This window comes from Camelus bactrianus, chromosome 15 (assembly GCF_048773025.1).
Source record: "Camelus bactrianus isolate YW-2024 breed Bactrian camel chromosome 15, ASM4877302v1, whole genome shotgun sequence".
NCBI lineage: Eukaryota > Metazoa > Chordata > Mammalia > Artiodactyla > Camelidae > Camelus > Camelus bactrianus.
Genome location: NC_133553.1, coordinates 70184276 through 70328454, shown reverse-complemented (window position 1 = coordinate 70328454; position 144179 = coordinate 70184276). Strand labels below are relative to the sequence as shown.

The 144179-nt window shown below is 42.0% G+C and overlaps 2 long non-coding RNA genes across 8 annotated transcripts; both read right to left on the bottom strand.

The window, feature by feature from the left end:
- Nucleotides 1–38640: 38640 nt before the first annotated feature.
- LOC141573419 (uncharacterized) lies at nucleotides 38641–45689 on the bottom strand. The gene is made up of 3 exons (XR_012499109.1): nucleotides 45579–45689; nucleotides 44140–44304; nucleotides 38641–42244 (listed from the first exon to the last, which is right to left on the bottom strand). It is a non-coding gene; the product is annotated as an uncharacterized LOC141573419 (long non-coding RNA).
- Nucleotides 45690–48052: 2363 nt separating this feature from the next.
- On the bottom strand, nucleotides 48053–138399 carry LOC141573362 (uncharacterized). Of its 7 annotated transcripts, none has more exons than XR_012499060.1 (11): nucleotides 135236–138399; nucleotides 132547–132768; nucleotides 106896–107044; nucleotides 102259–102830; nucleotides 100701–100869; nucleotides 80268–80453; nucleotides 77566–77790; nucleotides 71224–72366; nucleotides 70798–70921; nucleotides 50945–53896; nucleotides 48053–48434 (listed from the first exon to the last, which is right to left on the bottom strand). It is a non-coding gene; the product is annotated as an uncharacterized LOC141573362 (long non-coding RNA). The 7 variants fall into 7 exon arrangements; XR_012499058.1 differs by lacking the exon at nucleotides 48053–48434 and adding an exon at nucleotides 54727–54936 and having other exon boundaries at nucleotides 49656–53896; XR_012499063.1 differs by lacking the exon at nucleotides 48053–48434 and having other exon boundaries at nucleotides 49656–51068; nucleotides 53686–53896.
- Between the last annotated feature and the right edge of the window lie 5780 nt (nucleotides 138400–144179).

Here is a 144179-nt window from a genome sequence, read left to right as displayed (position 1 = left end):
ACTCTCATGCTGGATGTCTAAGTTGCAGAGGGAAACTGGATTCCATCCAGCTCTCCAGCCAAGGAGGATACCAGAAGTGGCCTCCGCCACCAACTGTGAGCTCTTTGCCTCCACTGACAGCAGCATCTATAGCAAAAAGCTGGGCTGCCACCTGCGTTTCCGTGTAAACATCCGAGTACCCACAGCAATGGCCTCGTGAGGGTTGGTGTGCCCAAGGAAGCGGTGTGTGAGATGGAGGGAGCAGTGCCGGGGTCAGACACCGGGCAGGCAGGCAGGCAGTGACGACATCTGTGCAGCGCAGGGCCCATGGAACTGAGCCAAAGGGAGGCGGGTTTTGGAGCAGGGAACCTGGGCAGTGCCGTGTTATTCGTAAGAAGATCCTGGGCTCTGGATCCACGAAGTCATTGGCTTGATTCCAGACACTAACCTTCATCTTGGGCAAATGTTTGAAGCTTTCTGTGACTCTGTTTCTTGGTGTCCCAAATGGGGACAATAGTAGCAATTACCTCTGAGAGTCAGGAGTGCCTTTATAGTTGTCATTTCATTACGCTCACAGCAGCCCACGAGCATGGTTCTAGGTCCCCCAGTTTACACGTGGCAGACCGGTAACCTTTTAATCAGTAATCACGCAGCTAAGAATGGTCAGAACGAGCATTTGAATTTGATCCCTTTGTCCAGATTATTTCTATTCTCACCCAGTATTACTGGAAAAGTAGTAAACTCAGAAGAAACACTGCTGGGAAGTGGGTGCTTGAAACATGTTTGTCATTGGGGAGTGTTGAGTTCACGTTCCTCACAGCCCATCCGAGGCTCCCTGCATCTCCGGCTGCCCTTGCTGGGGTCTGCAGGGCTCTGGGAAGCTTCTCCTTGATCTCTACCCCAAGGCTCTCTGCTCTCTACAGGTTGATACTCAACCATGACTGCTCAGTAGAGCTAATGTCTAAAAACAAAAAAATGGTGGGCAGGGTATGGCTCAGTGGCTGAGCACTTGCTTAGCATGCAAGAGGTCCTGGGTTCAATTCCAAGTACCTCCATTAAAATAAATAAATCTAACTACCCCCCCAAAAAAGGAAAGTATTTAAAAAACAATAAACAGTACAAAGGCCCCACACCAGGCTGGGGCGCACTATGTTTTAAAGGCTCCCAGATGCTTCCCATGTGCAGGAAGGTGAGAGCTACCCCTCTACATCTCTTCTCGTGAGCTTGTCCACTCACACCCATTAGCCTCTTGAAGCAGGAAAACTACTTGGCTCAGTCTAGAACTTTCTCCCGATTTCTAGACTTTTATTTGCCTATTGGACATCTCTCCTGGAGCCCACAGGCACCCAGCCAGAACTGAATCAGTTGTCTCCTCTCACGACTTGCTCCTCTTCCTGCCCTTCTTTTAGGAAATGGCACTATAATTTAGGACACTGCCAAAGCCAGAAAGCTGGCCGGCATCTTTGACCTCTTCCTGCCCTTCCATCACATCTGTGGCCAATCCGTCCACCTGCTGAAATGTTTTCTTCTCTCTCCTCCTAGCGGGGCCTCAGCAGGCCTTCACATGAACCTGCCAATAGGTCTCCCTGCCTCTATCTTTTTTCTTTCTAGATCACTTTGCATATCTCCTTTACCTTGGAGGCACACAGAGTCCTGTGTGATGTGCACCTGTGATCTCTCCACCTGGTTGCCTCACCTGCCTCCCACACCCTGTTCTCACTTCTAGACTATTTGCAGTTCCTGGAAGTGACCTGGCTCTCTTTGGCCTCCCTCCTTTGCATGTGCAGCTCCCCAGGGAGAAATGGCCTTAACATTATAACTTCACCTGATCACTTCTAGGGCATCTCAGAACTCACCACAGTGGTTCCCTCCTCTGGGAGAGCGTTGGCTACAGTTCCGGCTCTCTGCCCCGAGCACCCACTGCTGACTGTTATCCAAGCCGTCTTAACATGCCTCCTCAGCCATCATTTCATGATGAGTCCTGTGCACCTAGGAGCTCCCGGAAGCAGGGACTGTGTCTTTTTTCTCTTTATTCTCAGAGCATGGTAGAGACTCAGGTATAATGGTGGAGGGAACAGTGGTTATTCTGGAATTTCTCTAGAGTTATGGCCTAGGAGTAACAGTCTGGTTGGAAGAAGGGCTTAGGGGATTTACCCTGAAGCCACATTTTTCAATAAACATTTCATGTTGTTTTTGTCTATTTGAATTGACGAGTCTTAAAACAGAATGACGATTTCTAAAAATTACTTTACCGAAGATTGAGGAAAATGGCAGTTTTCATATTTAAGAATATTATTTTAATTTTGTGTGACTGGGGTGGTGGAAAATAGAAATGGAGGGGTTACTAAAGCATTCTAATCCCCTTCCCCACCCTCAGGTCCATTGGACAGAAGAGACAGAGGTATGTGAGGAAAAGGACCTCCTCTTTGGCGGGTGGACCGTGCACTGCTTTTAAATTGTGACAGTTACTTTTACTTTTTTTAATTTTCTTTTTTAATGGAGGTACTGGGGCTTGAACCCAGGAACTTGTACATGCTTAGCACGTGCTCTACCACTGAGCTATACCCATCCCCCCGATATTTGTGTTTTTAGCGGGCATAATGTGCTGGTAGCAGATACTTTAGCATCAGACACAGTCACCTGTGTCTGACCATCACGTTAATACCTTTCCCATGAGCTAGAGAGCTAGTCTGTTTCCAAAAGTTCAATAAATAATCTACATTTTCTTTTTTCTTAAAAAAAGGCATTAACTCATGTTTCTCTTTAGTATCGCCTATAAATAAAATGTGATTTTATTAACCGTTTACGAAAGTGTTAAGGGTAATAAATATTAAGTACAGATTTCTGAAGCATCAGTCATCACTGAAGATCCACATTCTGCTGTTCTCTCTCTCTGTTAGTCACCTTACTTCTGGAGCTCTGGAAGCGGCACCAGGCATAACTTGAGTACAAATGGGACACGGTTGAACAGGAAGAACAAGTCCGGTCAGAATAGGAGGAGCGGTGTCCCCACGTGGAGACAGATGAGATTACCCAGGAAAAGCGGGCGCTGTTTAGATTCACTTTAGTCTGTTTACTTCTGGGCTTGTCAGCCTTGGCTGCATGTTGGAATCACCAGGGGACCTTAAAAAATATTGGTGCCTGGATTCCATCACTGCTAACTCTGATGGTACTTAGTGGCCTGGGGTACATTGTGGCATAGGGAAGTTTTTAAAGTTCCTCTTGTTATTATAATGTGCAGCCAAGGTGAAGGAGCACTCCCTGGAATGGTGGACACAGAAAAGAACTGAGGTCCTTCATTCATATTAACAGTAAAAAGGGGGAAAAGAAAAGGTCTGGTATAAGTGTATGAGAAAAGAGGCATTGACTTGTATCCTTTCATAACACCAATAAATAAATGCAAAATATAAATTAGCTGCTATGACATAGATGTAGGAGGAAAGACACATTGGTTTTTATAGTTGACTCCCATTTTTTCACATGTGCCTTCATTATTGCCGCCTCCTTTTCATCGTAGACTTGGTGCCCCTTTGTCTTTAACTAAGTCGCGGTCACTGCTCCCCCTTCCGTTTGGGATGTGCACAAAGCAGCATGGCTCTCATCCTAAAGTCAGAGAAAGGGTAGAACAAGCAGGGAAACATTTGTTGAGGTGCCATCAGTGTTTGAGCAGTGTTTGAGCTAGGCATTTTACATAAATTAAAATGTAAATATATTGCTGCCTCTCCTGCTGCAAAATTAAAAAAATAAAACTATATATCTTTGTATCAACATTCCAGAGCTATGAAAAGATGATTTTTTGAGTCATCTGTATTATTGCTTCTTTCCATCAGCTGAGATAATTTAGAGCTAATGGTACTTGCAGTCAGCAGCAGCAGCAGGACAGTAGGTTGTGAGCATGAATAACTCTTGGAAAGAAAATGCTTTTACTAGGAGCATCTGAAAATGTCTCCAACTATAGATTTAATAAATTGAATCACAGATCTACAGAATGTTGGCACTGAAAAGTTCTGGAGGGAGCAGGTCAAACTCTTCTTTTTATAAATGGAAAGAAATGAGGTTCAGCTACCAATAGAAAGTGACATTTGTCTTTTACAATGTAATAAGCTTCTAATAATCCCCATTATGAATATTTCCCATTGTTTACAACTGAAGATGTGAGTCAAAGCATATGTTGGTAAAAGACTGTACATTCAGAGTTGAAAGCTGAAACTTAGACAAAATTAGATGTTCATAATGCTTTTGAGTCCTGAAAAACAAAAACGTATCATATTGGCAGTATACAAAAAAATACTGAATAAAAGTTTTTTGGTCATTTAAACTGCCAATTTTAAATTTAAAATTGCCAGCTAATAAGTTTAAATTTTCATTAGAACATGCTTGTTGAAAAATTGAAGATGAAAACTCATTTCACTTTATTGTTCTTCCTTATTTAAAAAATTGCCTAATTTTTTTGTTTAGTTTTTTAATTGAAGCATTTTACTTTACTTGTGAAAGTATGATCCATTGTTTAGAGAGGCCAGCTTTGTGGTAGTGAGAGCTTGGAAATGAAGTTGCCTAAATTCATATTTGAACACAGCAGCTTGCTTCCTGAGTGATCTTGGACAACTTAACTTCTCTGTACCATAGTTTCCTATAAAATCAGAATAAGAGAGTTGCTTCCTCATGACTATGGTAAGGACGGGTTGAATTTATGTGCAGAATCTACTTGGAAGACTTCCTGGCACAGGGGAAAGGCCATGTACTTAGTGACAGCTATTATTATACTTTATCTGCTTTCATTATCCAGGTAAAACTTGAGTCTTACTGATTTCATCTCTAAAAATGAAATATAAATATAAACTCTAAAATGGAAACTCTAAAACTTCATAGTTGTTGCCAATAAACACATAAAGCTCAACAAAGGAACACACAGTGGAGACCAGTTAACTGCCGACACCTGTGAAACATTCTGTCCTGCACGGACTCTGCTGTCACTAGCGTCACTTCTGAAATCTAAGGCCAGCTCAGGAGTAGAGCTTTACAGCTTGGCCTCGTCAGGTACCCAGATCCCCAAGCTCAGACAATGGCAGGGAAACAGTTTACTGTTCACATATGCATTTTCAAAAAATAGTATTAAAATGAACACTGTACGTATTTTGTTGTTTGTTTGACATCGTTAACAGAAAAGAAAAGAAAAAAAAACAGGAAAAAAACCCATGCAATTACAAATAATGAGGCTATGTCTGAAAATTATTTTTTTTTAAATTATGTTTAGGATTTATTGACCCGTTAGGAGAAAAGTCATTTCATAGGTGTAATCCCTTGATTGACTTAACTTGTTTTTTTAATTAGGAAGAAGAGCGTGTTCCATTTACCACCTGGGGAAAGTGTATACATATAACCCTTTGTGCAAGTGCTCTTTTTCTGGGTAAGAACCTGCCACAGACTTTTTAAAATCTAATGTGAAATCCTGAGAAAACTGAAAATCAAGCTGGGAACTATGAAGTCTCATAGAGAAAACTTTTTCCAGAGAACATCTGAGCCAATGCAGGGCGCCATTCTTGAGGTTCCACAGTCTCTTCTGCTCACAGTGCTTCCCCCAATTCTTTTCACCTCATTTGTTCAAATCAGATCAGTGGTTTAGGATTCTCCAGGGTCTGATTAAGAGACCAGATGGAGGCATTAAGATTTCTAAAATTTTCCAAGAGTAACAACCAAGGTAAAATGTCTAAGAATAACCTAAGAAAAGGATAGTAGGAACTATCATAAAATAAAAGTAATAACTACTGAAAGATATAAAAGAAGCTTTAATCACATGATTCTAGATTAAAATATCATATCTCCAAAATATCAGAAGTTATAAAATTGATTTGGGGTTTATTGTGAATAAAATCATATTAGTAATATAATAATTAATAAGATAATGAGACTTTTAGTAGTTCAAGAATAGCCAGATTAGAAAATAGGACAGGAAGTCCAGATATGGGTTCTGATATCAATAATAATTTAATATAAGAGATGGAAGGCATTACAAATCAGGGAGATAAATAAAGGTTATTCAGTGAATGGAACACTCGTTAGCTACTTGGGGGGAAAAGAAAAGATTGAAATCATACAGTGAACCATATATTGTGATAAATTCCAGAAACATTTAAAAAGTAACACAATTAGAAAAAAACTAGAAATAAATATGGATGTTTACACAAACTCTAGATGAGCAGTAAGTTTCTGAGGAAAGTATACAAAGATTTCCATGCATCAGAAGCATCCTAATTTTAAACAAAACACCAGAGGATGTTATTTGTTTACAAATCCAACAAGGGGCTAATTCCTTCAATACATAGAGAGTTCAGATCACTTCAAAGGTAACATCAAAAAATCTCAGGAGCTTAGAAGGCAGAGAAAAGGAACACACATTCACAAAGAAAAAATAGATGTCACACTCCAATGGTAATTCACTCAGTGCACATCAAAATGAAGTAGTTTTCCCCCTCTCAAGTGACACAGCTCTGTTTATGAGGATGAAATGCCAGTGATCACCAATCCCATGCCTAGGTTACTGGATATTTTTTGTGAAGTATGGTTGATTTACAATGCTGTGTTAATTTCTGGTGTACTCCTCAAGCCTTCTTAGAAAGCAGTCTGGCAGTTGATATCAAGAGTCAAAAATATTCCTATGATTTAATCCACTAATTCAGCTTTGAAAAACTTTTAATCAGGAAGTATTTCAAAATGGCAGGGAAAAGTCAGTATGGATGCAAGTCACAGACATACTTTTATATGTATATATATATATATAAAATCTCAGCCAAAATATTCTTCCAACCCTTCACAAAGTAGAACAATACGCAGCCATGAAAAAGTGTGTCCATGAAAATATTTTATGACATGTCAAAATGTTATGCTTACGATAGGCTTGAGAATAAAATTAATATATAAAATGATTTGTAATATACAAACAATGAACCCTTCTGAAGGAATTATGTCTATAGGTAGAAGCATTTTTCTTATTTTATTTTTTATTCATTTTCAGAGTTGGAGTCTTTTCATTGTAGGTGACAAAATCAATTTCCAATGTGTTTAAACAACACCCAAAAAATGGGGATGCATGGGATTTATTGGTTCCTGTAAATGAAAACCTCAGATCTGAGGTCTGGCTTCAGTCAAGGAGAGATACTGTAGCCCAGATGATGTCAAGGGCTGGTCTTGTCCTGTCTTCATTCTGTGTCCAATGATGTCTCAGCATGCTGCTTCTAGGCACTCAGCATCCCAGATCATCCATCCAAACCAAGAGAGGTCTCTTTTGGCAGCTTCCTCTCTTGATAGAGGAAGCTTATCATTCACATGGGCACAAGCACGTATCTCCTCACATAATAGTGGCTCTTACTGGGTTATTTGCCAATTCTCCAATCATGTGCGAGGCCAATACAATGAGGGGTATTATTTGTCTTAAACCAACTGAGATCTACCTCTGGTGCTTCAGAAAGAGTGGGTTAATCGAGCTTAAATCACAGGACTAAAAACAAAAGGGAGGTTATTTATCCTAAAGCAAAATCTGGGTCCCCTTCTAAGACTGGGGACAGATCCAGGACAACAGTTCTGTCCACTACTGAGTACTTTCAAATTTTCTTTAATGAGCAAATGTTAAAGTTATGATCAGAAAAGATGGTAAATACAAAGAAACTTGAGGAAGGAGAATGGAAAGCTTTCCTGTTTCATAAGAAATATTGAACCCATTAAGTGCTTGGAAGAAAAATGGAAATGTGTCAAGTTTGTAAAAGTTCTGAAATGAATTACAATTAATTTCACAGACCATGTTGGAGACAGTGCTATACAGTTAGTGTGTCTTTGGGCTCTTTGAGTATTTCAGTTCTTTCACTTAATAGTTGCTTCATTTGGGGAAATTGCATCATCTCCACGTGGCTCTATTTCCTCATCTGTAAAAGAGATATAATATTACCTTCCCAACAGGGTGATTGTGAGGATTTAGAAAAACAGACGTGTGCTGAAGCAATAGTAAGCATTTAAAGAGTCTTAACTATTAAGATTACTTAATAAATAATTAAAAAAATATTATGCAGACTTTTTAAAAATGCATAGCATTTAAATGGCCTATATGTGCTGTACAAGTGGGAAAGGCTTTATATACCTTCTATAATACATTTTTCTCAGCCTTAACTAATTTTCACATTTAATCACACACACACCAAAAAGTTATTCCTTTCACAATCATGAAGACTTTCTGTGAAGAAAAGGATGATGAAAGAGAGTAGAGGAGAAAATAAAATGCTTTCTCTACAAACTGATGGCTTAAAAACTAAGAAAAACACCTTTTTAAGACTTTGGTCACCATATTCATAGCTAATACTTAGGTAGAGTTTTTCACATGCCTGTGGTTAATGTTCTAATTGTTTTCACAATTAGTAAATCATTGACTCATCACAATAGTCCTATAAATTGCTATTATTATCCCCCCATTATATGGGTGAGGAGATTGAAGCCCCTAGAAGATAAGAAATTTGCACAAGGCCCCACAGCTAGCATTGGAGCTGGGATCCAGATGCAGGAGTGTGGCTCCAGGAGGGGCTTGTAAACACTCCATCTGCTCTCCCTTGCAGGTGCAAGCCAGCTTCCCGCTGTTACTGTAAATAACATGATGTGGTTCACTTAGTCTTGAAATTCACATTCTTTGTAGCTTTCTCTCTGGGGCAGCCATCAGGAGCAGCCAGGGACCCTGAGTACATGCTTCTGTACTATGACCAAGAAGGTAGATGGAAGGAAAACAGTTTAAAAATGGGACCTTTAATGTGCATTCTTCAGTGGGCAGAAAAATACCTGCCTAGTGAGGAACTGAAGCCCTACCAGCTACGTGCAAATTATGCTTCAGACACTCCCGTTGTCCTTGGGTCCACACAGTCAGAACTACAATGGATCAGGGACATGAATCTTGTGCAAATGCAGGGAGTAGGAATACCTGCCATTTTAAGATCTCAAGGAGTATGAAAAGCATGTGAAGCTTTCATCAGCAGAGACCTGCTGTCACTTCCACTATTTCCCTCAGGGCATGTCCACAGCTTCACTTGTCCTATTAAGAATGAAGATGACAGCTAGCACCTGCTGACCCCTGAATCAGTGATAGGTTCTCCCTTGAAAGGAAGCATATCCCCTTCATGGGTTACAACTAGTTCATAACCTAAGTAATTCTATAGATGTAGAAGGGATACTTTCATTGGTTCTGCTATCACAGAATTGTCTCCAAAAGAACATGCCACCAGTTACTCCATTTTCAGCCATTTAATGATATACTTAACAGGCTTCCTTCTTTAGTGCAGTTTTAGGTTTACAGAAAAATTCACAGAAAGTGGAGTTCCCATATATTCCCTATGCCCTGCACACAGCTGCTCCTGCTGTCAGCATGTTACATTAGTGGATGCACTCATTCTTTTTGACATCCTTCATTCCTCCTCCCCTAAAATTTAACATGCCTGATATTCACGTCTCTTGTGGCATTTACATGCGATTTACATCACTTTTCACGTTTATGTGAGGTTTACAGCACGTGCATGTTTTCTGTTTAAGCGTGGATTGGGGGCAAGTTTTCTGTGTAAAAACACGATCATTAGTGAGCCTTATGCTGCTAGGTTTTTGGGTTGTCAGGTCTTGTTGACCATTGCTTCAGTTATTGGGATCATTGTCCACGGACTTTCAGTGTTCATTGTATTTTCAGCAGAACTTCCCTAGAACCTGAATGGAAGAGACCCAATCCAGAAGTACCTGACTGTGCAGGTGGGCCACGCCCATCACTGCTTCCCTCATCAGTTTTATCATCGTCGTGACCCTGAACGCCATATATGAGAAAGTGGCAATCAAGATGACTGAGTCTGTTAAGCTCCTTCTGCAGCTGAGGTCATTTCTACACCAGTTTTAGAACCAGGTCAAAACAGAGACTTTATCTTTTAGGCACTTCAATTCCAGTACATTACAGTCTTTAGAAAACTTCAAGTGTAAACGTATTTTCTCTAGCCTATATGAGAAGTGAATTAGCTGCAGCTTTACATTAGTAAAAGGGATAAAGAAAGCTTTAGAATGTCCAAGCTCTGTGTAAATATGTCAGTGCTTAATAATAATTTCAATTACATTAGATCATGTACCCTATTGTTGAAAGTAAATAGTCTCTCTATTGCAAATAAGTGGAAGAGGGTCGTGGTTCCAGTGGCAAATTTGCTTGTGCGTTACGGAGAGGACAAGTAATCACACTGTTATGTGTCCTCCCCCCATGCTGTTCTTGTTAGTGTAGCTCCATTCTCATCAACTGTGGCTTCTATAACAAATGTTTCTTCTCTCTGGCTTGTATCCCAGCCAGCAGCTTAGCGGCCCAAGTTAACTGCTTCCCACACAATGCATGTGGCTGGGTCATTCTCCCAGTTGTCTGCTCAGTGGTCATCTTCTGAAAACACTAAGACCAATTCAAATTTTGAACTAGGAGGATGTTTTATGTTCCCCAAATGCTTCTAGCAAGTTGCCCCGTGTTTTGTTTGTTTTCTTCAATAGTCCTACCTTCCTGCTGTTCAGGGAGACAAGAGAATTTCATTTAGCAGGATGTTTAGAAGTAGCTTTCTTTCAACTTTCACCTGACAGAGGACAGTTCTTGCCCATTGGATACTGTTGTGCTTATAAATTTTAAGGAACGGGTGACTTTTTTTTTTTTTTTGCCTTGTGTGATATTGCATTCATAGTGGGAGAAACTCTTACAACAGTGTGTACAGTTGGAATTAATATAGTAGCTATGTTAAGGAATTCAAAACAGCTTATATGGAAAAAAGTGTGAATTGTGTATATATATATATATATATAAATCTATATACATATTTAGCGTGTTAACTCATGTGTCCGTGGCTTTGATTAGGGTCTCAAGGCTGTTCACAGTTTTACAGACTTAACTTTTCTTTATTCTAGCTGCAGAGATCCCAAGGACCAGACTGACTATGAGAACAACCTAGCCATGAAGGTGTTCTTCTTCCAGTTTGTCAACTACTACTCCTCGTGTTTCTACATCACATTCTTTAAGGGCAGATTTGTGACTTATCCTGGAGATCTGGTGTATTGGCTGTGAAAATACAGAAATGAAGATGTGTGAATACAGCTTTGTGTTCTGACAGTCTAACCTGTTTCATGTTTTCTCTTAGTTGCCCAATGAAGAGTGTCTTTACTCTCTGTTCCTTAGATTTTTTTAGGCATAAAATAATGACTTTATTTCATGTTAGAGCTATCTAAAATTTAAATGAGATTTTCTGTCTAATATTCCAGTGTCACCCAGGTGGCTGTCTCCTTGAACTGATGATGCAGCTGACAATAATCATGGGAGGACAGTCCATCTGGAATAACATACAAGAGGTGTTACTTCCGTGAGTACTAAGTCATGTGATCTTGGGGTGAGAACGGCCCACCCATCCAAGTAATTTTCCTGCATGCCCATCTCTAAAACAGGGGAGACTCTCTGCTTATTAAAGCTCTCCAGATAAGATGATCCAGCCAACAGTGTAAACATACCTCCTGTTTAATAATTATGTTTAAATTCCTCCCTTTTTATGTTTAAATTAAATCCTCAAGTGCTATAGTTTCTGCTTATTAGCCCATCACTGGGGACTGACTGATCAGAGCCCGTTGAGAGATGGCCCTTTTTGGGGCCGTGAACTAAGTTTTCCCACAACTTCCCGCAACTTTCTCCTCCTTTTATACATGCATTTAAAAATCCATAACAGGAATTTGTTGAGTGCCTAGTATGTGTTAGTCACTGTATTAAATGTTGTACATATATGTGTGTGTGCGTGTGTTTGTGAGTAGAATTTAATCACCCAAACAATCCTTATTCTTATCTTCCTTTTCAAATGAAGATCCTGTGGCTTAAAGAAGGTAAATGATTTGCCCAAGTTCTCATTGCCAATAAGAGACCACTGTGGGACTCAGATGTAAGACCCTATCTCACGGAATCCATGTTCTTCTAAGAACAGAGACTCTCTTGGGGTCCTAAGGCAAAGGGTTACATAATGTTTTAAGAGACACTTGTCTAAAATAATAACTACAGAGGTTTTGACTTACTGTTCTCTTCCTAAAAATGAGAAAAGCAGATGTTAGCAAAGGTCACACTGTCCTTTGGATTTTCACATAAGCCCAATCCCATATCAAAGTGGACAGTCCAGTGTTATCTGCAATTTCTGAACATTTCAAGGAGCTTAGTGTATTCGCTTTCTGTTGTAACAAGTATCCCCAAATGACATGGTAGTAGGAAGAAAAAAGAAATAGTCTCCACTAAACAACACAAATTTAACCTTGTAGGGTTCTTGAACGCAGGAGCCTGCTGAAGTCAAAATATTGGCACGGCTGTTTCTGAAGGCCTCAGGGGAAACTGTATCTTTGACTTTTCTGGCTTCCAGAGGCCACCTACGTCTCTTGGCCTGTGACCTCTTTTCCTTCTTTCAAGGTCAGCATGGTTGTTTGCCTCTGACTCTGATCCTGTGGTCAAATCTCCTCTCCTCTCTCCCCTCTTCTGTTTCCCTCTTCCTCATTTAACTACCCTGGTGATTACAATGGGCCCACCTATATAATCCAGCTCATCTCTCTTAGAGTAGGCTGGTTAGCAATGTTAACCACATCTGCAACCATAGGCCCCCTTTGCCAGGGAATCTTACCTCTTCCTATGTTCTGGGGATAAGGACATAGACATATTGGGGGGGGAACATTTTTCTGCCCACCACAATAAGCTTTTTAAGATAATTTCTGGCTTTGAGTTTCTGTCCTCATGAAACTGTTGATCTCTCTTCTGTCTTGCCTTCCACAAAAGCATTCTGCTCCTGGCCAACCGAACTGCATTGCTCACCCCTCTCTGTGGTGTCCCCCAAAACCAATTACACAAGCAGATCTTACTGTTGTTTGGAGCATGGAGGAGAAACTCAAACAACTTGAATTTTGAAATAAAATCCTCCATCATTTTACAATCTTCCATGTCACTATAAAAAATTTATTTTTTAACTTCATTTTTTAATTTTTAAACTATTTTAAACATTGTAACTTTTTTAAACTTTACTTTTTTCTTATCATCCTTCATTGTAAGCTCCAGAAACCTGCTATTCTGCCCACCGCATCCAAGTTCCCTTTCACTGTTTCTCCTCCCTTCCCTAACTTTCCTTCACTCTCCCTTATTACCAATTTTCTGTCCATTCTCTTTACAGGGCAGTTAAATTATTTTTTCTTTCCTTCTTTCTGTTTTTGCAGAGTGAACACATTTGTGTGTCAGTGTGTCCTTCCACATTTCTTCACAAGGTCTTCATCTTTCAGCTTCAGGATGGATTACTGTGGTCTGTCTCTAAACAAAGGCATTTCCCTTGTCCCCCAGCTCACCATGCCCCTCAAAAAAAAGATTCTGATCTTTGCTGTGAAATGAATCTTTTTTTCCCTACTGTGCAGTAGACAACTCTTACCCTGAGCTCACAGTCAGACTTCTCCAGAGGAGTAAAAGTAGCTCATGTGCAAATAATACTACTTTTCTCTGTGAAAAGAAATAGATCAGATAGAGGAAATACTTAACTCAGATTACTCAAAAGCATTTCCTGAAGGAAATAGGTTAATTATTTAACACTAAATTTTGTTGAATCTGGTTATCAGTGAGCTATTTTTACCAATCAAGAAGGATATATTTCCTAAATTGGTACTGAGCAATTCATGTGAAATGAAACTTGCTCACATGAACTAGTTTAAAGTAAAGGATGCATTATAGTATCTGTGGTCTGTTTATACCTTCGCTTAAGTAAGCACATTGTTGTAGGTTCCAGTGAGCTGAACTTTGCCTACATGTATTTCTACTCTGGGCTAAAATATTTAGGGAAAATATTTTGAATTATGTTTCCCTTTTTTGAATACCAGAAATTCTGAATGGTAGCCAAGTTCGAGGGTGGCTTGTGTTTTCCTCACTGCCTCTTCTCTTTGTATAAGGTGCCAGTTTCCTTCTTAATTTTTCATATAAAATCCTAACATACTAAGGATCTATCAATTACTCTTGCTGCCCCAAAACTATACCCATCCTCAAAAATACATAGGAAGGGAAAAGAAAACTTATCAAAGTTAGTGACTATTTTCATGCTATTTAAATATGTCTAAAGGAACATAATGAAATGAATTTTACCATATCTCACCTGCCTCCACCCCCCAATCCCATGTGGGTTTGTTGAGTAGGATTCTGGGAGCAAATGAAGAAGGACAGTGATGCCGTGATCCAGGCTCTCTCTGGGGTCTCCCCAGCACTTGGATCGGCACTTGGTATAAAGTAGGTCTCAGTCCGAGCCAGCTGAGTGAGTGAGTGACTCACAGGCATCGAATGAGTAACATCAGTGAATTAACAGCATTCTTTGTAGGACTCAGAGAATAAGCTGAGTGCCCTATGGCCTTCCCAGCCTCACGTACTATTTTGATGTTGGGGTCATTTCTGGGAATGTTATTCTGTACTTGACAAAAGTCTAGTACAATTCCAGGGTTAAGTAACTTTCCCTAGGGAAATTTTATGATAAAATATTAAGAAAAATTGTTAAATGCCCAACATGACATAGCACTGTCCTTTGGTGTTTAGATAATGTATGGCTGTAATTTTCTTACTTTATATGCTTTCTACATTTTCCACCGTGTGTACGCACTACTATATAGTAAGAAAATGCAAATATTTAAAAGAGAAAATCTCTCTTCTCCAGATATGATTTGGTTAGAGGATGAGTCAGATAGATATATTAAGAGAATCTTAAATACATGTGTCCATAATTCACTCTTTAAATCCAGGAACAGGAAACTCAGGAATGAAATAGATTAAGAGAATCAAAGATACTTGTATTCAAGATTAGCAAGTAGGAGTGTCCTCAAAAGAAATGGTGATTATCTATAATTCAGGGATTAAATGTGATAATGAACGTACAAAGACAACATGAAGTAGAAAATGCCACGTGGGAAGCACTGAGTAAAGGGCAATTTACCATGATTATGCCAATATGTGTGGTCAATTCCCAAGCAAATTATTGTGTAACCCCTGCTAGAGGGAGAAAGCTTCCAGCCTTGGCTGGAGAGTGGGGAGGATCCAGTGTCTGTATTTTTTAAAATGTCTACAGGTGTTTCTCATGTGCAAATTGGTATCCCTGCATGAGAACCATAAACCAACAGAAAACCCAAAAGACCGAGGACAATGATGGGTTGCCGACAGCCCAAGCTTTTCTGCCACAGAAGAGTGGTTCCAGTCAGGAAGACTGAGCAAGAGGCTCAGAGTCTTAGCTAAGGACAAGCAAGTCGGGACTTCTAATACGACCTAATGCCATCGACGGGGGAGGGCAGTTCAGCACAAGAAGGGAGCACCAGGTGAGTTAACATGGAAGTTACATCCTGGATCCAAGCCGTGATGGATTTGGGTCCCGGAGGGTTAAAGCCCTGCTTCCGTTGGGCATGGACCGCATTCCACAAGAGGCTGAGACAGGAATTATGAGGCAGAGAAAAATTCCCCCAGGGGACTCCCGAGTCTGGGTGCCTGGAAGGGTGATGGACGAGCGCGGTCCCAGCTCCACCCGCACCGCAGGGCTCCGAGTGGCTGTGGAGCTGTGCGCTCCCGGCCGGACCTCAGACCTGACTGCAGTGCTCCGGGCTGCGGCCTGGGGAGCGGCGTCAGGAGCAGGCTGTCCCCGTCATTCTCGTAGGTGCTGCAGTGACCCCCACCCCGGTGGCCACGGCGTTCCCAAGCCAAGGGTCTAAGTGACTTCAACCTTATTTACAGGTGACCACAGCTGGTTAGCCTGTGCTGCTCAAAAAGAAGATCCCATATGGGGTTATGATGTGTTAGGGGGTTTGCTAATACCTGGCCTGCTTTGAATCGTTTCATCTTGACAGCAGCCTGGGCAGTCGAAGTTTCACCTCCCAATTTTATTTCAACATTTTTTGTTGAAAGTATAGTTGGTGTACAATATTGTGTTAATTCTTGTTATACAGCATAGTGATTCACATATACATACATATATATATATATATATATATATTCCTTGTCATATACTTTTCCACTATAGGCTATTAAAATTTATTGAATGTAGTTCCCTGTGCTATACAGTAGGATCTTGTTGTTTGAAACAAAAATTACTAAACAAAGTAACAAAGGAAGCAGACTAAACCTAGCCATGTATACGGCACAGTTGAGTTTATCTCAGGATTTAAATGTGGTTTTGATCTCCAGGATCTCTTTATCAACTTATCATATGTATAGTGCCTGTGGAACACTTCTCAGAAAAATGTTTAAAAATCATAAGATTTAGAGAATAAAGAAGGAAGATAATTATACTGAAAAGCAGATATCAAAATATAGAAATGGGCATTTGTGATACAGTAATATCTGAATTATTGGAAGGACGTGTTGAATAAAAGGATCCAGTGGTGGGTCTACTGACCGCAACATTCTGCCACAGCAGTGAGTGTAAATCAACTTCTGAGATCTGCAACAATTGCATTTTGAATGTAAATAAAGTTAAATAACAAATAAGCCATGAAGTGTGGATTCAGATTCAGGGGTATCTCGAGTCCATATCCCCACCCCCTCACAGAGCTCCCTGCTCTTCCCCTAATGTCATTGAAAGAATTGGGGAAAGTTTGTGAAGCGAAGGGCATGTTCCATTGCAAAGAATTCTCGTAGCAACCCTGGGAGCATGGCCAGGGAAAGGTTAACGCTGAGATCAGAGGCAGTGGGAAACCTAGCAGGGGAATCTCTTTACAAGTCACATCATATACTCTGTGTGTGTCCACGTGTGTGTGCATACAGACGTGTGGGCATGTATGATGTATACACCTGCATTTCGTGTGAAGCCGCCTCACTGTCCAAATTTGAAATCCATCCAAACGTGCAGTGCAGTCAGCCGAACCTCAGCCAGACGCTAAGTTGTCTGTTGTTGCTCTGTCTCTTCTGCTGAGCTCCACGAGTAAACCACGCGCCAGCTGTTGCTTTCAGGGACAACAGCTCTGTAGGCTACAGATCCATGCCTTGTTTCACTGCCAACTCCGAATTCCTTTCAGGACAAATTGCCATTTGAAAAAGGGGGAAGCATTCAGTTGTCCCACAAGCCTCTGAGTGAGGAAAAAACATAACCTTAGGGACAGCTCTGTGGGACAGCATCCAGGAGGGGGCAGAGCACTGGGCTGCGAGTCGAGGCTGTGTTTCTTTCAAGCTCTGCACTGAATTTGAGGCGGCATGTCACTTCTTTGGCCCATGACTTGTTCAGCTTTAATTAGGGTCTTGGACCTGTTTGATCCAACATTAGAGTATCACTTTTCTGCTTGGTGACCCTCCATGGCTCCGCAATTCCTTCAGAGGGAAAAATGCCCACATCCTCAAGGCAGCCTCTAAGGCTCCACCCCCAAAACCACCACTTATTTCCTATTCTCTCTGGCCCACACCAGTCTCCATGCTGTCTGTCCAGCGTGAGGGACCTCCCGGCCTGTGATCACTGTTCCCTCTGCCCACCCCTTTGCCTCCGTCTTTGCCTTATTCAAAGGTCACTTCCACATCCACACTCCTCCATACCACACATTCCTCGCCCTCCTTTATTTTCCTCTGCAGCACTTATCACCAGCTCACAGACCCTGTAATTCTTTCTTTTACTTATTTTCTCTGACAATTTACAGACTGGAAAGGCCATGGTGAATAATAGCAGAGAAATGGGGGGAAAAAACAAATGAGGGTAGGTATCTTCTAAAAGCTAAAATGCCTACCTGAAAAGGAGGTAGGAGATAAAGTAGTAGTAGTCGTTACAATTTTGGTAAACCCAAGGTATGTAGTCAGGACTAGTTTTCACAATACTTGAGGGTAGGGATGCAGCAATATAAAGAAATTTATCCTGAAAACAAGAAATTAATTTCTTAGGAAGATGATGTGTTCAGCTTGAAATGTCAGAAATACTTTTATGACCTTGGTCTGATAATATCCTGCCTTATAATTTGATCTGTTTGGCAGCTGGGTCATGAATCTAATGGTGCCACAGTTTCGGGAACAAAACAGACCACCCCACGATGGGAATGGGACAACCATCTGTATCCCATGGGCAAACTGGTGCTATTTTATGAATACCTTGATATGAGTAAGTCATCAGTGGAGATTTCTGTACTGTCGGTTATACTAGAATATGCTTTGGGTCTCAAAAGCATCGGTTACTGAGCCAAACAAAGACCTAGCATACCGAAACGGAACCCGCTTTTTTCAATTAGATGCAATTATGCAGTCAGGCTTTCAACTAGGGTGCCTGTGTGTATCTCTCTCAATATTTATGTTGTACAAAGCTGAAGATTTACTGCCAAGGAATGAAATGGAATATTCATTCAGGTACGTCTCCACCATTGATTCTCAGATCCTACTGGTCATGTCGTCTAAGGATGAACTCAGAACCGTTACTAGATGTGACTCAGCTCGGGCTGCAGCCCGTGTGGCAAAGCTGTTGGCTGATATCCTTCTAAACAGAGTCATGTGAGCCCGCCAGCCTGTGCAGAAAGCCCGCAAGAGCATCCTGCCTCATGGAAACAAGGGTCACAGGGTCACCCCTTCCAAACATCACACCTGCCTTTGACATTTTTCCTATTTCTTCTGGCCGATGGTTTCTGCCTGGTTCCTTGAGTGACCTCATGGCACATCAATGGCTTGAATTCAGGATGAATTTGCTGATCTGGATATTGGTAGAACACAGATCCCCTCCTTCTCCAATGTCTTTGTCCATTTCTGTAAATTTGCTTGGCCTTTGTTTCTCTTTGTTTGAACTTGGTTTTGAGCTCTCGGTTGCCTTTAAATTGTTGCATCTCAAAATAGATTTCCATAGGAAACACCATCTTTTTTATTATGTATGGCGCCCTTTTATCTACTAGAAGGCTGATGATGTGCACGTTTTGTATCTGAGACCTTTCAGCTCACCACTGCCTTGAATTACTTTTTTTTTTTTTTAAGCTTAGGAGACAGGAAAGGAGTTTGGTCAATAGGCTTTGCATTTATGCATGCGGGTTCATGTCTGCAAGACACCACTTTGTGCTTCCTGTTTATAAGTCTACAGAAAGAGGGAGTTTTCTTTTTCCTAAATTACATTCTATATATATAATAATTGTTTTAAAACATATAATATACATGGAAAAGCATCTGATTCCCTCGGTGAATGAAAGGTCATTTTGTGGCATCTTCAGTCAGCTATGCTTTGTGGTCTGGTGTCTGATTTGAGTTTCATTTTTGCTTTTATTGTGCTTAGTGACCAGGTTCGATTAAGGGTGCAGCTGGTGTAGAAATTATGTTCGTTTTTTCTGCTTATTTTCAGAAGGACTTTAAGCCAATGACCTGTTATTCCAAAATGAGTCATAATTGTAAATATTTCTTATTGGGGCTATTATCAGCATTAATAATAACAACAACATTCTGAGGGCAGCATATCATTTGGTATTTTAACACACACGAAAAAAGCCTTGGAAAATAGTTATTGTTCTAGTTAAGTCAAATAAAGGTCATTGAAAGGAAAAGTTGTACGCTTTTGGGAGAAATTGATAGGACTTTTAGAACTTTATAGTCTCATTAAAATACTAATTAAATAATTCAGCCTAACTCTACCCTACATAACAGGATGGAGTAACAGCTATTCTAGAGAGATTGTTCAGATTTATTCGTTTTCCTATTCTCTAAATAATCCCTAACGAATTAGAAAATTCAATCCATTTCTGAGAGTAGGCAGTCTGTTATTCTGTATTCAATGCTGGAGTGAAACTTATTTTGTGTTCTTTTCATTCATGGGAGATAGAATTTCCAAGTGCTTTTTGAATTATTTTTGTTCCTCTCAAATAAAGTGCCTTTGATGGTGATCTCCTGACCTCAGTTTCCTCCTCCCAGTTTTCCCCATGATCATTAATGACACCCCACCTGCCTTTTTAGTTATGCCTCTTAGCTGCTGAAGGGGAACAGCTTCTGACAGATGACCCTGGAGCCCTCCACCCTTGCTTCTTTAGGCCTCACACCCAGCCACCATCCCTAGTCTACTTCGCCAGAAGTATCTTTCTCTGCTTTTCTGCCTGGAAGGAATCTTGCCAAGCCTTGGCAGGAAACCCTCCACTTTTTAGAGATTTTCTGCTCTCCTCTCTAAACATGAATTGCAGTTGATTCTTGCCTTGATGGTGCGTGATCGTGTCTGTGTCCATTGCGCTCCCCGGCTGGACTGATCCTGTCGGAGGCAGTAGTCAGGCTTTTCATCTTCCCGTGCATGTCTGGAGCACCACAGCCTGGACCCTGTTTGTCATACGTGTTTAAGTGACTTGAGCATGGAGTTTCAACACACTCACATACAACTGTTAGATGAGTTGGCGGTAACATTACCCCCAAGGCCCCCACAACGTTCTATAGGGCATATGTTTTTTTCTGAGTGAAATTTCTCTTTTGTTTGTTTTAGTGATTTTCCCACTGTCCTTTTAGATTATTAGAGTAACCCTGAGTTATTAACCACAATAGCTCACCCCCAGAAGCAAAAGATCCTGCTGTTTGAGAACTCAGACATGGGACATAAGAGAAATAATCTATCAGTCTTAAAATCTGGAAGCCATAAGATACCGTTTTGTACTTAGAGCACCCACAGCACAAACACCAGTCTCTCAAGAACTTGGCACTGCCTTCCCAGAGGGCGGGTGCCGTAAGTGAAATGCAGTGAGTGATGAAGTGAGAGCTCTTCGTCTCTGGTACTGCCTTTTCCATCCTTGCTGTGTTAACTTGATCTTCCCTTCATTTATTATGTTCTCTATTTAATTTACTGCATTTAATATCAGTTGTTCTTCAACATCTCCTTGCACCGGCCCCCTCCATTCCCTCTCTCTCCAGTGCTCTCCCACCCACGCCTCTCCTGCGCTCTCCAGGACCACCTTTCTCCCCCACGCCCTCACCTCTGTTCTGTCTGCTCACCACCTGCACTGACATTTCCTTAACTCCGCAGAATGAACTTTCCAAAATGGCAGCTGAATAACTGGGGGGGATTGTAGACCTCTCATCTCTTTACTGATTCATTCGTTTATCTATCCAACAAACACTGAGCACCTGCTATGCCAAACACTGTATCAACTGCTGGGGAGACCAAGACAGGCAAGACATGGTGTCTGCACTCCGCAGGGCAGGCGAGACTTGGCGAGTAGTTGATGGATTGCTAAGCAGGTGAACACACATTGGACTTCATAGAGCTGGAAATATTTGAACTGAATTTTGAAAGGTGAAAGGAAGTTAGCTCTCTAATGTGTGGTAGAGGGAGTGGACACTTCATGCAGAGAGGTAGAGACATATAAGAGTACACGGCATGAAGCGGCTTGGCCAGACTGAAGAACAACAAGTAGGGTTAGAACAAAGTATCCACAGGTGGGAATATCAGGTGCACAAGGCCTCTGTCACGATGGGTCTTGTGTGCTTAGACTTGAATGTATCCTTAAAGAAACAGCCCTATATTGGAATATAAGTAAGCAAGAGAATTGCATAATGATTATGTTAAAGAAGATCTGGTTATACTGGCAGCAGAATGGAAAATAATATTTTTGGGGGGAGGCCCATATTTTGGTGGGAAAGGATATTTCGGGGGCCACTCCAGGTAATCCAGACAAGTGGCACATGCCTGCAGAGAGGCCCTGGGCAGAGGGAGAGAGACGTGGGCGGCAGAAGTGGTGACTGCTGCAGAGGGGACTGCAGGGCCGCGGCGGCGGGCCACAGAGCTGCTGAGGTGAATTTCCAGTGACCCATCTGGAGAGCGGATCTGCAGGGGGAGTGTAAGGGGAGGAGATGGTTTCAAGGAGATTGTTCTGTGTGTGGCATTTTGATTGCAAAGTGTCTATGGGACATCTGAGGAGTGATGCCCGTTGTTAAGCTGGATTCAACAGTCAGGAGCTCAGAGGAGCTGCGGGTGAGGCCGTGGGGGCGATTCATTCCTGCCAAGTGAAGGATTGAGGACGAGGCCCTGGGGAAAAGGGCCATGTACATGGCACATGGGAGAAGAGAAATCCAGCAAGAGAAAGAATAATATCAGAGCAGTTGGGAGAAACTAGTTGAGGCAACACAGAGAAGGCTGTAACCTGGCTTCAGAGGGATTTGAACACTGACTAAAAGGAGCATAGTGAGAAAGGGGGTGTGTGGGGGGCAAAAAATCAAGAGCTAAAACCCAGCTTTAATTGCCAAGACTGGGGAAAAGGCAGAGGAGGACTATACTTAGGTAGACTTTAAAAAACAGATCTGTGTGTATCTGTGTGTGTGCATATGTGCACACACAATTTTCTGTCTGGGCTTTTTAAATTTATTTAAGTAAAACAAAAATTAAGGGGGGAAAATATTCCACTGAGAGGAAAATATTTGTCCACGGCAAAAGCTAACTGGTAATCAAATAAATAGGAGCTGAATGTGCCGACTAGTTTGAAACACGCAGCCACCGGCAGTGCAACTCCTGTCTCAGTGCTGCGATGAGGGCCGTGGGGGATGCAGGGCTCTGAGCCCTGGAGAAGTCTTCAGCGCAGGTACTTCTCCAAGAAACTGGACTTTAAAGGGAAGAAGAAAGTGTAGAAAGTATCAGAGAGCAACACAGGACCGTGAGAGATGGTTGGGCGAGGTTTAGTTTTGTTTTACAGTGGGCGTTTCTGGCCTTGCTGAGTTGCTGGGCCTTTGCTCTTTTTGGTCTTTGTTCCAAAAGCTTTTTAGAAACTTCTTCTCGCTTGAAAATCTGAACAGATTAAATCATGTTGGGTTATTTCTGGTGTTTTATTTTTTAATTAAAAAATTATCTGGAATTTATTTTAATGTCATAAATGAGGACACTGTACCAGGGCTTCCAATGATTTAGCTAATTACTGCAGTACTTGAATCCACTGATTTGAAGTGTCAGTTTTATAATATTACTAAAATCTCATAAATATCCACGTCTATTCTTGAAATGTAATCTATTTCATTCATACTCTCAGTGCACTATTTCTATACTGTTTCCATGAACATAGATTAATACCTCCTAGAGTTGGTCCTGTTTTATCCTTTTCCAGAATGTCTCTAATACTACAAATTCAAACATCCCTCCTCATTATTTTATTTGTATATATGGGTATATTTCTGGAATACATTTAGGATCACCTTTCAGATTTTTTTCTTAAATCCATTTGGGATTATTAACTAAATTTGCATTCAGATACTAAATTTATTTTGGAGGAAAAATGTTCTATGTCCCCCAAATTTGAGTCTGCCCACTGAAGAGGGTGGTGCATTCTACTGTTCATTCAATCATCTTTTTTTTTTTCTTTTTTTAAATCATTTATCACAATCTTCTTAATATTTTCATTAATTTATTTCTGAATAGTCTGTGCCTTCTTTGTCATTATAAAATGATATCTTTTCTGGGTTTTGATCTGGGTTGATTGCTAATAAACTCTTAATTTCTGGTTTCTCTTGAATAAGAAGGAGATCTGACACCATGAGGCCCTATTTCCAATATGGTGACGGTGAGCATTGCGTTTCCTTTGGATGCCCACTTGCCAATTTGCCAGTGGCTGCACCCACTCCACACATTTCTGCTACTTACCTGCCCCCTTAGGCAGATGAACTCATGTAGGGTTAGGTGGGTTATGGGACGCAGATACTGACATCACAGCTGCCATGCTACTGACCCTGTGGCGTCACTAACTCTGGTTCTTGCTCTCTGACCTCCCTGAATATGACAGCTCCTTTTGGGCTGTGGACCTGCTGCATCTTTCCAGCACTATCGGCTTTTCTGCAACACAACCCTGCCTCTCAGGTCAGAAGCAAATGTCAGCTTCTCCTACCCATCCACAACATCCACGGTCTTGCCGTTCCTGGCCAGAGTGGTCCCTACCCCTTGACTGAGCACTAACACTAAAGGGACTATAAATTTGCCTCTCATCCACTCTCTTAGTTACATACATGTGCTAGTTTGCTTTAAAGGTCTGCCAGTTAGGAGGGGAGGGTCTAAAAGTCTTTTAGATCTCTGACCTTATCATTTCTAACCGGTCCTCCACCATATGGAACAGCTTACCACAGATCTCTGCTGCCCCATCTGTAGCATTGCCCTGTAAATTACACACAGAGAGAAAAGAACTTCTAAGCCACCACCATAACTTTGACTTCCTGTGACCACACAGACCATAGAAATATCAAGATAAAAATTCCTGAAGAAGAATATTTTGCTTAGGAAGACACTTTAATTGCATACCTTTCTGTGACTTGTAATAACTTCATAGACCCTCTGAATGTGCTGCACTCACCTTCCCAGACTCAAGGGAGCTTGCTCACTTGCCTATATTCAGTGTATTTCTTCCAACGTTCTCTATGCATACCTTTCCCAAAGGTACATTTCTTATTTCTATTTAAATTGTTAGATACATCCACAATATTCTTTTTTTAATCCTCAAATACAAATCATCTTCCAAGATTGTATTATTTCAACACTGAGAGTGAATATGCTTCAAGATTCCCAAGTTTATTATGAGCAAATAACTATGGTTGGTTGAAGATTTTTAAGTATGTTATTCCTACTAAGGGTATATATGTGAAAGAAACAGGTTGTAATGAGTCTTCTTCCCAGAGATTTTATATTTGCCTTTTGTTTGGATTCTTTCACTGTTGAACATTATTATTACCATGAATGTCTTTTCTCTTTGGGATTTAGTTCACCATTTCCCCCTCTCTCTTTACAGGAGTAAAAGAAGTTATGTTGTCCTTCCATCCTTCCACCACTCCATGTTGTGTGTCCATTCATTCAACAGGTATTCAGTTTGGGTTCACCACAGTATATGTGACCTCTTTCCAGTGGCCCCTCTGTTGGCTCTGGAGAACAATATATTGGAAATCAGAGTGGGTACGTGGAACCTTGACTACCCAGTATAGACGTATGGTGCCAGTAAAAGCCCAGAACATCTCAGCATGGCAGCCAACCATGCAAGGAACAGCAATTCTGGCTGTGGTGGACCAATGTGAATAAAAAGGCTTCATTGGGTGAAGACTTAGAAAAGTCAAAAAATGCATTGGCATTGCTTCCTACGGAATCCAGTGTTGGGTACTGTTTAATATGAGAGGGAGATGCTAACACTATCATCGTTATAAACAACATAGTTGTTGTAACTGTAATTGTTATTATTTTTAATATATTTTCTTTATAATTATTATTTGTGACTTACAAGACCCTTACAGAGGCAGTTGTTAAGAAGCGTGGCAGTTATACTCTTGCTGAAGTGTTAATTCAGTAGAAGCATGGTAATAGCATTAATAAGTACTCACTCTTTTGATCCTCACATGACTCTAAAAGTCACCCAGCAGTGCTTGTATAATGGAGATAGAAATCTATCTGTTTAAGTGTTTGTAGAACCTAAAATAAGAGCAGTCATTCCACCGCATTTGACCATATATTCCAGACTATCAGTTTAAAGTAGGAACTACCTGATGAGGCCATATAAACACTTTGTGCCTCCCCAATCGTTCATTACCTTCCTGTCCTCTGGGGCAGAGTTTCTTCCATAAGGTGGCCCCATCTCTCCTCCCCACCCCACTCTTGGCCTTTGCTACCCACTGTTGGTCATTAGCTAAGCATCCTCATGTTCTGCATGTGTCTGAGCTGTGAGGGAACAGAACTCAGCTGTTTACAAACTCTATTGACTATAACTAGTCTGAACAGCCTCTCTCCTTCCCTGCCCACAACCCCACAGGGCAACAGGGGGCTCACAACCACAGCGATTCCCATGCCAGCCCATCAGGGAACCTTCTTCCCTAGAAATATTCTTACAACCAGGGCTGTTTCCTCCCTTACTTCACTGCCAGTTTCACTCCCAGGTTACAGTCCCCAACAAAAGGCTATCCCAGTTTGAATTTCTTAATCAAGTCGCATTGACCCTGAGTACCTGGCATTTTCACATGAGCACTCATAGAAATAGAACAGGGCCTGGCAGTGGCTGTGGGCCAGGTTCCTGGGTGAGGGGACTTGGTTCTGTAGCCTGGCCCGAGCTGAGCTCCCAGCACGGCGTCTTCCCATCTGCATTATTTCGGGCCAGGCTTCAACAGTTCAGAGTTTCATTTTATCATCTGCAAACAGAATAATTCCCTGCTGCATATTTTAAGACTGTTATGTACCACAAAGGGTGCTTAGGGAATTCAGTGAGTCAATGCATGGAAGTCACATAACCTGGTCCTCAGGAAATGTTAGTTATCTTCATTATGCACCATCGATAAAATTGGCTCACAGACTCGGCCAGGTATCAAAGCTACAGGCACAGGAATTTGACAATGTTTTACTGTCTGGATCATAGTCACAATTTTACACAGTAAAACAAGCTACCTGGGACCACCCAGCTGTCAGCCCACCCGACTCCCCACCCCAGGATCCCTCAATTTATCTGATTTGCTTGCTACCCCTACTTTTTGGAGAAAGTTGGCAAATCACAGTCAATGGCTGCTAGGTTATGTCCATTCCCATTCACTCAAATTGCCCCATTTTCAGTAGCCACTGTGCTGCAAAACATAGACTAATGTTCAGAAATATGACAGCAAGGCCTTTCCCGTTCCACAGTCAGAGAACTACGAATCTGTCATGTTTAATATGCCATGTGACACTAAGCAAGGCAGGAAAACAGGCTCCTGTGCTTTAAGAAAGTTTTTAACAATGACGTTTGAAACTAAAAGTGTTTTTGTTTGACCTTCAGCTAACCAGAATATTCAATTGACTCCTATTACCCATTACTCAGATGTCCTGGTTTGATTGTATTAGGCACTTTTTCCTCATCTCCCCAGCATGACTTGGCTCCATCAGCACAGATGGAGTGTCTCCAAGGCTGCTCCATGTGCATGGGCGTGTGAGTGCACACATGTGCACCCACTGAATGGTGCCACTGATTCATATCCAGGAGTTGTTCTGTCTTATAACTCAAGCATTGCTTTATTATATCCTAGAAAACTGCTTTTAGATCATTGATTGAACTATAGACCATCCTCTTGCCCACATTAGGAATTGACATCTTCCAAGACACAGGTCCTATGTGTTTGTATATATGTATAAGTAAGAATTAAATATGTATGTCATCCCCTCACATATTTAATTTGTGCCTTCCCAATTGAATGTGCACAGTAAAGGCTAACTTCCCATAACAGGAGAACTTTTAGGAAGTAAGAAGAAGGAATTAGCCACCAGGGAGAAGACAGGATATCAAGCAGGAGTTTGGTATAAAGTCATTTATTCTAAAGCTGCTCTGGCTCAATAAATAAGTGGAATTGACATTGTTGTATCATGGCAGAGCATCTGATATTGAAGACCAATTTTAATTTACTTTGATATAAGTGGAAAATTGTGTCAGAACAGCATGGGAAATGAAGAACACTGCATCTATCTGTACTCCTGAAGTGTGTTTCAGAGCTGCTCAATTTTGAGGAAAATTATCTTTTCTGGAGACAATCGAATTATTTTCATTGTTGGAATTTTTGTAGCTTCCAGAAGCACATCAGCAGGTGATTCTGTAAAAGTCTAGAGTTGACTTAAATAGCAGGAAATTTTAGCCTATTGAAATCAGGAGAAGTGAAATGTTTTTGCCTACCACCACCACCAGGCAAGCACTTGTACACCCAGAGAGATTTCACATCAGAGGGAATGACAAAGCTGGTTCTGTTACCGAGGCCAAACTTGTTCTGCTCACTGCACAACAGTGATAAATAAATAAATCAGGAGACAAGGTTTTGGGGCAAGGAATAGTAACTTTATTCAGAAAACTGGCAGACCAAGAAGATGGGGGACTAATATCCTGGAGAATCATCTTTCCCAAGTCAGAATTAAGGCTCCTTTTGAACTAAAAAGGGGAAGGGGTGTGGTTGGTTGTGCAAACTTCTTGCTGCTGGCATTCTTTGTTCTTGCAGCCATCCATGTGGCTCAGGCTATTGTGTCCCTGTAAGCCTGCAACAAAACAAAGGTTATTCTCTATTTTGCAACTTGCCATCTCTGCGTAAGTGCAGAAGTGCTAACATCCTTAAAGGTCAGAGCCCCGAGAATAGGCTTTCCTGTAGGTTTTAGGCTAAAGGAAACGTTGTTTTACAAAAGGTGCAGAGCCAGCAAGATTAAGCCTGGAAAACAGGTCACAGGGCTTCAAACTGAAGGAACAGATCCAATATGGCGTCAGATTTGTTCTCAATTACAGTTTTAGTTAGGGGAAATTTTGCAGAGGAAAATCCCCTCAGTTGTTTTTCTTTCTTTGCCTGAGATCTTGTTTGTTGGCTTGTGGTCTCATGGTGTCAAAACCGTATGTTCAGATGAGTACTATTAAAATCATATGGTGCAGAAAACATATCTATTCTGCTTCAAAAGATGACTGAAACATTTAGCTTTGTTTATTCCCATAGAATTTGGATTGAATCTATTCTCGACTTCCTTCTTCTTCAAACCAGTTTTTTACTGGAGGGTTTAAAGCCCAAATTAAAGAATTTTGGAGAAGACTCATGTAATTTATAAGACGTTTACTTCCGAATTTAAGACTGACCCATACTTGTACTTTTAATCAAGGAACACAATAAACTTTTTTAGTCGATCATTTATGACGTTTTATACTTTGTCCATGTAATCTTTTGGAAGTTGAGAGGCTTAGACAATTGATATAACAGAACAGGTATCATTGCTCAACACTGTGAATGAAAGAATCCCAGTATAGTTTCCTGAAAGTATATTTTATTAAAAATAATAAAGAATTCTTGCTCTCTAATAAAGCAACAGACAGAAGCACATACTGAGTGTTTAAAATAAATAATATAATGGGAAAAATTATCTAAGCAACTCAAGATAGTATAGAGAAAAAGTATGAACTTGAAGGAAAATACATATTGTGCAATTAATATCTTATTTTTAAGAAGCAAATGATAAAAAATACCCAATTTTTAAATGATTTATTGAAAAAGGAGTTATATAAAGACAACTTATTTTCATAAGGGTCACATAAAATGGGGCTATCTAAATCTATATTATTAAAGAATAAAATATATGCAATATATCACCAAGGTTAATTGATTTTCATAATATTATAATTTTTCAAAATATAACTTACATATACATATCCAAGCAGCTCTTGAGATAAACACTGTACCCTAGTATACAGTTATAACTATTCCACATAAAAAATGAAAAGGCAAGGATAATGCCCTTGCTTACGAACTGCCAATGGAATTCTGGATATTCCTTTAGGTTAAAGACCAAAAGCAAAGTAACTAGTCTACTTTGAAGCGGTCACTAAAGATTTTAAGATATTCAATATCTATATCCAGTTACAGGAAAGACTTAAGTTTTCTGAAGTTTAAAAAAAAAAGAAATCAACTGCTGAAAACGAAATTCTGTAATGTCTCATGGCCATAACTATAAAGGCTCTAAATTAATGCTCCCTTAATTGATTTTTTTACAAGCACAGGTCATGATCATCACTTTCAAATTCCATTTATGCTAGATGAACGAACGTCTCCCCACATGCTCAATTCTGAGAGTTAAGTGTGTGTGAAAGCCGTCAGTCACCTACCTTATTGGGAAAACACAGTTTCATTTAAGTGGGAAACAACACTACATACATACATATGGGGAGGAACAAGTTCCAACTGGGAATTACAGTGAAAACTGCAGGAACTTAAAATCGGCAGAGGAAACATACTGAGAATCCAGAGTAAGTGTTTTAACTGCAACCCACTTCCCTTAAGCTAGATGAACGAACGTCTTTCCACATGATCAATTCTGAGATTTAAGTGTGTGTGAAAAAATTCAATCAAGTAGCTTGTTGGGAACACAGCTTCTTTTCAGTGGGAAAATACACTACATACATATATATGAGGAAGTTCTAGCTGGAAATCTGTTTTACAGTAAAAACTGCATGAACTTCCAACAGGCACTAGGAAACATACTGAAACCAGTGTAAGTGATTCTACTGAAACTCACTTCATTTCAGCTAGATGAACGAATGTCTCTCCACATGCTATGGTCTGAGATATAAGTGTGTGTGAAAGCCGATATTCACTTAGCTCGTTAGGAACACAAATTTCTTTTCAGTTGGATTCTACACTACATAAACATATATTTATCGTTACTACCTCGAACTTGGGTTTACAGTGAAAATTGCATGAATTAAAAAACGGAATTTGGAAACAGAATGAGAAAACAGAGTAAGTGATCCTACAGCATCCAATTCCGTTTGTGCTACATGAAAGAACATATCTACAAATGCTCAGTTCTCAGGTATAATTGTGTGTGTCGCCGTCCATCATCTAGCTTGTTGGGAACATAAATTTTCTTTAATTTGGAAGCTACACGACAGAGATATATGTGGGGAGGTGCAAGCTCCAACTCGGTTTTACACTGAAAACTGCATGAACTTCAAAACGGCACTAGGAAAAATACTGAGAAACCACAGTAAGGGATTTTAAAGCAACCCATTTCCTTTGAGCTAGATGAACGAACGTCTCGCCACATGATCAGTTCTAAGAGATAAGTATGTGTGAAAGACGACATTCACATAGTTGGATGGAAAAAAAAAGTTTCTTTTCAGTTGGAAAAAACAGAAAATATATATATGTGAGGAGGTACAAGATCCAACAGGGTTTTAAGGTGAAAACTGCATTAACTTCAAACGAGCACTAGGAAACATACTGAGAAAGCAGAGTAAGTGTTTCTATGGCAACCCCTTCCATTTCAGCTAAATTATCGAACGTCACTCCACAAGCTCAGTTTCGAAAGGTAAATTTGTGTGAAAGCCGTCCTTCACCTAGACTATAGGGAACATACAGCTCCATTTCAGTTGGAAATTACACTCCATACCTATATATGGGGTGTTTCAACCTCCAACACGGTATTACAGTGAAAAATTTAAAGTTCAAACCGGAAATAGGAAACAGACTGAGTAACCAGAGTAAGTGTTTCTCAATCAAACCGTTCCCTCTGTGCTAGATGAACGAACGTTTCTACACATGCTCACTTGTAAGAGTTAAGTGTGTGTGAAAGCCGAACTTCACCTAGCTTGGTGGGAACACACAGTTTCTTTTCAGTTGCAAATTCCAATCCATACATATATATGGGGAGGTACTAGCTAGATCTCAGTTTTACAGTGAAAACTGCAGGAAATTCAAACCGGCACTAGGAAACAGCCTGAGAAACCAGAGTATTTCCTTCTCCTGCAAACAGTTCGCATTGTGCTACATGAAAGAAAGTCTCTCAACATACTCAGTTCTGCAAAATAATTGTGGGTGAAAGCCGTCCTTCAACTATCTTGTTGGGAACATAAAGTTTATTTCAGTAAGAAACTACATTATATACATAAATATGTTGTATTAGCTCCAACACGGGTTTACAGTGAAAACTGCAGGAACATCAAACCGGCAGTAGGAAACAGACTGAGAAAACAGAGTAAGTGTTTATCCTGAAAACAGTTCCCTTTCTACTACATGAGCGAACGTCTCTCCACATGCTCAGTTCTGAAAGATAACTGTGTGTGAAAGCCGTCCTTCCCCTAGCTTGTTGGAAACACAAAGATTCTTTACAGTTGCTATCTATTCTCCATACATATATATGGGGAGGTACTAGCTCCAACTCGGTTTTACATTGAAAACCGCATGAACTTCAAACAGGCACTAGGAGACAGACTGAGAAACCAGAATATTTCTTTCTTCTAGAAACCACTCCCTTTAAGCTAAATGAACGAACGTCTGTCTATATGTTTAATACTGAGTGTTAAGTGTGTGGGAAGTCTTCTATCTTCTAGCTTTTTTGGAACACATTTTCTTTTCAGTGGGTAAATGCACTGCATAAATATATATGTGGAATTACTATCTCCAACTCGGCTTTACAGAGTAAACTTCATGAATTTCTAAAGGGCATTAGGGAAAGATTCTGAGAAACCAGTGTAATTTTTTCTGCTACAATCCATTCCATTATTGCTAGATGAAACATCGTCTCACCATATGCTCTATTCTGAGACATAAATGATTTTGCAAGCCATCAAAAACCTTACTTGTTTGGAACACATTTTGTTTTCATTGGGTATCTACACTACATGCATACATGTGGGGAGGTATAGCTCCAACTCGGTTTTACAGGGAAACTGCATTAATTTCCAAGCGGCACTAGGAAACATAATGTGAGTCCAGGGTAAGTGTTTCTATTTCAACCCTTTACCTTTGTGTAGATGAACGAATGTCTCTCCACTTGCTCAATTCTGAGAGTTAAGTGTGGGAAACCTTCAATCACCTAGCTTGTTGGGATCACACAGTTTTGTTAGAGCCGGGAAATTCACTGCTTACATATATAATGGGAGGTACAATCTCCAATTCGGTGTTACAGTGAAAACTTCATGAACTTCAATCTGGCACGAGGAAAACATACTGAAAATCCAGTAGAAATCTTTCTAGTAGAAACCATTCCATTTAAGCTAGATGAACGAACGTCTCTCCACATTCTCATTTATGAGATTTAATTGTGAAGTCATCAATCTCCTTGCTTGTTGGAAACACACAGTTTCTTTTATGTTGGGACTACACTACTTATATATGTATATGGATATAGTAGCTCAAACTCGGTTTTACCGTGAAAACTGCATGAACTTCAAACTGGCAGTAGAAAACATACTGAGAAACCCGAGTACGTGTTTCTACACACCCATTCCCTTTATGCTAGATTATCGAACGTCTCTTCACATTTTCAATTCTGACACTTAAATGAGTATGAATGCCGTCAATCACGTAGCTTGTTGGGAACACACAGTTTCTTTTGTGTGGAAAACTAAGCTAAATAAATATATTTTGGGAGGTACAAGCTCCAACTCGGTTTTTCAGTGAGAACTGCATGAATCTCCAACCGGCACTAGGAAACATACTGAGAAACCAGAGCAAGTGTTTCTACTGCAACCCATTCCCTTCATGCTAGATGAATGAAAGTCTCTCCACTTGCACAATTCTGAGAGTTAATTTGTGTGAAAGTCTTCAATCAGCTAGCTTGTTGGGAACACACAGTTTCTTATGAGTGGGTAAATTCACTACACTTGTGTAAATGCGAAGGTACTAGTTCCAAATGGGAATTACAATGAAAACTGCATGAAATTCAAACCAGCACTAGGAAGCTTACTGAGAATCCAGTGTAGGTGTTTCTACTGCAAACCATTCCCTTTATTATAGACAAACGAATGTCTCTCCACATTCTCAATATTCAGAACTGAATGAGTGTTGAAGCCATCCTTCACCTACCTTGTGGGAAACCCAGAGTTTCAGTCCAATGGAAACTACGCTTCTTTCATATATATGGGGACTTTCTAGCACGGACTCGGTTTTACACTGCAAACCGCTTTTATTTGAAACCGGCTTTGAGAAACATGCTGACAAGTCAGAAAATGTGTTTCTGTATATCATTTAACCTTCAATGCTGGATGAAAAAACGCCTCTCCACAGGCTTACTTCTGACATCTTAATTTGTTTTGGAGACATCCTTCAACTATCTTGTTGGAAAACCAGAGTTTCTGGTATAGGGGAACTACGCTACTTACATATCTAAGGGGAGGCACTCGCTCCAACGTGGTTTTCCACACTAAATCGCTTTTACATTGAAAACGGCATTAGGAAACTTGCTGAAATTTTAGAGAATGTGTGTCTATAATACCTCTGCATTTTATGCTGCATGAAGGAACTCCTCTCAACATGCTCAATTTTCATAACTGTATGAGTGTGAAAGCCGTATTTCACCCAGCTTTTTGGAAACCCAGAGTTCCACTCCAAGGTAAACTACGCTCCTTCCATATATATCGGGACGTACTAGTACGAACTCGATTTTACACTGCAAACCGCCTTTACTTGAAACCGGCTATGAGAAACATGCATAGAAATCAGAGTATTTCTTTCTGTATGTCCCTTAACCTTCAATGCTGGATGAAGGAACGCCACTCCACAAGCTCACTTCGGATATCTGAATGTGTCTTGGAGCCATTCTTCAACTAACTTGTTGGAAACGCAGAGTTTGTGGTATAGAGGAATTAAGCTGCTTACATATCTAAGGGGAGGCACTTGCTCCAACTTGGTTTTCCACAGCAAACCGGTTTTACATTGAAAACGGCGGTAGGAAACCTGCTGAGATATCAGAGAGTGTGTGTGAAGAATACCTCTGCATTTTATGCTGCATGAAAGAACGTCTCTCCACATGCTTAATTTTCAGAGCTGTATGATTTTGGAAGCCGTACTTCACCTAGGTTGTTGGAAATCCTGAGTTACAGTTAAGGTAAACTAAGCTGCTTTCATATATATAGGGATGAACAAGCACGAACTCGGTTTTACACAGCAAACGGCTTTTAGTTGAAACCGGCCTTGAGAAGCATGCTGAGAAATCAGAGTAAATGTTTATGTATGTCACGTAACCTTTAATGCTGGATGAAAGAATGCCTCTTCAAAAGCTCACTTCTGACATCTGTATTTGTGTTGGAGCCGTCCTTCAACTAACTAGTTGGAAACCCAAAGTTTCTTGTATAGGGGAACTACGCTTCTTACATATGGAAGGGGAGGCACTCGCTCTAAAGCGGTTTTCCACAGCAAACCGCTTTTACATTGAAAACAGTGTTAGCAAACATGGTGAGACATCAGAGATTGTGTGTGTAGACTACCTCTGCCTTTTATGCTGCATGAAGGAACGCCTCTCAACATGCTCAGTTTTCAGAAATGTATGAGTATGGAAGCCGTACTTCACCTAGCTTGTTGGAAACCCAGAGTTTCAGTCCAAGGTAAACTACGCTGCTTTCATATATATGGGGACGTACTGGCACCAACAAGGTTTTTCACAGTAAACCACTTTTATTTCAAACCGACTTTGAGAAACATGCTGAGAAATCAGAGTAATTATTTCTGTCACTTAACCTTCCATGCTGGATGAAAGAACGCCTCCCCACAAGCTCACTTCTGACATCTGAGTTTGTGTTGGAGCCGTCCTTCAGCTAACTTGTTGTAAACCCAGAGTTTCTGGTATAGGGGAACTACGCTACTTACATATCTAAGGGGAGGCACTCGCTCCTAAGTGGTTTTCCTCAGCAAACTGGATTTACATTGAAAAAGGCGTTAGGAAACATGTTTAGAAATCAGAGAATTTGTGTCTCGAATACCTCTGCCTTTTATGCTGCATGAAGGAACGCCTCTCAACATAATCAATTATCAGATCTGTATGAGTGTGAAAGCCGTTCTTCACCTAGCTTTTTGGAAACTCAGTGTTTCAGTCCAAGGTAAACTATGCTGCTTTCCAATATATGGGGATGTACTAGCACGAACTCGATTTTTTTCACTGCAAACCGCCTTTACTTGAAACCGGCTTTGAGAAACATGCTGAGAAATCAGAGTACTTGTTTCTGTATGTAACTAAACCTTCAAGGCTGGATGAAAGAAGCCTCTCCACAAGCTCACTTTTGACATCTGAATTTCTCTTGGAACTATCCTTCACCTAACTTGTTGGAACCCCTGAGTTTCTTGTATAGAGGAACTATGCTACTTACATATGTAAGGGGGGGCTCTCGCTCCAACTTCGTTTTCCAGATCAAACCACTTTTACATTGAAACCGGCATAAGAAACACGGTCAGAAATCAGAGAATGTGTGTCTAGAAGTCCCTCTGCCTTTTATGCTGAAGGAACGCCTCTCCACATGCTCAATTTTCAGGAATGTAGGAGTGTGGAAGCCACCTTTCACCTAGCTTGTTGGAAACCCAGACTTTCAGTCCAATGTAAACTTCGCTGCTTTCATATATATGGGGATGTACTAGCACGAACTCAGTTTTTCACTGCAAACCGCTTTTACTTGAAACCGGGTTTAAGAAACATACTGAGAAATCAGAGAACGTGTTTGTACATCTCACTCTGCCTTTTATGTTTACTGTGAAATGCTGCTTTCAAAGAAAATTACTTTGCTTTGGTAAACTGTTTTGAATCATGTTCCTCTGCTTTGATATGTATATTGGGTAGTTCCCGTATTCCAGAAACTCCAGTTTTCCAACATCTTAGGAGAAGGACGTCTCCAACACAAATTCAAATGTCAGAAGTGATCTTGTGGAAAGGCGTTCTTTCATCCAGCATTGAAGGTTAAGTGACATACAGAAATACTTATTCTGAATTCTCAGCATGTTTCCTAATGCCAGTTTCTAAGGAAGAGTGGTTTGCTGTGGAAAACCACTTTGGAGCGAGAGCCTCTGTTTAGATATGTAAGCAGTGTAGTTCCCCTAGACCAGAAACCCTTGTTCTCGAAGAAGTAATGTGAAGAATGGCTTCAACTCACATTTAGATGTCAGAAGTGAGCATGTTGGGAGGCGTTCCTTCTTCCACCATTGAAGGTTAAGTGACATACTGAAACACTCACTCTGATTTCTTAGCATGTTTCTGAAATCCGTTTCAAGTAAAAACGTTTTGCAGTGGAAATGCGAGTTGGTGCTAGGACGTCCCCAAATATAAGAAAGCAGCGTAGTTCCCCTAGTCCTGAAACTATGGTTCCCAACAAATAGGTGAAAGACGGCTTCCATGCATATACAGATTTGAAAATAGAGTATTTGGAGTGGCGTTCTTTCATCCATCATAAAAGGCAGAGTGACATGTAGAAACACATTCTCTGATTTCTCAGCGTGTTTGCTAACGCTGGTTTCAAAGTAAAAGTGGTTTGCTTAGGAAAACCGCGTTGGAGCGACTGCCTCCGGTTAGGTATGTAAGTAGCGTAGTTCCCCTAGACCAGGAACACTGGGTTTCCAACAAGTTAGGTGAAGGACAGCTCCAACGCACATTCAAATGTCAGAAGTTATCATGTGGAGAGGAGTTCTTTCAGCCAGCATTGAAGGTTAAGTGACATACAGAAACACTTACTCTGATTTCTCAGTATGTTTTTCAGAGCCGGTTGCAAGTAAACGCGGTTTGCAGTGTAAAACCTTTTTGGTACTAGTGCATCCCAATAGATATGTATGTAGCGTAGTTTCCCTATCCCAGAAACTGTGGGTTCCCAATTAGCTAGTTGAAGGATGGCTTCCAAACTCATACATATCTAAAAATTGAGCATGTGGTGTGGAGTTCTTTCATACAGCATAAAAGATGGAGTGACATATAGAAACACTAACTCTGATTTCTCAGCATGATTCTGAAAGCCGGTTTCAAGTGAAAGCTCTTTGGAATGGAAAAGCCTCCTGGAGATTGTGCCTCCCCTTATATATGTAAGTACCGTAATTGCCCGAGGCCAGAAACTCTGGGTTCTCAAAAACCTTGGTGAAGGTTGGCTTCCACTCACATATGTTTCCAAAATGGAACAAGTGTAGAAGCATTCCTTTATCTCACCTAAACAGCAAGGCTTCATCTCAAGCACTTACCATGATTTCTCTGCATGTTTACTTGAGTAGATTTAAAGCTAAAAGCATTTTTCGCTCAGAAACCTAGTTAGAGCTTATACCTGCTGTTACATATATAGGTCGGACAGTGCCCCAACACCACAGTTCTGTGTTTCCAGCAGTGTTGGTGAAGGATGGCTTCCACACACTTTCGGTTTTCTCTCCTCCTCACTCTTCTTCTTAGACATCAATGCAGATTGTGTATTGTGGAAGCCAAGGATTTTTTTTTCATTTAGGATCAGCCTCGGAGAAAACTGAGACCTGCTTCTGCTTCTTTTCCCTGCTAGATTTCCTCTTGGTGCATTACCAATCCTCAAGACTGAGTTCCTTTAACCAAGTAATTATTTCAAAAAAATGAGCAGGTTTCCATAGGGCCATTACTTCTTTTATATTCTTGCTTTTTAATACCTCTCTTCCATCTCTTTATCTCCAGGTGTCTTATTTCTATGTCCTTTGGTTTGGGCTGATGGCTAATCAGCATTAGTGTAGAAATTGTTGCTTGATATTACTGATCTATATTCTTTCCATGGATATTTGATTTATCATTGGATTTTAGGGAAGATAGTTTCTTTAAAAAAATTCTGGTAAGTAACTTGTGGGGGATTTTGATTCTCTTGGCCTAGAATTATAATGCTTAATTTCTGAATAAGTGATACTTTCATAGAGCTCAAAATTCCAAAGGTTTGAGTGCCACCACTGTCCCGAAGCCTTTTATACTTTTTTTGGGGGGCACTCAGAACTGAGTGTGTGTGTGTGTGTGTCCTTCTGGACTTAGTTTAGCCTGAAATGAGAAAAGACAAGTACCCCCCATTTTACACAGACGACTTTCACAATTTGATACCTTTTAAAAATATATGAACTGTAATGTTGTAGAATTTTAAAAGAGGCAGTGACCTTCAGGGCTGTCAGCAATGGAGGCAGAACAGTTGTAGGGACAGCAGGTGCTCGTGCTCAGTGGCTGAAGTCACACAACATCCACGGCCACCTCTGGTTAATCTTATAGAGTGGGTGCTGTCTGCAGCCATTCAGGGCTGTGCCCCCCTCCCCACCAAACATATATATTAGGAAAAGTAGTGAGACTCAGTATAAGAAACAATAAAGAATTAGTAAGGGAAATTGAGTTTATTGTTTTTAAAAAGAAAAATTAGCATCCAGGTAGTTTAATTTTAGCTCCTAATAGACTGATGTGTTGACATTCACAAGGATGCATAAACACCTGCAAGATCTTGGGTCAGCACCGGAGACTCTGAAGCAGCAATCACCACACACAAAGTTCACTGCTGCCCTTGACAGCCTTATAGAATTACTTGATTAAGAAAAGGCCATAGGTGTTAAATATCATCATTTTGAGAAAGCAGTTCTTTTGAAATCTTATATACTAATGTAACTGAATTGGATAAAGAAATGCTAAATGTGTAATAAAGTATCCAAAGAGGTAATGATTACTGAAAACACCACAAATTGAAGAGGACCACAGCATAATGTGCATATATATTTTAATGATCTGGAAGAATCAGCTCAGCAGTGTATTCGAGACATCTAGAGATGATGTCAAAAGGGGGTGTGTTTGGATAGCTTTTTGTGAATGTTAGAGTGAAGTCAGGGTCAGGTACACAAATTAGGTTTAAAAGCAAAAGGTGAACCAGATTTCTTTTCAAAAATCTATTGTGTCTGTTTAGAAATCATCAAATCCATGGGTCAAGGTAAGAAAAGAAAAAAAAACTAGTGACCACGTGACTGTTTCAGGAGCTGGTAGTAAAATGACAGTTGACAATTGTGTAAATTAGATATGATCTTGGTGCCCAACTGACCCAAAGATTTTTAGTCCATGTGCCAAAAATATATCAAGGAATAAATAGTGATCTATATTTTGTCAGATCTGTTATCCCCCCTTCAAGCCTGCATTGTGATTGGGAAACTAAGAACTTCTACTGCAGGGAGGGGGATTTTCAGAAATGGAATGTCCCCCAACCGAGAAAATAAAGAAAATGTAGCCGTACACTGTAGAGACACAGGGAGATCTGTTGAGCCAGATGACACTTGCTTTACTGTCAACTAGTAGGAGGTGCAGGTTTTGATGAATTGGGTACCATATTGCTGCCTTTCTCAAGGTATTGCCCAAGGCTCTTGAGAAGCGATGAATTGGGGGCAAGGAATTAGCCTCCGATTGCTCTTTGCCATGGATGTTGTCTGTATTCTCCAATTTTAAGCTTTAGCTTAGACAAGTTGTAGCGTCTTGCCAAGTGAGCTACAGACAGGAAGTGAGTCTTGAAGCACACGGCTCTTTCCTCCTCACTGCAGCAGAGAACCACTGCATTGGAGTATCCTGAGATGTCATCGATGGTCATTTTTCATGTTAGGAATCAGTAAGGATGCTATGTCCACATGGATGAGGAGGGTAAGATTTCAGTCTCTTAAGTGGTAATGATGGTTTGACCTTTTCACTTAAAGAGTCTCACATCAACAAATGCGTGTCTGTTCTGGACCAAGAAGAAACAAGTGTTTGAAAAAGAATAGCTTGAAAGGTCAGTGGGACATGTCAGGCATCTTCTTCATGTCTTCAATTTCGGGTATCAAAAATGCTTTTCCTATCCTGAGTGATACTGACAATTTGCCGTGCTCTGTGCCTCATGAATACCAAAGGCTTTCCTAAATAAAAATCTAGAAATGGTAACATTCTTGATATGTGTTAAACCAGGGGAGATGAAGGAATTAAAATTAGTTCCAAATACTGATTTTTTTAAGGACATCAATTTTATAGAAACTTTTGAAGAATTAAAGTGACAGAAAATTACAAAGCACTTTTCCTTCTGGTAAGAAAGGGTTCTGTATTCCTTTATTGATGAATGTAACATAGAATCAGTACTAATATTGTTTGTATTGTACTTAGTGTTTACAGAGTGATTCACAGATATTCTCCTATTTCATCTGTGCAATGACCTCTGGAAGGTAAGATTTCCTAGTTATGCTTTTTAATGTCTATTTTTAGCTCTGTCTAAAAGCAGATTGATTGAGCTCCATTTGCTCAATTTAGAAGGCTGGACTGATTAATTGTGTCAGAACATTCCAGGAGGCAGAGGAAAGTAAGAGACATGGGTTCTACACGATGGAAGCTGCTCCTGAAATGATTTGACCAGCAGTCTTAACCATTTTTCCCAAGGCTGGAAACACAACACAACCCAAGACATGGAAAACAGGGAGCCCATGTGACTCCAGACTTGGCATGTATAGTCACGGCTGTACTCCTGTGCCTTGGAGAGGAGGATGCTTTGGGTCTCTGTTCTACAAACTCTGTTTTGCTTCATCTCCACAGTGTCTTGTTTTATTGGCATATGCTGAAACTTGATTTACATTTCATAGCATTAAAACAAAAATCAAGATCTCTTTATCATTTATTAACTATTTGGTAAATAGTTTTTGGTGAATATTGAACTTTATTATTAGGTCTTACCATGGCAATGCACAACACCTAGTTCCCCAGATAACAGCGGTGTCTTAAACATGCTAAAATTGTATTTCCCTCTTACATAAAGAAGTCAAGCAATCGGTAGCCCAGGGCTGGTTTGCATAATGGCCCCTGGGTCAGAGAACAAGATGCCTGTTATCTTCAGCCCATCAACCTGATGGCTCAAAGTGGCTGCCTGAGGGTCAACCATCATGTCCACATTCCAGGAGCAGAGAGGAGGAAAGAAATGTGCTTCAGTTCCCTTTTGGGATGGTTCTGTAAAGTCCCAGGTAGCTTTCCTGCTTTTATTTTGCTTTAGACAGAGGGCTGAGAGACAGCTTGCTATGAGGTAAGCTCAACTCAGGACCAGCCATCTCCCTTGAGGGGAGGTGAGGGAGTGGGCGGGAAGGAACCGATCATCCTGCACATGGTGTAAGACACCACGATGAGCCGCCGGGGGCCTCTGCAGTCCGTCCATTGCTTCGGGTTGCACTGAGCAGTTGGTAACGGTTGAGATTTTCACGTAGAGGTGCGTGTATGCTGGAACAATTGCTCGGTTCATTTAAACTAGTGGCTACCAGAGCACGTTGGAGAACACATTTGTTCTCACCTTCTAGCCAGTGACCCTCCCACCAGGTTTCTGTCCTGCTGTTCATTTCCACGTTATTTTCCAAGGCTTCCGGAGGAAATTTAAGCATCCTGATGCTCAAATGCTTTTCTGTGTGATTCCCCCCTTGTTCTTTGCAGGAACAATAATTTGCCTAGAAAAGAGTGGACGAAATTCCAACCCTCCATTTCTTTAAAGCTCTGAGATTTGGTGTTAGGAAATAGAAGAAAATTCCCGAAACACCCTTAAGAAACATTATTCTTTCAAATGTGATTTGGAACAGCAAAGGACAATATATTTTATAGAACAATTTTTAAGACAACTGAATTGGCAGTAAGTTCACATAATGAAACTTCCAACAAGTCTTTATATTTCTCCTGGAAATTCCTTGGTTCTTGCTGTAAATTATTAATAATATCAGCTTTCTATACTTTCTCTTCCTGTAGTTGTAGAGTTAACATGAAAATAGCTTCTTGTGTCACTGAGAAAGCCTCCTGGTCAGGCTTCTAGTTAAACAGCATGTGTGCATTTCGGTGGCAGGTGTGCTAAATAGAAGTTTTCAGGCCCTTGAGGGATGCCCATCACACCAGCACTGCGGAAGCCTATTTCTCACCCACGACCAGGTGAGACCCTCCTTCCTTCAGCTGCCTCGCCCAGGCCTCAGCATTCTGGTTCTTTCTCATGACCCATTTTCATAAAGTTCAGCTGTGCACCAGCCGAGCAAGTCTTGGTTTCTCAAAGACCAGGGTCTTAGTTCTAGGCTTTCTGTTAAAGGACAGTGTATAAAATCAGGAAACTTTATATGTCTTTTGAGGCCTCAGGATCTCTGCAATTAAAACAAGAAATTGAGTTACAATACTATTCTTTTCCACTTCTGAATTTCTAAAACTCCACACAATAGCTTTTTTATTAATTAGCTAAAAATTTTTCCAGAATATATTTTTTGAAGATTCACAAATATCTGTTACTTTATATTTAAAGATGCTATATTTAAGAAATGGAATAATTATTTACTTTTAAAAAGTAATTTAAGTCAAGAAATATTTGATACTGAATGTTTACTATGAGTTCAAGTATGTAAGCTTAATTTTTGTGGTACTGTCAATAAGCCACACAACGTGAGAGTTGTGGGTTAAGTTTTATCTGGGGCAAAATGAGGACCAGAACCCAGGTGACAGCATCTCAGAGAGCTCGGAGGAACTGCTCTGAAGATGAGGGGGAGCTCAGCATTATATGAGATTTCATTGAATGGGGACGTGCAGTCAAGTATACGTTAAGTCCGAGGCTGCGGCTAGTCGAGGAACAGGTGTCTCTGTTAATGATTTTAGTGCTTTTCTAGATAGGAGGAGATGCAAGAATTTGGGCTCATAAAATTTCCTGAAAATGTCTAACTATCTGAAAGATTTTCTGCCCATTTTCCCAGAGCACAGAGCACCCCATTCTTGATCTCCACACAGAACTACTTTCAGAGGGTGTTGAAGGTCAGCAGCTGCAGTGGCTCATGACTTAATCAAATCAGAGGCAGATGACAAGTGCCAATTTTTAGTTGACAATATGTATATATTGTAGGAAAAAATTTACTTTTCAAACCTACCCCTGTTTTACTTTTAGTTAGAGATCACCTGATAACTGTTAGAAGACTTAAGTCAGACGAGGGGTTGAAGGAGTCGTCTCTTCAGCCAGCCAGTGCTCTATGTCAGCCTCTTTGATCACATTCAATTTTCTTTCTGTTCAAAGAGCGTGCATCTGATTTTATGAAGTTTGGAGCCTGTGCTGATCACATGGGGTCTGGAAGTGGCCCTGTTCCTGTGGTCTTTGTTTACTCTGTGAATTATGGTGTGAATCTTTATGTGCCCAAGCTTCATCATAATTTCAAACTTAAAGGATTTAAATATGGGAGATGGATGCCAAGTTCTGGGAATAGATTTTCAGGATAACAGCCAGGATTGGTAAAAAGTAGTGAGAATGGATACAGCCTTTAAAAAGAAATGTTATTTTACAATTTCTGGAAGATAAATTAAAGTGCTTGTTGGGATTCTGTCAGGAATGTTTAATTGGGAGACCTATCTCCCATTTTCATGAAATAAAATAATTTTATTATTTGTTTAGTGCCTACTGCCTAACAAATAAGTATCCCCTATTCATATAGTTTTATCGTTTAATCTCTACAAATATTCCCTGGAGAACACACGTGTCACAGGTGAGGGAACCAAGATCATCCAGGGTATGTGGCTGGAAGGCAGATGGGCTGGAGGGCTTACCCTCCTTCAGGCTGAGACAGAGAAACCAAGGTTTATTGACAAGCGTGTTGTTGAAGTTGTTTATTTAATACTTTGCTTCCTTGATGAAGTGGATCTCTTGAAATTGTTTATGTCTGGACTATCTTCCCCTCTCTCCTCTGCCTCAGGACTTCTCCTCGTAAGTAGTATGAATTCAGCCTGAACTGATTCAGGAAAATCAGAAAATAAAAAATTAGCCCACACAAATGTCTGATAAGTCTTTGTATTTCAGTAATTCCTAAAACTCTTAGAAACGCAAGGAAGGTGTGTTACCTCGGGGACTGAGTGGATTTGAAGTGTGAGAAATGTAAGTGTGATCTGGTAAAGGCACAGGCTCTATAGACAGTGATCCCTGTTTGGATCCTGGTTCCCCTAGGTACTGGAAACATGACCACCCAGAGCCTCAGTTTCTTCATGTGTTAAATGGGCTGATGGAGCTCACCTCCAAGTGGCCAGGTCAAAATGAGATTGTACGAGTGACTCTCAGGCAGAATGCTTGGCAAAGTGCTAGTTGCTCTTGCTTCTTTATAATGTCTTCTTAGGTAATTCCGTTGTCCATTGGCTTGCGAATACCTCCTCATTTGATTTAAAAAAAAAATAGCATGCCCTAAAAATTTTAAAAAGAAGGAATGAAGATTTACTGATTAAAGCTGGGTGTATTTTTATAGGACATTTATTAAAAAAAAAAGTAGGCGTTCTCTAAAGAGAATTTATTCTGTGTGCCTAGAATATGATTCAGTTAAAAATGAATTTCCTTTAAATACTTTTCAGAAATTTTCTGTGATATTTTTCTTGAATAGTAGTTGAAGAATTCTGAGGAGGTTTTACATTTAGAAAAGTTTATTCTTGTAACAATTGACACGTTAAATAAATGATTCAAACCCTGGACAGCATAAAGCCCTGGCTTTTTTTTTTTTTAATATATATAATTTTGGTGGTTAGTGCTATGACATATTATTATTTATTAACGGTTTTGATTTTGCTTCTGGGTTGTCCTAGGTTTCGGCGCATGTGCCTGGGAAGGTCTCTCGGGCAAAGATGCTTATTTAAGAAGGTTGTCATTGTAAATGCTCTCAAGAGGATTAAACAAATTCCACAGCAAATAAATGAACATGTTTGGAAGGTTTTCCACCCTCTTATAATTTCCAGAAAACAGACATTATTCACTTGCTAAACCAAACACACAGGTACAGTAATGAGCCTGGCTCACATGACTGGACAGCACGGAGGGAGCCTCATCTATTGGCGTGGGTTATGCTGCAGGAAGCGCAACTGAAATTTTAATTAGAATTTATTTCCAGCGAGTGCTGCTTCCGTGTTTTTCTCCCCAAAGTAAGGAAGCGCCCTCTTTGCCTTGCCATCAGTCTGCAGAGCCCCACGGCTCACACACTCCCCTGCTCATCAGAAGGCTGGTGGAGCCAGTTTGCTTAGACACACTTAGCTACACTCGCAGCGGGGATCATCAGTCTCTTCTGTGTGTTCACCTCCACGTGCAGGGGAGAAAATCGACTTTTGCTGCCGACAAACGCTAATTGACTACCAGTTGTTTCAGAGGGACTGTGATGTTGAAAACTGGTGTCCCTTTCATTTTTATATGTTGGATGCTGACAAATTGCATGGCCACACCCGCACTGTAAGTACACCCACCAGGGAGGGTGTCGGAATTTGAATCTGTGTGTTTTAGTATTCAGATCCTGGCACTGGTCAGCTTTCAGTGTTCTTGCTGGGTTTGGGAGACTATTTCTCAAGCGATTTCTTTGACTACCAATAAATTTGCAAAGCCGTCTCCTTCAGTGGAGTTCCGATGAGTTGAGTTGGGAGGGGCATGTGAAATTGAGGAGAGCAGAGAGGTGCAATGAAAACTAGCCACCATCTGGTTACCTCTCATTTTTTATGGGCCAAAGATGCTTGTCTTCTTTACTTTCCTCCTCCATCCATCCCTTCAGGTCAGGGAGTCGTCTTCAAGAATTTCTTCCTAAAATGTAAAGTAATGATGAAGGCAGTGTGTTTCTGTGGTTGATTTCATTTGATTTGCGTTCATTGTTAAAGATTTTCTGGTGAGGTTCTTATGAGCTCTTAAAAGCTGGAAGAGCAGCACAACTAAGGAGAGAATGTCAGAGAAACGAGTCAGCGGCCACTGTGAGGTCTGCGGGACGAAGGCAGGAGGTGGGGCAGAGGCAGCACCGTGGCCTCCCCTGCAGCCCTGAGGGCAACGTGCGCATGTAAAGCCAGCGTCTCTTGTCACCTTGTTTTCTAACAGGACTCCCACTAAAGGAATGCGAGGAGATTTGGGGAGGCCTTACCTTTTACCCTCTGGTCAAACATCTTTAATGCTGACTGTATTTATTCAAGATGACACAGAGATCAGCTGCAGAGCTTGAGGGAGCGGTGCTTGCTTCTTGTCTTGCCCGCCCCAGGCTCACTCATGAGACACCTGATTCTCGCAGGCACTGCAGTGCCCGTGGGGGGAGCTCTGCTCCTGGGGGTCTCTGCTCCTGTGGGGGGAGCTCTGCTCCTCGGGGAGCTGGACACGGGAGTGCGCACATTGGAGGCGGTCACACCAGTGCTGATACCTCTCTATGTGTTGTGCATTTTGTGTAAGTAGTAGAGGTGGGATCCAGAGTCTTCCTGTGTCTACGGAGCTCTCCAGCAAAGCCAACTTGGAGGAAAGAAAGAAAATGCCTACTGTTCCATGACTGTGTCCTAAGGGTTTAAAGCTCATGCGGAGCACATGTGAGATCTCATTCAGTAAATACTCTGGGGTCTTTTCTCTGACTTGTCATGAATTTGGCATTCTCATAATGTTATTTCTCTTAAAACATGTCTAAGCAACCATTTTTGTGTGATGGTTATTGTGCGTAAGTGTCCTGAAGAAGCTGTTGTGGATGGAAGTGTGGGCATCAGTGGTACCAGAATGTTTGGTGGCCCTGGGGGCTGCCCGAGCTCCAAACCATTTGTTACCAGCAGTCTTTCAGATTGCATCTTATTCCAGAGCTCACTGGGGCTCCCAACTCTCACTACGTATCTTGAGAGAATATTTGTTCAGAGGGTAGGGGACAGGATGCTTCCAAGTCTGGGTTCTGGGGTTCCCTGTCTAAAGGTGGCACTGGCACAAATCCTTTATTCATGGAGTAATGAAGCCCCCCAGTCTCGTGGCTAATTGGGACTCCCTGTCCTTCTTCATGTTAGGAGCCGGAGGGCTTGGGTTAGGCCCCCAAACCTGTTTTTGGTGAGCTTTCAGCCCTATCACACCATGTGTATTGTCCCGTTTCAGTCACATGACTTTGATTTTTGCTGGTAGGTGTGACTCCTGGACAGTGCCTGGGACTTCCAGGTTTCCCCTACAGTAGGGACACTGAAGAAAGTTCACCCCATATGGTGTGTTTGGGGGCCTCGAGGACAAGTAGGGACCCACAGACAGATGTCGGGATGGGTGGTGATCAGGCCCGAGTCTTGGAAGAACAGAGATTCCATTACTGTTTTAACAGTGAAATTGAGGGATTAATTCTGGAAAGTCTGATGCAACTGAGATTAAAATTATTATATGGTTTTTATTGTTAGCAGTAGTGGTTTTTAAACCTTAGACCCAGTCCCCCCTATTTATAATAAATATTTTGTAACCTTTCTTTTCTGGTGCCTGGAAGTGAACGTCATAGAAAATGTAACCTAACTATAAATATGATAAACAAATAGGTAGATGGAAAGATGTGGTGCCTAAATTCTTATATTATGGGGTATTTTATATTCTATGCTAATTAGTGACCTCTCAGGACAAAAGGCACATACAAAGGGAGTCACTTCTAATAAACTATTTTTCCAAGCCTTACCTAAATGGGAAACAAGTGGCTTCAGAATGTTAGAGCACCTCCCATGTCCCCGGGGAAATCTCCTTGTCAGAGTTACAATTGCTGATGGTGTCCTGTGCCAAGTGCAAGCAAATGCGGTTCGGAAGCTGCCCGGAGGCTGACTCCGGGGATTCCTTCTCCGACGCAGCAGTGAGGGAGCCTTGCCTTTCCTGACCACAACCACAGAGGCGATTTTGAATCTCTGAAAACTGCCATACCAGTGTATATCACAACCCTCACAAGATACATTGAATAAAGTAGAAAACTTTAAGTGTCTCCTTTAGGATAGAAATAGGGTATAAAAGAAATAAATTAAAAATTCTAGTGCCCGAATAAGTGCTACATTACACTGGCTGCATCATAATGTAAGAAAACTTCATTACCGCTTTACCACGACATCTTGCAGTTATATTTTATTTATTTTTTTCCCTAAAGAAAAAACAATCATTTGATGAGTTCTTGTGTCAGAGGTGACGAGCAGAGAGCAAGTGTAAAACCAGGAATCGTGGTGCTGGTTAGTCTAAGACCATCTCCGTCACTGTGCATATCATCTTTACTCATTTTACTGCACTTTTTGGAATCACCTTCTCACTTGGAAAAACCCCTGTGCCAGTTGGATTTGTTAGTAAAACAATTCTTTTTCTTACCTAGAACATCAGTGATGTTTTCAAGATGATAAAAAAAATTTGCCCATGGCATTTAAACAGTTGCTTATTCTCGTAACTCAGGCTCACGGTCTCGTATTTGTCACAATTGGAGAACTGTGTTTTCTTTGTGCAAATTCTCATTGCTTTGGTGACGCAGGGACACTTGTCCTTACTGGATGGAGTATGATAGTAGTTTTTTGCATTCTCTCCCTAAATCTGGAGTCCTGTGTTATGTTTCCTGTTAACTTAAAAAATAGGAATATTGTTATTTACCTAAATATCTAACCTCATACCAGTGGTGCATATCAAATTGGTCCAAATAGGAATTCCAATATTAAATGAGACAGTAATTTCACAACCCACTTTTCCAAAAATTTGCATTGATGGTCCAATTATACCAGGGACATTAGCTGTTTTAATTGAATCAATCATTGCTTTCTTCAATAAAATTTTCCATTCCATCTACTCTTTTGGTTTATTGTTCTTCAGTGTTTCATTTGCTTTCTTTCCCAAAAATATATGATTTTGGCTTTTGTCATTGAAAATCCTTGCTGGTTTTGCTACCTCATGCTGGAGAGGAAGGCTTGTGACTGTTTTATAGTCACTGGTTTCATGGTTGTATGAGTGCTTAATGCCACGTTGCAGGGGTGTGGAGACCTCATGAATTGTGTACGTAAAAGGCTTATTCTACACTGAGTGCAGGGTTAGTGTTCGCAGCCCATGTCATCAGTATCATAATTAATCCATTACAATCATCCTCTATTAATCAGTGTTATCCTTCTAACGTCTCCAGGAGATGAAATGTAGCAGTCTAAATGCAAATCTTTGCCAAACTTTGTCAATTCAAAACCTTTAAAGCTTTGCTGTCAATAGGACTGTGTGCCTTCTGTCCCTAATTCTGCTCCTCCTGACCCAGGACGCGGTCTCCACAGCTGATGATCCGTGAGACACTGGATTCTTGAACCCATGGCTCTGTGTGTTCTGAGACATCTGAGGACTTCAGCACTATTTTAGGGGCTTTGGGTCCCACCTCTTCATAGCATTGCTGAGATGAGATCTGTGGATTCACCCTCATTCTTGAGTGTATTGTGCATTTTTTCTAGAACCAACACACGCCACCGTGGCAGCACTGCTTTGACCACGTGCTGGGACAGCGTGTGCTTGTCAGTTCTTGGGTTTAAATTTTCTGTTCTAATTTCTATAATGGGGTATATTGACAGATACACTCCATGTAAACAGAAGCTCTGTGGGGTTTTCAGCAACTTCTAAGAACATAAATATTCCTGAAGCAGCTAATCTTCCTCCCAACAAGTGAGGAGCAAGCCGGCAAGTCCTGGGTGCCTGAGGCCGCCAAGCTGTGCAGCCCAGGCTGCTCACCGAGGAGCAAGGAGAAAATCTTAAAAACCTACTTCCATGCTGTCTTTCACAGAATCCCAGAAATGAACGTTTTAATATATAAATAGGGGTGATTTTTTAAAATAAATTTTTTATTTTTTTCCTTTTTCAGTTTTATTAGGTAGAATTTTTACAGATCAACTTCACATACACATATTGCATGCAAATATATGTATAGAGCATACTGCATTTTTTAGTTTACATATATGTACTAATTATTGTTTCTAAGAACAGATTAGAGCTTTAGATTTTTAAAATTAATTACCAGAGGATTAAGGACATCTACAAAAGAATAAACAGAATATGGTATTCCAATCACAAAGGACAGTCAGATGTGCTTGCATATATTCAAAAAATCAAAACAATATTTAGTTCATTTGTGGTCTTATTATTATTGCTATTAATTTTAGATTCCTCATAAATGAAGTCATATGGAATTTTTCTTTCTCTTTCCACCCCACTTCACTTAGAATGACAGTCTTCAGGTCCATCCATATTGCTGCAAATGGTATCTGTTATGGCTGAGTAGTATTCCATTGTATATATGTATCACTTTGTCTTTATCCAGTCATGTGCTGATGGACATTTGTGTTGTTAACATGTTCCTTGTTCTATGTCCCTTCTGGCAACAATTACGGATTTTAAATATTTTCCACCTTAAAATCCTTCCTGAAGGATATGTGGTAACTGGAATCAAAACCAGTTACAGCACAAGGTTGTTTGTGATGGGCCCTGGGGGCTTGGTAGAAAGGTTGGCAGAAAGGTTTTCAGATTCTGATCAAATGAGTCCTCCTCTTGTAGCCCTGCTGACCACCTCTCTCACGGCCTGCCCTACAAGTCTGACTAGTCCCTTTTGTGAATCCTACTGTATTGTGCACCAATTTTGTCCAATTGGTGTCATCCAGTAGGGACCTTAAGTGAGGCACCCAAGCTCCTGTGTTGGTTTCTTCCATCAGCCCTTAACTTCCTTGGGAGCCAGGACTGTCTCATTGCCCCAAGGATCCCTAATGCCTAGTGAGATGCCTGATAAAGCTGGTAATTAATGAGCACATGGGTCAAATGGAAAAACCTGATCAAAAAAAGGCCCTCATTTTTCAGACATGCCTACTTGAGCACATAGGGTAAAATGACATGTCTTCTTGGATTTGCTGTCAAATACTTCAACAAAGGACAAATAAAAGAACAAAGGTCTGAATAAAGGAAGTATGGAAAAGTTTGTGAATTCCTTAATTTGAGTGATGGGCTGATTGTACTATACTTACTGTTGTATACTTAAATTAGTTTATAATTTTCTTATCATTAGCTGAATAGCAAGTATTAATATGTATTAATTGAAAACCTTAGAACTCAACAAACTTACCCCACACAAAATCCTTAATATCCTAGTAGTTTGTCTTTCAGAAATCTTTTCCCACAAAGACAAGAAAAAAGGCAAAGCAGATCAGTGCAGTATTTCCACGTTGTCAAAAGACCAAAGGCAGATACTAAAGAAGAGATTGTAAAAAAGATAAAGAGGCTGAAATCAATGTCCGGAAAACCTAGCTAACAATCCTAAATAGCCCAACTTAACTAACCTCAGCACTGCTGCATCAAGAATGGGGCAAATAGCACAGGTGGATTTTTTTTTAATAAATAAATAATAATCCAGTTCCTACCACAGGCAATTATGAGATGACTGAGTATAATTTCTAACACCAACTAGTGTACAAATCATAATTTCTTCTTGATTCAAACTGCTTCTTCTATAAAATTTGAATCTTTTTATTTTTAAGACAGATTTGTGGCCTATGACCTAGTGATAAAATTTTCAACTCGCTTGTATTCAAAAAGTTCACCACAGTGAGAGTTTATTACATCAAGTATTCCTTTTTGGGAAACCCATGTGCCTTGTCACTCTCTTTCATAAGATTTCCTGTGGAAAATTCAATCCTTCATTCAGGAAAAGGCTGAGCAATATATCTCATGGAAAACCTTCATAAACTGCAACACAAGAAAATGAAAATGACAGTGAGCAGCCCGTGAAGCCGGCAGATACACAGTGCACGGCTGTGTTCCCGCCTAGACTTTCTGTAACCAGCAGGGATAATGTGCATTTCAAGAAATAGACATAAACACTTTTCAGGACCTGAGCACACAATTTCCCTTTCAGGGTTTAGTGGGCTTCCATTTAATTCTATGAGAAATGTTTAAAACAACAGAACAACAGCTGAGATAGGGTTTAAAGTAACTTTTATGTCTTAGTGAAAATAAAGCCAACTGATAGTTATCATTTTTACTTTATTTGATCTCACTCTCTTACTTTACCTCCCCAACCTCCTCCACAAAATGATGGTGAACATCCCCTCCTGGGTCAGAAGGCTAAGTAGAAATTACCAATCAAATGGAGGTGTGCTTTGTTGTATTATTTTTCAAAACAAACAAGTTTCATTCATGTGATTTAATAATTAACATCAGAAACAAAGTCTACTCAATAAATGGTAGCCAAAATATGTCATCATAGCTGCTCATCAGGTTTGGCCCCAAGTTACACACTTTTACATGGACATGTGCCATGTGCTGTCATGGGAAACGGTGAGTGGGGACAGGGCCTCTGCTCTCACAGGGCACACAGCCTGGTGGGGGAGGTGGTGTTCAATCATTGCCCCCTTTTTTAATGTACTTACAAATTATGGGAAATGCTATTTAAAAGGAACAAAATGAGTCAATGAAAGTGAAAAATACAAGGAGAGTATTTAGGCTGAGGGAAGACAGGAAACCTCTTTGAAGAGCTGACACTCCACTGAGACCCAAAGGACAACTCCGGTGCTGCAGGTGAAGGGCAGGGACACATTGATAAAGGGCTGATATCCAGAATATAACAAAATCTTTTTAAACTCAACAAGAAGGATGAACAACCTGATTAAAAAATGAGCAAAATGCCTGAACACACACCTCATCAAAGAAGAAATCTAGATGCCGAAGAAGTCTACGGAAAGATGCTCCACAGCATCTGTCATCAAGGGGCAGCAGACTGAAACAGCGAGGTACCACTGCACACCTGTCAGAACTGCCAAAACGCAGAACACTGACAGCACCGAATGCTGGTGAGGATGTGGAGCGTCAGGAATTCTCATGCATTGCTGGTGGGAATGTAAAATGGCCCAGATACTTTGGAAGACGGTCTGGGAATTTTTTACAAAACTAAACATACTCCTAACATATGATCCGGCTACTGTGCTCCTTGGTGTTTACTCGACGAAATGGAAACTTATGTCCACACACAAAACTGCATACATATGTTAATAGCAGCTTTATTCATAATCACCAGAACTCAGAAGCAACTAAGCTGTTCTTCAGTAGGTGAATGGATAAACTGTGGTCCAGCCAGAAAATGGACTATTATTTGGTGCTAAAATGAAATGAGTTATCAAGGCATGGAAAGCCACGGAGGAACCTTAAATGCATATTAGTAAGTGAAAGAAGCCAATCTGGGAAAGTTCCGCAACTGTCTGATTCCAACTGTATGGTGTTCTGGGAAAGGGAAATCCACAGAGACTAAAAGATCAGTGGCTGTCAGAGGCTAGAGGGGAAGGAGCAATGAATGAGGTGCAGCACGGAGCATTTTAAGGTCACTAAGACAGACTACTCTGTATGATGCTGTGACGGTGGATACATGTCATTGCACATCTGTCCAAACCCACAGAGTGCACACAACCAAGTGTAAATCCTAGTGTCAAGTCTGGGCTCTGGGTGATGATGACGTGTCAGTGCAGGTTCACCCATTGTCACAAATGCACGCTCTGGTGCAGGCGTCAATAGTGAGGAGGCTGTGGGGACAAACTGCAGTTCATACACCGAATCCAGCCCCAGCCACCGCTGTTAATAATGCTCTGTGGGTGTTTGGAATGTCCGGCTGCTCTGGCGTCTGAACAGCAGAGCTGAGCAGCTGCACCAGAGATCAGGAGGTTTGCAGACCCTGAAATACTTACTCCCAAGCCCTTGACAGAAAAAGTCTGCTGAGCCCTGTTCTAAACGAATCAGAATTCACCCTGATGAGACAGGACAGCAGGGCCCAAACCAGGCATGGTTAATGGGACTGAAGCAATGTTTTAGTTCCAACACCTTTGCTGAAGTCCTGCAGATCCAGCGACAGACTGTAGCCAGGAAGCGTCTGCAGGAGTCGGTAGCAGGCCTTCCCGCCAGGCTCCGGGATGCCGGGGGCCGCGCGCTGCACGGGGGCCACCCGCTTGAAGAAGGCAGACTTGCGGTGGAAGCCGATCAAATCATAGAGCTCGGAGAGGATGCTGCACTGCTGAATTCTCTCCTAGGAATGCTGAAGCACAGGGAGAAAAGCAACAAGCATCTGAACGAAACATGTAATTGAAAAAAGACCCGTAAAAAATTTTCCCTTAAAACAGAGACCCAACGACACAGGAAGGAAGAGGAAGGCTGACTTCATGCACTGATGGGACCGGATGCAGAAATGCAGGGAAGCAGCGCTGTGCAGACGCTCCAGACCCCCTCTGGGCCCCACCTTTCCGAGTTCCGACTCTCCTTTTACTAGAAATTTCCGTATTCCCTGAAACAGAGGAATCTGCTACCTAAACATGGGACACAGAGATGGGAAAGAGGAAAAGGAAGGGAAAGTAAAGGAACAACATTTCATCTAGACCCTAGGGTTTGGGCGGGACTTTCACCAAACACACAACCTCTGAAAGCACAGAGCACACAGTGAGAGCCTGACAGAGTGTCTGCGACTTCTGCTCCTTAAACACCTGCTACCTACCAGCACACGCTGTGCCCGTTACTGAATCATTACAATCATTTCAGAAACTATTACTACCCCGGCTCACAGGCAAGGAAATCTGAAACTCGGGGAGGAATTATTATCATCCTGGACAAATTCCCACGGCCCAGAAGTGTCAGAGCTTCCGGCAGACCCTGGACTAAAATGCTCCTCATCACCACGGGCCCTGAGCCTCAGGCTGAGGCCACGTCAGGTCTGCACGGGCCCAGAGCATGAGTCTGTGGGACAGGGAGTGGTCCCATTTGAAGTGCCAGGCCAAGGCCCTCAGGAACCTATGTAATGAAACCAAATCCCCAAACTCATTTCCAACACACTGCCCTGTCAGGGAGGACTGCTTGGCACATCTGGCTTATCACCTGTGCACAGGCTGTGCAAGGGGCCCAGACAGTGACGTGACATCCCAATGGAAGTGGCTCGGAGACCGCTTCATCACAGGACAGACTCTCCCGGCTTCCAACGTTAACTCTCCATTCCATTTCCAACTGGAAAGTAAGTTTAGACTTGTTTTCCTCTCCAGAGGAAACTCAAGACTGAGGAAGAGTCTCCTGGCTATTTGGAAGGATAGGCTGGGGAGGGAACAGAGACAGGGATCAGAAAGACCCGTGTTCCAGTCCAAACTCTGCACATCACTTGCTTTGACAGTTTCCTTATTAATACAGGTGATAAAATCTAATTATGATTGTTGGGAAAACTAAATGAAATAACGTATGCCACTAGCATAGGTGTAAAATCCTCAATGAGTGTTCCAGAAATGGACGTGACCATGGTTAGATACTGTCTGCCAAATCTTGTGTACTAAGTTCACATCAGCCAGCCAGAGATGTACCAGAGAATGCCTCAAAAGCCAGCAGCCTTCTCCAACTTGGAAACTCACAGTGTCCGAAGAACAGGCAGTGGTGGATGCTTTGGGACACTCTGGAGGTAGCACTCCAGTGATGACTTTAAAAAGCTGGGGAGAATTTAGGGGGCCATACAGTTCAAATACAGAAAACTCATTCCATGTCTACAAATATTCATCTCGAGCCATGATGATTCAGAGTGGAAATACATATTCAAACGTACATCATTTTCCCACATAAGTGCATGAAAACAATTTGGAAAGAATGTAACTTTCTTCTCTAGATCACACAGTGGGTATTACAAGGTTTGTACTGAAAGCCCTATGTGTAAATCATCTGCAAACGTAACTGGGTCCATTATCAGTCATCATCATTCGAAGGGAAGGATGGAAAAGAACAAAGCCAAGCTAATACGCTCCGGTATTTTGTTGGGTTATGATGTCACAGAGGAGACGGACAGGTCATCAAGGAACCACTCTGCCGTGATCACGAAGCCGGGGAGCGGGATGGGCGGCAAGATGTATGGCACAGCCATAGCTGTGCCCGCGCTTCTAGGCAGGTACCCAGTCACTTCGACAAGGTGTCAAAAGTGTATGCCCACGTCCTCATCACCTGTCATGCACTAAAGATAAATGGAAACCTATAAACGGCCAATAACCTCGGTGGGTACACCGTCCAAAGAGCAAAGTCACAGTTTGACAACTGGCCATCCCGGTTCCCTGGGATTCAATCTTGGAGAACCTTAAAAACCACTCCTCTGTCCTCAAGAAGTGCTGCCTACTTGTCCGATCTTTGGCTCAGGGATACAGCACGTTCACGTGGACTTTAATGTCTGCACAGATTTGACTGTCTTTCTCCAGGTTCACTTGTCCATTCTGAAGAGCCCTGAGTTAAGTCCAAATTCCATAAGATCAATTCCCTCCAGTGACAACTCAACGATTCTGCAATTACAAACCAACTGAACAGGACTGTCCTCAGCTAAAAATGTCACCCACCCTTCACTGTTATCTTAATCTCCTCTCCGGCTAATTGCAACAGACTAACACCACCCTCCACCAAGTTCCCCAACTATGTCAAATAGAAAGTAAGGTCCATAAAAGAGGAGACAACTCCATAGTCACCTCTGAATTCCTAGCATATATTAATGTCAATAAATAGAACTATGATTATGGCTTCTTTCCTTTAAAACCTTTCTGGTTATTTAAATGAGACCATGGAAGGGAGGTGTTTGGGTCCAGTATCTTGATCCAGAAGACTCTGGAGACCTTTTTCGGAATGGCTGCCCGATTCATTCAAAACACAACTTCTCTTTCCGGGAGGAGCTGTGATTTTCGGCCAGGAGTTTTTTGTCACTCTCATGCCAGATCAGATTTAAACTAAATACTTACATTGGATATGTTATTTTTCCCCGCTTCCAAAAACATTGACTTTCCTTACTTCCTTGCCTTGAGGAATGCTTTTTTACTTTTCTTTCTAATTCACCCTTTTATAAAGCAGGATTCAGGATGTGCTTGGACATACATAAGAACAGCCATCCAACTCCCAGTGTGAGAGGCCTGGGGCTCACCTCCTGCCCTACTGTCAAGGCAACTGAAACTCAGTTCAGGAGCCAACTGGCCCCCCAGGGCTTCTAAGTCTCGCGTATCTCCCAGAATCCTTGCTTTCTGGTTTGACTTGGCTTCTGAGGGTTTCCCCTCACTTTCTTGACAATTAGCTGTGCAGCTTGAAAGATGAGGAAGGAAGGTCTTATTTCTTAATCAGCATTTTAAGGAACTTATGTAATGAAGGTTTTCAAGAGTTTCTAGAACCCTCCATTGCCGAGACAGAAAACACACTAGATATTTTCTAAATCTAGCTATCATGTGCATTTTTTCTTTGCTTTGGTTTTCTTAACTGCTAACAGACATTTTTAATTAAAAAATAAAATAAGGCCCCAAATAGGATAGAACATTGAAGAGGAAACAAAATTAAAGGGCAAAGACAGAAAAATGATAAGTACTCTACAATGTTAATAGAAAACATACACTATGGACCAGATCAGCAATTCTCAGTAACAGCTAATTGAAATATGACCATGAGGTAAAATGTCTCTCCTGTCAGGAGACGGCCAACAGAAAACAGAATTAAATCAACAAACTAAAATTCTAAGTCTGGCGAGGTAGAGAATTCTACAAGCTAAATGTGTTTTCTTCTGGAAAAGAGGGAGACACACAAGATCTTTTCTGTGGAGCCTGAGCCCAGGTGAAGACGGTGAAGTGAGCTCTGTAAGTACCCAATTAGCAAAGTGAGTGATGAATAAAGAGACACGAGCTTTGATGACAGAAATGATACTACTATTCACTTGTCCTGTAAGTATGTCTTCACGTTCAATGATCAATACCTCGGCGTCCTCAGGGATGGAGATTATAGGAAAATGCACAGCCCGGGCCTATACCTCCTCTATGATTGTGGCACTGCACTTAGATGTTTCAAGGGCACCTCCAACTTCACCTGCAAATAGCTGATTTCACGGTTCTCCTCCCATAGCCGTCCTGCCCAGGGCCCCTGGTCGGGGGGCAAGGTCTCTCTGCCTCTCCCAGCTCAGTACCATCACTCATAGATGTGACTGGACCCTTCCTTCAGGGCCCAATTTCCTCAGTCAACGAGGCCCACCACCCACACTTCACCTACCAGGTTCTCACTGGCACTCCCTCAGCACTGACACTGTGCTGGGGACCACGCTGCACATTGTGCACAGGTTATCTCACTGGATCTCCACAGAAGTCCTGGGAAGTCGGTATATCACTGCTTCAATTAATAAGATAAATTGTTTCACTTCCTTGAGTGTGTCATCCAAAGTGACACGGCTACTGAGCCACAAACCTGGGACTGAAAATCACTTGAAAATTGAACACTGCTACACCTCACAGCCACCCTACTCTGACTTATCACATCACCTCCTGCCGAGCCTTCTAAATGTTTCTAAGCGTTCTACAAGACAAAAGTGATCTACGAGAGCACCCCTCTCCCCTACTTAAAATCTGACAATGACGTTCCACTTCCCTTAGGAGAAAGCCCCACCGGCCTGAGCACAGCCCAATGGCCCGGCATCCGCGTTCCCTGCGCGGCCGCGCCTCCTCACCTACCACGCAGCATTACATGTGCAGTGTCCAGGACAGGGATGCTGACTCTGTACAACCCGGGGCTCGTCTCACTCAAACAATGATCACCCTCTTCAGTGCTGACTCTCAGAAAATTGTTTTCTCTGGATGAATCAATATCTTTTTCCTTACAACTTCCCATCATTGATAATGAGCTCCCCCCAAAAGAGAGAAGACCTAATCCTCAGACTCCTTATCTGTAAAGTGTGAATAACAAGGAAATATGAGAAGTTTTAAGCGAAATAATATTCATGTGAAGCTAAAGGACAATTCCCAACATACAGTAAGCACTCAATATGTGCTTACTTAATATTAATAAGAATATAATGCATTCCAGCAACCTTAAATCAATGCTTTATGGCATTGTCCAAAAGACTACCGACAAAATATTGGACGAACCCCTTTGAGCAGATCCGCCCAAGCGTACTGGGATAGGTAAGCCTTGACTCCAGTTACAGCTGCAGCCAACCAGCACTACGGGGCGGGGGCAGTTTGCTCAAACTCGTACATGTTGTTTGAGCATTTAGTTGTAGTTATTGAATAAAGACAGGTATTATATAGTCAAAGCTCATGAAACATAAATCTTCAAAGATTGATGCAAATTAGTTTCAAGTACAACACTCTCACTAGAAATTATTTGAAAATTATAGTCTTAGCTCCTCCACACATCGAAAGGGCATTTTCTTAATGTATCTAACTATATACCCTGAGAGGATTGTTTAAAAGAAATTAAGATGAAGCCATCCTGAATAAGCTCTCAGTATCATCTGCACAAAGCCCCACCCAAGGGTCTCACTTCTCACTTCCACATAGGTGTTCAGGTAGCTTAACCTGGGTCTTGGTTTCTTATGACACGGGGGTGGGAAGAATTGTGGATAGATTTATGTAGCAAATATAAATCTAGGGTATTTGCTGTGTAGGAATCCTAGAAATAAATAAATTGATATATAGTCCCACCCTTAGGAAGCTCAGCCTTTCCAATTACAACAGCATTAAAAATAAAATGAGAGATACATTTAACAAAATTTTACAAGATTTGCACATTGAACATTTTGAAGTATCACCAAAAAAAATTAAAAGATCTACATATATGGAAGGCATCCCATGTTCATGGAATGGTAGACAATATTGTTAAAAATGTTAAGACTCCCCAAAGTGATCTACAAATTTAATGGAATCCCTATCAAAATTCCAGCTGACTTCTTTGCAAAAATTGAAAAACTGATGCCAAAATTCATATGGAAGTGCAAGGGACCCAGGTCAGCCTAAACAATCTTGAAAAAGAAGAGCAAAGTTGAAGGCTCACTCAAAGGTTACTACAAATCTATAGTACTCAAGTCATTATGGTACTGGCATACGTTTGGTTGCATAAATCTATGAGACCCAATAAAAAATCCAGGGGGAAAGTTACATTTACAGTCATTTTTCCAGAAATGTGCCAACAACACTCCATTGAAAGAATAGTCTATTCAACAAATGGTGCAGAGACACCTGGGTATCTGAAGGCAAAAGAATGAATCTGGAATCTGGACCTCCGTATTTTATTTAACAAATAAAATATTAATTCAAAATGGATCACAGACGGAAATGTAAAAACTAAATGTATAAACTTTCTAAAAGAAGACATAGTTTAAATCTTTGTGGTTCTAGGATAGGCTATGGATTCCTAGACACAATACCAAGAGCACAAGTGAAAAAAAAGAAAGATAAAATGGACTTCATCAAAATTAAAACCATTTGTTACAAAGGACATCATCAAGAATGTGAAATGAAAGGGGAAGGGGGTAGCTTAAGTGATAGAGTGCGTCCTTAGCAAGAAAAAAAAAATGAATAAATCTAATTACCTCCCCTAGAAAGAAATTGTTTTAATGTTTAAAAAAACTAAAGTGAAACGACAATCTGCAGAATAGGAGAAAAATTTTGCAAAACATATATATAATAAGAGACTAGTATCCAGGATATAAAACAAATGCATACAACTGACCAATACAAAGAAAATCGAACCAATTTTTAAATATGCCAAGTATTTAAATAGATACACAGTTGGCCAATAAGCATATGAAAAGATGCTCAGCATCACTAGCGAAATCAACATCAAAATGAGATCTGATTTTACACTCACTAGGATGGTTATAATCAAGACATGGACAATAACAAGTGTCGGTCAGGAGGCAGAGAAATGGGAACACTCAATACGCAGCCGTTGGAAAGGGGCAATGGTACAGCTTCTTTGGAAAAGCCTGGTGTTTCCTCAAAAGGTTAGAATTATATGGCACAGCAATTCCACTCCTACATATAGAGTCATCCCTCAGTATCCTCGGGATTTCGTTTCAGGAAACCCCCACACTGGATACCATAATCCAAGGATGTTCGAGTCCCTTTACAATCAGCCATCTGGATCCATGAAGTGGAAACTACAGATATGGCGGGCCAAATGTACAGCCAACAGAATGAAAATATATTCTCACAAAACTTGCACATCAATATTCATGGCAGTATCATTCAGAGTAGCCAAAGGTTACAAACAATATCCATCCATCAATGAACGGATAAACAAAATTACCAAGAATAGTCCCACAAACTTTTGGTCATTGAATCTTTGACAAAGGGGGTGAGAACATACAATGGAGTAAAGACAGCCTCTTCAGAAAATGGTGTAGGGAAAACTGGACAGCTGCATGTACATCAATGAAGTTAGACTACTCCCTCACAGCATACACAAAAATAAATTCAAAATGGCTTAAAGACTTAAACATGTAGACAAGACACTCTAAACCTCTTAGAAGAAAACATAGGCAAAACATCTGACATACATCTCAACAATGTTTTCCTAGAGCAGTCTACTCAAGCAATAGAAATACAAGCAAAATAATACAAGTGGGATCTAATTAAACTTACAAGCTTTTGCACAGAAAAGGAAACAAAATCAAAACAAAAAGACAATCTATGGAATGGGAGAAAACAGTTGCAATAAATGAAACTGACAAGGGCTTAATTCCCAGAATATGTAAACAGCTTTTACACTTAATAAGAAAGAAAAACAAACAATTCAATTCAAAAATGGGCAGAAGTCCTAAAGAAACATTTCTCCAATGAAGACATACAAATGTCCAATAGGCACATGAAAAAAATGCTCAATATCATTATCAGAGAAATGCAAATCAAAACTGCAATCAAGTCTCACCTCTCACCAGTCCGAATAGCCATCATTCAGAAGTTCACAGATAAATGCTGGAGAGGCTGCGGAGAATTGGGAACCCTCCTACACTGTGGTGGGAATGCAGTTTGGTGGAGCCATTGTGGAAAACTGTACAGAGGTTCCTCAAAAGACAAAAAATTGACCTCCCATATGACCCAGCAATCCCACTCCTGGACATATATCCAGAAGGAACCCTAACTCAAAAAGAGACTTTCACCCAAATGTTCACAGCAGCACTATTTACAATAGCAAGACATGGAAACAACCTAAATGTCCACTGAAAGATGACTGGATAAAGAGACTGTAGTATATTTCTCCAATAGACTACTATTCAGCCATAAAATAATAACAAAATAATGCCATTTGCAGCAACATGAATGGACCTGGAGAATGTCATTCTAAGAAAAGTAAGCCAGAAAGAGAAAGAAAAATACCATATGAGATCGCTCACATGTGGAATCTTAAAAAAAAAAAATCAAAAAACAAAGACACAAAAAGATAAACTTATCTACAGAACAGAAACAGACACAGAGACATAGAGACCAAAATATGGTTACCAGAGGGGAGAGGGTGTGCGAAGGAATATATTGGGAGTTCAAGATTTGCAGATACTGAGTATGTATAGAATAAACCGCAAGTTTATACTGTATAGCACAGGAGAATATATTTAATATCTTATAGTAACTTATGTTTAAAAAGAATATGAAAATGAATACAGGTATGTTCCTATTTAACTGAATTGTTGTGCTGTACACAAGAAACTGACACAACATTATAAACTGACTAGACTTCAATGAAAATATTTTTAAATAGACCAAAAACGAAAAAAAAGAAAAAGGATATTATGAAACCAAAAGAATAAAGTACTGACTCAGGCTACAATATGGATGTACCTTGAAACTTTATGCTAAAATAAGCCAGACACAAAAGGACAAATAGTGCCCTTTAAGGTGAACTGTATCTAAGCGTTTACTGTACTACTTCTGTAAATTTTCCGGAGGTTTGAAGTTTATCAATATCAAAATAAAATGTATTATTCATTAAAATCATAAAACGCTTCCTCACAGGAGGGCTTTAATTATTAAATGCAGAAATGCATGTAAATCTCCTGGAAAAACACTTTGCACGTCCACACACAGACACTGCTGTCACTGCCGCTCAGAGGGTGGTGCCAGCGCTGATGAGGGCTGCCTCCACTCGCTGCCCTGCAGACAGGAGTGAGGGCCTGGGCTCTGACAGGCAGGGTGAGCGTGACCCTGGGTCAGACACAGCCATGCCCCAGACTCTGGGTTGCCCAACTTTCTTATACAAACTGCAACATGTAATTTAAACACGCTACAGGGATGTATCTTACAACACAGGGAATACAGCCAATGTTTACAGTAACTATAAATGGAGCATCTATTGTACACCTGAAACATATCATTTTAAATCAGCTATATCTTTGTAAAAAAATAAAAAATAATTTAAAAATGTTATCACTTTAAAATTCAATTCGGTTTTTAAGTAACTACTAAACAACTTAGAATGTATAAAAGCATTTAAGTGTGCTGTTTGTTTACATATTTATTTACTTTCAGCCTCCTGCTAAAAGAGAAATTAAACAATTTTTTTAAACACACCTTAACAACCATAACAACAAAAAGGCAAAATTGAGAGTGAAGGGAAATTGGAGATTCAATACTTAAATGAAACCAGGGGGAGATAAAGTCGTAAAAATGGATTCCCTGCAGTCAGGGCAAGTGTGAAAGGCCGACTAGAAATTCAGCTGTAAGATTCTTGGCAGCTAAAGCAAAAAGAAAAGATCATCGGGGGGTGGTAGAGCGTGTGCGTAGCGTGCACATGGTCCCGGGTTCAAGCCCCAGGGCCTCCACTAACAGATAAATACACCTAATTACCTACCCCCCCAAAAGAGTCCCAAAGAAAAGAAAAAGAGAAATTTCTTTCCAAAAAAACCTGATATTAAATTTGGATTAAATACTTAAAAAAAAAAAACGAAATATAGAAAAGATGAGTGACACTGTGAAGGAAAATCCCAGCTGGGCTAACGAGCTAAGTCACAAATCTAAGTGTGATAAGTGTCGGTTTACTGATCTAAGTATTGCTGGGCTAACTCGTAAATCTGAAGTTTAGTGTCAGTTGAATGGGCTAATAAGCTAACTCGTAAATCCAAGGTCAACAATTGTCAGTAAAGTGATCTGTTCCAAATTCATAAGCTTCAGTGTACTGATTCCTTGCTTTTTGTTGTTTGAGCCTTATTGGCTAATAGCCCCTTACTTGTAATTAACCCTATAGAACCTCATGTGCAGGTCTTGGAGGTGCTCAGAGCTTCGGAACAGGAGCCCCTCTGATCCCGCCAGCGTAATAAATCTCAGTGCTTGTTTCTTGGCTGGCCTGTTCTTTCCGTAACAACACAAGCGATAATGCCCTTGAGATAAATCTGTGATGGCTGCTGGCAGGTCCCCATGTCTCACGTGGCAAAATCTGAAACATCCTTCTCACCACTCAGAGTCATCATAAGCCCACTCCACACTTCCCGCTGTTAAATGCAGGAGCACAGGCAGGGCCCGGCCTTTGCTCTCTCTGTGTCATTACAGTGAGACAGGATGGAAGGGGCAGAGCACAGCCATTCAAGGAAGGCCACAGCAATTAACATCAAAATGGTGAAGGATTCAACCCCCAGTAGGCCTTGAGGCTCAGGATGAAGAGATTTAACTTCTAGCAGAGCTTGAGCTTCATTATACACCCATTGTAATAGTAACATGGTGAATAACATGCCCCAAGGTACCATGGCAGTCCCAAGGCTAGCCACAAAAGGTCACAGGGTGGGAAATGGCCAACTCCCTGTTAATCCCAGCCCCTTGCCCTTAGGCTGGTCCTTCTACATATTAGCAAATGAAACCACCAAGCCCAAGAAAACGAGCAACACAGCGCCACCTCGCGGTCACCCCTCTCTCTCCCTCTTCGGGGAAAGCCCACACTCTGTGGAGTGTGTACCTACTTTTAATCTGAGCACCCAAACCCCACACCTCGTGGCCTTTCTCTTGCCTTTCAATGTGTCTCTGTGAATAAATCTACCTTTTCTCAACACTGGCTTGCTCTTGAATACTTTACTGCACGAAGCCAAGGAACAAAATCTGGTGGGACACATCCCAGGGGCTCAACCAAATCCTGGGACACAGCCCTTCTCATGCCTCACGTTTTTTTCCTTGTATCAACAGGACTGGGTTGTGAAGGGAGCTCTGAGGCCCCAGCTAAGGGACAGAAGCCGCCCCCAGGGCTCGAATTGGCGGGCAAACTCTTCCCCAGCAGGGGCCTTGGGGTCTGCCCGGTTCTCTGTGTTTCTCTGTTGTGCTGACTCACCAGCCACAGAGCGTTCTCCCTAGGCCTGTCCCCACAAAACCCTTCTCTCCAAAATACAAGCACATCATGTCACAGTCCTCTTGTTCAACCAGGAAATGCTTAACCCACTTTTTCCCTCCACAGTAAAGTACCTAACTGTCCTCCCTCCCATCCCAACACTTCTTTCTTTGTGAGAACTATGCACTCTCCACACACCATCCTGAACGCAGGTGCCTTGCTGGCTGGGACCGAGATGTTTCAGTCTCACACAGCTTGCATTCTTTCACTTTCCCCTTGTTACCATAAAAAAGCCTTTCCTGAGTCACCCACAAATCTGATTCTGAACTTCATAAAGTGCTGAGGTTGTAGTCACTGTGTGCATACCTCCCAGGTTTTGACTAAGTTTCCTTCACGAGATCTTCATTAAGGAGCTGCATCAAGAAGTTGAAAGAGGATATTCTTACATCTGAGCGGAGGAGCGTGCAAGAAATTTAAATGGCTTTCAAGAGAGAGTTAACCAGTGACAGAGAGGTCGCAGGTCCTAGTCAAGAGTGTCATGAGGCAAAATGTTCTTCAAAGACTCAGAGTGGCTTCTGAACGTGGAGTCGGCAGGGAGAAGGTGACACACAGTGAGTGGGGTGAGTGACACAGGGTACGCTCCCCCAGCTGGGGAAGAATTGGATTTTGTTCTAGTTTTCCAAACAATTTCTTAATACCTTTTTCTCCTATTGTCACATACTATTTCCTATGAATTAAGAATATCAATGTCAGTCATTTGGGCTGCTTGGGAGAGGCAACATGATGCCATTCACAGGGCTGGGACATGACAGCCACACCAGTCTAGGTTGAAAGACCAGTGGGGGTATTTCCATGGTGATCACGGGCATGCAGCAAACTCCCCAGCTTCAATGACCTCATCTCAAAGGTGGGGCAATAAAACTACCAAGAAAAGTGCGTGATGATTATGGAAGACATCTGTTTACTAGGTAAGTGCCCGTGACAGCTGCAGCTTAATGGGGAATGAGTATGATTAACAAGGCCCTGTCTACCTGGCCACACGCTCCCTGCCTTCCTGCCTTGGTGCAGCAGCAGAGTTTGTTTAGCTGAGATGAACGCCCCCAGAGCAGCCCCGACGGGAAAGCTCGCAGCTCTGCATTGTGAGGCGTGTTCCTTTCCTTCTCAGGGCTGATCACAGTTTGCTGTCATCTGTTTTTATGTTTATCCCTTTTGTAACTTCCTCTCCTCCGGAGTTTTTGCTCAAGCAGCGCAGGGCCAGGTGTGTCTTGCGGCCTGCCCGATATTCTGGGCTGGGAAACAGCCGACCACACATCTGGCTCTGGTGCTGAACGGAGAGGGCAGAAGGCCCTGGGGCCCATGCTGAACCGAGGCCCATGCACCCAAAATTATGGTATGACTTTGGGCAAATTACAGTCTTCTTTACCCTGAGATTCCTCATCTGTCCATGAAAATAACTGCCCATGGCACACAGAGTTACCAAGATTAAAGGAAATCACCAAATTCACAACATATTCAAGGGGCTACCAGTGCATCCTCAACAGACAAATGCTGCCTTTATGGCTCTGACACACGCCAAGCGGGGCGGCCACACACAGTGAACACTGCTAAGTGCTTCATGTGTGCTACAATACTCTTTAGAACTTACAACAATACCAGGAAGAAACGAATATTAGCATGCCCATTTCACAGATTCACCAACAGGTTAAGAGAGGTTACATTTTAGTCCAAGGCCGTATGGTTAGGAAATGGCGATTTAAACCGGAATCTGGGCCCAGGCTTTGGCTCCATCTCTCTCCCATCCACCTGACCACTTGCCTATGAATTCCACCTGTCCTATACACAAGTTTGCAGCTGGCCAGCTCTTAAATGCAATGTGTGCCACCATTTGTCAATGTTGGTTAATTACCATAAACTGTTCTCAGAAACCACTACAGAAAAGAAAGGTGGACTTAAGGAATTCTGCATTGCGTTCTCCTGTAATGTGCAGAAACCTTTCACTACACCACCAAATCAAAATTTATGCTTCCTCCATGTTTATGTTTGCACACGGCTTATTAAAGTAGAAGTTACCTGCAGTAATTCCATCTCGGTTGCTTTCCAAGGTTGCAGATTACCCATAATCAGTCCGTGAATGAAAATACTACAATGTGAATGAAAATACTGCAACCATGTCAGTAAACAAAGAATGCTGAAACCAAGTCATCAGCGGCTGCTGCCACCCCCCAGCGAGTGCATGCCTGCAGCCCAGCCTCTCAGCCACTCACAGTGGTGCCCTCTGAGCGGACTCAGAGTAAGAAAGGACAGGATACTGGCCCTAGATACCTAGGTACCTGCCAAAGGGATGAATTCAATGACACAAATGTTTGCTTCCTCCCATACATAGAAAAGCACTAAATACTTGATCTTGAGATATCTGGTTTTCTTTAGATAACAAGCAATATTTTATTGTTCCAACTACCTGGTCTTTCTTGTAAAACTTCTATATATCCTAGTTCCTCCCCTACCTCTTGGGAGCAGTCCCTCAGAGTGATCTGAGAGGTTGCCATCCCGGCTCGAGTCCTCCAGCCAAATAAAACATAACTCTTAACATTTAGGCTGAACGTTTATTTCAATGAAGTCCCAGAATAGAAGAACTCATCAATTCTGTAATGAACACACTGGATCAGGAAACAAAATCGTGTTTTAGTCTGGAAAAACTACGGTTTCCTCTTTCTTCCTGTCATTATACAATCCCACCAGAACTCATTAATTTGCTGTCTGCTCATCTGGCAACCAAACTCAGAGAAGAGTCAACTCAGCAGAGTGCTCTACTCGGGATAACAACCCGCAGCAGCACTGCAGGCTACCTGTCCTCCCGCACGCTCTGCTGAATCTTGGTGTCCTCCATGACGAACAGGACAACAGAGCTGTTACCAACAGCTGCGAAGTCACACACGTTAAATAAATCATTTTATTTTATAGGATATTTTACGTATATACCCATCTCTGAAAACAGCTTTGCTAGATGCCCAAATCTTCAGCATCAATCTGCAAAGGCAAATCCGGTCCGCAAGGGAAAACAAGACTTAAGAGGAAGCTAAGGCGTCCAAAGTACTCTCCACAACCTAAGGCCTCCAAAGTCCCCTGCAGGACCTTCAACCAAACTGCCTGCAGGCCTGCAGCTGCAGGCGGCAACATGTCTTCTTTTAAAGCAACCCTTTCCTGCCCTCGGGCACTACAATGTCCCTCTACGCCCTCCCATCTCAGGGTAAGAGCAGCCGCTGCAGAACCTCACAGGGCAGCACTGACAGGACTGGACACAGAGGATCAGAGCTAAACTAAGCCTTCTGATGACACTAGCTTGTCACTCTGTCACTTTACAGATGAAGATATATATAGAGAGAGGTGGGGTGATCTTGCTCAAAGTCACAGAGCTAATAAGTGGCAAAGTCTATAACTCTGCTCCTCCCTCCGGCGTGACGCCCCAGCTGGGACGCCCACAGGGTTCTCTCCTGCCTGCCGGAACAGTCCTTTACTGTCACTCAAACAACACCACAGGGTCTGACCCTAGCCTACCTTTTCAGCATCTTTTCCCTGCAGTCTTGCAGGAGCAAGGTGGTTCGGGCCATTGTATGACTTCTGGCTCCCAGAAGCCTCCGTGCTCAGGCTGGTCTTGCCTGTGCATCCAGCACTCTGCTCAGAGGCTCTTCCTCCCCTGCAGGAACACGTTCCCACTCTCCGCATGACACCCCCTCAGGGAAGCCCTCTTCTCACCCTCAGCTCAGCAGGTGTCCCAGGCCACATCCCGAGCTGCCCCATTCGGACTGCGGGTGCCCAGGTTTTCTAGTCAGACCAGCAGCCTCAGAGCCAGGGTTTATGCCCGGGTCACCCTGCAAACATACTGCCCGCCATACAGCCCCTAGCCAGCAGGTCACCAGGAAGTCACAGTAGGTGCCCCACCCAATCCCGAAGTCTCTTCATTTGCCAGCACCGCTGATGACTGGTCTCCAAACTTTGGTCAGTTTTGCACAAAACAGCAGCTTCCACTGTGAAGCAGGGGGTTTTCTCTTTTGCTCCCCATCCTTACTGGAAACGTCTAGGGAAATGAAGAGGCCTTTTCTCAACACTTTTCTGATGACACACTCCCACCCACAATACTCACATGCTCAAGAGCTTTGGCTCAACCTGATTTTGTTTCCCTTACGCTAAGGGGCTCAAAACACTGTGGGATTCTTTCTCTTTTGAGGGTATTTTTACTCAGTTTATCGGCTTCAATCTGTTTTTGTCTCTTTCTTCAATATCCCTAGAAGTTGCCACTTCTTATTCCCTTCAGCAGCCTCCCTCCCAACATCTATCTAGTCTAGGAAATCAGCTGTGATGAGGGGCCCGGGAGCAGTCACAGAAGATGCATCTAAGGCACAGAGAGGTGACATAATTTGCCCGAGAAGATCAGCTTCAAGCCCCAACACTGTGTGTCACGTCCCTCTGTTTAACTCTTATGCTAAACAAGCGAAAGTTTTGTAGATTATGGGTATAAACAGATGTGGTATGAAAATACATACAAGGACACACATCAACTCTAAGATATTCATTAACTCCACTATTTTGTTTCTATTTATTTTATTTCTATTTAAAAAATTAAGAACCTCTGCAGTCAATATAGCAAAATGTTACTGGGCTTTAAATACAGAATATAGAGGTTTTAATTGTGTCATTACTCATCCTTATTTGTATGTTCACAAGACAAACTGATTTGAAAGTCTCTCTCCCCTCCCCCTACTCACTACTGGCTCTCACCTGAGCTCCCAAACCACACATCTAACAGCCTTTCACTTTACCCACAGCTGAATTCATCAGTTATCCCCCAGAACTCCCTCTACAGATTTCCCTCCTCAGAGCACAGCAGGACCATCATTTACCTCATTAATCCACCCAGAAACCTGTTCCTTACTCCATCCTACCTTCACAGACAGCATTCATCCTTTCCTTTTTACCATCTAAACATGCCTTCAATCTGTTCGCTTTTACCCACTGACCGTCCCACCGCTCAAGTGGAAGCCACCAACACTGCCCACCTGGACTCACGAGTCTCCCAAGTGGCCCCAAAGCCACTCTCCCCTACTTGAGACAAATGGGATTGTGTCACTCCCACGCTTTTAGGACTGTTTCAAACCCACTTTTCTTAGAAGAAACTCCAAGTTCTTCACCTGATGAATGTCTTTGCCATCAAATTGTCAGCTCAGGGAGGGGAGGACACGCCCTCTCCCCTAGGACCTGCCCTCTGGCAGAGCATCAGCTTGGGACGACCTGCTGAGCTACACCAGCCTGTATTCTAACCCTGGTCTTGAGTTCTTAGGAAACTGCTTCAACTATCCATACAAATCCAAGGTAGATTAGAAAGATTTTAGATGTTGAGCTAGACTATTGATTTGGGGATTTTGCACTAGCAACCTGCAAGTACATGTTCTAATGCTTCTGTCTTCTTAAAACCACACCCAGATTTAAGTAGTATTTGTGGAATGTCTTCAGAGTAAAAGGGACTGTACTTTTACAGACTATATGTTTTATACCATGAACAACCCGGACAGGGTCAGAAATGGAACCGCCTCACAAGTGACAGAAGACAGCTGACAGGCATATAGCAACAGGTCACAAAGATGGTAAGAGCAAAGTTGTTTCTCCAACCCCCCAAAAAATTTTTGAAAGAACCGAAAACTCTGAATTTTGAAAGTAAAATACTATCATATAAAGAAATAAAATAATCCTCTTCATCAGTGTTTCAAGATCTGACTCCAGAATTTTTAGCATGCCATATTGAATCCTAGCACAGAAAAATCAGATGGACTAGTGGTGAGTAAGTTCCAGGAAAACTGCAGTAATTCCTCCACTTGTAAAAGGACATAAACTCACCTGTCGAAGATGAATGTAAACCGCATTCTGGAGAAATTCGGAAGCTCCCAGGCTCCGCTTCTGGATGGCAAGGACACGGACAGCTTTGAAGCATGCTTCTAACTCAGTCACCAGCATTCTTACACTGCAGGGGGAAACGGAGGCCCTCAGTCAAGAGCAGAGGTGTTCCTGTCGTGTCTCGCAGGCCGTGCCTCGGGGACTCAGTGCCCTGCAGCAGCCCGGCCCCAGGCAAGGAACCGCAGCGTGGCCCACCCAAGCAGGAGGTGCACTGGGCTTGAGAAAGCCCATCCCCGATGGGGGCAAGAGTGGCTGGTGGGTTTGAGTGAACATATAAATGCCCATAGAAATATGCCTGCATTCATTCAAGTGATACAAGCAACAGTAGCAGGCTATTTAACAAAATTTCAACTGTCAGTGGAAATTTACCATTCTTTTCTGCTTGTCCCCTGCACTCTGAGACAGGCTTAGGCTCTCTCACAACGACAGCTCTGATGCAATAGTTGTGAAGTCGTTTTAATTTGCTGCAAGTGTCCTCGCTCCCCGTGTGGCTGTGACTGTCGTCTCTTAACACAGTCAGATGTCTTCCTGGATCTCTCCCTGCGTTCCTTGCTCCAGCTTCTCAGATAATAAGATAAAGGGCAAGTGAAGACACATGACCAGAAAAGGCACCGTGGACTTGAACGAAGTCCTCAGTGATCCCCTAGGTGAGTGCTGCCCACCCCTTAGCTTCGATTCTCAAGGTTCTGCCCAGGGTGACATCCAGACAGGAGAGTGTCCTGGGCTAATTAAAAGCTGTGTGACTTGGGCCCTGGGACAGGTGCTGGAGCTGGTTCCAGAGCCGTGCCCCACCCCACCTCTGCTCCCCTCTCTCCCAAGCACCCACTGCCAAGCCCCCAGGTTCCCTGATATTCTGTCCTTCTCTTCTAATCTAATCCAAGCCCTTTTCCTCTTCCTTTATTCCCTAATTATCACCAGCTGAAGTGGTTTTTCAGTCACAGTATCTGAAAAAATTTCCGGCAGCTGAAAAAGAGGTCTCCAGATTTCAAAGCCCATATGCTGGTTCCTGAAGAGAGCCCCTGGTTATGGGGTCCCTCACCAACACCCACAGGGCATCAGACATGTTGCAGAGTCGACCACCCCCAACAAGAGTTTGCTGTGACCCCAATGCCCGCACAGCATCTCTGCTCTCATAAATGTATTTGGCCCACTTATCCGTTACTCAGAAGCAAAAGAAAAAAAATTGCTCATGTTTCTTACTAAAATTATTTATGAGGTGGAAAAAGAAATTGTAATACAAAGGAATAAATTTGACTGCATGTTAGATCTGTTCCTTTGGCTTTAAACCTTTGCTGTTTTCTAGGCTCAGACTTGGTAGCTCTGTACCTTTTGTAAAAGAAAGTTGCCTTTAGCCTGAAATAACCAGGAGAGCCTATTCTCCGGGACCTGATCTTTCACGATGTTAACTCTTCTGCACTTATATAGAGATGGCAAGTTGCAAAATAGAGAATCAACTTTGTTTTTTTTTTTGGAGGTTTTAGAGGGGCACCATGATTTGACCCACGTGGACAGCTGCAAGAACAAAGAATTCCAAGGAGAAACAATTCGTACCGCAAGAAGTTTGCAACAACCAACCACATCCCCGCCCCTTTTTAGTATAAAAGCGGACTGATTTCTGACTTGGGGGAGACGGTTCTCCAGCATGTCATTCTGCCATCTTCTGGGTCTGCCAGCTTTTCAAATAAAGTCACTATTCCTTGCTCCAACACCTCAATCTCCCGATTTATTGGCCTGTCATGCAGCAAGCAGTACGAGTTTTGACTTGGTAACAAGATGACTGCATTGGAGGTAGTATGTCTCCACTCTTTCCTCGTTTCCAATATGTAACATGCACATCATTTATGATCTAGTGCAAATAATTCATCAAAGACTACCACAAAAAGAAACTACACTCACCTAGCTATCAACACTGAAGTCACAACCTATCAATTTTATATGCTGTTTAACAACACAACTAAAAAACCTAACATAGGGAATTGATTCCACAGAAATAAAATTATTTCTACTCCTTCAAAACCTTTTTTCTTTTCTATTTTATTTTGTTTTGCATATTGAAAAGAAAATAAAAGACAAATCATTTTATTTCACGTATTTTGTTATAGCTACATAATTTAAATACTACAAAGAGATTTAAATTGCAATAAACATTGTTCATATATTGTACAAAGATATATACACAATCAATGTGGATAAGGAAAGGAATGGACATTTACTAAAAATCCACTGCACATCCAGTCTTTTAAAAGCATATCCTGGAATATAAGCTCTATGATCCAGGGGTCCCCCACCTGCATTCTCACTGCTGAGTCCCTTAGTAATCTTCTACCAAGGCACCAGCATAGAACCACGCGATCAGTATTTTAGGTATAAATGAGGGAATTAGCTCATTCAATTCTAAAACAAAAACCCTAAAGTTAATACTGAACTTATTTACAGATAAAGAAAATTAGACACAAACAAGTACAGTTTCTTCCCCATGTTCACAAAGCTAATAACTGGTAAAGGCAAGATTTGAACTCATCTGTCTGATTTTAAAAACTAAGGTGGAAATCCCTTATGACTGGGGAGGGTCCAGCAGCACAGCCTATCACCCTATCTTTGTTCAGATCTAGCTTTAGACAGCCTGAGACAGCACCCCATTCCTATGGAACTTCAGGGCAAATGATAACAATAAGGATTTTATATCCAGTAGTTTCTTAGGTATCATTTATATAAACTGTCAGCAGGACAGCAGAAAAACTCTGGGAAATATGAGTGGGTCCAGGGCTTTTTGCTGATTTGAAACTCAGTCTATCAGGACAGAGTGACCTTCCCATGAGAGGCCACACAGACCTAAACTAAAGGCAGCTGAGCAATGAAAACTAGCAAGACCCTGGAACTCAAGCAAGAAGGATCCCTGCCATCTCCCGCCTTGTTGCCTCTTCATCCACGTGGACACGAAGACAGAAGACCTAGGTTCTTGTCCAAGTTACACTATCATGAATTCTCACCCATAAAAAGTTACGACTCTATGCTGTCCTAAGTCCTTTCCAACTCAAATATGTTGACACCAATATCTCAGCAGAATGTCTATGTCTCCACATCCTCTCTTCTATAAGGAGAATAGTTCTATGGCCACAAAGCAGAAATCCAATTAAAAACACCATGCACTAAGCAAGGTGAAAATCTGCGTAAGAGACTTTGCTCTCACGCTCAGTGAATGAAAACTCAGAAAAATTGGCCCTTCTCCCTCAGCAAGTGGGAGGTAGGCTGATTGAGTGTGTGGGTGGGTGTGCGTGTGTGTGTGTAAATCAAATACAATGACGTCTGGGATCTGTACAGATATTTTTTAAGTTACTGTCATTTCATGAGGATGAGACACCCTTTAAAGTAATTTGAATCTAGTGTTCTGAGAGAGTCTCAGGATCTTTTGGTGGAGGAGGGGAAAGGAAAGGAGGAAAGAAGTAAATGAAGCAAAGGAGTAATAATACTGCAAGGGAAAGGCAAGACATTAATTTTGTTCCTACTTGCATCACAAACAAATTACGGACTGGCTTTGCCCCGATGTCCTGTCGAGCACTGAGTTGCAGATGAAGAGGTGACAGCCCATTTCTCACTGAGCTTGTGACTGTACGTGGCATCTTATAGAAACAAATCATTTATCCTGATCAAACACTCTAGCAGCAGGCCGTAATTCTCCTACTTTGAGAGACAAGAAAATAGGAGTTCAAAGAGGGCAGATAACTTGACAAAAGTCAGAGGACCAGTAAACAAGAGAGGATGAATTCAAACTCAGATCTGAATGCAGAGTCTGATCTTCCCACTCCCAGGACTGGAAAATCCTTAACACACAGACTCCCCAGCTCCCCTGCAGTGTTCCTGGCACCAAGCATTTCCCATGGTGATGGACTCCAGTTCTCACAGACACAGTGCTCTGTGCAGCCAATGACCTTGATCAGACCTTGAGCATCTACCTGCCACGCCCAACAGGCTTCACCATACAGGTAGGAAAGCTGGCTTTCAAGTGCATACAAAGCCACCCCTGGTCTAACGTGGGCTCTTCTGGGGCTTCTCCAGCGTAAATGCAGCCATAAAAGTGCTCAGAGTTTGTACATGAGCCACACTACCTCTCTCCATCTGTCTCCACACCTATACTTCTTAGCTATGACCATTTTGATAATATTGGAAACAAATTTTTAAAAACACAAAAGAAAGGATCCTCGAACAATTACTTAATACTTACAATTTTAAATGATTTCTTACAAAGTGAGTATTTACAAACCGAATCTGCCTTCTTAGGTGTCAGTTTAAACAGTTAAAGAATATAATAGCAAAAAATTCTCACTTACAAAATTAACAAAAACATCAACAATAATCTGGAATAAACTCACAATTAATGCCCATGTTGTACATGGAGAAAACTACAGGACTGTACTGAGGGATAAATAAGAGGTGTGAATGTAGAGACATCAACATATTGCATGGAGGAAAACAGTTTTGTATATATGGAAGTTCTCCTAAAATTAATTCAAAACTTAATAAAAATCCCATGAATACTCTTATCTGATTTTTTTAACTTGAACAATATATTTTAGAATTCTTCAGGAATAATAAAGTCATAATAATAGCCAAGAAAGTTTGGGATGGAAGAAAAGAACAAAAAAAAATCGCACTGTCAGATAATAATTAATTTTTACAATATGTAAGATATAGCGCTGGAGTAAGGAAGTAAGATTGACAGAAATAAAGCATGAGCTCAAAAAGAGACTCTAGTGTACATAAGTATTTTATACATGTGGGATTTCAAATCAAAGAGCAAAGTATGAATTCAATAATTGTCCTGGGACAATCAGAGAATCACCTGGAAAGAACAAATTCTATTCCTGTCATAATGACCACAAAAATAATTACAGATAGTGATGTAAATATTAAAATACTAATAACAGCAAATACAACTCTTTGCTCACATTAATTCAACTTCTCCTCACTATAACAAGTACTATTATCATCTCCATTTAGACATTAAATAAACCTACATAAGAGATTTATACCATTATAAGAAAGTATTTCTAAGAATAATAACAAAGATAAAACACAAAAGGAAGACATTTACTATCTTAAGAATATTTTGAGCCACAACAAATATAAACCTACTGAACAAAATGAAATGAAAGAACTGACAAGGAAAAACTCTGTGATAGATGTTGATGAAGACAAGGGATTAATGTTCATAACATACAAAGAGCTGTCACAAAGCAAAAAGAAGTTTCCTCACTTAAATTTGTGCAAAGGACAAAATGGATCATTCACTTTTCAAAAGTCAGATGGCTAATCAGTGAAAAATGCTCAATACCTCACTGGTCATCAAATGCAAACTAAAACAATGAAAAAGCACTTTTGCTCATCTTATTGGTAAATATTTTTAAAAGATATTGTAGCTAGTGTCCATCTGTGGGAGAAAAAACTGTGAGCGACCTTTTTGGAGGATGACATGTCAATGGATATGTAAACTCTGAAAAACGTGTGTACACACTGATTCAACCCCACTTCTAGGAATCGTTTCGTTTAGAAAAAAAATCAGTTCAAATAGATGTACTGTTTACACTGGTGGGAAGAAAAGCTGAAGTGAAATCATATCCAGCGATAGAGAATTGGTTACGTAAGTAATTCTACATTTCTCATTCCACACAGGAGAAGGAATTTCTAGTCACTTGAAAGTAGCCTGTGATGAAAGTAAATGTCACATCCAGGGACTAAATTTCCAGAAGACTTAACTAAAGGCATGATCATACAAGATCACAGGAATGTCTGTTAAAGAAAGATGCCAGTCAAACATCCTTTCTGACAGTGGAAAATGGAGAAAAGTTAAGTGTCCTCCATCAAGACAATGAAGCGCCTAAATCACGGTGAGCTGTGGGCACTGAGGGGGCCGGCGTTTCCCCGTGGCCCAGGGCCTTGTCAACAGCATTCTCCCACCAAAGGTGTCCTTGCACAAGAGACCACACCTGCACATCAGGAGACCCCTCCACTCTATCTGAAAGGACCGGGTGGGTCTGGAGTTTGAGGACGTCTATGATATACCCCTGAGTGAATAAAGCGAGCTGCAGAAAACATATAGTATGGCTTCATTTTTCAAAAAAGCATATATACACACATATACATAGATTTCTCATATGTATGTACGTATGTATGTATGGGTATATATATATGTCATAGGCATAAAGGTCATGAAATATATACACCACATTGGCAACAGCTTTTACACTCAGGAAATAAGGGGAAGGGAGGTAGGGCTCTTTCGGTACCACCACAGTTCTCTTTTCAGTATTTCAGTTAAGTACACTTGGAATTTAAAAGTTTATTTAAGCCCAAAGTAAAATGGACGATGCCTCCACAAGACAGAATGCTATACTGGTCATTAAAAATCATGCCAAGGGAGATAGAATATTGTAGAAAAACATGTAATAAGCCGAATGGAAAATGGAGGTCTCCACACAGTAAACAGACACAGAGTGCTCACTGGTTTTTATGACAGAGCTGATACACACTGATGAAAAGAACAGAAAGTAGATGTTAAAGTGTTAATTATTATTTCTGACTAGTGGGACCTGGATAGACTTTTTTGTCCCTTTTTTCAGACTTATTGCATTAAATATACATTATTTTTCATCTGAAAAAAGCATTTTTAGATGTGTAGTACCACACATTGGAGAATAATACACGAGTACTTACAGAAACAAATAACTAGGAGACACCGCAGCAGCGCCACACAATGTAGAACGGGCGATCCTGATTAACACCGCGCAGTTACATAAGGACCCACAAAGTGAGAGCACCTGCTGTAACAGGGCGCGGCCCCCTTCTATTTGTTACCTGTGTCTTCAGGGCTGAGGCAGTTCTGAGCATGGCCAGTGACAGTGTTGGTGTCTGGATGGATGCCACTGGATGTGAGGGAACCTGCAAGCCGAGAGGAATAACAGAAATCATCCTCTGCCTTTTCTGTCTTGTTTCTTTGTTACTTTAAAAGAGAGGCATAAATAAGATAAACTGTGTATCTTCCCTACTGAAATTTCAGTAATGAAACCGTTTTCAAAGTGTTCACAACTTTTATTCTGCCTATAACCGTCTTTTCATCAAAGCTTCATATTTATTAAATGTTAATTAACTCAGTTAATTAACTCCCTGTTGAAACTTTCTACTATAGAACATGAAATGCACTATGTGAAAGAACCACTCCTGCAGTGACTAGCTTGGCTGTCTTGACGGCAGTGCAGTCAGCCCCCAATATCCCGTGGCTCTGAGCTCCTGATGCTGCTAAGAGAGCACGCTGCAGCCTCAGATGGAGAGAAAGTGTGAAAGCATTTCCTGAAATCTACAGCACTGACAAAACATAACTGACAAATCCCAGGCTCCTTTGAAGATGTCACTTTCGGTTTCTGGCCAACCCCCGTCAATGAGGAGAACCACCTCATTCCCGAGCAATGGCACTCACTTGGTAAGAAGTTCTGGAGAAATTTCCAGGTATAGAATGTAACCAACTATATGTAGAACTCTGACAAAAGAAACAATGCAATACCCTGATTTTGGAAGACACTCAAAATATTCTCCTAAGCCTTTGTAGCTGGAAAGGTTGGGCTTCTCCTGAGCCACTTATTTATTTCACAGCCAGTGAGCATCTCCCACAAACCCTGTTAAACTGTGTCTGCTGGGAGCCACAGGCACACTCTTGCTGTAGATCTTATAAGTCACAGGGCAGAGGTGTGTGTCTCACGGCTGCAACCCTCACACAGGCTCGCCTCCTAGCCTCACAGTTTGAACTTAGCCCCATTTTCTAACCTGTTTATTTGGTATCTGTTCTTCTGTAAGCTGCCTGAAATGCTTTTTGGAACAAGTCAGAAGAATGAGTGGGTAGAGAAATGGACAGATGGGCAGGTGAGAGATGGGCAGACCGAAAGAGAGACTCCAAGAAAAGGGGAACAAATAAAATTTCCTGTGCAAAACCCTCTTCTAGTCAGGGAAGAAAAAAACCACGGAGAAGAGTGAAGAGGCAGGTAACTTAGGACTGTTTCCTAGATTCCATGAAAAGTCACACCAAGAGATGAGAGGGTAGAACTATAAATAATAAAAGAAAAAAAGCACACATGCTTGAAAAATATATCTACAATATGAACTTTCTAAAGAATAGATTCAAATCAGCAGGGCCCAATACCACAATCCTTGGGTATTTACAGAAATGAGAATCCCATCTCCAAACCACAAGGCATCCCTTTGGAGCACTGAGAGTCTACACGGGGCAGTCATAAAGCCATCACCGCAAAATTTATGCTATCCTGCACTTACGAGGAACGAGCAGTTGTGCACGCGTGACAGTTACACACCACAGCACCTCTATGGGGGAGGGAAGCCTAGCGAGCCCCATCTCTGCAGTACAGAAAACCAGTCCTGGAGAGCCTAAGCCAACCTACCAGTTCTCCATCTCACAGGACTGGTCACTCCAGAGCAGGACTCGAACTCGGACACACGTCTGTAAGCACGATATTATCATGCTTTGTGTGATTTTTGTGTGTATAATACATTTGTTTCTGGCATGAAAGGATATTTAATAAATGATTCATTGTCTTGTCTATCTCATTAGCTCACAATCAATCTTTATACTGTTGAATTGTACTCTTTTCCACTGGAAAATGGAACGGAAAAAGCGGGGGTCAGAATGAGGTGGAGCTCCATTCTTTATCTGGTATCTCATCTCATCCAAGTCCCCAACCAGGGAGAAGGAGCCAATGTTCTCTTCATCTTTTAAAGAGAGGGCTCCACTGATGATGACTTACTCAACCCAAAAACCAAGGCTGGGGGAAGGGCACATGTAGCAACCAGAGCAGTATCAGATGTAGGAAAGTGAAGAGAGCTCACGGGAGGGCTCAGGGGGTCAGCCTGATTTAATTTCAATCGATAAAAAATACCACACTGTAAAAATACTAGCATGAAATGGATTTGTTCTTTCTTGACATCTAGCAAGTTTCCACAGCCCACATGTAACATTATCGTGAACCAGTGAAAGGAAGAGTCTACAGATAGGGAACATCAATGCCACAGGCAGGCTGAAACCCAGGCTGGAGTTTAGGAAGAGAAAGGGCATAGTTAAGAATTGGGGAAAGGCTGGAGGAAAAAATCACAAGGACTCTCAAGCATCATCCTAGAATCATATAATCATTCATTCAAGAGAGAGTTACTGAGGTCCTATTTTGTGCAAGATTGTACACAAGGCAAAGCAAGAGCGCAGCGACCATGTTGGCAGCAAGGGGCGGGGCTAAAATACACTTCTGATCCCGGTACCTTGCACACTTGTTCTCAGTATAAAGGCAAAGAAAAAAAGTAAAATAATATTCTGTAAACTCAAAGCATTGCTGAAAAAAAATTAAAGAAGACCTAAATACCTGGACAGACACGCCACGTACATTCCTGGATCAGAAGACAGTGCTCTTGGAATGGCAGTGCTCCCCAGAGTGATCCGTATATTCTACGTGGTCTCGATCACAATCCCAGCGGGCTCCTCTGCAAAAACTGATTAGCTGCTGTTATAATTCATATGGGAATTCGAGGGTCTCAGTAACCAAAACGATCTTGAAAAAGAAGAACAACATGAGAGGACTTGTAATTCTCCATTTGAAACTTTACAACTGTATCTCTAGGTGAGATTAGAGGCCATTTTTAAGTTATTACTGTGTTTATCCTTATTTTCTAAATTTTCTAGAATGAATATAATTGTTATAATAAGGAAAATAAAAAGTAAGGTATCTTTTAAAACATGCACACCGATTCATTCATTGGAAAAAAAGTATTTTAACTATAAAGGGGTGAACAAATATCTAGTGAAAAAGGACTACTTAAAAACAAGAGTGCATTTACATTTTTCATAAATTGAAAACTGAAAAGCACAAACACATCAAGTTTCTAGGGAGACAAATACAACATATTAACACTTATTTTCAAAAATTCTAATTGAACAATGAAAACTCAAGAAAGGGAAAATCGCGATTGACAGCCAAATGCAAACACATGGAGAGCAAAGGCCTAGAAATCACAGTTCCTTTAACTCTGCTACTACCTCAGTAGGGGAGGAAATTCCTCACTGAGGAGACAGTGGAATCCCATGCATAAGACAGGATACACAGTACAAACTGCGCTAGAATCGGGGGTGATTTTCTTAGAAGAATTCTAAAGTTAGAACATTGCTGAAAAACTATAAAAACACTGACAGACAGATTAAAACACACAGTCATATATATTATATAGAAACATATGAAGTCTGCTCCCATGTTACATAGAAATACAAACATATTTGTTCATTTATGGACACTGATTACTTTTTCCCGGTAGAATATTTCAACTAAAACAAATAATCAATAATACACACCTCTTGTCAAATCTAGTTGATAAGTTACTCTGCTATGTAATCATAATATGCCTAAGATAGATCTAAAATAAGTGAAAAAGATCTTTGTATGGTTTCTTGAACTCTTCTCAACATTCCAAACTTAATTTTAAAATAGATCTGAGCAGTATTTCTATATTATCTTTTCCCTCGTGAAATGACCAATACAGTCTGTTGTCAAAATTCTGTCCTTACAATGATTCACGAACACCGTATCCTCACAAAACTGCTGGACAGCAAGTCACTATCCAGACACTGTGACCAAACAAACGAAACACAAGGAAGACAGTGACCCTATTCTGGAGGGCTTACCGTCTGCGTCAACACCGGGGTTTTAATTTGATTGGTTTGATTGGGTAGCAAAATAAAATCAATCAATTATTTTCTTCTCTGAGCATTCTGTAAGTCATGACTCTTTTCAGTGTCATGAGCAGGAAAGACTTAAGCATGACTTGATTAGGTCAAATAGCAACAATCATCACCGGAGAGTGAGTAATAAAGAAGTTAAATGATAGCAATTCTTCTGCCTACATGAGACCTAAAATAAACCTACACTGATATCCGAAAGGAAAATGAGGAGATGAGGTTCCCAATGAGAAAACAAACAAACAAGAAACCAAAAAATGAAAGACTTTTTCATTAACGATTCCAGGCAGTAGTGGAGCATGGTGGTGAAGAGCACAGATGCTTGGGGACAATCATGAGGCTCTGAATTCCCACAGCACTGGGAAGCTTTGACACTCATAACTCAGTGAAATTTTCTGCATCTCAGCCTCCTATCCATAGACTGGGTATAACAACAGCACCCGTCTCCTAGGACGGTCCTAGAAATTAAGATATTTTATATGTAAATTTTAAATAAAATACCTCAGATTTTAAATATTGCCCCAAAAGCACAAGGAAAAAAGAAAACAGAGATAAATTTGAGTTCATCAAATTTAAAACTTTGCTTCAAATGACACCATCCAGAAAGTGAAAAAAACAACACTCAGGAGAAAATATTTTCAAATAATTTATCTGATTAGGAATTTGTATCTCCAAATAAAAAATAGCTCCTACAATTCAACAAAAAAGACAACTAAATTAAAAAATGAATAAAGAATCCGAAACGGTATTTTTAAAGGAAAATATACAAATGGCCAATAAGCACAATGAAACGAAGTTCAAAATCATTAGCTGTAAGGGAAATCATGTCAAAACTACTAGGAGAAACCGCTTCACACTCACTACATTAGGTTATAATTAAAAAAAGAATAACAAGAACTAATGAGGACACACAGGAATCAGAGATAGCAGCCCTTGCTGGTGAGATGTAACGCTGCGTGGCTACTTTGGAAAACAGCCTGGCAGGACCTCAGAGAGTTGAACAGTTGGTTTCTGAATGACCCAGCAATTCTACTCTGTGGGCACACACGTAAGAGAACTGAAAACAAATGTCCACATAAAAACTCCTACAGGAATGTTCACGGTGCCATTATTCATCACAGCCAAAAAGAAGAAACAACCAAAATGCCTATCACCTGATGAATGGGTAAACAGAGGGGCCCAGCCATACAGTGGAATATTATTCAGCAATAGCAAAGCATGGAGTACTGACCCAGGCAACAACATGGACAAACATTGAAAACGTTACTCAGTTTGAAAGAAGTCAGTCACAATAGACGGTTCCATTTACATGAATTGACTCGATTTACTTGAAATGTCCAGCACAGGCAAATCCACAGAGAGAGAAGAGTGGCTCCCTGGGGCTGGGGGAGGATGGGGAAGATGGGAATGAGTGCTTATGCATATGGGGTTTCCTGTTAGGAGGATGAAAATATTCTAAGATTGACTGGGATGCACAATTTTTGGCATAGAGTAAAAACCGGTGTAAATATTAATGGGTGAATTGTATTAAAACTGTTAAGAACAAAAGCACCTCGGGCCATTACCTTCCCATAGTAGATGCAAATTGCTAACTTTTATTACAGGAAGAAGAAACTGCCCTCAGCATGAAAGCAGGAGATCAGCAAATGTGAGTTAACCGAAATTGGATAAGAGCAGTTCACTTGAAACAGTTGCTGAGTGTATACGAAATATTCAGAATGAAGAAAATCAGTTTGACATCAAGATGAAGAATTCTGCTTCAAATGCAGATCAAGGATTCGGCAAGCCCACCTGCTAGAAATAACCAGAGAAGAAACCTGGTTCTTAAAACAAGCACCACATCCAACAAGGAAATGGTGGTGAGGAAAGCAGTCAGCCAAAAAACTGGAACAGTTTGCTACAAATAATTTCTCCACTGAAATTTCAAAAATAAAATGAAAGTGATGCAATGCTGCGCTGACCTCACGTGAATGGGCTTCCTCCGGTGCTCGACAGTTCTGTAACCCCGAATGAGAGACTCAGGAGAATCAGCATGGCTCCTGGGAGTCCCCAGGTGACTGCCCACCAGCACGCTGACCACCATCACATCTGCCAGGGTTGAATTGCAGAGAAGAGACCAACTTCTGAAAGGCACAGGAAATGTTGGCAAGGGAAAAAATGGCTGCAGTCAGTCCTGGGATAGAGGCCCTGACATCAGAGCCCAGAAGGCTGCAGGTGAACTGGAGTGGCCCTGGGGAAGAAAGGGACCACAAGGGAGCAGATCTCAATTCTCTTCTCTCTCTCCCTTGGGTAGGAGAGATAAAGCCTGCATCATTCTCACCTGGAACTGTGGGTTATGGCTGGCAGAAGTCCTACCGACACGGAATGATTATTCAAGACTCTGTGGGAAAAGTCCAGAAAAAGAGAAGGAGTAGGGAGCCAACTCCACGAGCCTCTCAAATGCTCCTATATTTACTGTGTATAACGAAAGGAAAAAGTCATTAACAGTTGTGTGATAGTAAGTAGGAACTTGAGGAAAGACGGGTGGAGACAGAGATTGTAGAATCTACAATGAGTAGAAAGGCTTAGTGTATCTTTAGGGAAGTCATGGGGTGAGGAGAATAAGATACATTCTTTAGATATGTGAATTACAAAGCAGACCACGAGACCAGCCAGGTCCTTGTTTTGGGGATAATAGACTATCTAAAAGCACACAAGCCCAGCTTTTATAGCTGAGGGCCTGGGTCCTTGCTTTGAAATGAGCAGAGTGCTATCTAAAGCATCAACTATGCAAGCAAAGCATTGTCTCTGCTTTTTAAGACAAGGAGACAGGAGTGAGGATGCACAGGCTCCTGCTTGCAAAGCAGTTACTAAGCACACATTTTTCTTCTGAACATTGACAGGCGGCTGGGATCTGTTAAAATTTGTTAACCTAATCTTGGGCTCCCACATGTAACCATTATGGAACCATTATGGAGGACACCCTAGGATAACAAATCCTAGCCCTGGGTCTTTTCCTGCCAGCTTCAGACACTCTAGCAGGATCTAGACACATCCCTGACTAACGATCCCACAGAACCACCCAGACTCTTAACTCCTGGCGCTTGAAACTTAATTTTAGCTCTACACAACTTACCGTAGAAAGGTTTCAGAAATAGAAGATATTACATTCTTTTATATCTCATCATATGAAGTAATTTTTCTGATTGCTCTAAGCTGCTTCTAATTGGCAAAGCACCTAATTCTGCAGGTGAATTCACTACTTTCCATTGGGCATAACTTGCCAGTTTGGGCTCGCTGAATTCTATTGGTCAAATACTGATGCACTTAATTGATTTCATTGTTCACCATTTTCAGCCGGGAGGAGAGGGAGTGTCACTCTGTTCCTCAGCCCACCCTCAACTCTTTTCTCATCAGCAACTCAGGCCTCCTGAAAATAAAACAAAGAATTTGTTTCCCTTCTACGCTTTCCACAAACCCAACAGGAAACATCAGCCTGGAGAAAGAATTCAACAAAAATGTTCAAACAAAAATCTATAAAACCTGAAGCAACTCCATCTCCGAATCATGATACACAATGACATGAAAGTAAGTGTGTCAAGCACAAAGCATGCGTGAGCCTGACCACCTCATTTCTATTCTTCAAAGGAAGGAAGGTTTTCATATTTTTTATTATCACCCTTTCTCATTGCTTCTGATTAAGCCAAAAATTAGTTTATGAAATAATTAAGCACTGCAATAACAGATTTTTGTTGTATCAATTATAGAAGGCATTCAGAGGGGATTGGAAAACCCACCTTTGTAAAAAATGTAAAATTTCTTCCCCTGTTAAAAACACGTATACAAAATGCAACAGAGAATTCAAATTCTTGCGGAGAGGAGCAAAGCCACAGAATCTAAGCAAAGTCATTACTATGAGTCAATTCAAAATTCACTAGACAAGCATGCTCAAAGCATTCAAAGAATTTTAAAGGCACACTGCAAACCATTCACTTAATGATCTGCAGGCTAGAGGAAGAATTTCCCTCTTTAACAGACAACATAAATCAAAAGGGTGCCCCTCCAAACAAAGACGAAAGATCAATCAGGTTTTTAACAGTTCTGATAAATCAGCATGTTCTAAAGAACAAAATTCAGAAATTTTAAACATTCATTCAAACCACAATGAAACAAGCACTTAAAAAAAAAGAAAAAAACCCCAAAGAAACTAAGCACATTGATCATGCACTTGGATCAATGAGATCGTCTTTTACCCTTCGAAGAAAGAACAGGCTATAGCCTTTTACTTGAAAATTAACACTACTTTAAAGATAACTCCTAAAACGGATTTCATCATTCATGTTGCCTTGAAAACTCTGAGGCACTTGTATCTGATCAGAAAAGCAATTCTGAGTAATAGTATGTTACAATTCAGCGCCAGTTTGCTTTAGAAGAAAAAAGAAAAGCTACTGTTCCTCAAATCCTGCACAGAGTGTGAAGTGCCTCCCGGCCTCTTTCTCCTCCCGTTTTCTAAGCTCATGCTCCCCAACACTTCTGAAACAAGTATGACAACCTCTTATTTCCAATATGCCAAATGACAAAAGAATATCAATTTATTTGTGTAAATATATGCCTACATCTTGAACTGGAGGAGGAAGGTATCAGAGGGCTACATGGAACTTATTTCTACCTTCCTGAAGTCACACACAAACACGTTCACACAGACACAAACACATACACACTGAATTACTGAGCACTTCACAAGCTTAGGAATTCCAACTTCTAGAAGATAACTTTGCAGTTAGTTTAAAATACAAAACTGTCAAGTTTTGAAAGACATGATCATCTGCTAAATCATCCAAATATCAACGAGACCCAATTTGCCTTCTCTGTAGAATGTAATTTCCCATGATGTCAAAGCAGACCCTAAGAAGTACTGGATCCAAGACTCGTGTTTATCACTAGCTATTATCGTTTTTAAACAAGTAAACAGATTCAGAAAGGTATGTCCCAACATTTTTTATTCTTATTGAAATAGCATATGTATTCAATTGTCTATACAGAAAATAGGTCCCAAGATGGTGTTTAAGAGCTATTTTGTGTATTGCAATATTTATTTTTAAGTGAAGACAAGGAGGGTGGGTATTACTCAGTTGTAGAGCACTTGCTTACCATGCACAATGTGCTGGCTTCAATCCCCAGTATTCCCCCCCCAAAAAAGTGCTTATTTAAAAATAAGAAAAAAGTTATAAAAAAATGCAGACTAAAAACCACTGCAATGTAGAAGCCAGAACTATAAAAAAAACATGTGTTTCTATCAAATACTGACTATATGTCAAACACAGGGACAACCACAAATCACCCCTGACAACCATCACGTGTGGTTCTCAGCAACCCTTCTAAGTAGACACGGATGAGAAGCCCAGCACTTCGGATGAGGAGACGGAGCTCGGAGGAGCCGGGGACGCTGACCGTCCTGCTCCCCGTGACAACACGTCAGCCCAGGACACTTGCTGACAGAGCTGCAGTGAGGGGACATGCAGCTGCGTGGAAACTTCGGGAGCTGGGAGTCGCAGAAAACACGAAAAATTGTTCAGTGAAAAACCAGCTCAAATATATTACACTGTGTCACATTCTTTAAACAGGGAACATGACTGAGACCTTTTTGATGCCTCCGTGTCCTTTATGCCATCATCAGTTATTTGCCCTCACAGCATGACCAGTGATGATCTGGACCCCTTATGAAGTGCACTCAGATGGCAGAGCTTTTAAAGCTGTTTTATGAAGTTTGTAAGACTCTGTGTATGCCTCACACAGGCGGTCATCCATCACTTCTCACCGGTGTGGACGTACCACCTGAAATCACTCCTTTCTGCTTTTTAAAATCCCTTCATCTAATCCAGACTTTTCAACAGCAAAGAATCAGCTCAACCACAGACAGTGAACAGCTTTTCACCAAATGGACTCGAACAGCCCATCGGACTACCTGGAAGCCCTTTTCTTTTATTAAACCCACTTCCGGGTACTTCATCATTTTCTGATTGGTGGACTTGGCCGCTGACTGGCCTACTCAGAGAGCTCCCAGCCTCACATCCGGGGGTGGGAGAGGACCCTGCTCTTGGGAGAAATCAGTGAGGAAGGCGGACATACTCAAGTCAGGACTGCATGTGTAGAAGTGCCAGAACGTGCTCAGAAATTATACCGTCAGCACCCCTGGGCTCCCATGGACTGGTTTCACATTAACCAAACTCACGAGACACTGATGCAAGAAAACCAGAAACTTAACTTATTAATGTAACAGAATATGTGAAACTATGAACCAGACTGAAATATCAGAGTTCAACCATGAGTACAGTTTCTCCTCCACGGCCTAATCCCGGGCAGGCAGTAACATGGCAACCATGGACAGAAGCAGAGCAGGAAGGGTTTCTAGATTAACTCAATGGACTAAATTTCTGTTATACCAACAGATCTACTGCCTGGAAAACAATTAACGCTAATCACGGTGCACTCTTCGTGGACAGTGGCTGAGACTAGACTGTGAGCACCTGTGTAACTCTCCTTTCCCTGTCCTTATTGGGCAAACTGATGCACAGAGGTACAGAGATCCAGGGATGCAGATACCTATAAACACCCAAAGCCCATCCCTGGGAGCCTCAAAACCAGACAGCCAGGGTTTAAATACCAGCTCTGCCACTTACTAGCTCTGTGACCTTGGCCAACTTTCCCTCTGTGTGCCTCAGTTTCCACACTGTAAAACTGGGATAAAAATCAAACATTCCTTACTCCATTGTTGAGAAGATTGAAGGATTCATTTCTGTAAAACTCTCAGAAAAGAATGTAGCACATTATTGGTGCTCAACAAATGTCAAATTAATATTAAAGTGATTTACAAGTCCCCTTTCTAATCATCTTCTGTGTTTCCTGGCTAGACTAAGTCCCAAAGAAAATCCTTCTTTCTCCTTTTATAAACTCTTGGGGAGCACCCTTCTGTTCCATACCACCACCTGTTTAAACTGAGGGAGGGGATGCCTCCTCCCCACTCCTCTTGGCCACGGAGAGTGCTTCTCTACACCACAGACCCATGGCCCACAGCTAGCCTTTATCACACTAACAGAGTGAGGTGTGAGTCCGGAGAGACAAGCAGGGTATGAGAAACCGTTCCTTTCCTTCCAGTGCTGCCACACTTGGGAAGCACCCGGGATGCTCAGCTCCATGGCAGGACAGCCCTGTGCATGATGGGGCAGGTCCTCTCAAGGGAAGGCTCGCTGTGGCCCAGTGTTAACTGGGACAGGGTGAGTCTCTAATTCTGGGACACAGTATAATGACACGCATTTTCCCACAGCCCTGAAGTTCATGGAGAACGTGGCTTCATCAGTAAAAATGAAGACATATATCGCCTGCTTACTCTTTTCTTTCATCTCTCAGTTGGCTGCTGGAGACAACATGTGTATAAGTATTTGATCCCATTAAGCCCCAACATATTTGAAGTAACAAAAAATTCTGTGGCTTAACGTTGGTTCAGGGCGACTGTGTAAAAGTTCTGACTTTGCTGATGCTAAATTATGGGTATAGGAACTATCGAACCTCCTCAAATATCTTTCATCATAAAACCAGCTTTCCTTATTTTCCTGTTTCTTAGTAATTGCCAAAGACTATCAAAAGATTTCTTCTCACAAAAAAGTAGCTAAAGTTTATGAGCCCTCTTGACATACCCACTGTGGTAAACACTTTACATAATTTCTAATTTTCACAATTCTACAAAGCAGATATGAGCATCCCCATCTCACAGACGAGGTAAATCTCAGAACGAACTGACTTAGGCTCACGTGGCTCAGCGGCAGCGTGTGCACGCAAACCCAAGTCAAAAAACTACACCCCTTCCTATATGTACCAAATCTCCTACCACTAATTAACACACAGCAGCGGGGTCAATACTCAGGGAACCCAGTACAATGTTCAGCTTTAAGGTGCTCCAGAGGCCGCTTCTAGCTGTTTTAAAAATTCCCGGCTCACTGGTTTCTAGCACTGGAAGAAAAGTCCGATTTTGCCATTGTTTGCACAGCAAGTCTGAGATGTTCACAGCGAGATGACAGAATAAAACTAAGATATAAGCAGAACAATTTTTACAGGTAGACAGACATAATGTAGACTGTGCTATTCTGAAGCATTAAGCAAAGAAATCAAAATAAATAACGTTATTTAAGCTTTCTTTAACAAATAGGAAAATTAAGAAGGTAAGAAGGTGCAACAGCTCCACCTATGGCTAAAAAGACCTTCCAGGTTGCCGGGAAACATGCAACACAAAATTGCATGTAGGATCAGAAACGAGAATCAGATAACTAAAAGCTTCTGTAGCACATACTTCACTTTGTTTCAGGGTAAGGGACGGGTATTCAATATTTAATCTGATATTGCTAATACTCCTGAATATAAACAAAAGACATAGGCTTATGTAAACTCATTTTAGAGGAGGAAAGAAACCAGTCCAGCCTCTTCAGTTTATAGGAGGGGAGACTGAGACCTGGGATATGTCCTCCTGGCAATCGGCAGCAAAGCTCTCCTAGGCCTCATGTCTTGCACTGTAGCAAATACCAACAGACCTTTACTAGGCCTATATTCATAAAAGTAACGTCTGTATTTTTCCAACAGTAGGTAATCTAAGTATCTTGCAAAATACTTCTCAAAGAGCCAGGAAATCGTAAAAGTTTGTTGAAATACAAAAACATTTATTTACATATTAAAACAGCATGAGATTTATTCTATTAAAAAAGTTACATGTCAAATCAATGTTTTGATATTTTAAACCTGTTAAAATGCAAGAAAAAAAATCAAAATTTTCTTTAATCACAAAAGAGAGAAGATTATTCCCTGAAAATGATAAATGTGGATTTTTTTAAACTTAATGGATCTGGTCAGAATCCACGAATTTAAATATCTGAGTGGATGTTACACGGTAACATGAATTCTGAGTTGTAACAATACACATTCTGTGTAAATAATCTTCAAGGTCGTCTGCTTAAGGCAATTTAAATAATCCCTGTCTCAATAGAATGATACAGATTTCATTAAAGCTTCATAGTGCACTAAAAAAAATAAATGAATCCTGGTTACTTTAAGCCATATTCATATATATCATATATATACATATTGAATATGCATCAGAAATAAGCCACCCCCTTTAGTATTCAGAGTTGATCCTTCTAAAATACCTGTCATTGTGACAGCACATTTTTATTAAGCACCTTTTGGGTGCTTTGTATACAAGGCGTCTAAATCTCACAGACAAGGAAAACGATATTACTCAAATTTCACAAATGAGGAAATGTACTTAAGCCATAAAAACAACTTACCTATTCATCATCAGGAAAGAAAAGAGTAATGATTTTACTTACAATATTCACTGACAATCTTTTCTTCCATACTAAGACTACATAAAACCAATTCAGTCTTTCTAAGTATTTCTGTCAATAAGGGCCACTAGAGAAAAGCAAGTAACATCACTAGCAATGGTTGGACTTTCAAAGCCCACTTCTCTTTTGCACTATAATTATTTTTAATGTTTTGTTTGTAGTGCTCACAGAGCACTAAAATTAAAAAAAAATTAACTTTTTAAGTCATTACATGAGAATAAAAGTTTTGTAAAAATGTACAATTTTAATTTATGCCACTCTGTCTCACATTCTCACTGGTGTCTCTCCTTTGAAGTCCTCATCAGGCTGAGATCACTAAAATTGGCCATTTATGGAGTCACAGGAGTTCGGGAATCCACTCAACGGGAGGCTGATTAGAGGAGCAATTAAAAATGCATTCTGTGCAGCCAGGGTTCCAGCACTGAGCAAGCCACTGCCAGCTGTGTGTAATTTGGGACAAGGTGCTCCATATCTCAATCCCTCAGCTGCAAAAAAGGAGACACTGATACCTACCCTCAAACACCTGCTATGAAGTAAAACATGAGGAAAGCATTTTAGCCTTAGGCAGGTGTCCATTCAGAGCGAGTTTGGTCATTATGATGATGAGGATGGGTGTTAATAAATTAAGCTAGACCAGAAAGTAGAAATCACCATAAAGGAGAAACATTTAAATCAATGAGCATTTTCTTTTGGATGGATTGCAGAATATTCTATTGATTTTTTTAATAAACCAAGATTTGTCCATTAATAATAGATATACAGGTTCATGGACAAGTCTCCAGAAAAAGAATTAGAGGACTCTAACCTCTGAATACTAAGAAAGTAAAGTTTAAAAAGAATTCTGGGGGAGATTATACCTCATTTGGGAGAGTATGTTCTTAGCATGTATGCGGCCCTCAGTTCAGTCCCCAGTAACTCCATTTAAAAAATTTTTTTTTAAGAAATGGAGAATTAAAGCAAACAGATGGAGGAATGCAGAATGTTTTTAGAGACTCAACTCAGACTTCTGATAGGGAATAAAACATCCATTTCTCAGAGGAAATCTTGAGAACTATGTAAACTGGATCTGAGATGTCTAGTCTTTTAACATTATTGAAGAATTCATATTACCAAGTCTTAAAACTACCTGATAACCCACAGTGGTGATAGTGATTATAACAGCTGCCAACACGGATCGAGCTCCGGCTAGGAATGCTCTGTTCTGACATCACTGCCCCTGAGGCCTCACCAGGCTGAGAGCACTAACTTCGGACATTCATGAGCATCCCGTGTAAGTCCTCAATTTGTGCTTCTCACTCCCCCCTCACCAGGCCCTCTGAGGGAAGCACTGTTATCATCTTCCCCACCCGCAGTTAAGGCCACTGAGGCACAGAGACTAAACCCGATCCAGGTCACACTGGCATTAAAGGACGTGTGTATTTCTGCTGTTTTACTTTTTACAAAGGAATCTGAGATATCAATTCAAGGGATACTGTTAAATAATCAAGTCTGTCTGGTCTCCACCTCAAAGAGCACATAATATAGATTCCTGATGTAGGATGAGGCTGCCGCCACAAACTGACTCAGCTTGAAATTAATATCCAAGATGAAGCAGCGAATACACGTAAATATTCACGATTGTCAACTCTACTCACGGGTCTGGGCCCTTCACTGCCTGAATGGCGGTGAAATCCCTACCCCTGTCAGGGAGGGAAGAGCGGCTCTTCCAGGTCGCACCCAGGCTTCACGGGCTGTTTCCCCTCACAGACTGTCCTCAACGATTAAAAAGCTCTCAAGATTTTTACACCATGCAAAACTGAAAGACATTTCTGCAGATGGAGCACTTTCTCAGGCTTAAACAATTTTTGCCTACACTCAGCAAGGGGGAGAAAAGAAACATGAATCTGCAAAGTCTCTGAGCCTCACCACTCACAGGAGTAGAACTGCCTCAGCACAAGATGACTGTTCACATTGCAGGGTGAGAACAAAATAAAGCCGCCCCAACCACAGGCACTCCCAGATACAGCGCTCAGCAGTCTTCTGCACACTCACGTTTGTGCAGCCCTCACCACCATCTATTTCCAGAACACTCCATCATCCCAGAAGAAACCCCCTGTCACTATCAGTCATTCCCTAATCCCCCTCCACCCAGCCCCTTGCAACCATCACCTGCTCTCTGCCTCTGCATTTGCCTATTCTGCGCATTTCAGATCACTGAAGTCAACAATATGTGGCCGTTTATGTCTGGTTCCTTTCACTTAACGTGCTATTATCAAGGCTTTTCCATGTTGAAGTGGTATCAGCATCTCTCTCTTTTTTTTTTTTTTTTAAAACTTTAGTTTATTAAAAGGTGGTAAGTACTATCAAAAAGAGTAGAGTGGAGCATAAGGAGTGGGGATTCAAAGGGAAAAGGGTGGGTTGAGCAGTCAGGGTGGACTTCCCAGAACAGGTGGCCTTTTTCATCTTCCCCTTTATTTTTTTTCCTTTTTATTCACCCTTACGTATGAATAATGGAGATACTACATTCAGTTCATCCATTCAGCAGCTATGTACGGATGACATCCAGAAGAATGAGTGTAAGAGGTGACTAGCAGGGATGGCATTTAAGCAAAGGGCAAGAAGTGCTTTAAAATAAAAAGCCAACAAACAGAGGCACAAGGAAATTCAGTACGTTTCTGAGCAAAGTGCATGCTTTCTTCGGCAGGACTACCGTGCAGGGCTGGGGAGGATATTGGCAGGAATCACGGGGAGGGAGTCACCTAAGAAGACTCCCCACCGAAATCAGCTCAGCCAATTCTCCTCCCTCATGTTTCTAGGCTTCTCTTATTTCATGTAATAGCACTTTAACTACACATCTGATCATGTGCATCAGACCAACTTACCTTGAAGCCACAGAAAATCATTCACTGACCAGAGCAGATCCAGGACAAAACTGTGATGGACCAGGGAGTACTGCAGCATCCCAGCCTGCAGGCACAAACCCCACATGTGCCTTGGTGATATCCAGAAAGTAAAATGCATGGAAATATCTCACTGCTGGTGCACAACATCTGCCCCCAAATTTTCCCAAAATCATGCTGGTAAAGCACTACTCAACCCTCTCACTACAAAAAAAAAAAAAAAATGCTAAGGCGGCAAATTTAGGCTCTGCCATTGAAAACCAGCAACCATCAATGCCAGTATCTGAGCTGGAATGCTCCTGACTTCAAAAACCACTGCGGACTTATTTTTCAAACGGGAAAGCATATATGTATTCCACGTAGATGATATTACAGTAGGATTTTTATTTTCGAAACTTCCAGTTCAAAATTAGCACAAGAAAGATTATGTTTCAGCTTTTAAAAAACTCAATTATCTTCCACTTTCTTAATTTTGTACCTATTATTATTTTATAAATGGAGCAATGCTTCATAATATAAACCAAGTGTTTGGTTTCTGCAAACAAAACCTTTATGACCTCACTATTTCAGAGCAAACTTTAATGATGTTTTGAGAGGTGGGGCCTGGGGCGCTCACTAACAGCCCTTTAAATACTGACAAGGATGTGCTATTAAGTAATGCAAAGGCACTAAGTCCACATTAACTAGGAAACCAAAGAAACTACACCAAAGCCTTACTTTATGATTTTTAAATATTCCTACTGTTTGAATATTAAAGTTCTTAAAAGGTATGATTATTTTGAGAAAGACAACAGCTGTATTAAATTTCCTCTCACCAAAAAGCAATCTTTATCAAGAGTAAAAACCCCTATGGAAATTCAAAAGACAGGACGTTTCTAGCTAAGTGAACATGCAGATCTGAACACAAACATAAATCCTATCAGATCTCACTCGAACCAGCTCAACAAAGTCCTGGGCTACCCTGGAACTTAGCTCTTCTCTTCCAAATGTTGGCTGAGCTAACATCATCACACAAGGCAGGGAAGAAGAGAAGAGGAAAGTCCACCTGGCGGCCTCCATCTGTTTTCTTCAAGCCAAAAGGCGCCGCAAGGGCGGCCCAGCTAACAAGCCCTCCCCATAAGGAAATCCGGCATCCACACTGCCCCTGATGTCCCCAAGCAGCCCCGATGCCCCTCTCAAACTTGTGGCCTCCCAGCCTGTGAATGGTCTTCTAATGTCACTCCCCAGTTGGTGGCACCCTCCCCCTCTTCCCCGCTACACACAAACACACACACACACACACACACGCGCGCGCGCGGAGCCAAGGCAGCCTTCCCAAAGCATAAATTTGATTACATCACCCCACTTCAAACCCTTCAGAGGCTCCCTGGTAGAGTTCTAGCCCCACCCCCGACCCTGCTCACCCAGCCTCACCTCAGTACCCAGGTCCCCAGTGACCTCAGTGGACCCCTGACCTGCTCCTATTTCCCACTTGCCTCCAGGCTCATTTTGACTGTTTCTCAAGGAAGTCTTCCCTCCCTCCAAACTCCGCAATTTGTTCCTCTGTTCCTAGAACATTCTAGGCTAAGTCAACTTCTGACACTGCTAAGCTCCCAAGGAGCATTTTGCTTACTAATGTGGGTCCAACCTCTCTCCCCTAGACACTCCGAAGTGTGTGTGTTATGAATAAATGAATGATGGGGTGGGTCTCAAAGGGACAGCCAGACCTGCTCTCGCCCGTCCCGACCTTTCTTGCTGTAGAATATCAGAAGCAAAACCAGAAGTACCTTTCCTGAGGGTCACTTCCTGCTGACACCCTTCACTGCCTCCTGTGTCAGTTCTAGTAAAACCCAAGCTCTTTGAAAGCCCTCCACCCCAGGCCCTCTCCAGTGTCCTCCCCAGCAGGGGCACCCACAACCCTGGACCACACATGGCACTCTCCCCGATTCCCCAACGCACAAGCCTCCAGGCCTCTACCCGGGCTGCTCTGCCACATGAGCCACAGTCTTCATGCTTTCTACTGGCTGACCCTTACTCTGTCTTCACAACTGAATGTAGAGCCCATTTCTTCCAGGAAGTCCTCTCTGATAATATCCTTTAGGTCTTGGCATGTCTCCCTCTGTAGCAGCACTGCATGGTGACCAACTGGGTGTTTGCTTGCTCCTTTGGGACCACGACCTATTGGGGGCCACGTGGGAAGGAGTGAGAGATTACAAGAGGGGTGGGAGAAGCAAAAAGCAAAAATCACAGCTGAAGTCCCAAATTCAAGGATTCTTTCTCAGAAAAAGAATAAAATATTTCACACGAGTGCAATTTGGCTACTATTTTTGTGGCTTGCGGAAAGCAAGGGCTTGGTGTTCTAGTTCAAAACCCGGGTTACATGCAAAGAAATGTATATATTCATATCCAAAGGAAACCAGAGCTGCTCAACAACAGTTTGCAGTCAGAATTGAAAGGAATTTTTATAAAGGCAATGTCTCTCTCTCTCTCTTCTTTCTTTTCTGGCATCATATAATTTTAGAAGTATTTGCGTGACTAAGAGATGGCTACAGCCAGTGATTCTGCACTGGAGAGTTTGAGCTGAGGAAGCCCAGATTACATTCACTGTGTAAATGCAATCACACCAACAAACTGACAAGTTCCCTTGTGGAGGAGCTGATGTTCCAAAGCAGGCAAACTTATGCAGTAAGAAAACTCTAAATAAAAAGTAAGAAATTCAATGTTCTGTACTCAATTTCATTAGCTATATGGGCCATTACCTGATAGTATATCTTGTCTAATGAAACCCAAAAATAAATTGTGAATGTTGATTTTCTTCATCTGACTTTTTTATGCTAAATTTGGATATCAAACCCACAATCCATACGGACAGCTCAGGCCTATGCTGCAGCAGAGCTACATCCCGTAGAAGAAAGTCTATCAAGGGAGAACTGGAGAGTTTCCCTTCAGAAGCTGCTAAGTCTGGTTTTGCACCTATACATCATTTGCAACCACTTCATCGTCAAAGGAGTAAGACCTTACCTCTGTGGGGCGTAAAGCACTGCGGTGCTTCAGAACAATCAAAGAACACTGAGCTGTGTGAATCAGTCCTGAGGCACTTAAATCGTACTTTTTCGGAAAGGCCCCAAAACTGACCCACTTCACCATTTCACGTACACCAGGGAGGTACCTGAATTAGTAGAGAAAACACGCCCTTGAAGTCTGACAAGACCCTGCTTGAATCCTGTTACAGTATTTACTACCCTCTAAACGGACCAATAACTTAACCCCTCTGAGAAGGCTTGCCAATCCGCAAAAGGGGGCTGCCACCGCCCACCTGGGAAGCATGGATGTGAACGCAACACGCAAGTAGGGCGGCCGACTGGTACCTGACACGGGGCCTGGCTAGTTTCCCTCCGCTGCCCTTGTCCCCCTTTAAACTTGTGCTGCTTCCCCGGTACCAAACGCCCGGAATAGACTGCCCGAATATTCTGTGTATCCCAGGATACATGCCTTACCGTTAGGAGGCCAGAAAAACAACTGCCTTCTCCCCAGTCACTATCAATATTCTTAAGATTCTGGATTTTTTTAACCTCTATTTTGCAGGGAGACTATTCCAGAATTTTTCAAGCACCATTCTCCAGGTTGGCTCCCCTCCCAGCGCCCATCCCTTCTCACCTCAGATCCTCTGTCTGCCTTCTATTCATTGGAAAGCGAGTCAGGAAAAGTGGGAACTCCCTAGGCCTCCTTCCCTCCCTGATATGTTAGTGTGACTACCTTCAACACACACCCCACTCCAACTCCAGCTTCTGAGGAGTCTACCCTCCCGGACCCTGCAGACTCTGCAACTTCCCAAGACACACACGTGGCCAGAACCCTCCCTTCAAATTTCTTCCTGGCTGGCCCTGCCCACGGCCCGGCCCCTTAAGGATAAATGACATTGCCCTGAAAATCCTAAACGCCACTGACTGACACACCAAAGCTGCATGGTCTGGGCTTTCCTCCAACCCAGGCACAGACCTGCCCCCCCTCAGCCTCAGTCTGCAGCTCTCAAGATGATCTAATTCACATGCACGGCTGTGAACACCAGCTAAGAATGACGACTCCCAACGTGTATCTCTAGTCCGGCTCCTTCACCTCAGCCCTAGGCTCATAGACCCGAGTGCCTCTATGAAGTCCTAACTTGGATGAAAAATGGCATCTTAAAAATGCCTCATGTCCACCATTTACTCTGGAATTCAATTTCTGGCAGGTACCTCCCATGTTCCCCATTTTAGTAACAGACCCAGCACTCACCTATGTGTTTGAGGACACATTCAATTTCCCCTGTTCCCTCCCTCCAGCCCTGGCCTGGAATATTAGTCCTGTCATTTCCGTTGCTAAGCCCACCTCAAGTCTGGTTCTGCAGGGACCACGGCCGGATCCCCACAGGCTCACAGCAAGCTGCACTGAGTCACAGTCCTCCGAAGGGTGCTCCCTGGATGGGGAAGCATCTCCTGCCGCCGGTCACCACAGAAGGCAATGGATTCTCACAAAGGAGGCTCTGGAGAAGGGACTCAAGGTTCTCCCGTGATCTGAGCTTTGAAGGTCCCGAGGTCTGGTGGAGCTCCTATTAGCAGACACACTTGCCACTGAGCAGATGAGGATGGAGGAGCACAAGCAAGGCTGTCCTCACTCCGACCCCTGGGCGCTCGTGAGCCACGGGAAAGGCCTGTGTCCAGGGCACAGCCCAACAATCACAGATCCCAGCCTGCATTTGCTAACCCGGACAGCCTATACTCCTTCTACTTGCGAGACTTACTTCTGTTCTGTTCCCCCCCGAGAATGTGATGGACTCTTTCAGAATATCTGGCCTGTCTCAAGCGAGACAAACTCAGTGAAGGATGAAGTGTTCACATTTGGACTAGAGCATGAAAGGAGAAACAAGACCTCATGATCAGCATGATCGTGGTGGCAAAACACTTCCCCTGGGTGAGATGAACAAGGGTGGGGGTGAGAATCCAAGGTCTTAGATTGGACAAAGCATCTTCCTTCATGGCTGACTTGGGGTTGGAGACTCACTACCGCAAACTAACCACACGGCTGTCAGTGGGGGACGTCAGCAGCAACAAACACGGAGTCAGCTCTTTAATGCCAACATGGGTTAAAAGTAAAGGCCGGTGCAGGGAGGCCTGCACGGCTGCTGAGGCAAACCACAGACCCGGCTCTGAATGCCCACTGGCTGGAGCAGAGAGGAAGCTACGGTCCCTTTAACAGTCCCTGTGTCCACAAGATCCATGTAAGCCAGCTACTTAGGAGAAGTACATGTTGTCCTGATACTCAGAAAAACCAGCCTCGTAAAGGGAACAAAAGAGTGGCATGGATTTTAGACCCACTTCTGCCCCTTTATGAAGGAAAAATAAAGTAAATGGCACGGGGAAGTTGAATGCAAAAAAAAGAAAATTATATAACCAAACGGTGACTGATTCCTCCAACATTGTCCCCTGCAGCTGCTCACCCCCAAGCCTGCCACTTCCTCACCAGTGACCGCCGGTCAGGAAGCGCCGTCACGCACGTCACACAGAGACAGCCAGGAACCGCGTGCTGAGCACGTTTGTGTAAAAGCAGGAATCGAGCAAGATGCTGCAGACTTTGACTTGACAAGTTTAAATACTCCATGAAAAGAATCCCTCAACAGCCGCCTAAATCAATTCGCATCTCACTTCTTCAAAACAATTAAACTAATTGAATAAGGGTGCATTTGTCACCAAATATAAGGAGGACCAAGCAGGTTCCTCAAAGCAAAGATTTTAACAGATATCAAACACCAGTGGATGATGTGCTAACAAAGCAAATATTCCAAAAAATTAGAAAATAACAAGATGACTAGGATAATGCATGGATCAAGGCACCTGAAAAGTTTCTGCTTTTTAAAGCGATGGAGACAGCACGGAGAGCGATCTAGCTATTTCCAATGCAGGATATGCACAGCCACCTTTTCAGACGCAACTGCGCGGTACAAGAGAAAAAGGAATAAAGAAAAAGGAAAGGAGGAACAAGCGAAAATTAGAAACACACAAGAACAAAAATGACTTTGACAGCATGTACAAGAATTTACGTGAGTGTGTGAGGCCAGGGACGCGGGGACGGTGAGACCCACCCTCACCTCCTTCTCCAGGGAAGGCAGGGGCCTGAGGGGAGCGACGCTGCTTGGGGACCCCAACGTGGTCAGCGCCCCTAACCAAAACTCCACATACATGCGTCTAGGCAGCTTTTAAGCCACAAAATGTGGTCGCATTACAGGCTGGACAGTTTTATGCACTTCCAACGAGAGTAGCAGGAAAGAATTAGTCTCTGCTCCTGCACCAAAGCATTGTTTTAAAAATTAATGACTGTGGAATAGTAAAAGCAACAATGGAGTAAAAGTGACTGGAGGAGAACGTGTTGACGCGAGCTCACTCTCCGCGTTATCTCACTGACGTTCAGATGCTGGCTGAGCCCTTATGGTACCAAAGCAGACAGATCCACCAGGAGGGAGTTTAATGCGCTGCTGTATTTTGATGCCGAGAGCCATGCCTGTTACACGAGGTTCTGGGTAAACAATGGTGACAGTGTCAACACTATGGGCTAAGCACACATCCAGCTACTCCGCCAGATCCCAAGGGCAGACTTCAAAAGGCAAATACAAGCTGGAAATCTCTGGTGGGTCTGCAGACTCAGAACCAAGCAGTTGCTGAGCAAAAATGTCACCAGTGCCTCCTATGAGAAAAGAGGAGGCACTGGCCATGGGGCTTGGGAAGGGCTCCAGGCTTCCACTGCTCACCCACCAGTCTGTCCTGGGGGAGAACATGGTCCCTGCTTACGTTGCACTGATGCACCTACCTTGACTAACGCCTGGGGGCTCAGCAGGAGGTGACATGTTAGGTGAACGGAGCCAGCCTCGGTGTAGCCCGGTGATGGCAGCTGTGCCCACAGCAATGCCCAGGCACCTAAACCTGCCACCTCATCCCCAAGGAGCAGAAGGGGGTGCGGACGTGTAGATCACAGGGCCCTGCGAGGACAAATAAAGATCATGTCCACTACATGTCTCACCCCTTACTAAAGTCATAGAGGTATGTCCGGGAGGAACAGAAAATTCATCCAGAACCCGCCAGGCACCACACGCAGGTGGGACTCGGGCCCCCTGTGCCTCTCACTCACAGGGCTGGTCTGGACTTTCTTTTTATCAATTCTCTGGCATCTTCTCCTCCAACTTACCAACAACCAGAAAGTAGGATTTGATCTTAGGTAAGTTCAAGAATCACAGAGCACTGCCTCCACAGCGGGCCTGTGCCAGGTCCTCCGACCGTCACCTGTGGTACCGCCATGAGCACCCTCCAGACTCAAGGCCCGAGGCCGTAGGCCGTGGGGGCACAGCTTCCCTCAATCTCCCCAGCAAAGGGGGACCACCTCTGGGCAAAGGCATCTCACCTCTTCTGCCCGAGGGAAAGCATGATAGATACACGGGGAAACAGAGCATAAGGTGGGGAGGTAGTAAGCCCAGGAGAGCTCGTCTGCACTTCCAAGGCAAAAGTGGGGCCGTTGACTTAATCACAGGGACAAAGTGAGGATGAATCTTTCCCTGCTTTGTCTCATACTCCGTGATACACCTTTCCCTGCATAAGGAGTTCATCCGGAATTCCCTGGAGGTGTTTCTGATGTCCTAACTTGGCATGCTGGCTGTCGGGGAGGAAGAGAGGGCCTGAACCCAGCAGGTGCTGGGCCTGGGAGCCAGGAGACACCGGCTCCAGACACAGCTCAACCAGCATCTCGTTCTGCCTCTCGGGATTCAGCATCTCATTTATAAGCAAAGGGATGAGACTGTCCCAGGACAGGCTGCCTAATAAAATTGAAATGAGAGCCATGTAAAGAAAGCTTCCCAGTTGCCACATTTAAAACGGTAAACAAAGAAACAATCAAACAAACAAAAAAACAGATACTAGAAACTAATTTTAAGAACAGATCTTACTTAATCTTCTGTATGTAAAATACTATCATTTTGACATGTAATCAATATATGAAAGTAACAAGATAGTTTACATACTTTTTACTAGACAAGTCTCAGCGTCTGATGTGCATTTGACCCACAGCACATCTCAGCCCAGACCAGCCTCTTCCCCAGCGCTCATAGCATCAGTGGCTGTGGCTACTCTATTGGACAGCAACTCCAGGGGTCCCACCAGGGGTCTTGGCTGAAAAGCTGGAGGAAGTCTCCACACTGACCCTAAAATGATCTCTCTGAAACAAAGGCAGATTCACTTTTAAATGTCTGTAAACCGTCGGGCTGCACCTCCCTCCGCCCTTGGCTACAAGACAGGCCTCTTCCTTGCTGATCCCTTCCTGGATGTAGGGAAGGAACCCGGCACACAGCCAGGGTGGCCGGGCCTACAGGTAGACTTACCTGTTGTCTGTGTCCAGTCCCATGAAGTCCTCCTTCTCAAACAAGGTGCAGAGGAGGGGGATCCTTTCCCCAGACTTGTCAGGGTCCCATCCAGCCACTTGGACTTGAGCAAGATTAACAGTGACTCAGTGAAGTCCTCGATCCTCTTCTCCACCACCCGGCAGTCCTCGTAGTTTGAAGGACACGTTGGTGCGCGGCTGCTCGGCTACCTCCCCATGCAGCACAAAGACAAAGAGCTGAGAGTCATTAAGCGTGGTGCCATACAGCTCCTCTGCACATGGAGCTTCTCGAAGGCCTTGGCAGAGAGGCAGTCGGTAATGGTGACAAGGCCCACGACCGTGCGGTGGGTCTGGAAGTCACTCCACGCATTCTCGAACGCATAGTGGTGCCTGTAGTGGATACAGAGTGCCCACTGGGAGCCGCACGGGCTGATCTGGCTCACCAAGGAGATTCGTTTATAGATGCAAAAGAAATTGTTCTCTGAAATGATCCCCACGGGTTGGAAGACCACGGGTAGAGTCTCGTATTCCTCAGCACACTGCACGTAGTCAGGGATGCTCATGTTGCAGGCCCTGCCGAGAGGGGAGAGGAGATCAAGGTAAATACTGTGCTGTGGGCTGCGGGCGCCTCTGGGTTGCGGTGACCTGGTGTGTACCAGCCAGAAGGAAAGGGAAGCACAAGCAAACCCGGGGGTACAGTTTGTCCTCAGAGTCTGTACATGGCTACCGTAGCTCGGATCACATTACCCAGCTTTTGGTCTAGGCTTCCTGCCCCTGCATAGAAGGGTCATTTCTTGTTTTCTGTTTCCAAGCACCTAGCAAGACCCTCATGCAAAGGCAGTGCTCAACACTGCGGAATAAAGAAATGAACAAAGGAAATGCTTTCCCCACCCCCCTTCGGCAGATTATAAAGAAAAGAACCGCAGTAGGATCAAAAGCTCTGGATTTCAACACCAATTTATTTGAACTCCTAAACTGCAGAATAATGGATAAGAAAACTTGCCTTGGGGAAGAGGGTACAGCTCAGTGGTAGAGCACATACATATCATGTACGAGGTCCTGGGTTCAATCCCCAGTACCTCATTTTAAAAAATGAAACAAATGAAAAAACCTAATTACCCTTCTCAAAAAATATTTTTTAATTCAAAATTCAAAAAACACCTTGCAATTGACACAACATTGTAAACTTGACTATACTTCAATTTAAAAAAAAATTCTTGCCTTACAAGAATATATCTGGATTATGGAAATTTGCAAATATAAAATTTCTAGGGTACCACCTGCATAAAGAGGGGGGACTGTTCAAAATTCCTATCCCTCCTTTATGAGCTATATTTCCTTTGGGGGGTGTTATAAACTCTCAGAGCTAATTTTCTCAGATTAAAAAAACAAAACAATACTTGATTCTCAGTACTGCTGAAGAATCAGATAAGCCTGTGAAAGCATCTGACCCACAGAGGTTACTCAATAAAAGTTTGTTCAATGAATGAATAAACGAGCAAAGTGAATGCTGCTCCCTGCCACAGAACATCATAATGGTACTTCCTGGAAATCCCAAGCCCACGTTACACCCGACTACACAATAAACATGTGGGTGACCTGGGCAGGCCTGTGTGTTTCTCTAAGCCCCAGTTTAATGATAGATAGAAATGAGGGCAATAACACAAACCTCAAAGGGTTAGTGAGTCAGTAATGAATTGTACCCCAACTATGCAAGATGGATCCATTAAGGAAAATTGGGCAAAGGTTCCATAGGCCCTCCGTATATTATCTCCTACAAGTACAGGGGAACCTACATTACATCTCAAAATAAAAAGTCTAATATTTTAAAGAGGCTATTGAGGTTAAATGAGCTCATTGTCTCAAATAAGGAACACACAGTACAAGTACAACAATGCCTAGCCCATGAGATACACTCAGTTAACATTCCCACTGAACCCACTGGTCCCTCCAACTTCAGAGCATGAGGATGGGTCCTCTTGGCCAAAGGCCACTGCACCTGAAGCTAACAAAGCTAATGGTCCCCACTTCCAAGAGCCCCTGTCAACACCCTTGTTCTAATTTTCTATTTGTAATATTTTTTTTTATTTAATAGAAACCCCCAATTGCATAGCCTTCAGGTCACCAAAACCTGACCACAGAGATCATGATGGCAGCCCTCCTTGTTGAAACAATATAATGAAAAGCCATTTCCACAAGACCTCTGTGTAAATCAACTAGGGAACTTCATCTTGGACTGAGGAAGAGGACTGGGGAGGAGGGGGCAATCTGGGGGCACAGAGAACTATGGGCCACCTGTCCCATGATGGACTTTAGACTCAACCCTCACCCTCCAGGTAATTCAAAATACACACCGACAGAGTGCTATGGACAAGATTTTTTTTAAAGGAATCCCTGACTCCCTAGCAGGTCTTGTTTCTACTGAGACACAGATGGCTTATGTGTATAATGTTTCACAAAAGCCTTAAAATATTATGACCCCAACTTGACACATCAAGAAACTGAGGTAGAGAAGTTTATCATATTGTACAAGATTAGAGAGAGGCCACGTCAGACACCGTATTTAAACCCAAGCCCCTTTTCCAGGGCTCACACTAGAAATTGTGACATGCTGCCCCTTTCCTGCCCTCTCCCTGCAATAAATTTCTGAAGAGTCTTTTCTGTGCCATCTGGAATCACAATAACTTCAATTTTCCACAAAGAGCTATGTCACTCCCTGGAGGACATATCAAAATCTAAAGGGTTGGGATGGGAGGAGAGATTTGCATTTTCTGTTTCTCAAAGGAAACATGGCTTTAAAAGAAACTGAAAAGCACTTATCTAGTCTAAGCCCTCATTGTGCAGAGAAAGAAACGGAAGTTCAGAAGAGATGAGGAAAGGGCCTTATTAACAAATATTGCTTCAGCGCAGCATCATGCCAGCCCTGGGCACTGCTGGGGGAGGATCTGTGAGGCCCAGGAGAATGAGTGTTAGAAAAAGGAAAGAGAAGAAGCATACAAGGCCCTGTCTCTACACCACCATACCATGAAATTCCACCAAATTACCCAGTATGGGTGCAGCCAATATTAAGGTGGGCTAAACAGGTTATAGAAACCAGGAAGTCTCAACCATAGTGCAAATTCCAACATTTACTCTGCTTTTTTCCCCAGTTCAAGCATCAACTCAGTGGGCACTCTGTTCCAGGGACTACACGAGGCCTGGAGTTCTCCCAAGTATAAATCTCTATTACGTGTGCAAACCACATAAAGGCCCACCAGAAGAAAAGTGCCCACAGATAAGATGGAATTCCTGAAGCTGAAAGCAGTCAACCAGCGTATGTTACTAGGAAAAATGATGCTGCTAGAAATGGACTCATGGACTTAGAAAGCAAACTGTGGTTAGCAGGCAGGAAAAGGGGGATTAACAGATACACATTAATAAATATAAAATAAATGACAAGGACCTACTATATAGCACAGGGAACTATATTCAATTTCTTGTAATGAGTCGTGCTAAAAACAATCTAAAACATATTTATATACATATGCATATGTTTATAACTGAATCTCTGCTGTACACCTGAAACTAACATTGTAAATTGACTACACTTCATTAAAAATAATTTTAAAAAATAAGTACAAATAAAATCAACGCCATTAAGATAAAATAAAAGAACACTCTTATCCCCTTAGCCGTAGGTGGTGGGGAATTCTGGTTACAAGCACCAAGTCCACTGGATCACTCCAGCACTGACTGTCACTCATTCTGACCATCAGACAGTCACTTGGCTACACTGAGGTTACTTTTCTCTTCTGTGAAAAGCTACAGTGACAACTAATGATGTATAGAATCTCATCATTCACAAGCCCAACAATTAGTGAGGACTTCCCATGGGCCAGGCTCTGGAGAGATGAAAAGTTAGGGTCCCAGATATATTCAAGGGTAGAAGAAGTTTATGCCATAAAGACAATTATTCTTCCTGTTTTGATAGACAGATTCAATGCAATTCTGATTAGAATTCCTACCAGACTTTTCATGGAATGTAACAAGTTAATTTATGGTCAGGAACAGCCAAGAAACTTCTTTAGAACCACCACTGGGGAGGGGTGGATAGGTCATTCATTTCCACTGGTCTTTCTGAAGTGATGAAAACGTTCTGGAATAATAATGGTTGCACCACTGTGAATATGCTAAAAGCTGCTGAATTGTACCATTTAAATGGGTGGAATTCATGGTGTGTGAACAATATCACAATAAAGCTGTTATATGATAAAATATTCCTTGACAAATATTTTTCCCTCTATACAACTAGTCTACCCCACAATTTAAGAAAAACAAAAAACCAAAACAAACTAAACTGTGCCAGGAGCTTTTTAGGACTGCAATGTCCCTGGGTCTCCAACGCCTCTGGTGGTGCTGTTCCTGTTAACACACTAGCTGGGCTGGGCTAGTTAGGGACTGTAACTATGTTTTTAAAATCGACGGTCACACGTTTCACCCTGGGAGAGGGAAGGAAGGATCATGTCACAGCCTCATGCCTTCAGCTCATTTTTAACTGAACCAAGCCCTGCTTTCAACACTGTAATCCCTGGCACTATAAAAACAGTGACATCAACAAGCACCGCCATCATATCACCTGAAAGTGTTCAAGGTACTTACCTGGGGCAGAAACACTGAGGGGGGAGATGGAAACTCCCTCAGCACTGGCGTTCACTTTTCCAGACTCCGTCAGGAGAAACTGGGCTTTACAGCTTGAGGCTCTAAGCCCGGGAAGCAGAGCGCATGCCGCTGAGCTGGTCCTCAGGGAGCTGGAAAGGGAGAGGAGGGCAGCCCCGGGGTCGCAGGGCAGGGAAAGCGGGGGTGGGGTCGCGGGCTGCAGCCCCGCTCTGAGGCCAAACCCAGCCCCAGCCGCCAGCCCCCGATCGGGTCCACAGAACCCGCCCACCCGGGACACAGCCCTCCCAGGGGCAGGGACGAGCCTGCGGCCAAGTAGAGGAAGCCCGGGAGGAGAGGACTCGTGGGCGGGATAGGGGAAGGTGTCGCCAGCCGCGGACTGAGGGGAGCCCGGCTGGTGTGTGAGGCAGCAGGTGCACACCTGGCCCTCGACAGCTGTGACCAGGACGCCGGAGTAGGTGGCACGGGCAGAGGGGTCTGGCCTGAGAAATTCAGCTGAACACAGGCTGACTCACGCCCACGCGGGCTTTGACGCGAGGACCGCCCTCCCGCAGACGCTTGACCCCTTTCCGGTGAGCCCCCACCTTGAATTTCCACAGCCAGAGGCCCCGGCCCCGGGCAGGAGCTAAAGGCCTACCGGTCGACAGAGCTGAGAAGAATTTGGGGCCGATTCCCAGCTCGGAGCTGGGGCTTCCAACCCCCGGTCCAGCTGGCACCGACTGCGCATGCGCAGGAGGGCCAGAGATCCTCTCTTGGTTCTGTGATAGAGGCTGGGGCATCGAGGGAGGGAGAAGATGGGGGGAGGAGGAGAGGAGGGGAAAAGTGGAGGGAGACAGATGGACAGGAGGAGCAGAGTGTAGGTAGGGATCTGGAGAGGGGAGGGGAGTAGCGGAGATGTACAGAAAAAGCTTTACTTCTGGGGCACCCCGAAGGAGGCGGCAGTCCTGCCTCTGTACCATTCTGTAACCCTTCAAGGCCCGCAGCTCAAGTTTTACCTCCCTGGTCCAGCCCTCCAGGCGATGCCTCTGCTGAACACCTACGGGGATCACACCCGTTGTCCCCACGTGGAGCTGGGTTTCCTGTTGCTCTGGGAACCAAGCACCAGGAGGTGTTGTCTCTCAGAACTACCTTGGGAAGTGTACATATTCCCCTTTTACAGGCTGGGAAAAAGGCAGGCATGATCTCTGCCTTAGCTCCACTGTCCCAGGTGTTGGCCTTGCGGGGAGTGGGAGGTACAAGATCAGAGCCCCAGACAGAGCAGACTGCCTGATTTTTGGTGCATAGTCCCATCCCTTCTGGGTAAAACACACCTAACCCCAGTGGAACCATCAAGGGCTCACAGTAGGTTCCTGGGTGTGGGAGAGCTGTCCTCAATTCCAGTGCCCAGCTTGCTAGGTAGATAGGAGTGTTACCGAGTCCAAATTCATTCTCCTCAGTGAAGGACAGGCCAATAAGTTGGGAGACCCGCTGCTGGGGCATGGAAAAGCAAGTTTCTGTAGAGCTAGATGGCAAACTAATGTCCTGAAAAACCATCTCCCCAAGTCAGAATTCAGGCTCCTTTCCTACGTGCTTGGTTGTTGCAATCTTCCTGGTGTAGGAATTCCTTGTTGTTAGAATCCTTTGTTCTTGCAGCTATGTGCCTGGGTCAAATCTCTGTAAACCTCCAACAAAACAAACGTTATTTTCTATTCTGTAATTTGTTATCTTTTTATGAATGAAAAAGTGTTAAATATCCTTAAAGGTCAGAGCCTTCAGAATAGGCTCTTCTGTATATTTCAGGCTCTAGGCAACATTGTTTTACAAGCAAGATGAAGCCTAGGAGACAGAGCAAAGGGTTAAAGTCAAAGGAACAGATCTAATATGGAGTCAGGTTTGTTTTTTTCTATTACCGAGGCAGAAGCCACTTGAGGATTTAAATCCCTTTAAGTTAAAAATAACTAAAACTTTAAAGGAATTTACATACATAGGTGGGAATGTGCATAGCATATCTGGAAAAGCACACAAAGGATAGTAAACAGTGGCATCTCCAGGGAGGGCTGGAAGAACAGGGGATGAGGGAAAACTTCTTTCACTTGTGTATTTTTGTGCTGTTTGAATTGTTTTTAACCATATGCATGTATTTCTTTTTCAGTTTAAAAAAAGTGTAATGGAGCAAAGGAGTAACAAGCTCAGCAAATACAGCAGCCATGGATTCACTGAGCCATCAATTTGATTTCAGCCAGGAAGCATTTATTGACTCTCTCCTATGTGCCCAGTGCTGTTTTAAAACTTCTTTTATTATTATTAATTTTATTATTATTAATAATATTATTATTGATTTTATTAATAATATTATTATTGATTTTATTTCTTTCTTATTCTTATTCTTATTCTTATTATTTATATTATTATTATTATTATTATTATTATTATTATTATTATTATTATTATTATTATTATTATTATTATTATTATTATTTTATAAAATAGCAACATGCTATCCCTCACCCCTGCCCATGGCTGGTGGAAAACCAACTGAGTTTTTATTGAATTGTTTTCCAAGGAGTAGAGATGAGTTATAAACTGAACACATCTTCAGGGCAAAACAGGTGGAGTGGTTTTACAGCACGCCAGACAGCTATGAAGGGTTTTCAATAGAGGCACCCAGACGCTGAGAGAGAAATCCTCCAGGACCCTACAAAAAGCTGCCCAAACTTCCTTCTCCATGGCACTACTGAAATAGGAAAGAACAATTCTGACTCCATAGTAGATCTGTTCCTTTGACTTTAAGAAAGCCAAGTTAATACGCTCCGGTCTTTTCATGGGTTATGATGTCACAGGGGAGATGGACAGGTTAACAAGGGACGACTCTGCAGTGATCACGGAGCCGGGGAGGGGGATGGGCGGCAAGATGTTTGACGCAGCCGCAGCTGTGACCGCGCTTCTAGGCAGGAACCCAAAGTCACCTCGACAAGGGGTCAAACACGTTTGTCCACGTCCTCATCACCTGACATGTATTAACGAGAAATGGAAACCCATAAAATGCCAATATCCTTGGTGGATACACCGTCCAAATTGCAAAGTCACAGTTTGACAACTGGCCATCCCGGTTCCCTGGGATTCATTCTTGGAGAAACTTAAAAACCATTCCTCTGTCCTCAAGAAGTGCTTTCTACTTGTCCGATCTTTGGCTCAGGGATACAGCATGTTCAAGTGAACTTCAATGTCTGCACAGATTTGACTGTCTTTCTCCAGGTTCGCTTGTCCATTCTAAAGAGGCCTGAGCTAAGTCCATCCTCCGTAAGATCTATTCCCTCCAGTGACTACTCATTGAGCCTGCAATTAAAAGTCAACTGAACAAGGCTGTCTGTCCTCAGCTAAAAAGTTCACCCACCCTTCACTGCTTTCTTAATCTCCTCTCCTGGCTAATTGCAACAGACTAACACCTTCCTCTACCAAGCTCCCCGACTATGTCAGTTTGTATCCCCAAAGAGAAAGTAAGGTCCATAAAATAGGAGACAACTCCATAGTTGTTGCCGACGAAATGAATCACAGAGCTGCTGTGGTGCAAAATGTCTCCCGAGATTCGGGTTCCTTTATTTTTTATACCATCTACACAAAGGAGTAACTCTTGCCAAGCACAGAGATTAAACATTTTTTAGGTTGACGCATGTGCACTACATCTAAGGCTTCCTTATCTTAATTACATTCAGACTCTCCTGTTCCCAGGCCTGTTCTTTTTGAGGAACTAATAAACATTCTTGTCTGCAAGCAATGTTTCCCCTGGGAACGGGCAGAGTTCCTTGGCAGGAATTTCTGTTTGAAGACAAGTCCGGCCACTTCTGTGAAATGTCCCGCGTGCAGGCACATCCACAGCTTCTATGCTAAGTTTCCTTCACATAGTTACCTCTGAATTCCTAGCATATAGTAATGTCAATAAATAGAAATATGATTGTGGCTTCTTTCCTTTAAAAAATTTCTGGTTATTTAAATGACCCTTGGAAGAGAGGTGTTTGCGGTCCAGTATCTTGATCCACAATACTCTGGAGGCCTTTTTCGGAATGGCTGTTCACTGATCCATTCAAAACACAACTTCTCATTCCAGGAATAGCTGTGCTTTTCTGCCAGGAGTTTGTGGTCACTCTCATGCCAGAACAGCTTTAAACTAATCCTTACTTTGGATTTGTTATTTTTCCCCTCTTCCAAAAATATTGACATTCCTTACTTTCTTGCCTTGAGGATTTTTTTTCCTAGATCAACCTTTAGTAAACCAGGCTTCTCGGGATGGGCTTGGTCTTACATATGATCAGCCATCCAACTCCCAGTGTGAGAGGAATCGGGCTCACCTCCTGCCCTCCTGTCAGGGCAACTAAAATTCAGTTCAGGAGCCAACAGGCACCCCAGGGCTTCTAAGGCTCGCTTATCTCCCAGAATCCCTGCTTTCTGCTTTGTCTTGGCTTCTGAGGATTTCCCCTCACTTTCTTGACAATTAGCTGCATTGCTTGAAAGATGAGGAAGGAAGGTTTTATTTCTTAATCAGCATTTCAAGGAACTTGTGTAATGAAGGTTTTCACGAGATTCTAGAACACTCCATTGCCGAGACAGAAAACACACTAGATATTTTCTAAATTTAGATATCATGTGCATTTTTCTTTGTTTTTGTTTTCTTAACTGCTAACATACATTTTTTAATTAAAAAAAATAACGCCCCAAATAGGATAGAACATTGAAGGGGCATACAAAATTAAAGGACAAAGACAGAAAAATGATAAATACTGTACAAAATTAATATAATACATACACTATGGATCAGATCAGCAATTCTCAGTAACAGCTAATTGAAACAAGATCATGAGGTAAAACGTCTCTCCTGTCAGGAGATGGCCAACAGAAAATAGAATAAATACAACAAACTAAAATTCTAAGTCTGGTGAGGTACAGAAGGCTACCAGCTAAATGTGTCTTCTTCTGGAAAAGAGGGAGGCTCACCAGCTCTTTACTGTGGAGCCTGAACCCAAGTGAGGGCGGTAAAGTGAGCTCTGTAAGTACCCAATTAACAAAGTGAGTGATGAATAAAGAGACGTGAGCTTTGATGACAGAGATGATACTACTATTCACTTGTCCTGTAAAGTATGTCTTCACGTTCAGTGATCAAACCTCAGCATCCTCAGGGATTGAGATTATAGGAAAATGCACAGCCCGGGCCCAGACCTCCTCTTTGAGCTCGTGACATTGCACTTAGATGTCTCAAGGGCACCTCAAACTCCTCCTGCAAAGAGCTGACTTCACGGTTCTCCTCCAATAGCAGTCTTGCCCAGGGCCCCTGGTCCGGGGACAAGGTCTCCCTCCCTATCCCAGCTCAGGCCCATCACTCACAGATGTGACTAGACCCCTCGTTCAGGGCCCAGATTTCCTCAGTCATGGAGTCCCACCACCCAAACCTGTCCTACCAGGTACTCAATGGCACTCACTCAGCACTGACACTGTGTTGGGGACCACGCTGCACACTGCACACACGTAATCTCACTGGATCTCCACAGCAGTCTTGGGAAGTCGGTACATCACTGCTTTAATTGATTAGATAAATTGTTTCACTTCCTTGAGTGCGTCATCCAAAGTGACACGGCTACTGAGCCACAAAACTGGGACTGAAAACCACTTGAAAACTGAATACTGCTACACCTCGCAGCCACCCTACTCTGACTCATCACATCACCTCCTGCCGAGACTTCTAAGTGTTTCTAAGCATTCTACAAGACAAAAGTGATCTACGAGAGCACCCCACTCCCCTACTTAAAATCTGTCAATGACGGTCCACTGCCCTTAGGAGAAAGTCCCACCGGCCTGAGCACAGCCCAACGGCCCGGCATCCGCGTTCCCTGTGCGGCCTCACCGACTCACACACCACGCAGCCCTACACGAGCCGTGTCCAGGACAGGGATGCTGACTCTGTACAACCCGGGGCTCATCTCAATCGAACAATGATCACCCTCTTCAGTGGTCACCCTCTTCATTGCTGACTCTCAGAAAAACATTTTCTCAGAATGAATCAATATCTTTTTCGTTACAACTTCCCATCAGTGATAATGAGCTCCCCCCAAAAGAGAGAAGACTTAATCCTCAGACTCCTTATCTGTAAAGTGTGAATAACAAGGAAATATGTGATGTTTTAAGAGAAATAATATTCATGTGAGGCTGAGGGACAATTCCCAACATACAGTAAGCACTCAGTATATGCTTACTTAATATTAATAAGAATATATTGCATTCCAGCAACCTTAAATCAATGTTTTATGGCTTTCTCCAACAGACTGACAAACTGTTGGACGAACCCCTTTGAGCAGATCAGCACAAGTGTACTGGGAGAGGTAAGTGCTGACTCCAGTTACAGCTGCAGCCAACCAGCACTACGGGACGGGGGCAGTTTGCTCAATCTCTTACATGTTGCTTGAGCATTTAGTTGTCGTTATTGAATAAAGACAGGTGTTCTTTAGTCAAAGCTCCTGAAACATAAATCTTCAAAGACTGATGCATATTAGGTTTAAAGAACAACACTCTCACTCGAAATTATTTGAAAATTATAGTCTTAGCTCCTCTGCACATCAAAAGGCCATGTTCTTATTGTATCTTACTAAATACACCAAAAGGTATGTTTAAAAGAAATTAAGATAAAGCCATCCTGAATAAGCTCTCAGTATCAACTGCACAAAGCCTCAACCAAGGGTCTCATTTCTCACTTCCAGATAGGTGTTCAGGTAGCTTAACTTGAGTCTTGGTTTCTTATAACATGGGGGTCAGAAGAGTTGTGGATAGATTTATGTAGCAAATATAAACCTAGAGTATTTGCTGTGTGGGAATCCTAGAAATAAATTGATATATAGTCCCACCCTTAAGAAGCTCAGCCTTTCCATTTACAACAGCATTAAAAATTAAATGAGAGATACATTTAACAAAAATTTACAAGATTTGTACATTGAATATTTTCAAGTATCTCCGAAATAAAATTTACAAGATCTACATATATGGAAGACATCTCATGTTCATGGAATGGTAGACAATATTGTTAAAAATGTTAAGACTCCCCAAAGTGATCTACAAATTCTGTGGAATCCCTATCAAAATTCCAGCGGACTTCTTTGCAAAAATTGAAAAACTGATCCCAAAGTTCATATGGAAGTGCAAGGGGCCCAGGACAGACAAAACAATCTTGAAAAAGTAGAGCAAAGATGGAGGACTCACTTTAAAGGGTACTAAAATCTATAGTACTCAAGTCAGTATGGTACTGGCATATTTTGGATTAATAAACTATGAGACACTAAAAAAACCCAGGGGGAAAATCTTACATTTACATTCAGTTTTCAACAAGGGTGCCAACAACACTTCATTGAAAGTATAGTCTATTCAACAAATGGTGCAGTGACACCTGGGTATCTGCAGGGAAAAGAATGAATCTGGAATCTGGACCCCCATATTTTATATAACAAATAAATTTAATTCAAAATGGATCACAGACAGAAACGTAAAAACTAAATGTATAAACTTTTTAAAAGAAGACACAGTATAAATCTTTGTGGTCCTAGGATAGGCTTTGGTTTCCTAGATACAATACCAAGAGCACAAGTGATAGAAGAAAAAAGCAGATAAACTGGACTTCATCTAAATTAAACCTTTTTCTTACAAAGGACATCATCAAGAAAGTGAAATGACAGTGGTAGGGGGTATCTCAAGTGATTGAGTGCGTGCTTAGCAAAAAAAATAAAATAAATCAATACATCTAATTACCTCCCCTATAAAGAATTCTTTTTTAATGTTTAAAAATCTAAAGTGAAAGGACAATTTGCAGAATAGGAGAAAAATTTTGCAAAGCATGTATCTAATAAGAGAGTTGTATCCAGGATATATAACAAATGCTTACAACTGATCAATACAAGAAAATAGACCCAATTTTTAAATTTGCCAAGGATTTAAATAGATATAGAAATGGCCAATAAGCATATGAAAAGATGCTCATCATCACTAGCCAAATCAAAATGAAAATGAGATCGCTTTTTACACCCACAAGGATGGTTATAATCAAAACATGGACAATAATAAGTGTCGTTCAGGAGGCAGAGAAACCTCATATGCAGCCAGTGGAAAGGGACAATGGTGTAGCTTCTTTGGAGAATTATGGTGTTTCCTCAAAAGGTTAGCGTTATATGGTTCAGCAATTCCACTCCTACATATAGATTTATCCCTCAGTATCCTCGGGGGTTGGTTCAGGAAAACCCCACCCTGGATAACATAATCCAAGGAAGTTCGAGTCCCTTTACAGCCATCTGGATCCATGAAGTGGAAACTGCAGATATGGCGGGCCAAATGTACAGCCAACAGAATGAAAATATATTCTCACAAAAACTTGCACATCAACATTCATGGCAGTATCATTCAGAGTAGCCAAAGGTTACAAACAATATCCATCCATCAATGAACGGATAAACAAAATTACCAAGAATATTCCCACAAACTTTTGGTCATTGAATCTTTGACAAAGGAGGTGAGAACATACAATGGAGTAAAGACAGCCTCTTCAGCAAATGGTGTAGGGAAAACTGGACAGCTGCATGTACATCAATGAAGTTAGACTACTCCCTCACAGCATACACAAAAATAAATTCAAAATGGCTTAAAGACTTAAACATGTCGACAAGATAGTATAAAACCCTTAGAAGAAAACATAGGCAAAACATCTGGCATACATCTCAGCAATGTTCTCCTAGAGCAGTCTACTCAAGCAATAGAAATACAAGCAAAAATATACAAGTGGGAAATAATTAAACTTACAAGCTTTTTCACAGCAAAGGAAACAGTAAGCAAAACAAAAAGAAAACCTATTAAATGGGAGAAAATATTTGCAATAAATGAGACTGACAAGGGCTTAATTCGCAGAATATGTAAACAGATTTACACGTAATAAGAAAGAAAAACAAACAATTCAATCCAAATATAGGCAGAAGTCCTAAAGAAACATTTCTCCAATGAAGACATACAATTGGCCAATAGGCACATGAAAATGTGCTCAATATCATTATCAGAGAAATGCAAATCAAAACTGCAATCAAGTATCACCTCTCACCAGTCAGAATAGCCACCATTCAGAAGTTCACAAACAATAAATGCTGGAGAGGCTGTGGAGAATAGGGAACCCTCCTACACTGTAGTGGGAATGCAGTTTGGTGGAGCCATTGTGGAAAACAGTTTAGAGGTTCCTCAAAAGACAAAAAATTGACCTCCCATATGACCCAGCAATCCCACTCCTAGGCACATATCCAGAAGGAACCCTAATTCAAAAAGACACCTACACCCCAATGTTCACAGCAGCACTATTTACAATAGCAAGACATGGAAACAACCTAAATGTCCACTGACAGATGAATGGATAAAGAGGTTTTAGTATAATTGTAAAATAGACTACTATTCACCCATAAAAATATAATAAAATAATGCCTTTGCAGCAACATGAATGGACCTGGAGAATGTCATTCTAAGTGAAGTAAGCCAGAAAGAGAAAGAAAAATATCATATGAGATCACTCACATGTGGAATCTAAAAAAAACCAAAAACCAAAAACCAAAAAAGAAAGAAACAAAAAGATAAAGTTATATACAGAACCGAAACAGACACAGAGACATAGAAACCAAACTATGGTTACCAGAGGGGAGAGGGTGTGGGAAGGAATAATTTGGGATTTCAAGATTTGCAGATACTGACTATGTATAGAATAAACAGCAAGTTTATACTGTATAGCACAGGAGAATATATTTAATATCTTATAGTAACTTATGTTTAAAAAGAATATGAAAATGAATACAGGTATGTTCCTATATAACTGAATTGTTGTGCTGTACCCAAGAAACTGACACAACATTATAAACTGACTAGACTTCAATCAAAATACTTTTAAATAGACCAATAAGGAAAAAAAAGAAAAAGGATATTATCAAACCAAAAGAATAAAGTACTGATTCAGGCTACAATATGGATGAACCTTGAAACTTTATGCTAAAATAAGCCAGACACAAAAGGACAAATAGTGCCCTTTTAGATGAACTGTATCTAAGCATTTACTGTACTACTCCTGTAAATTTTCCGGAGGTTTGAAGTCTATCAATATCAAAATAAAATGTATTATTCATTAAAAACATAAAAGGATTCTTTAAAGGAGGGCTTTAATTATTAAATGCAGAAGTGCAAGTAAAGCTCCTGGAACAACACTTTGCACGTCCACAGACAGTCACTGCTTTCACTGCCACTCAGAGGGTGGTGCCAGCGCTGATGAAGGCTGCCTCCACTCGCTCCCCTGCAGAGAGGTGTGAGAGCCTGGGCTCTGACAGGCAGGGTGACGGTGACCCTGGCTCAGACACAGCCATGCCCCAGACTCTGCGATAACCAACTTTCTTATACAAACTGCTCCATGTAACATAAACACGCTACAGAGATGTAACTTACAACACAGGGAATATAGCCAATGTTTTACAATAACTATAAATGGAGCATAACATTAAAAATTGTGCATCTATTGTACACCAGAAACTTATATCATATTGTAAATCAGCTATACCTTTATAAAAAAATTAAAAAATTATTTAAAAATGTTATCTCTTTAGTAGGCAATTTGGTTTTTAAGTAAATACTAAACAGCTTAGAATGTATAAAAGCATTAAAGTGTGATGTTTGTTTACATATTTATTTACTTTCAGCCTCCTGCTAAAAGAGAAATTAAACAATTTTTTTAAACACAGCTTAAAAACCATAACAACAAATAGACAAAGTGAGAGTGAAGAGAAAATGGAGATTCAATAATTAAATGAAACCAGGGGGAGGTAAAGTCATAAAAATGGATGCCATTAAGCCAGGGTAAGTGTTAAAGGCCTACTAGAAATTCAGCTGTAAGATTCTTGGCAGCTGATGTGAAGGAAAAGCTCAGCTGGGCTAACGAGCTAAGTCATAAATCTAAGTGTGGTAAGTGTCGCTTTAGTGATCTAAGTTCTGCCGGGCTAAATCTCAAGTTTAGTGTTAGTTTACTGGGCTAACAAGCTAACTCGTAAATCCAATCTCAACAAGTGTCAGTAACGTGATCTGTTCCAAATTGATAAGCTCCAGTGTACTGATTCCTTGCTTTTTGTTGTTTAAGCCTTATTAGCTAATAGCTCCATGCTTGTAATTAAACCTATAAAACCTCATGTGCACATCTTGGAGGTGCTCAGAGCTTCGGAGCAGAAGCCCCTCTGTGCCTGCCGGCATAATAAATCTGAGTACTCCAACCCTCCGAGTGGTGCTTGTTTCTTGGCTGGCCTGTGGTTTCTGTAACATTAAAGCAAAAAGAAAAAGATGATGGGGCGGGCGGGAGAGCTCAGCGTGTTCTTAGCGTGCACGGGGTGCCGGGTTCAAGCCCCAGGGCATCCACTAACAGATAAATATTCCTAATTACCTACCCCCCCAAAAGAGATCCAAAGGAAATAAAAAGAGAAATTTCTTTCCTAAAAAAACCTGATATTAAATTTAGATTAAATATTTTAAGAAAAATAGAAAAAGATGAGTGACACAAGCGATAATGCCCGAGAGATAAATCCGCGGTGGCTGCTGGAAGGTCCCCATATCCCACGTGCAAAAATCTGAAACAACCTTCTCACCACTCAGAGTCATCCTCAGCCCACCCCACCCCTCCCCCTGTTAAATGCAGGAGCACAGGCAGGGCCCGGCCTTTGCCCTCTCTGTGTCATCAAAGTGAGACAGGATGGAAGGGGGCAGAGCACAGCCATTCAAGGAAGGCCACAGCAATTAACATCAAAATGGTGAAGGATTCAACCTCCAATAGGCCTTGAGGCTCAGGATGAAGAGATTTAACTTCTAGCAGAGCTTGAGCTTCATTATACACCCATTGTAATAGTAACATGGTGAATAACACGCCCCCAGGCACCATGGCAATCCCAAGGCTAGCCACAAAAGGTCAAAGGGTGGGAAATGGCCAACTCCCTGGGAATCCCAGCCCCTTGCCCTTAGGCTGGTCCTTCTACTTATTAGCATATGAAACCACCAAGCCCAAGAAAACAAGCAACACAGCGCCGCCTCGCGGTCAACCCTCTCTCTCCCTCTTCGGAGAAAGCCCACACTCTGTGGAGTGTGTACCTACTTTTAATCTGAGCACCCAACCCCCACACCTCGTGGCGATTCTCTTGCCTTTCAATGTAGCTCTCTGAGTAAATCTACCTTTACTCAACAGTTGTTTGCTCTTGAATCATTTCTTACACGAAGCCAAAGACCAACATCTGGAGGGACAAATCCCAGGGGCTCAACTAATGCGTGGGACACAGCCCTACTCATGCCCCACATCTGTTTTCTTGTATCAACAGGACTGGGTTGTGAAGGGAGTTCTTAGGCCCCAGCTAAGGGACAGAAGCAGCCCTGGCATCGGCCCGGTTCTCTGTGGTTCTCTGTTGTGCTGACTCCCCAGCCACAGAGCGTTCTCCCTAGGCCTGTCCCCACAAAACCCTTCTTTCCAAAATGCAAGAACATCATGTCACAGTCCTCTTGTTCAACCAGGAAATGTTCAGCCCACTTTTTCCTTCCCCAGTAAAAACCTAACTGTTCTCCCTCCCATCCCACATCTTCTTTCTTTTTGAGAACTCTGCTCTCCACACAGACCATCCTGAACGCCGGTGCCTTGCTGGCTGGGACCGAGATGTTTCAGTCTCACAACCTGCATCCTTTCACTTTACCCTTGCTACCTTAAGCCTTTCCTGAGTCTCCCACCCCTCTGATTCTTAACTTCACAAAGTGCTGAGGTTACAGTCACTATGTTCATACCTCCCAGGTTTTAGCTAGTTTTTCTTCGCAATATCATCACTAAGGAGCTGCATCAAGAAGTTTAAAGAGGCTATTCTTACATCTGAGCTGAGGAGCCTGCATAAAATTTAAATGGCTTTGAAGAGAGAGTTAACCAAGGACAGAGTTGTCGCAGGTCCTAGTCAAAAGTGTCATGAGGCAAAATGTTCTTCAAAGGCTCAGAGTGGCTTCTGAACACGGAGTCGGCAGGGAGGAGATGCCAGGCAGTGTGTGGAGTGAGTGACACTGGGTACACTTCCCCAGCTGGGGAAGAATTGGATTTTGTTCTAGTTTTCCAAACAATTTCTTACTACCATTTTCTCTTATTGTCACATACCATTTCCTACGAATTAAGAAAATCAATGTCAGTCATTTGGGTCACTTGGGGGAAGCTACGCGATGCCATTCACAGGGCTGGGACATGACAGCCACACCAGTCTAGGTTAAAAGAACAGTGGGGGTAATTTCCGAGGTATACAAGGGCATGCAACAAACTCCCCAGCTTCAATGACCTCATCTCAAAGGTGGGGCCAATACAACTACCAAGCAATGCACATGATGATTATGGCCAACATCTGTCTACAAGGTTATGTGCCCGTGACAGCTGTCGCTTAATGGTGAATGAGTACGATCAGCGAGGCTCAGTCTACCTGGCCACACGCGCCCTGCCTTCCTGCCTTGGTGCAGCAGCAGAGCTTGTTTAGCTGAGATGAACGCCCCCAGAGCAGCCCCGACGGGAAAGCTCCCATCTCTGCACAGCAAGGTGTGTTCCTTTCCTTCTCAAAGCTGATCACAGTTTGCTGTCGTCTGTTTTTATGTTTATCCCTTTAGTACCTGCCTCCCCTCCTGGGTTTTGCTCAAAAAGCACAGGGCCAGGTATGTCTTGCTGCCTGCTGGATATTCTGGGCTGGGAGACAGGTGAGCCCACACCTGCTGAACGGAGAGGCCAGAAGGCCCAGGGGCCCATGCTGAACCGAGGACCCTGCACCCAAAATTATGGTCTGAGTTTGGGCAAATTACACAGTCTTATTTACCCTGTGATTCCTCATCTGTCCAAGAAAATAACTGCCCATGGCACATACAGTTACACGGATTAAAGGAAATCACCAAATTCACAACATATTCAAGGGGCCACCAGTGCGTCCTCAACAGACACATGCTGCCTTTACGGCTCTGACACACGCTAAGTGGGGCGGACGGACGCAGTGAACACTGCTAAGTGCCAGTGTGTTAAGTGCTTCATGTGTGTTATAATATTGTTTACAACTTGCAAGAAACTCAGGAAGAGATGAATATTATCATGCCCATTTCACAGATTCACCAACAGGTTAAGGGAAGTTACACTCTAGTCCAAGGCCCTTTGGTGAGGAAATGGCTATTTAAGCCTGAATCTGAGCCCAGGCCTAGGCTACGTCTCTCTCCAATCCACCTGACCACTTGCCTATGAAAGCCACCTGTCCAAAACACAAGTTTGCACAGGCCAGCTCTTAAATGCAATGTGTGCCACTGTTTGTCACTGTTGGTTAATTACCATAAACTGCTCTCCGAAACCGCTACAGAAAAGACAGGTAGACCCACATCCCTGCCCACAAAGAAGAGGAGTTCTGTCTTGCCTTCTCCTGTAGTGTGCAGAACACCTTCCCTACACCACCAAATCTTTTTTATATGCTTCATCCGTGTTTATGTTTGCACACGGCATATTAAACTAGAAGGTAACTGCAGTAATTCCATCTCGGTTGCTTTCCAAGGTTGCAGATTATCCTTAATCAGTCCGTGAACGAAAATACTACAATGTGTATGAAAATACTGCAACCATGTCAGTAAACAAAGAATGCTGAAACCAAGTCAACAGCGGCTGCCGCCACCCCCCAGCGAGGACAGGCCTGCAGCCCAGCCTCTGCAGCCACTCACAATGGTGCCCTCTGAGGGGACTCAGAATAAGAAAGGACAGGATACTGGCCCTAGATAGCTAGGTGCTTGTCAAATGAATGAATTCAGTGAGCCCAAATGTTAGCTTCCTCCCATAAATATAAAAGCACTAAATTCTTTAACTTGAGATATCTGGTTTTCTTTAGATAACAAGCAATCTTTTATTGTTCCAACTACCTGGTCTTTGTTGTAAAGCTCCTATATATCTTAGCTCCTCCCCTAAGTCTTTGGAACAGTCCCTCAGAGAAATCTGAGAGGCTGTCATCCCCGCTGGAGTCCTCTCACCGAATAAAACTTAACTCTTAACTTTTATGCTGAACATTTATTTCAGTCGACACAACTTACAACAAACCCAGGAAGAAGTGAATTTTATCATGCCCATTTTACTGATTCACCAACAGGCTAAGTGAGGTTACATTCTATTCCAAATTCCTATGGTGTGGAAATGCCGATTTAAACCTGAAGCTGGGGTGCCCATGCCTGTGCTCCTTCTCTCTCCCATCTACCTCATCACTTCTCTGTGAAATCCACCTGTCCAATACAAAAGTTTGCAGCCGGCCACCTCTTAAATGCAATGTGTGCCACCATTTGTCAATGCTGGTTAATTACCATAAACTGCTCTCAGAAGCCGTTACAGAAAAAACAGGTGGAGCCAATTCCCTGCCCACAAAGAAGAGGAATTCTGCCTTGCCTTCACCTGTAATGTGCAGAAACCCTTCCCTACACCACTAAATTCAAACGTATGCTTCATCCGTGTTTATGTTTGCACAGGACTCATTAAAGAACAAGGTGTCTGCAATAATTCCATATCGGTTCCTTTCCAAATATACAGATTAGCCCAAATCAGATCCAGAACAGACACAACTCATCAAATCCGCAATGAAACACACTGGATTAAGAACAAAATGCTTGTCCTAGTCCAGAAAACTACGGGTCCCTCTTTCTTCCTGTCATTATACAAACCCACCAGAACTCAATAATTTGCTGTCTGCTCATCTGGCAACCAAACTCAGAGAAGAGTCAACTCAGCAGAGCGCCCTACTGGGGAGAACACCCCGCAGCAGCACTGCGAGCTTCTTGCCCTCCCGCATGCTCTGCTGACCCTTAGTGTCCTCCGTGACCAGGCCAAAAGAGCTGTTCCCAACAGCTGCAAAGTCCCACACATTAAATAAAAGCATTTTATTTTAGACAATATGTTACATATATACCCATCTCTGAAAGCAGCTTTTCCAGAAGCTCAAATCTTCAACATTAATCTGCAAAGGCAATCCGGGTCCCCAAGGGAAAGCAAGTCTTAAGACGATGCTAAGGCCTCCAAAGTCCTCTCCAGAACCATCAATCAAACTGCCTGCATGTCTGCAGCTGCAGGCGGCTACATGTCTGTTTTTAAAGCACCCCCCTCCTGCCTTCGTGTGCTACAATGTCCCTCTACGCCCTCCCATCTCAGGGTAAGAGCAGCCGCTGCAGAAACTTGCAGGGCAGCACTGACAGTACTGGACACAGAGGATCAGAGCTAAACTAAGCCTTCTGATGACACGAGCTTGTCACTCTGTCACTTTACAGATGAAGATATATATAGAGAGGTGGGGTGATCTTGCTCAAAGTCACACAGCTAATAATTGGCAAAGTGTATAACTCTGCTCCTCCCTTCAGCGTGACACCCCATCTGGGATGCTCACAGGGTTCTCTCGTGCCTGCCTGACCAGTCCTTTCCGGTCACTGATAACCCACCACAGGGTCTGTCCGCAGGCTGCCTTTTCAACATCTTTTCCCTCCAGTTTCTCAGGAAAAAGGCTGCTCCGGCCACTGTATGACTTCCGGCTCACTGAACCCTCCGTGCTCAGGCCAGTCATGCCTGTGTATCCGGCACCCTGCTCAGAGGCTCTTCCGTCCCTGCAGGTGGATTTTTCCACTCTCTGCAGGACACCCCCTCAAGGGAGCCTTCCTCTCGCCCTCAGCATGGCAGGTGTCCCAGGCCACATCCCGAGCTGCCCCATTAAGAATGCTTGTGCCCAGTTCTGCTAGTCAGACCAGCAGCTTCAGAGCCCAGGTTTATGCCCGGGTCACCAGGCAGAACTACTGCCCATCTCCCAGCCCCTACCCAGCAGGTCACCAGGAAGTCACAGTAGGTGCCCCACCCAATCCAGAAGGCTGTTCACTTGCCAGCACTGATGATGACTGCTTTCCAACCTTTGGTCAGTTTCACACAAAATAGCAGCTTTCACTTTAGAAGCGGGGGGGTTTCCCTTCTGCTGTCCATCCTTACCGGAAACATCAAGGGAAACCAAATCGCCTTTTCTCAAATCTATTCTGATGACACATTTCCACCCACAATACTCACATACTCAAGAAGTTTGGGTCCACGTGGTTTTGTTTCCCTTACGCTAAGTGGCTCAAAAGACTTTGGGATTCTTTCTCTTTGGAGGGTATTTGTTTGTACTCAGTTTATCGGCTTTAATCTGTTTTTGTCTCTCTCGTCAGGGTCCGTGGCAGTTGCCACTTCTCTCTCCCTACAGCAGCCTCCCTCCCAACTTCTAATCTAGGAAATCAGCTGTGATGAGGGGCCCGGGGGAAGTCACAGAAGATGGATCTAAGGCACAGAGAGGCGACATAATTTGCCCGAGAAGATCAGCTTCAACCCCCAACAGTGTCACGTCCCTCTGTTTAACTCTTATGCTAAACTACTTAACTTTTAATAGATTATGGTTATAAACAGATGAGGTATCAAAATACATACAAGGACACACGTCAACTCTAAGATTTTCATTAACTCCACTATTTTGCTTCTATTTATTTTATTTGTATTAAAAGAATTAAGAACCTCTGCAGTCAATATAGCAAAATGTTAATGGGTTTTAAATCCAGAATATAGAGGCATAAGTGTATTACTCACACTTTTTTGTATATTCACAAGGTAAAATGATTTGAAGGTCTCTCTCCCCTGCCCCCTACCCACTACTGGCTCTCACCTGAACTCCCAGACCACACATCTAACAGCCTTTCATTTTACCCACAGCTGAACTCATCAGTTTTCCCACAGAACTCTCTCTGCAGCTTCCCCTCCTCAGAGCACAGCAGGACCATCATTTACCATACTAATCCACCCAAAAACCCTGGCCTTACTCCATCCTACCCACACAGACATCATTCATCCTTTCATTTTACCATCTAACATGACTTCAATCTGTTCGCTTTTTCCCACTGACCATCCCACTTCTCAGGTGGAAGCCACAAATACTTCCCACATGGAATCATGAGTCTCCCAGTGGCCCCCCAGCCACTTTTCCCTACTTGACACAAATGGGATTCTGTCACTCCCATGCTTTTAAGACTCTTTTCAAACCCACTGTTCTTAGAAGAAACTCCAAGTTCTTCACCTGGTGAAGGTCTTTGCCATGAAACTATCAGCTCAGGGAGGGGAGGACCCGGCCTCTCCCCTCAGCCCCACCCTCTGGCAGAGCATCACCTCTCAGGACCTGCTGAGCTACACAAGCCTGTATTCTAACCCTGGTCTTGAGTTCTTAGCAAACTGCTTCACTTATCCATACAAATCCAAGGTAGATTAGAAAGATGTTAGATATTTAACTAGACTTTTGATTTGGGGATTTTGCACTAGCAACCTGCAAGTACATGTTCTAATACTTCTGTCTTCTTAAAACCACACCCAGATTTCAGTGGTATCTGTGGAATGCTTTCAGAATAAAAGGAACTGTACTTTCACAGACTTTATATTTTATAATATGAACAACCTGGACAGGGTCACGAATAGAACCGCCTAAAAAGTGACAGAAGACGGGTTAGAGGCATAAAGCAACAGGTCGCAAGGAAAGTAAGAGCAAAGTTGTTTCTCCAAATCCACCCTAAAAAGTGAAAGAACAGAAAATTCTGAATTTTGAAAGTAAAAGACTATCATATAAAAAATAAAATAATCCTCTTCATCAGGGTTTCAAGATCTGACTGCAGAATTTTTAGCAGGCCATACTGAATCCTAGCACAGAAAAATCAGATGGACTAGTGGTGAGTAAGTTCCAGGAAAATGGCAGTAAAACCTCCACTTGTAAGAGGACACACAACCACTTGTCGAAGGTGATTGTCAACCACATTCTGGAGAAATTCAGAAGATTCAGGTTCCACTTCCAGATGGTGATGACAAGGAAGAACCGCTTGGATGCACGCTTCTAACTGAGTCACCGGCATTCTAACACGGCAGGGGGAAAAGGAGGCCCTCAGTCAAGAGCAGAGGTGTTCCTGTCGTGTTTCGCAGGGCGCGCCTCGGGCACTCAGCGCCCTGCAGCAACCCGGCCCCAGGCGAGGACACGCAGCGTGGCCCCCCAAAGCAGGAAGGGCACTGTGCTTGAGAAAACCCACCCCTGATGTGGGCAAGATGGGCTGGTGGGGTTGAGTGAACCTATAAATGCCCACAGAAACACACCTGCATTCATTCAAGTGATACAACCAAAAGTAGCAGGCTATTTTGCAAAATTTCAATTGTCAGTGGAAATTTTACCATTCCTTTCTGCTTGTCCCCTGCACTCTGAGACAGGCTCAGGCTCTCTCACACCTGCAGGTCTGATGCAATAGTTGTGAAGTCATTTTACTTTGCTGCGATTGACCTCGCTTCCCGTATCACTCTGTCTGTCCTCTCTTAACACAGTCAGATGTCTCTCCCTGAGTTCCTTGCTCCTGCTCCTCAGATCCTGAGATAAAGGGCAAGTGAAGACACATGACCAGAAAAGGCACTGTGGACTTGAACAAAGTCCTCAGTGACCCCCTAGGGGAGTGCTGCCTACCTGTCAACTTCAGTTCTCAAGGTTCTGCCCAGGGTGACATCCAGCCAGGAGAGTGGCCCAGGCCAATTAAAAGCTGTGTGGCTTGGGTGCTGGGACAGGTGCAGGAGCTGTTTCTGGAGCCGGGCCCCTCCACACCTCTTCTCCCCTCTCTCCCTAGGCCCAGCTGCCAAGCCCCCAGCCTCCCTGATCTTCTGCATTTCTCTTCTACTCTACTCCAAACAATATTCCTCTTACTTTTTTTCCCAAATTATCCCCAGCTGGAGTGATTTTTCAATCACAGTATCTGAAAAAATTTCCTGCAGCCGAAAAAGAGGTCTCCAGAGGTCAATGCCCATACGCTGTTTCCTGAATAGAGCCCCAGGCTGGGGGGACCCTCACCAACATTCCTGGGGGCATTAGACATGTTGCGGGGTCAAAAACCCTCAACAAGAGTTTGCTGAGACCCCAAGGCCCGCACAGCATCCCTGCTCACAAAAATGTAGTCAGCCCACTTTTCAGTTATTAAGAAGCAAAAATACAAAATTGCTTATGATTCTTACTAAAATTATTTATGAGATGGAAAAAGAAATTGTAATAGGAAAAAAGAAATCTGACTCCGTGTTGGATCTGTTCCTTTGGCTTTAATCCTTTGCCCTGTTTTCTAGGCTCAGAGTAGTTAGCTCTACACCTTTTGTGAAAGAAAGTTGACTTTAGCCTGAAATATACAGGAGAGTCTATTCTCTGGGATCTGATCTTTAAGGATGTTAGCTCTTCTGCACTTATGTAGAGAGTTTCAAGTTGCAATATAAAGAATAACCTTATTTTTGTTGAAGGTTTTACAGGGGGACCATGATTTCACCCACATGGACAGCTGCAAGGACAAAGGACACCAAGGACAAACAATTCATACAGCAAGAAGTTTGCAACAACCAACCACACCCCCTCCCCTTTGCAGTATAAAAGGAGCCTGAATTCTGACTTGGGGAAGAGGGTTCTCCAGGAAATCAGTCTGACATCTTCTGGGTCTGCCAGCTTTTCAGATAAAGTCACTATTCCTTGCCCCAACACCTCATCTCCCAGTTTATTGGCCTGTCATGCGTCAAGTAGAATGAGTTTGGACTCGGTAACAAAATACATTGGAGTTAGTATGTCTCCAATTCTTCCTCATTTCCAATATGTAGCATGCACATCATTTATGATCTAGTGAAAATAATTCATCAAAGACAACAATAACAAGAAACTCACCTAGCTATCAACACTGAAGTCACAACCTGTAAATTTTACTTGCCATTTAACAACAAAACCAAAAAACTTAATATAAAGGCTTGATTCCATGGAAATAAAATTATTTCTAGTCCTACAAAACTTTTTCTTTTTTATTTTCTTTTGTTTTCATTATTGAAAGGAAAATAAAAATCAAATCATTTTATTTCACGTATTTTTGTTATAGCTACATATTTTAAATACTACAAAGAGATTTAAATTGCAACAAAAAAGCTCACATATTAGTATAAATATATATATACAATCAATGGAGATTAGGAAAAGAATAGACATTTACTAAAAACCCACTGCACATCCAGTCTTTTACAAGCATATCCTGGAATATAAGCTCTATGATCCAGGGGACCCCCACCCACATTCTCATTGCCAACTCCCTTAGTAATCAACTACCAAGGCACCAGCATAGAACCACGCAATCAGTATTTTAGGTATAAGTGAGGCAATTAGCTCATTCAATTCTAAAACAAAAACCCTAAAATAAATACTGAACTTATTTACAGATAAAGAAAATTGGACACAAAAATGTAAACTTTCTTCCTCAACGTCACGAAGCTATTAACTGGTAAAGGCAAGATTTGAACTCGTCTGCCTGATTCTAAAAACAAAGGTGGAAATCCCATTCCACTTGAGATGGTCCAGCAGCACAAACTATCACCCTATCTTTGTTCAGATCAAGCCTTAGACAGCCTGAGACAGCACCCCTTTCCTATGGAATTCGAGGGCAAATGATAAAAATAAGGGTTTTATATCCAGCAGTTTTCTTACGTCTCATTTACATAAAGTGTCAGCAGGTCAGCAGAAAAATTCTGGGCAATGTGAGTGGGTCCAGAGCTTTTTGCTGATAAGAAACTCAATCTATCAGGATAGAGTGACTTTCCCATGAGAGGCCACATGGACATAAACTAAAGGCAGCTGAGCAATGAAAACTAGCAAGACCCTGGAACTCAAGCAAGAAGGATCCCTGCCACCCCACACCCATTTGCCTCTTCATCCATGTGGACACAATGGCAGGAGACCCAGATTCTTGTCCAAGTTACACCATCATGGATTCTCACCCATAAAAAGTTACGACTCTATGCTGTCTTAAGTCCTTTCCAACTCAAATATGATGACACCAATATCTAAGCAGAATCTCTATGTCTCCACTTCCTCTCTTCTAGTAGGAGAATAATTCCATGGCCACAGAGTAATCCAATAAAAAACCATGCATGAAGCCAGGAGAAAGTCTGCTTAAGAGACTTTGCTCTCACGCTCAGTGAATGAAAACTCAGAAAAAGTGGTCCTTCTCCCTCAGGAATTGAGAGGTAGCCAGATGTGTGTGTGTGTGTGTGTGTGTGTGTGTGTGTGTGTGTGTGTGTGTGTAAATCAAATACGGTCAAGTCTGGGATGTGAACAGATTTTTTTATGTCACTGTCATTTCTAGGGAATGAGCCAAATTTTAAAGTAATTTGAATCTAGTGTTCTGAGATAGTCTCAGGATCATTTGGTGGAGGAAGGGAAAGGAAAGGAGGAGAGGTAAATGAAGAAAAGGAGTAAGTATACTGCTAGGGAAAGGCAAAACATTAATTTTGTTCATACTGGCATAACATACAAATTAGGAACTGTCTTTCTCCCGATGTCTTGTCGAGCACTGAGTTGCAGAAGAAACGACAGCCTATTTCTCACTGAGCTTGTGACTATACGTGACATCTTGTAGACACAGATAATTTACCCTGAACAAATGCTAGCAGCAGGTTGTAATCCTCCTGTTTTGAGAGACATGAAAACAGGAGTTCAAAGAGGGTAGATAACTTGACAAAAGTCAGAGGACCAGTAAACAAGAAAGGATGAATTCAAACTCAGATCTGAATGCAGAGTCTCATCTTCCCACTCCCAGGGCTGGAAAATCCTTAACACACAGGCTCCCCAGCTCCCCTGCAGTGTTCCTGGCACCAAGCATTTCCCATGGCAGAGGTCTCCAGTTCTCACAGACACAGCGCTCTGTCCAGCCAATGACCTTCATCGGATCTTGATCACCTACCTGCCACGCCCACCAGGCTTCACCATACAGGCAGGAAAGCTGGCTTTCAAGTGCATACAAAGCCACCCCCTGTGTAACCTGGGTTCTTCTGGGGCTTCTCCAGCCTAAAGGCAGCCATGAAACTGCTCACAGTTTCTACATGAGCCACACAACCTCTCTCCATCTGTGTCCCCACCTATACTACTACTTAGCTATGACCATTTTGAGAATCTTGGAAACAAATTTTTAAAAACACAAAAGAAAGGATTCTGGAACAAGTACTTAATACTTACAATTTTAAATGACAAGTTACAAAGTGAGTATTTACAAACCGAATCTGCCTTCCTAGGTGTCAGTTTGAACAGTTAAAATATATAATAGCAAAAAATTTTCACTTACAAAATTAACAAAAACATCAACAATAATCTGGAATAAACTCTAAAACAATGCCCATGTTGTACATGGAGAAAACTACAGGACTGTACTGAGTGGTAAAGTAAGAGGTGTGAATGTAGAGACATCAACATATTGCATGGAGGAAAGTAGTTTTGTAAAGATGTACGTTCTCCTAAATATAATTCAAAGCTTACTAAAAAATCCCATGACAACTCTTATCTGTTTTTTTTTTTTAACTTGAAAAAAGTATTTTAGATTTCTTCAGGAATAATAAAGTCATAATACTAGCCAAGAAAATTAGGGATGGAAAAAAGAATAAAAAAAAATCACACTGTCAGATATTAAATAAATTTTTACAATATGTTAGATACAGCACTGGAATAAGAAAGTAAGATTGACAGAAATAAACCATGAGCTCAAAGAGAGACTCTAGTATACATAAGTATTTTTTACAGGTGGGATTTCAAATCAAAGAGCCAAGTATGAATTCAATAATTGTCTTGGGACAATCAGAGAATCACCTGGAAAAAACAAATCCTATTCCAGTCACAATGACCACAAGAAAAATTACAGATAGTGATGTAAATATTAGAAAGTACTAATAACAGCAAATACAACTCTTTGCTCATATTAATTCAACTTCTCCTCTCTATAACAAGTACTATTATCATCTCCAACTTAGAGATTAGAAAAACCTACAGAAGAGATGTATACCATTATAAGAAAGTATTTCTAAGAATAAAATCAAGGATAAAACCCAAAGAGAAGACATTTACTATCTTAAGATTATTTTGGGCCACAACAAAAATAAACCTACTGAACAAAATGAAAGGCAAGATATAACAAGAAAAAGCTCTGTGATACATGTTGATGAAGACAATGGGTTAATGTTCATAACATACAAAGAGCTGTCACAAAGCAACAAGAAGCTCCCTCACTTAAATGTGTGCAAAGGACAAAAGGGATCATTCACTTTTTAAAATTCAGATGGCTAATGAGTGAAAAATGCTCAATACCTCTCTGGTCATCAAGTGCAAACTAAAACAAAGAAAAAGCACTTTTGCTCATCATATTGGCAAATGTTTTTAAAAGATATTCTAGCTAGTGTCCATCTTTGAGAGAACAAACTGTTAGCGATCTTTTTGGAGGACGACATATCAATGGATATGTAAACTCTGAAAAACGTGTGTACACACACACTGAACTCCACTTTTAGGAATCGTTTCACTTAGAAAAAAAATCAGTTCAAAAAGATGTACTCATCAGAGCATTTACACAACACTTTTTACAATGGTGGGAAGAAAAGCTGAAGTGAAATCATATCCAGCGATAGAGAAATGTTTACATAAGTAATTCTACATCTTTTCATTCCCCACAGGAGAAGGAATTTCTAGAGTCACTTGAAAGGAGCCTGTGATGTATGTAATTGTCACATCCAGGGACTGAATTTCCAGAAACCTTAACTAAAGGAATACTCATTCAAGGTCACAGGAATGTTTGTACAAGAAGGATGCTAGTCAAACACCATTTCTGACAGTGGAAAATGGAGAAAACTTCAGTATCCACCATCAAGACAATGATGCCGTAAATCAAGGCGAGCTGTAGGCACTAAGGGGCCAGCGTTTTGGCGTGGTCCAAGGCCTTGTCCACAGTACACTCCCACCGAAGGTGTCCTTGCACAAGAGACCAAACCTACATATCAGGAGACCCCTCTACTCTATCTGAAAGGACCGGGTGAGTCTGGAGTGGGAGGAAGTCTATGATATACCCCTGAGTGAATAAACCGAGCTGCAGAAAACATATAGTATGGCCTTATTTTTCAATAAAGCATATATACACACACATATAGATAGATTTCTGATATACGTGTATGTATGAATGTGTATATATATATATATGACATAGGCATAAAGGTCATGACATATATACACCACATTTTCAGCAGTTTTTACTCTCAGGAAAAAAGGGGAAGGGATGTAGGGGCTTTTTGGTACCACCACAGTACTCTTTTCAGTACTTCAGTTAAGTATACTTGGAATTTCAAAGTTTATTTAAGTCCGAACTAAAATGGAAGATGCCTCCACAAGACAGAATGCTATACTGGTCATTAAAAATCATGCTAGGGGGGATAGAATATTGTAGAAAAACGTGTAATAAGCACAATGGAAAATGGAGATCTCCACACAGTAAAAAGGCACAGAGTGCTCGCTGGTTTTTATGACAGAGGAGATACACAATGATGAAAAGAACAGAAAATACATGTTAAAGTGTTAATTATCTCTGAGTAGTGGGATCAGGATAGACCCTTTTGCCCCTTTTTTCAGACTTTTATATTAAATACACATTATTTTTCATCTAAAAAAAGCATTTTTAGATGTCTAGTACCACACATTGAAAAAAATACACGAGTACTTACAGAAACAATAACTAGGAGACACGACAGCAGCGCCACACAATGTAGAACGGGCGATCCTGATTAAAACCACCCAGTTACATAAGGACCCACAAAGTGAGCACCTGCTGTAACAGGGCGCAGCCCCCTTCTATTTGTCAGTTGTGTCTTCAGGGCTGAGGCAGTTCTGAGCACGGCCAGTGTCAGTGCTGGTGTCTGGATGGATGCCACTGGAGGTGAGGGCACCTGCAAGCCGAGAGGAAGAACAGAAATCATCCTCTGCTTTTTCTGTCTTGTTTCTTTGTTACTTTTAAAGAGAGGCATAAATAAGATAAACTAGATCTTCCCTACTGAAATTTCAGTAATGAAACAGTTTTCAAAGTGTTCACAACTTATATTCTGCCTATAACTGTCTTTTCAACAAAGCATCATATTTATTAAATGTTAATTAACACAGTAAATTAACTACCTGTTAAAACCTATTAAAGAACATGAAATGCACTACGTGAAAGCACCACGCCTGCAGTAACTACCTTAGCTGTCTTCACGGCAGTGCAGTCAGCCCCCACCATCCCGTAGCCCTGAGCTCCTGATGCTGGTAAGAGAGCACGCTGCCACCTCAGATGGAGAGAAACGTTGAAAGTGTTTTCTGAAATGTACAGCACTGACAAAACATAACTGAGAAATCCCAGGCCCCTTTGAGGCTGTCATTTTATGTTTCTGACCAAGACCCGTCAATGAGCAGAACCACCCCATTTCCGAGCCATGGGACTCACGTGGGAAGCAGTTTTGGAGAAAATTCCAGGTATAGAATGTAACCAACTATACATAGAACTCTGAAAAAATAAAAGATTCAATACCCTGATTTGGAAGACACTCAAAATATTCTCCTAAGCCTTATTAGCTGGAAATGCTGGGCTTCTCCTAAGCCACTTGTTTATTTCACAGCCAGTGAGCATCTCCCACAAACCCTGTTAAACTGTGTCTGCTGGGAGCCACAGGCAAACTCTTGCTGTAGATCTTATAAGTCACAGGGCAGAGGTGTGTGTCTCACGGCTGCAACCCTAACACAGGCCCGCCTCCTAGCCTCAGAGTTTGAACTTGGCCCCATTTTCTAACCTGTTTATTTGGTATCTGTTCTTCTGTAAGCTGCCTGAAATGCTTTTTGGAACAAGTCAGAAGAATGAGTGGGTAGAGAAATGGACAGTTGGACAGGTGAGAGGTGGGCAGACAGACAGAGAGACTTCAAGAAAAGGGGAACAAAGAAAATTTCCTATGCAGAACCCTCTTCTAGTCAGGGAAGAAAACCGCCACGGAGAAGTGTGAAGAGGCAGGTGGCTTAGGGCTGTTTCCTGGATTCCATGAAATGTCACACCAAGAGATGAGAGGGTAGAATTATAAATAATAAAAGAAAAAAGCATGCATGCTTGAAAAATATATCTACAATATGTACTTTCTAAAGAATAGATTCAAATCAGCAGGGCCCAATACCACAATCCTTGGGTATTTACAGAAATGAGAATCCCATCTCCAAACCATAAGGCATCCCTTAGGAGCACTGAGAGTCTTCACGGGGCGGTCATAAAGCCGTCACCGCAAAAGCGATGCTCTCCTGCACTTACGAGGAACGAGCAGCTGTGCTAGGGCTGCCTACGTGTGTCACTTACACCCCCCAGCACCTCTACGGGGGGGACGCCTAGCGAGCCCCATTTCTGCAGGACAGAAAACTAGTCCGAGAGACGCTAAGCCGGCCTACCAATTCTCCATCTCACAGGACTGGTCATTCCAGAGCAGGACTCAAACTCGGACCCACGTTTGTAATCACGGTTCTAGCGTGCTTTGTGTGCTTATTTTGTGTATAATACATTTGTTTCTGGCATGAAAGGACATTTAATAAATGATCGGTTGTCTTGTCTATCTCATTAGCTCACAATCTTTATATTTTTGAATTGTACTCTTTTCCCCTGGAGAAAGGAACGGAAAGAGCAGTGGTCAGAATGAGCTGGGGCTCCATTCTTTATCTTTTACCTCATCTCATCCAAGTCCCCAACCAGGGAGAAGGATCAAATGTCCTCTTCATCTTTTAAAGAGAGGTCTCCAGTGATGGTGACTTACTCAACTCCAAAACCAAATCTGGGGGAAGGGCACATGCAGCAACCAGAGCAGTATCATGTATAGGAAGGTGAAAAGAGCTCAGGGGGTCGGCCTGATTTAATTTCAATCGATAAAAGAATACCACACACTAAAAATACTTGCATACAATGGATTGGCTCTTTCTTGACATCTAGCAAGTTTCCACAGCCCACATGTAACATTATCGTGAACTAGTGAAAGGAAGAGTCCACAGATAGGGAAAATCAATGCCACAGGCAGGCTGAAACCCAGGCTGGAGGAAAGGAAGAGAAAGGGCATAGTTAAGAAAAGGGGAAAGTCTGGGAAAAAGATATCATCACAAGGATTCTCAAGCATCTTTCAGCAATCATAAAATCATTCATTCAAGAAAGAGTTACTTAGGTCCTATTTTGTGCAAGATTTTACAGAGGGCAAAGAAAGACCGCAGCGTCCATGGTAGCAGCAAGTGGCGGGGCTATAATACAGTTCTGATTCCGGTACCTTGCACACTTTTACTCACTATAAAGGGAAATAATAAAGTAAAATAATACTATGTAAACTCTACACATTGTTGAAAAAAAATTAAAGAAGACCTAAATACCTGGACAGACACACCACGCACATTCCTGGATCAGATGTCAGCGCTCTTGGAATGTCAGTGCTCCACAGAGCGATCCATATATTCAACGTGGTCTCGATCACAATCCCAGTGGGCTCCTCTGCAGTAACTGACTAGCTGCTGCTAGAATTCATATGGGAATTCGAGGGTCTCAGTAACAAAAACGTACTTGAAAAAGAAGAACAACATGAGAGGACTTGTAATTCTCAATTTCAAACCTTACAACTGAATCTCCAGGTGAGATTAGAGGCCATTTTAAGTTATTACTGTGTTTATCCTTATTTTCTAAATTCTCTACAACGAATATACCTGTTAGAATAAGAAAAATAAAAAGTAAGGTATCTTTTAAAACATGCACACCGATTCATTCATTGGGAAAAAAATTATTTTAACTATAAAGAGATAAACAAATATCTAGTGAAAAAGGACTACTTAAAAACAAGGGTGCATTTATATTTTTCATAAATTGAAAACTGAAAAGCACAAACACATCAAGTTTCTAGGGAGACCTGTGAAACATATTAGTAGTTATTTTCAAAAATTCTAATTGAACAATGAAAACTCAAGAAAGGGAAAATCGTGATTGACAGCCAACTGCAAACACATGAAGAGCAAAGGCCTAGAAATCACAGTTCCTTTAAATCTGCTACTAACTCAATAGGAGAGGAAATTCCTCCCTGAGGGGACAGTGGAATCCCATGCATAAGACAGGATACACAGTACAAACTGCACTAGAATCTGGGGTGATTTTCTTAGAAGAATTCTAAAGTTACAACATTGCTGAAAAACTATAAAAACACTGACAGACAGATTAAAACACACAGTCATATATATTATATAGAAACATATGAAGTCTCCTCCCATGTTACATAGAAATACAAACATATTTGTGAATTTATAGGCACTGATTACTTTATCTCAGATAGAACATTTCAACTAAAACAAAAAATCAATAATACACACCTCTTGTCAAATCTACTTGATAAGTTACTCTGCTATGTAACCATAATGTGTCTAAGATAGATCTAAAATTAGTGAAAAAGATCTTTGTATGGTTTCTTGAATTCTCAAAATTCCAAGCTTAATTTTAAAATAGATCTGAGCAGTATTTCTATATTATGTTTTCCCTTGTGAAATGAACAACATAGTCTGTTGTCAAAATTCTGTCCTTACAAAGATTCACGAGCACCGTATCCTCACAAAACTGCTGGACAGCAAGGCGCTATCCAGACACTGTGACCAAACAAATGAAACACAAGGAAGACAGTGACCCTATTCTGGAGGGCATATAATCTGTGTCAACACCGGGTTTTTATTTGATTGGTTTGATTGGGTAGCAAGATGAAATCAATCAAGTACTTTCTTCTTTGAGCATTCTGTAAGGCATGACTCTTTTCAGTGTCATGAGCAGGAAAGATTTAAGCATGACTTGATTAGGTCAAATAGCAACAATCATCACCAGAGAGTGAGTAATAAAGAAGTTAACTGATAGCAATACTTCTGCCTACAAGAGACCTAAAATAAATCTACACTGATATCCGAAAGGAGAATGAGGAGATGAGGTCCCCAAAGAGAAAACAAACTAACAAGAAATCAAAAACGGAAACACTTTTTCATTAAAGATTCCAGGAAGGAGTGGAGCATGTTGGTGAAAAGCACAGATGTTGGGGACAAACATGAGGGTCTGAACTCCCACAGCACTGGATAGCTGTGACACTGATATGTCAGTGAAATTTTCTGCATCTCAGTCTCCTATCCATAGACTGGGGACAACAACCGCACCCATCTCCTAGAACGGTCCTACGAATTAAGTTATTTTATATATAAAATTTTAAATAAAATACCTCAGATTTTAAATAATACCCCAAAAGCACAAGGAACAAAGAAAACAGAGATAAATTGGAGTTCATCAAAATTTAAAACTTTGCTTCAAAGGGCACCATGCAGAAAGTGAAAAACCAATACACAGGAGAAATTTTTTTCAAATCATTTATCTGATTAGGAATTTGTATCTCCAAATGAAAAAAAAAACAAAAACCCTACAACTCAACAATAAAAAGGCAACTCAATTAAAAGGTGAATAAAGGATCTGAAAAGGTATTTTTCAAGGAAAATATACAAATGGCCAATAAGCACAATGAAACGATGTTCAATAACATTAGCTCTAAGGGAAATCAAGTCAAAACCACTAGAAGAAACCACTTCACACCCACAACAATAGGTTATAATAAAAAAAAAATAACAAGCACTAATGAGGACACAGAGGAAGCGGAGCTCGCAGCAGTTGCTGTTGAGGACGTAACACTGCGTGGCCACTTTGGTAAACAGCCTGGCAGGTCCTCAGGGAGTTGGACATTTGGTTTCTGAATGACCCAGCAATTCTGCTGTCTGGGCACACACGTAAGAGAAGTGAAAACAAATGTCCACATAAAAACTCCTAAAGGAATGTTCGCGGCGACACTACTCATCACAGCCAAAAAGCAGAAACAACCCAAATGCCTATCACCTGATGAATGGGTAAACAGTGGGGCCCAGCCATACAGTGGAATATTATTCAGCAATAGCAAAGCATAGAGTACTGACCCAGGCCACAACGTGGACAAACATTGAAAACGTTACTCAGTGTGAAAGAAGTCAGTCACAATAGACGGTTCCACTTACATGAAGTGAGTCGATTTAAATGAAATTTCCAGTAAAGGCAAATCCACAGAGAGAGAAGAGTGGCTCATTGGGGCTGGGGGAGGATGAGGAAGATGGGAATATCTGCTTATGCATACGGGGCTTCCTGATGGGGGGAAGAAAATATTCTAAGATTGAATGGGATGCACAATTCTGGGCATAGAGTAAAAACCACTGTACAGTTTAATGGGTGAATTGTATTAAAACTGTTAAGAAAAAAAGCACCTCGGGCCAGTACCTTCCCATAGTAAATGCAAATTGCTAAATTTTATTACAGGAAGAAGAAACTGCCCTCAGCATGAAAGCAGGAGTTCAGCAAATGTGAGTTAACCGAAATTGGACAAGAGCATTTCACTTGAAACAGTTGCTGAGTGTACACAAAATATTAAGACATGACAAGGAAAATCAGTTTGACATCACGAAGAAGCATTCTGCTTCAAATGCAGATCAAGGATTCGGCAAGCCCAGCTGCTAGAAATGACCAGAGAAGAAACCTGGTTCTTTAAACAAGCACCAGAGCCAACAAGGAAATAGTGGTGAGGAAAGCAGGCGGCCGAAAATCTGGAAGAGTTTGTTACAAATAATTTCTCTACTGAAAATTCAGAAATAAAATGAAAGTGATGTAATGCTCTGTTGACATCACGTGAATGGGCTTCCTTCGGTTCTCGACTGTTCTGTAACCCCGATTGAGAGACTCAGGAGAATCAGCATGGCTCCTGGGAGTCCCCAAATGACTGCCCACCAGCACGCTGACCACCATCACATCTGCCAGGGTGGAATTGCAGAGAAGAGACCAACTTCTGAAATGAAATGTTGACAAGGGAAGAAAAGGCTGCAGTCAGTCCTGGGACAGAGGCCCTCTTAGCAGAGGCCAGAAGGCTTCAGTTGAACTGCAGTGGCCCTGGGGCAGGAAGGGACCACGGGGGAGCCTATCTCAATTCTCTCCTCTCTCTCCCTCGGGTAGGAGAGATAAAGCCTGCATACTTCTCACCTGGAACTGTGGCATCTGGCTGGCAGAAGTCTTACATGCACGGAATGATTATTCAAGACTCTGTGTAAAAAGTCAAGAAATCGAGAGGGAGTAGGGAGCCAACTCCACGAGCCTCTCAAATGCTCCCATATTTATTGTGTATAATCAAAGGAAAAATTCATCAACAGTTGTGAGACAGTAAGGAGGAACTTCGGGAAAGACGGGATGAGGCAGAGATTGTAAAATCCACAATGAGTACAAAGGATTAGTGTATCTTTAGGGAAGTCATGGGGTGAGGGGAACAAGATACATTTTTAGATATGTGAATTACAAAGCAGACCACCAGACCAGCCAGGTCCTTGTTTTGGGGATAATAGACTATCTAACAGCACACAAGCTCAGTGTTTATAGCTGAGGGCCACGGTCCTTGCTTTGCAACCAGCAGAGTTCTATCTAAAGCATCAACTATGCAAGCAAAGCATTGTCTCTGCTTTTTAAGGCAAGGAGACTGGTGTGAGGATGCACAGGCACTTGCTTGCAAAGCAGTTTCTAAGCATATTTTTTTCTTATCAAAGTTCACAGGCGGCTGGGGTGTGTTATAGTTTGTTAAAGCAATCATGGGCTTTCACATGGAACCATTATGGAGGACACCCTAGGATGACAAATCCTGCCTCTGGGTCTTTTCCTGCCATCTTCAGCCACTCTAGCAGGGTCTAGGCACATCAGTGAATAACGATCCTACAGAACCACCCACACTCTTAAATCCTGGTGCTTGAAACTTAATTTTAGCTCTACACAACTTACCGTAGAAAAGTTTCAGAAATAAAAGGTATGATATCCCTTTTATATCTCATCATATTACTGATTTTTCTGATTGCTCTAAGCTGCTTCTACTTGGTAAAGCACATAATTCTACAGGTGAAATCAGTAATTTCCATTGGGCATATCTATCCATTTTGGGCTCGCTAACTTCTATTGGTCAAATATCGATACACTTAATTGATTTATTTGTTTATCAATTTCAGCTGGGAGGAGAGGGAGTGTCACTCTTTTCCTCAGCCCACCCTCAACACTTTTCTCATCAACTCAGGACTCCTGAAAACAAAACAAAGTATTTGTTTCCCTTCTACTCTTTCCACAAACCCAACAGGAAACATCAGCCTGGAGAAAGAATTCAACACAAATGTTCAAACAAAAATCTATAAAACCTGAAGCAACTCCATCTCCGAATCATGATACACAATGAAATGAGAGTAAGTGTGTCAGGCACAAAGCATGCGTGAGCCTGACCACCTCATTTCTATTCTTCAAAGGAAGGAAGGTTTTTGTATTTTTTTTTTTATCATTCTTTGTCATTGTTTCTGATTATGCCAAAAAATAGTTTATGAAATAATTATGCACTGCAATAACAGATTTTTATTGTATCAATTATAGATGGCATTCAGAGGGGATAGGAAAACCCAGCTCTGTAAAAAATGCAAAATTTCTTCCCCTGTTAAGAACACGTATACAAAATGCAACAGAGAATTCAAATTCTTGTGGAGAGGAGCAAAAGCCACAGAACAAAAGCAAAGTCATTACAATGAGTCAATTCAAAATTCACTGGACAAACATGCTCAATGCATTCAAAGAATTTTAAAGGCACACTGCAAACCATTCACTTAATGATCTGCATTCTAGAGGAAGCATTTCCCTCTTTAACAGACAACAGAAATCAATAGGGTGCCCCAAAAAACAAGGACCAAAGAACAATCAGGTTTTTAACGGTTCTCATAAATCAGCATGTTCTAAACATCAAAATCCAGAAATTTTAAACATTCATTCAAACCAGAATGAAACAAGCATTTCAAAAAAAAAAAAAAAAAAAAAAACCAAAGAAACTAAGCACACAGATCATGTACATAGATTAATGAGCATGTCTTGTACCGCTGGAAGAAAGAACAGGCTATAGCCTTTTACTTGAAAAATAAAACTACTTTTAAAGATAACTGCTAAAACACATTTCACCATTCATGTTGCCTTCAAAAATCTGAGGCACTTGTATCTGATCAGAAAAGCAATTCTGAGTAATAGTATGTTACAATTCAGCGCCAGTTTGCTTTAGAAGAAAAAAGAAAAGCTACTGATCCTCAAATCCTGCACAGAGTGTGAAGTGCCTCCCGGCCGCTTTCTCCTCCCGTTTTCTAAGCTCATGCTCCCCAACCCTTCTGAAACAAGTATGACAACCTCTTATTCCCAATATGCCAAATGACAAAAGAATATCAATTTATTTGTGTAAATATATGCCTACACCTTGAACTGGAGGAGAAAGGTATCAGAAGTCCATATGGAACTTATTTCTACCTTCCTGAAATCACACACATAAACGTTCACACAGACACAGACACATACCCCCTGGATTACTGGAAACTTCAAAAGCTTAGGAATTCCAACTTCTAGAAGATAACTTTGTAGTTAGTTTAAAATACAATTCTGTCAGCTTTTGAAAGCCTTGATCATCTGCTAAACCATCCAAATATCAAAGAGACCCAATTAGCCTTCTCTGTAGAATGTAATTTCCATTGATGGCAAAACAGACCCTAAGAAGTACTGGATCAAAAACTCGTGTTTATCACTACCTATGATCGTTTTTATGCACATTAACAGATTCAGAAATGTATGTCTCAACATTTATTCTTATTGAAATAGCATACGTGTTCAATTGTCTATACAGAGACTAGTTCCCATGATGGTGTTTAAGATCTATTTTGTGTATTGCAATATTTATTTTCAAGTGCAGACAAGGAGGGTGTGTATTACTCAGTTGTAGAGCACATACTTAGCATGCACAATGTCCTGGCTTCAGTCCCCAGTACCTCCAAATAAATAAATAAAAATAAGTGCATATTTAAAAATAAGAATAAAGTTATAAAAAAATACAGACTAAAAACCACTGCAATCTAGCTGCTACAATTATACTAAAAAAACAAGGGTTTCTATCAAACACTGACTATATGCCAATCACAGAGACAATCACAAATCACACCTGACAACCATCACGTGTGTTTCTCAGCAAACCTACTAAGTAGACACGGATGAGCAACCCGGCACTGCGGATGAGGAGACGGATCTCGGAGGAGCCGTGGACGCTGACCGTCCTGCTCCCCCGCGACACAACGTCAGCCCAGGGCAAGCGCTGACAGAGCTGCTCTGAGGGGACACCCAGCTGCATGGAGCCTTGGGGCACTGGGGAGTCCCAGAAAACACTAAAAATTGTTCAGTGAAAAACCAGCTCAAATATACTACATTGTGCCACATCCTTTAAACAGGGAACATGACTGAGACTTTTTGATGCCTCCGTGTCCTTTCCGGCATCATCAATTATTTGCCCTCTCAGCCCGACCAGTGATGAACTGGACCCCATATGAAGTGCACTCAGATGGCAGAGCTTTTAAAGCTGTTTTATGAAATTTGTAAGACTCTGTCAATGCCTCACACAGGCGGTCATCCATCACTTCTCACCGGTGTGGACGTACCACCTGAAATCACTCCTTTCTCCTTTTTAAAATCCCTTCATCTAATCCAGACTTTTCAACAGCAAAGCAGCAGCTCAACCACAGACAGTGGACAGCTTCTCACCAAATGGACTCGAACAGCCCATCGGACTACCTGGAAGACCTTTTCTTCTATTAAACCCACTTCCGGGTACTTCATCATTTTCTGATTGGTGGACTTGGCCACCGACTGGCCAACTCATAGAGCTCCCAGCCTCACATCCGGGGGTGGGAGAGGACCCTGCTGTTTGGAGAAATCAGTGAGGAAGGCGGACATCCTCCAGCCAGGTCTGCACGGGTAGAAGTGCGACAGTATGCTCAGAAATTATACCGTTAGCATCCCTGGGCTCCCATGGACTGGTTTCACATTAACCAAACTCATGACACACTGATGCAAGAAAACCAGAAACTTATTAATGTAACAGAAGAAGTGAAACTATAAACCAGACTGAAATATCAGAGTTCAACCATGAGTACATTTTCTCCTCCACAGCCCAATCACGGGCAGGCAGTCACATGGCAACCATGGACAGAAGCAGAGCAGGAAGGGTTTGTAGATTAACTCAATGGACTAAATTTCTGTTATACGAACAGATCTACTGCCTAGAAAATAATTAACGCTAATCACAGTGCACAATTCGTGGACAGTGGCCGAGACATGACAGTGAGCACCTGTGTAACTCTCCTTTCCCTGTCCTTTCTGGGCTAACTGATGCAAAGTGGTACAAAGATTCAGGGATGCAGATACCTCTATACACCCAAAGCCCATCTCTGGGAGCCTCAAAACCAGACAGCCAGGGTTTAAATTCCAGCTCTGCCACTTACTAGCTCTGTGACCTTGGCCAACTTACTTACCCTCTCCGTGCCGAATTTTCCACACTGTAAAACTGGGATAACAATCAAACCTTCCTTACTCGCTTGTTGAGAAGATTGAAGGATTCATTTATGTAAAACTCTCAGAAAAGAATGTAGCACATTTTTGGAGTTCAACAAATGTCAACTTAATATAAAAGTGATTTACAAGTCTCCCTTCTAATAATATTATGTGTTTCCTGGCTAGTATAAGTCCCAAAGAAAATCCTTATTTCTCCTTTTATAAACTCTTGGGGAGCACCCTCCCATTCCATCCCACCACCTGTTTAAACTAGGGAGGGGATGCCTCCTCCCCACTCCTCTGGGCCATGGAGAGTGCTTCTCCCTTCATACCCGTGGCCGCTGGATCACAGCTAGCCCTCGTCACACTAACAGGGTGAGGTGTGAGTCCGGGGAGACAAGCAGGGAATGTGAAACACTACCTTTCCTTCCAGTGTTGGTCACCATTGGGAAGCACCTGGGATGCTCAGCTCCATGTCAGGACAGCCCTGTGCATGAAGGGGCAGGTCCTCTCAAGGGAAGGCTCGCTGTGGCCCAGAGCTACCTGGGACAGGGTGAGTCTCTAATTCTGGGACACAGTATCATGACACACATTTTCCCACAGCCCTGAAGTTCATGGAGAAAGTGGCTTCATCAGTAACAAAGAAGACATTTATGGCCTGCCTACTCTTTTGTGTCATCTCTCAGTTGGCTGCTGGAGACAACATGCATATAAGTATTGGATCCACTTAGGCCCCAACATATATGAAGTAACAAAAAATTCTGTGGCTTAACGTTGGTTCAGGGTGACTGTGTAACACTTCTGACTCTGCTGATGCTTAATTATGGGTATAGGAACTATGGAACCTCCTCAAATATCTTTCATCATAAA